The sequence below is a fragment of the Bufo bufo genome, chromosome 1, assembly GCF_905171765.1.
Source record: "Bufo bufo chromosome 1, aBufBuf1.1, whole genome shotgun sequence".
In the NCBI taxonomy this organism is placed as follows: domain Eukaryota; kingdom Metazoa; phylum Chordata; class Amphibia; order Anura; family Bufonidae; genus Bufo; species Bufo bufo.
Window position 1 is genome coordinate 463,035,464 of NC_053389.1, and position 144,179 is coordinate 463,179,642.

The following is a 144,179-nucleotide window of genomic DNA, read 5'->3' on the forward strand; positions in this document are numbered from 1 at the left end:
CAGCATTGCTCGAACAATTGGATAAGGTGACATGTGTCCAGGAAAGACCGTCTCCTGGCCCAAGAGAAGCGCTCTAGCTGGTCTGTTCAATATATCAAGCTCTATCTGAACTACAGCCGAAGGTGGAGAGGGGCTCATCCAAGCTAATAAGCGTGAGATGAGAATGGCCCTCCCATATAGCTCCGGACTTGGTAGGCCTATTCCTCCCGCTTGCCTAGGCTTAATGAGGAGAGAAGTAGAGAGTCTCGCCTTCTTTCCATTCCAAATGAAAGACCTAAATTTTTTCATAATGGAGTCATAATAATACTTGGGGACGGGAATGGGTAGAACTTGCTGCAAGTATGTGAGTTTGGGAAGTATTAAGGATGAAAGAAGGTTCTTTCTACCGAACCAAGACAGTGTTGGGCTAGATCTGGCCAGGTTATCTATTGCTTCCATAATGGATTTTCTTAAGGGAATGTAGTTAAGAGAATAGAGCTCCGTGATATCTGGACTAATTTTGACCCCTAAATATGTAATATTGGGAGAGGACCAATTATATGGGGAATCTAACATTAAATGCTCTTTGGTTGCCCGAGAAATACCTGAACATAAAACCAGCGATTTATTCGCGTTGATTTTAAAATCTGACAATATGCTGTATGTGTTTAGGTGGGACTGGATTCGGGGTAGAGACGCTTTTGGATTTATCGTCATTATGAGAACATCGTCCGCGAAAGCTGCAATTTTCTGTTCCCTGCCTCCCAAACACAGACCCAACACCTCCCGGTCCAATCTTATATTTGCTAAAAGTGGTTCGAGAGCTAGTATAAATAGAAGAGGCGAGAGAGGGCATCCCTGCCGAGTCCCATTTCTAATAGCAAAGGAGGGGGATATAGTACCATTAACTAGTACTGAGGCTGTTGCTTGTTCGTACATCGAAAAAACTGCTTTAATGTAGGGACCAGGTAGGCCGAATCCATGCAGCACTTGTTTTAAATATGACCAGTTGACCCTGTCAAATGCTTTCTCAGCATCTGTACTGAGTAAAAGCAAGGGAGAGGAAATCTTTTTAGCATGACAAAGAACATTAATCACTCTTGTGGTATTGTCCTTGCCTTCTCTGCTGCGGACAAAACCCACCTGATCCCCATGAACAAGCTGAGGTAGAAGAATGGCTAATCTATTAGCCAACATCTTGGCCAGGAGCTTTAGGTCTATGTTTAGGAGGGAAATGGGCCTGTAATTAGAGCAAAGTTTAGCGTCTTTCCCTTCTTTGGGGATGAGAGTTATGTGGGCCGCCGTCATTTCTCTTGAGAGGGGGGTTCCCTTAAGTGTCTGATTACAAACTTCTAACAGATGAGGGAGAAGGATTTCTTGGAACGTTTTGTAGTATGCTAATGGAAGGCCATCAGGGCCAGGACTTTTGCCTGTCGGCATTTGGTTCATAGCTTTCTTTAATTCGTTTAAGGAGAAAGGTGCTGAAAGCATTGACTTCTGTTCCAAGTCAATAGCGGGAAGTTTCGCTGTTTCCAAAAAAGAAGATATTGGTGGGACAAGGGTTTTTGGGTCGAGAGTAGGGGGAAGATTATATAAATCGTTATAAAACGAACGGAATTGAGCAGCAATTTGATTGACCGCAAAAATAGGGGTGTCATCATGTGAGGATAATTGGTGGACATAATTAGTGGATCTCCTTCCCTTGATCCTATTCATTGCGAATTTGGTAGCCTTATCTCCGTGTGCGAAGAATTTGTGCTGGAAGCTCATGTAGTATTTAGCTGACCTGTTAGCTAAGAGTGATCTAAATTTGGCCCTATATTCTGATAGCTTTTTGAGTTGAGAGTCAGAGGGATTGGCTTTGTGGCCAGACTCAAGCGCCTGGATATTTTTTAGGGTGTCATCTATTTCTCTATCTCTCTCTCTTTTTTGGTATGTGCCAATGTTAATAAATTGTCCTCTAATAACTGGTTTATGGGCATCCCAGAGGGTGTTGGCAGCTATGTCTGGACTTTTATTTAGTGAGAAATATTCTTTAAGGTGCCTGGAGATCCGCTCCACTGAATCTTGGTATCCCAGAAGGGTCTCATTTAATCGCCAATTGAAACTCGAGGGTGTCTCATTTGGGGCCAATACTGTAATATATATTGGGGAATGGTCTGATAAGTGGATAGCACCGATAGATGCCTCTCTGCATAGATGTATGTGTTCCTTGGAGATGAGCAAGTCAAATAAACTTTTTTTGCCCAAACGGATGTTTGTTTAATAACTCAATATGGCAGCAGTATATAACCCAGGAATTTCAAACGTGCTTATGCTGCAAGGCCTGAAATATTGTGTATTTTGCCCCAAAAAGGGTGTTTTATTAATGAAAGAATATAAGCCCTGTATATACAGGGTGTATCTCACACGGCCTGACCCACAGTAGGCCTGAATTAAAGATTGGTGCACCAAATGGCGGTATTTCAAATCTTTGAATCTAACCCAAATGTATTAAGGTTGTATCTCACAATGACATCTGCATCAAAGGCTGCCAACTAATGTTGTTTTGCCCAAACGAGTGTTTGTTTAACAACTGAATTTGACAGCAGTATATAAGCCTGAAATTTCACACATACTGATGTTGCAAGGCCTGAAAATAGTGGTTTTTGGCAAAAAATTGTGTTTTTAAAACCCCAGAAAATGATGGGTGTATTTCTAGCTTAAATTGCACACTGACTAATCCAGATGTTGTATATTGCCAAAAAAGTGTTTTTTTTTGGTAACAGAATATGAAAGCTGTATATATTAAACTTGAATTTAACACTTGCAGATCAGGAAAATAGTGTTTTTTGGCAAAAAAAAGTGTGTTTTTAAAACCCCAGAAAATGATGACTGTATTTCTAGCTTAAATTGCACACTGACTAATCCAGATGTTGTATATTGCCCAAAAAGTTTTTTTGATAACAGAATATGAAAGCTGTATATATTAAACTTGAATTTAACACTTGCAGATCAGGAAAATAGTGTTTTTTGGCAAAAAAAAGTGTGTTTTTAAAACCCCAGAAAATGATGGCTGTATTTCTAGCTTAAATTGCACACTGACTAATCCAGATGTTGTATATTGCCCAAAAAATTGGGATTTTCAATGTCCCAAAAACTCAGATGCAGTGCTGGTGCACTTAGCTTGCATAAAATGGCCGCCGCCGCCCACCTAACTGACCTATTAAAGTTATTTTTTTTCGGTCAATGGGCTCTGGGAATGAAAAAAAAATTGTGCCGTGCACCCACAAAACACAATGTATGTAGATCGCTGAGTTAGATTCAGATTTTGAGCAAAGACTCTCTCCTATTCTCTCCCTGAAATCAACAGCAGCATCCTCTCCCTACACTAAGCACAGCAGAGTGACGTGCAGCACTCCTTATATGGAGGCTGGGTCACATGCTACACTGGCCAATCACAGCCATGCATTAGTAGGCATGGCTGTGATGGCTTCTAAGGTCAGACAGTTAACCGCTTGTTAATTGGCTGCTCTGCAGCCTTTCAAAAAGCGCCAAGAAAGCGCCGAACACCGAACCCGAACCCGAACTGTCACAGCCACTATCTCTGGCTGTGACCTTCCGTCCTTGCTCGTTCGGTGCTCCTCGCTGAAATTCCGTTTCTGTGTGTCATTTGTGGTTCTTTATGGGTTAACTCCTGTGTGCCTATTAGGAGTTAATCCTCTGTCTGCTCCATGGGTGTGGTCTCTCTGCTGCACCCATGGAACCTGTATATAAGGCTGAGGTTTCCTCAGTTCTGTGTCAGCTCTCCTGGTGTGTGTTGTCTTGTCCTGCTCCTGGTTTGTAATCTCTCCCATGCTGCTGACCCATGGGATCCGTGTCTGTCTGTGCTCTGTGGGTTTCCCTACTTGTTCATTTACGTCCTCTCTCCCGTCTTCTTTGACGTCCTCTTTCCTGTCTTTCTGTTATCTGTTCTGCCAGTTATGTTTTAGTTACTTTGTGTGTATTCATATGTCTGTGTTCAGCAAGCCTTTGCAGCAGAGTGGCATGCGCTAGGCCATGCAGTTTACTACTGGTGGAGCAAGTCCTTCTCTGCTCATTGTCACTCCTGCTCCCTTGCGTGAACTCCTACTTGTATTATTAGTTGCCCTGTTTTATATTTGCCTGTCTGTTATGTTTGCCTATGTGCCGTCGGTACCTTCTGGTACCTGTTGTCCATTCGTTCCTGCTGTCACTGTCTAGTTCACGCTCCAGAGTGGACCCTGGCAACTTCCTGCGGCAAAGTCTAACCCTACCATCTAGGGCTCTAGTGAATACCAGGAGTTGCTTAGTCATGCCCCTCTGGAGTATTACTAGACAGTGGCGCAGTGGGGGTTTTCTCCCACTGTCCTGATGGTACATAGAGCTCATGTTTTGTCTGTGCTGCCTTCCCTGCTTTTGTTTGTGCAATAAACTCTTGTGTGTCTGCACCTGATTTCCATTTGTTTTGTTGCTTGACGACGCGGTGGTCTCTCCTGGGACCACCAACTCGTGACAGAATGAACAAGTAGGGTGTCACGGATGGTGTACAGGAAACAAGATGATACAAATACAAACGATGACTCACTGGATCCACAACTAAGGAACAAAAAGGGAGACCCCTGCAATCGACCTGCCGCTCTCCCTTATTGCTCAGCCTATGCGACCACTCAAAAGGTGAATGGGCGCATATCCACGTACCTCGGCTATCTTAACCTGAAGGCCCTACAATAGTGAGGGGACACGACCACCGGCTCCCTACACAGACACGGAGGGAGTCAGGGTCACCTGGATCCAGACAACAGAAAATAATAAATACATAAACAGAACTTATCTGCAGACGACTGTGGAAAGGGAACAGGGAACTGGGAGCTGGGAGCTGAGAACAGCATGCACACACATTCCAGGAAGTTGTATTAGCCGCACCCTACTACCTTATGGGGAGGAATTTAAAGGAAGGTAATGAGTCTGACTGCATGACAGCTGAGATAGCCTAACGAGGTGAGGAACAGAAACCAAAACAAAGAAACTCAAGGAGGAGGAGGATCTGGACGGCTCCTGTCAGAGCTTCTCAGCTGTCTGGTTGTGACAGTACCCCTCCCTCTAGGAGTGGACTCCGGACACTCAGGGCCCACCTTCTCAGGATGGGACCTATGGAAAGCCCTGATGAGACGAGAGGCCTTAATGTCCGTCACTGGGACCCACATCCTCTCCTCAGGACCATAACCCTCCCAATGAACGAGGTACTGGAGGGAACCGCGGACAAGACGAGAATCCACAATCCTAGATACCTGAAATTCAAGATTTTCATCAACAACAATCGGAGGAGGAGGCAAAGGCGAGGGTACAATCGGTTGAACATAAGGTTTCAATAAGGACTTATGGAAAACGTTATGGATCTTCCAAGTCTGAGGAAGATCAAGACGGTAGGCAACAGGATTGATGACAGACAGGATCTTGTAAGGCCCAATAAACCTAGGACCCAACTTCCAGGAGGGAACTTTCAATTTGATATTCTTGGTAGACAGCCACACCAAATCATCAACATTCAGGTCCGGACCAGGCACACGTCTCTTATCCGCCACACGCTTATATCTCTCACTCATGTTCTTTAGATTATCCTGAATCTTTTGCCAAATAGATGACAAAGAGGATGAGAATCTGTCCTCATCAGGCAAACCAGAAGAGCCCTCTCCAGAGAAAGTCCCAAACTGCGGATGAAACCCATATGCACCAAAAAATGGTGACTTATCAGAGGACTCCTGACGACGGTTATTTAAAGCAAACTCAGCAAGGGACAAAAAAGAACACCAATCCTCCTGATTCTCCGCCACAAAACAGCGCAGATATGTCTCCAGATTCTGATTGACACGCTCTGTCTGGCCATTCGACTGCGGATGGAAAGCAGAAGAGAATGACAAGCGAACCCCCAAGCGAGAACAGAAAGCCTTCCAGAATCTGGAAACAAACTGCGTGCCCCTATCAGAGACTATGTCTGAAGGAATCCCATGCAATTTGACAATGTGGTCAACAAATGCCTGCGCCAGCGTCTTAGCATTGGGCAAACCAGGAAAAGGGATAAAATGCACCATTTTGCTAAAACGGTCCACCACCACCAGAATCACAGACTTCCCCGAGGAACGAGGCAAGTCCGTTATGAAGTCCATGGACAGATGTGTCCAAGGACGGGAAGGAATGGGCAAAGGAAGGAGAGGACCTGATGGCCGTGAATGAGGGACCTTGGCACGAGCGCAAGTCTCGCAAGCTGCCACAAAACCCTCAACCGACTTACGAAGCGCAGGCCACCAGAATCTCCGAGCAATGAGATCCAGTGTGGCTCTTGTCCCCGGGTGCCCAGCAAGGACCGTATCGTGGTGTTCCTTAAAAATCTTGTGTCTCAAAGCGAGAGGCACAAACAACCTCCCAGGAGGACAAAGATCAGGAGCTTCTGACTGGGCTGCCTGTACCTCTGCCTCCAATTCAGGAAAAAGGGCAGAGACCACCACACCTTCAGCCAAAATGGGACCCGGGTCTTCAAAATTCCCACCTCCCGGGAAACAACGTGATAGGGCATCTGCCTTCACATTCTTAACCCCAGGGCGGAACGTAACAACAAAATTAAACCTTGAAAAGAACAAAGACCATCTGGCCTGTCTCGGGTTCAGACGCTTGGCTGACTCCAAGTAGGCCAGATTTTTATGATCAGTAAACACGGTAATAGGGTGTCTGGCTCCCTCTAGCCAATGGCGCCATTCCTCAAAAGCCAACTTGATGGCCAACAATTCCCTATCTCCCACATCATAATTTCTCTCTGCGGAGGAGAGCTTCTTTGAGAAAAAGGCACACGGTTGCCATTTGGCAGGAGAGGAACCCTGAGACAAGACCGCACCCACCCCTACCTCAGAAGCATCAACCTCAACTATGAAGGGTAACGAAACATCAGGTTGTACTAGGATGGGAGCGGAAGCAAAACTCTCCTTGATATTAGAAAAGGCCTTACGTGCCTCGACCGACCAGGAAGAAAAATCTACCCCCTTTCTGGTCATATCAGTGAGTGGTTTAACAACAGAGGAATAATTCAAAATAAATTTCCTGTAATAATTAGCAAAGCCCAAAAAACGCATCAGCGCCTTCTGATTCTCAGGAAGCTCCCACTCAAGCACAGCGCGAACCTTCTCGGGGTCCATGCGAAAACCAGAAGCGGAAACAAGAAACCCCAGAAATTGGATCTCTGGAACCGCAAACACACATTTTTCCAGTTTCGCGTATAATTTATTCTCCCGCAGGATGAGTAAGACCTGACATAAGTGTTCCTTATGAGTCTTGAAATCAGGAGAAAAAATCAAAATGTCATCCAAATACACTAATACAAATTTTCCCATTAAATGATAAAAAATGCTGTTGACGAAATGCTGAAAAACGGCTGGGGCATTCATCAAACCAAAAGGCATAACTAAATTCTCAAAATGGCCCTCAGGGGTATTGAAAGCCGTCTTCCATTCGTCTCCTTCTCTGACCCTAACCAGGTTGTATGCCCCTCTTAGGTCTAATTTGGAAAAGACTTTCGCCCCAACAACCTGGTTAAACAAATCCGGAATTAGAGGAAGCGGATAAGGATCACGAATAGTGATACTGTTCAGCTCCCTGAAATCCAGACAAGGTCTTAAAGAACCATCTTTTTTCTTAACAAAGAAAAAACCAGCGGCAACAGGTGACTTCGAGGGTCGTATGTGTCCTTTTCTCAGACTCTCAGAGATATAAGCACGCATAGCGACCCTCTCAGGTTGGGAAAGATTGTATAAACGAGATTTAGGCAGCTTGGCACCTGGGATGAGATCAATAGGGCAATCATACTCCCTGTGCGGAGGTAAACCCTGAACTCCACTCTCAGAGAAAACATCCAAAAATTCAGAGAGGAAAGGTGGTACAGTTTTAGTAGAAACCTCAGAAATAGATGTTATGAGGCAATTCTCTCTGCAAAAGTTACTCCAACCATTTATTTGCCTCGCTTGCCAATCAATGGTGGGGTTATGTTTAGTGAGCCAGGGTAGCCCCAACACTAGAGGAGTAGGCAAACCGCTAAGGACGAAACATGACACATCCTCAACATGAGCATCATTCACAATTAAACGGATATTGTGAACTATGCCCTTTAATGATTTCTGAGAAAGTGGAGCTGAATCAATAGAAAAAACAGGAATATGTTTTCCCAAAGTGCATACCTGGAAACCATGAGTTATTGCAAATTGGTTATCAATGAGGTTGACAGCTGCTCCACTATCCACAAAAATCTCACAAAAAATGCTCTTGCTCTCTAGCGCCACCCTAGCAGGCAGGACAAAACGGGAACTACAAGCAAAAGGAAAACCTTCAATTTCCGCCTCAACCCTGCCAATAGTAACAGACGGAACATTCTTAAAAGATTTCTTCCTTTTTGTCTCTTTATTACTCCCAGAAAACTGCCTGAATCTCCTAGAGGGACAAACATTTGCCAGATGATTTATACCTCCACAACAAAAACAAACCCTCCCCTGCGGGCTGAATCCTCTATTGTCAGAGGCAATCAACCCCAGCTGCATGGGCTCCTGCTCAGAAGGGGCTGACAGCGACTGAGACCCCTGTGCACAGAATGACACCGCTGCACTGTCCCGGGACTGAGTATGACAGGAAGGAGAGATCTCTCCTCTCTCTCTAAGACGCCTGTCAATACGAACAGCCTGAGACATAGCAGAATTCAAGGAGGTAGGTCTTTCATGAAAGGCAAATGCATCTCTCAATCCCTCTGAAAGACCATAGCAAAATTGACTTCGGAGTGCAGCATCATTCCAACCCGTATCTGCTGCCCATCTCCGAAATTCTGAGCAGTATATCTCTGTGGATTGTTTACCCTGGCATAACAGACGTAGTCTAGACTCAGCCAGAGCAATACGATCCGGATCATCATATATCTGACCCAGGGCTAAAAAGAATTCATCCACTGAACGGAGGGGCCGTGCCCCCTCCGGCAGCGAAAAGGCCCAGGACTGAGCATTACCCCTGAGCAGCGATATAATGATGCCCACCCTTCGTTCTTCATCACCGGAAGAATGGGGAAGAAGGCGAAAATGGAGTTTGCAAGCCTCTCTAAAACGTACAAAATTCTCACTACCCCCGGAAAACGTATCCGGGAGCGAAATCTTAGGCTCAGCACAAACTCCATGAACGCAAGCTGAACCGGTCACTTGAAACTGAGAAAAAGTCTTACGGAGATCAGCTACCTCCAAAGCAAGACCCTGAAAGCGTTCAGCCAAAAGTGTAACCGGATCCATGCTTGAGACGGTTTTGGCGGCTAATAATGTCACGGATGGTGTACAGGAAACAAGATGATACAAATACAAACGATGACTCACTGGATCCACAACTAAGGAACAAAAAGGGAGACCCCTGCAATCGACCTGCCGCTCTCCCTTATTGCTCAGCCTATGCGACCACTCAAAAGGTGAATGGGCGCATATCCACGTACCTCGGCTATCTTAACCTGAAGGCCCTACAATAGTGAGGGGACACGACCACCGGCTCCCTACACAGACACGGAGGGAGTCAGGGTCACCTGGATCCAGACAACAGAAAATAATAAATACATAAACAGAACTTATCTGCAGACGACTGTGGAAAGGGAACAGGGAACTGGGAGCTGGGAGCTGAGAACAGTATGCACACACATTCCAGGAAGTTGTATTAGCCGCACCCTACTACCTTATGGGGAGGAATTTAAAGGAAGGTAATGAGTCTGACTGCATGACAGCTGAGATAGCCTAACGAGGTGAGGAACAGAAACCAAAACAAAGAAACTCAAGGAGGAGGAGGATCTGGACGGCTCCTGTCAGAGCTTCTCAGCTGTCTGGTTGTGACATAGGGAAACCCACAGAGCACAGACAGACACGGATCTCATGGGTCAGCAGCATGGGAGAGAGTACAAACCAGGAGCAGGACAAGACAACACACACCAGGAGAGCTGACACAGAACTGAGGAAACCTCAGCCTTATATACAGGTTCCATGGGTGCAGCAGAGAGACCACACCCATGGAGCAGACAGAGGATTAACTCCTAATAGGCACACAGGAGTTAACCCATAAAGAACCACAAATGACACACAGAAAAAGAACTTCAGCGAGGAGCGCCGAACGAGCAAGGACGGAAGGTCACAGCCAGAGAAAGTGGCTGTGACACAAACTTTTACTGAAATGTTCGGGTCCGGGGTCCAAAAATCCTAAAGTTCAGTACGAACCCGAACTTTACAGTTCAGGTTCGCTCAACCCTACTCTTCAAGTATTCTGATGTATTCAAACTGATCCATGATCCCTGGTATGCGATAAATAGGCCCAACACTGTAGTATGAGAAACATCCCCATGTCATGATGCTTGCGACACCATGCTTCACTGTCTTCACAGTGTACTGTGGCTTGAATTCAGTGTTTGGGGGTCGTCTGACAAACTATCTCTGGCCACTAGACCCAAAAAGAACAATCTTACTTTTATCAGACCACAAAATGTCTCTTTAGGCCAGTCAATGTGCTCTTTGGCAAATTGTAACCTCTTCAGCACTTGTCTTTTTTTCAACAGTAGGACTTTGCGGGGGCTTCTTGCAGATAGCTTGGCTCCACCTAGGCGTCTTCTAATTGTAACAGTAGTCACAGGTAGCTTTAGACCTACTTTGATCTTGGAGCTGATTGTTGGCTGAGTTCTTGCCATTTTGGCTATTCTTCTATCCATTTGAATGGTAGTTTTTCGCTTTCTTCCACATCTTTCAGGTTTTGGTTGCCATTTTAAAGCATTTGCAATCATTTTAGCTGAGCAGCGTATCATTTCCTGCACTTCATTATATGTTTTCCCCTCTCAAATCAACTTTTTAATCAAGGTACACTGTTCTTCTGAACAATGTCTGGAACGACCCATTTTCCTCAGATTTTCAGAGAGTAATGCACTGTAACCAGCATGTACAACATTTGCTGCCTTCCTTCCTTAAATAAGGGCAATAATTGGCACCTGTTTTTCAAAGAATGATTGACCTCACTCATTGAACTCCACACTACTATTATTTTGAACATGCCCCTTTCAATTAGTGATTCAATTACACAGAATCAGCAGCATGCATGTCATGACTATTGGGTCTGTTGGATTTATTTTACTCTACTATACCTGCTAGTAAATTATTTGCCATGTAGAAATATCATTTCTACCAAAAACAGTGATTGATCAGGTTAGTGATGTCTGACTGCTATTATTTTGAACACAACTGTATGACACTGAGTCTGACGCACAGTAAGTATATGTATTGCAGAACAGATTAAGTATGAATGGCTCGGCAGCTGAACCAGATAAATGCGCCTATATATTAGATCGCCTGTTGAGACTAAGTCTAATACACAGTAAGTCTATGTATAACAGAACAGATTAAGAATGAATGGCGCAGCAGTTGAACAAGATGCACAGGGCGTTTACACTGAGCCTGCACTGTCCATGCAGTCTCCCTGAGCTCTCCCTACAGTGTCTAAAAACTCTCCCTGCACTGTCCCTGCACTCTCCATATCCAATATTCTACAATTAAAAGCTTTCTAAAACACTGACTTTAGCGCTTGCCATATCTCTCCCTATGCTCAGTTCACAGTGAAATGGCAGCGACCGCATGCGATGATAGGTATGTGACAACATAGGGTCTGCTAATTCTCTGGCTGCACAGCGTTCCTAGGCTACTTACTTTCACTTTGTAATACATGTAGCCACCAATTTAGGAAAAAAAACGATTCATTACCACGAAGTGCAAGGAAATTCATATCCTTGGCAAATCATATTTTTCCTGAAATTCGGATGAATGTCACTCTGTTTAACTTCGATTGTTGTGTAAACTGCATCGAAATCTGAGAGATCTGAAAGACAACTGCATTACAGAAACGTTTTCTTTTGGGGCAATCTTCACAGATAAGGAATAGAACTGGTTCTACCCTAACAAAATATCTGTGCGTGTAAATTACCAACTCAGATCAATTTCATCATCTGTAAAGCCTCTTTTACACAGGACAATTTACCAGCCAATTATCGAAAATTAACCAAACATTTCCTATAATTGCCTGATCGTAAGCAGATATGAGAACTGCATTTACAGGCAGCAATCATATCCTCTGTCTGGAGTCGAGAGACCCCCTAGTATGATTGCTCAGCTCCACAGAATATCATTGGGCAGCGTAACCCTATTTACACAACATGGTTTGCTGCTTGGAAATTATGATTTTTGCTGCTGGCTGAAAGACACAAAATGAAATTGTGTTTGCTTGTTTGTCAGTGGATTGCCAGCACCTTTACACAGGGCAATTATTATTTCTATAAATGCTAATGCCTGCTTATTGACACGATGATCAGTCCATGTAAAAGGATCTTAATTAGAGATGAGCGAATTTCTCAAAAATTTGATTTGGCCGGTTACCCAAATTTTTCGAAAAGATTTGCTTCGATCTGAATTTATTTGCGGCGAATCGCGTAAAAAAAACTGCTATTTCCTGGATGCAGAGAGCCTTTATAGGGGTGTAGAACACAGTGCCTTGCAGTAACACACATAGGGAGTCTCCTGGGGTAGTGAAATAATACTGTCAGTCAGTATGACATGCAAATGACAGCCGTCGCTCTTAGAATCACTGCACACTTCACTTATATGGGCAGTCACGGGGCCAAAACCGACAAAATAACTCAAGTATGAACTCAGCCTTACAGGTCGATGTTAGCACCAAGAAGAAGCGCACTCCTTTTACACCGTCGTCAGCTGATTCCACATAGTAGTCTACAGAACCTGTTCTAATAAACGCTTATAGAAGTAAAGTGGAGAGGGTGTCAGCAGTAAGTTTGTGTTGGCGTCACTGATTATTTTGCCCTTCCTCTGATCTGCCAGAACAATAACCCACAAAAAACAGATCCTGTCTGTGGAGCATCCACCTTCACTCAGTCAGCATTTGCTCAGTAATCCATCAGTATTGTCCCAGTCATGAAGTGGGGAGGGTGGGAACAGCATGAGAAGTCCACAGAGTGGCATAATGAAAGAGTCTGAAGGTGGCGGATGCAGCAGCAGCATCAGGAGAAGGCCACCGAGTGGCACAATGACAGAGTCTGGAGGTGGTGGATGCAGCAGCAGCATCATAAGAAGGCCACCGAGTGGCACAATGAAAGAGTCTGGAGATGGCAGCAGTATGAGGAGGCCACCGAGTGGCACAATGACAGAGTCTGAGGTGGCGGCAGTATGAGGAGGCTACCGAGTGGCACAATGACAAAGTCTGGAAGTGGGGGATGCAGCAGCGTCAGGAGCGCCACCGAGTGGCACAATGACAGAGTCTGGAGGTGGCGGATGCAGCAGCAGCATCATGAGAAGGCCACCGAGTGTGGCGTTTTGCGTTAAGGGATTAAAGTCCTTTTACATGGACTAATATGTTAGGCAATTATTGGGAATGAACCAAATGTTCCTTATAATTGCTTGATCATCAGTGGAATTGTAACATAGTAACATAGTATATAAGGCCGAAAAAATACATTTGTCCTTCCAGTTCGGCCTGTTATCCTGCAAGTTGATCCAGAGGAAGGCAAAAAAAAACTGTGAGGTACAAGCCAATTTTCCCCACTTAAGGGGGGAAAAAATACCTTCCCGACTCCAATAAGGCAATCAGAATAACTCCCTGGATCAACAACCCCTCTCTAGTAGCTATAGCCTGTAATATTATTACACTCCAGAAATACATCCAGGCCCCTCTTGAATTCCTTTATTGTACTCACCATCACCACCTCCTCAGGCAGAGAGTTCCATAGTCACTGCTCTTACTATAAAGAATCCTTTTCTATGTTTGTCTACAAACCTTCTTTCCTCCAGACGCAGAGGGTGTCCCCTCGTCACAGTTACAGTCCTGGGAATAAATAGATGGGAGAGATCTCTGTACTGCCCCCTGATATATTTATACATAGTAATTAGATCTCCCCTCAGTCGTCTTTTTTCTAAAGTGAATAACCCTAATTTTGATAATCTTTCAGGGTACTGTAGTTGCCCCATTCCAGTTATTATTTTAGTCGCCCTCCTCTGAACCCTCTCCAGTTCTGCTATGTCTGCCTTGTTCACAGGAGCCCAGAACTGTACACAGTACTCAATGTGTGGTCTGACTAGTGATTTGTAAAGTGGTAGGACTATGTTCTTATCACGGGCATCTATGCCCCTTTTGATGCAACCCATTATCTTATTGGCCTTGGCAGCAGCTGACTGACACTGGTTTTTACTGCTTAGTTTGCTGTTTATTAAAATTCCTAGGTCCTTTTCCATGTCAGTGTTACCCAGTGTTTTACCATTTAGTATGTACGGGTGACTTGCATTATTCCTTCCCATGTACATAACCTTACATTTGTCAGTGTTAAACCTCATCTGCCACTTCTCTGCCCAAGCCTCTAAATGTGACCAAGCAATCGCTAGAGTGATTGCTTTTCCATATGAAAATCATTGTTTCTTGGCATCAGATCGCTGTTTACACAACAGGATTTGCTTCCCAAAAACAATGATTTTAAGGTTCCAGTTGAAAGATATGAGCGGTTGTTCATTGATCTGGTGATCACCTGCACCTTTTACACAGGTCACTTATCAGAAACAAGCGTTTCTGACAAGAAGTGCTCATCCCCGATAATTGGTCTGAGTCCATGTAAAAGGACCTTAACCAAATTAAAAAAATAGTGGTAAAAAATTGTAAATCAGCATTTATCATTAAATGTATGTTTAAGTATAATAATGCTCTGGGCAGTGAAGTTAAAGAAGAGTCATCCAGTTACCACGGGGTTACAAAAGCACTCATCTCTAACTTGCTTAGTACATGGGTAGTACACTTGTTTGCATTTCTCTGAATCAATGATTAATCAAATTTAAACCTTATTTTGTTTGCTATGAGTATGACTATGAATAATCCATTCTGTTTCAATAATTAGCAATTTCATTGCCACAGTCTGCCTGAAATACAGTGCAAGGCTTTGTTAAATGGATTCACATTCAGAGGGAGGGATTTTCAAAGGTCTTCACTTCATGCAATAGGAAGAAAAAAAAGTGTTAATAGCTGAAGGCACCACCAACATGTCTATACAAAGACCCCTATTGTAGGGAGAAGGAAGTGCCGCAAGACTTTCCATAGCTGTGGTCATATTCTTCTTATTGAGATCTACTGTAGGTGCTAAATCACTTTACAAGTGAATATTCATCATCAACAATGTTTTTTTATTGAAAATAATAGATTTTCTATAAATGTTGTGAAAATGACTCCAGGATAGCACTTGACTCCTCTTAACCAAGAAATACAATATATCTCAATTTAATATTTTTCACCCTTACCAATGAATAGAACATTTCATGCCTCACAGCTATGGATGTTAAACTGGCTCCATGTCATATGCTGTTGTTTAGGATGCCATAACTTTGTACAGAGAATAATGAGGCCTTCATCCACTTTACATGCTAGCTCAAGTAAATGTGGATTATAATTTATGACTATGCCAAGAATAAATACAAAAAGAGATGTTCCTGTTTCTAACTGGCTCAGTGCCCATTCCATTTGACATTTATCTGGATATTGTCCTTTTGTTTTGGATTCCTATTGATTCTCACAAATTTTCTTGAAGAGAGGTCCAGAGAGTTTCTGGGTGGTTAATGCTTACTTTGTTATTTTTATTTTTTTGTTGGATCTATCAAAATGTCCAGTTATTCAGCCACATGGGAGTTCAGCCTTTTATATTTTTTACTTTTTTAGGTTCATATGAGAGTCATGGGTCAGCAAAGGCAACACCTGCTAAGTAGAAAAAAACTTTTTTCAGTAATTATCTAATAGTCTTATATTTTTTCATTTTACATGCTCTTTTGAGAGTTGTATGTAGAGATAAAATTGGGAGAGTAGAGCGCCACATGTGCATTAAACGCTTCCTTATTATGTTAAAAAGCTTATGAGTCTGCTTACCAGATGTTGTTGTGAAGAGTCACAACAACTGTAGATCGCTTTGCTGGTTATTTGGTGTCCCGACCAGCGTGCAGTTGTCTTGGGCTGCGGCCGCGGTCCTCTGCATGTGCTCAAGGCAGGTGGCAGATGAAGAGAAATAACCTTTAAAAACTGTCGTTGCGGACCCCTTTGGCACTGCCTAGACCTTGATTGAATGAACTTCAGAATTGAAATGTCTGGTATTAAGAGATCTTTTATTATACAGTATAGTGAACGCGTTTCTGGGGCAGGATTACCCCCTTTGTCAGGACTATTTACAGTATGACAGGCTACACAAGGTTTAAAAGACTGTTTTTGGTGGGCTTGGGAGGTGGCGGGGCTTAATGGTAAGGGGTGAAGCTAAGTGAATAGATAAACATATATAGCATATACAGAACAATAGTTACATATATAGATTTAAATAGATTTAAAATACAACATAATGTAGATCGCAATGTGCAGTCCATCTGTTAGGATGCATGGTTCTTCCTCTGGGGTGCAGGGTGGCGCCGCATAAGTGGGTGTTATTCTGTTTTCTGTGGGGAATGGTTCTGAGGATATGTTCCCGATTGTGTGTTCATACAGCTCAGATCCTGTTTCTCGAGTGGTGTGTTAGGTAGAGAGCAGGCCACTGTTGCTGTGCTGCAGTAGATCTGTGCTGGGGTGCCAGTTCTTGTCCCCCAGGAAGCAAAAATGAAATGAAATACTTTGTTCTTTACATAGTTGAATGTGCTGACAACAAAATCACACAAAAATTTAAAAATGGAAAACAAATTTTTTAACCCATGGAGATCTGGATTTGGAGTCACACTCAAAATTAAAGGGGAAAAACACACTACAGGCTGATCCAACTTTGATGTAATGTCCTTAAAACAAGTCAAAATGAGGCTCAGTAGTGTGTGTGGACTCCACGTGCCTGTATGATCTCCCTACAACGCCTGTGCATGCTCCTGATGAGGTGGCGGACGGTCTCCTGAGGGATCTCCTCCCAGACCTGGACTAAAGCATCTGCCAACTCCTGGACAGTCTATGGTGTAACGTGACGTTGGTGGATAGAGCGAGACATGATGTCCCAGATGTGCTCAATTGGATTCAGGTCTGGGGAATGGGCGGGCCAGTCCATAGCATCAATGCCTTCATCTTGCAGGAACTGCTGACACACTCCAGCCACATGAGGTCTAGCATTGTCTTGCATTAGGAGGAACCCAGGACCAACCGCACCAGCATATGGTCTCACAAGGGGTCTGAGGATCTCATCTCGGTACCTAATGGCAGTCAGGCTACCTCTGGCGAGCACATGGAGGGCTGTGCGGCCCTCCAAAGAAATGCCACCCCACACCATTACTGACCCAATGCCAAACCGGTCATGCTGGAGGATGTTGCAGGCAGCAGAACGTTCTCCACGGCGTCTCCAGACTCTGTCACGTCTGTCACAAGTGCTCAGTGTGAACCTGCTTTCATCTGTGAAGAGCACAGGGCGCCAGTGGCTAATTTGCCAATCTTGGTGTTCTCTGAAAAATGCCAAACGTCCTGCACGGTGTTGGGCTGTAAGCACAACCCCCACCTGTGGACGTCGGGCCCTCATATCATCCTCATGGAGTCTGTTTCTGACCGTTTGAGCAGACACATGCACATTTGTGGCCTGCTGGAGGTCATTTTGCAGGGCTCTAGCAGTGCTCCTCCTGTTCCTTCTTGCACAAAGGCAGAGGTAGCGGTCCAGCTGCTGGGTTGTTGCCCTCCTACGGCCTCCTCCACGTCTCCTGATGTACTGGCCTGTCTCCTGGTAGCGCCTCTATGCTCTGGACATTACGCTGATAGATACAGCAAACCTTCTTGCCACAGCTCGCATTGATGTGCCATCCTGGATAAGCTGCACTACCTGAGCCACTTGTGTGGGTTGTAGACTCCGTCTCATGCTACCACTAGAGTGAAAGTACCACCAGCATTCAAAAGTGACTAAAACATCAGCCAGGAAGCATAGGAACTGAGAAGTGGTCTGTGGTTACCACTCCAGAACCACTCCTTTATTGGGGGTGTCTTGCTAATTGCCTATAATTTCCACCTGTTGTCTATCCCATTTGCACAACAGCATGTGAAATTGATTGTCACTCAGTGTTGCTTCCTAAGTGGACAGTTTGATTTCACAGAAGTGTGATTGACTTGGAGTTACATTGTGTTGTTTAAGTGTTCCCTTTATTTTTTTGAGCAGTGTAAATACACAGGTGTGTATTCTAGGTACCTAAATCATAGGTATACTCGGGTTAGGGTATTTATATTTATTGTTGCATTTATAATATCATTTCATGCATTTCATTCAGGCCATTTGGAGTGAGGGTATTCAATTGATAGATCCAATACACTTCTCTTTTTTGGAGGAGGTTGAATCTATTATAGGGATTAGGTGGTATGAAGTCTATTGGGGTGATATGTGTCTGGTGTTTTTCTATTTCAGGGGTACTCATACAGTGTCTAGATAGACAGTGTTTGGTGTACAGTTTCTGTATATTGTGACGGTGCTGATTTAGACGGCAGTGTAATGGTTGGGTGGTGTGTCCTACATATTGCAGTCCGCACAGGCATTCAATCATATAGATTACATATGATGATTAACAGGTTAGGTGATATTTGATGCTGAAAGAGGTCTTGTTGGCGTTTGAGGAAAAGGATTTTTTTTGTGTGTGATGGTCTTACAACAGAGGCAGCATTGGCTGTTGCATTTATAACTGCCCGATTTGTTTGTATTTTTGGGGTTTTGTTTAATGTCTGTTTTTTTTTTGGGGGGGGGGTGTCTTTTCAGAAGGTGTTGGTTTGCTTGGTGCTAGTAGATTTCGGATTGTGGGGGCTCGTCTGTATGTGATTTTCGGTCTGTTTGGTAGATATTTCTTGAGGTATGGGTTTTGTAGTAGGATATGCCAGTGTTTCTGTAGGATTTGTAGAAGGACAAAATTCAGATCGTGTTAATTCATGGCTTCTTTTGTTTGCGTCGGATCTGATTTTTTTCGGGATATTGTTTCTCTTTGAATCTTTTTTCTAGTAGTTTTAATTGTGCACTGAAATCTGTATCATTGGGCAGTTGCGTCTTATGCGTTTATATTGACTATATGGAATATTCCTGACCCATTTCTTGTGATGGAAACTCGAATATTGGATATAGCTGTTTGGGTCTACGGTCTTAAAGGTTTTTGTGATAATTTTGTTGTCTTGATTGGTTACGATGATGTCTAGAAATTCTATTGATTTTCTACTAAATTTAGGTGTGAAGGTGATATTCCAGTCTGTGAAGTTGAGGCTGCAATGAGTGGGTTTTTGGCTGACAAAGGGGGTAATCCTGCCCCAGAAACGCGTTGACTATACTGTATAATAAAAGATCTCAATACCAGACACTTCAATTCCGAAGTTCATTCAATCAAGGTCTAGGCAGCTCCAAAGGGGTCCGCAACAATGTTTTTTAAAGGTTATTTCTTTTGAGAGTTGTGGCTTAACAAAGGCAGAACCTGAAACAGACTAAAGGAAAACAAATGTGAACATATGGCTGCACGTTTTAATATCCAGATTATAGCCATGATGTTCTTTCCTCCCATGGTTTATCTAAAAAAAGGCTTAGATCAACAAAGAAGTCTATAGTAATCTATGTCAGGTTGAATAAAACTATTGGAGGACCAAACATTGCATTTGTTATATGGGTCTTAAGACTTATTCGTGTAGTGGATTTTGACACAGAAGTTTTGGCTCAGACTCCACACCAAAATTCTGGTGATGGACATATTTGGGCACATTTATTAAGACTAGTGTTTTAGACGCCGGTCTTAATAAACACCCATAGCTGAGGTGCCGGGCTCACCCTTTGAGAGGTGCCGGCCTCTCAATAACTTCGGCGCATCCAGTGCCAGGTCTAAATGTAAGACAGTTTCCTTGTTGCCCCTTCCCTGCCCACGCCCTACCCACTTATTTAGACCTGGTGTGAGCGAGGAGTAAGCGGGGAAAAGTCGCAGATAGCGACACAACTAACCATTGCGCCATCTGAGCCTGAAATACGCCTAATTTAGGCGTATTTCAGATTAATAAATGACCCTCATGGTGTCGACATTACAATGTTTTAAATGAGAAGCCACACAGCAGTTTGCAAAGCCTGTGGTTTGAAGCCATGACTGCACCAAGAGGGGACAAGTCCCTTCTCTGTGCAGAGTCCGGAGAGACACTGCTGATAGCCGCTTCAGGTGTCTGCTCTCACTTTAGATCCATTCAGTGGGGTTAAACCACGAGTGGGTTTTTGGCATTCAAAGTGCAAAACAGCGACGGAAATCCAGCAGTTGCTGCAGTGAAATACGCAGTGGATTTTGCAAAGGCAAAATTGGTCATGTGAATGGGCCCTTAGGGTCATTGATAAAAGTTTTTAAGAAAAGCACTGCTGTTTCTGTGGCAGTTTGATACTGTTTTTCATGCCACAGTTAGATCAACAAGAATGGGGAATATAAATCAAAATGTTCCTTAGACTACAAATGGTTAAAGAAATCAACGATCGTATACACACTTTGCCGATTCCCCATCACTGACATTCTGATGGTGGCTGGGGCCATGCTGTTTTAAGTTTCCTGCTTCTGTTCTCAACACACCAGGAAATAACTATGAATGTCACACAGCGTGTTCCTGGATTGTTGGTTAACATGGATGAAACTGAATCTTTCCACTGCCACTCCAGTCTAAAAGTTCATTTAGATTAACTTTGGGTTTGATGCACACTCACAAAATACATCTACATAATGCACTTTTTAAATAGAGAATCAATATAAATGGAAACTCAATCAAAATAACAATAGTACCCCAAATCCTTTACCAACAGATTTACAATTTACCATCCTAGAATTGGTTTCACCTGGCACAAATACTAAACTTTGTTCATTTATATACACCCATAACTTTTGATCATATATGTCTAGAGTTGCCACTTCAACCATGGACAAGCTCATTGTTATATGCAACTATAGACCCAACCCCACTTGATTTAAGGCTGCAACATGCAAAAGGATCTACATATACACTTATTCCTGTGCTGCATATACTAAAGCTGATTATACACAGTCTAAAGTTAATTAAAATGGACAATTTCAACTAAAATAAACTTTCAAGGTGAAAGATTGTTTTAGTATATTGATGATAGATTATGCACCATGTTAAGTTTGGTGGCAATGACTAAAAGCATGTTGACTCTGAGTAACCATTGGGATGCATCATTTAACACTGGTGTTTTAGACACTGGTCTTAATGACCCCTATAGTTAGTGGTGGATCTGCCGCAGTTATGAAGAGGCGCTGGCCTCGCCATAACTTCGGCGAATCCACTGCAGCTTCTAAATGTAAGACCGCTTCCTAGCGGTCTTACATTTAGACCTTTTTTTCTACGTCTAAACAGGTGTAGAAAATGGTAAATGAGACGAGCTTACCAGCCCACCCCTTTCCTCACCCACGCCACATCCACTTTTTTTAGACCTGTCGCGAGTGGGGAAAAGTCGCAGATTATGGTGCAACTAACTATTGCGCCACAATCTGTGACTGAAATACACCTAATATAGGCGTATTTCAGCTTCATAAATGACCCCCATAGTTTATCTCTATAGAAATGACTAGTCAGACAATACACATATTATCATGTACCTTTTGGGCATCTGAACATAAGAAGAACTAGAGTAGGTGGAGAGGAGGTGACCAAGGTAATTAACGTAATGGCTTGACTGTTCTCTACAAAGAGAGGCTATCAGAAAATTGTTAAACAGGGGACATTAGACTCGAATTCTCTATATTGGGGAGGGTCCCAGAGATTGGATTTAGGTTGGATTGACAGGTTTCAGCAATTATTTTTTGCTCATTTTAGACCATAATAAATTCCTGATGGTTATTAGAATATTATGAAAGTGTATCCATAAGTATGGTAGCACAGTGGCTTTGACGCCTAAGATATTAAACTATGACCTAATTATATTCCAGCACTCTGCCCAATTTTAACTAAAATTCAAAGTCATAAGGTTGTAGATCCCGAGTTTTAGCAGTGATTAAATATGTGAGCATGGATTGTGGCAAGAAAAAAAAAAAATCAAGTCATTGTGTGGAAAAGGCCAAAGTGCAACTGTCTGATTTGACAGGTCAGGAAAAGTTCAGGTCATGAACATTCTCGTTCATAAAATAAAAACCTGCTATAACTAACTTTTCCAATCTGTATTATGTCTGCCAGATTATGCCAAATGTGTTTCACTGTAGACATAGCTTACATTACTAGGATGTCTTACAGACTTGGTTCATAAATAATACAGAACAAACATATGGAGCTTGAAACACGTTATATTATTCATGGTAAGATTATTAGTAAGGTGGCTTTCTATATAATAAAGTTCCAGTGTAATGGAGTTTGAAATAATGCTCTATTAACGCATCTGCATAACAGCAAGTGAGGCTCTAACTTTTCAATGAACTCTAGAGAGCTAGGCTGTTTATTACATCCATATAGAAAGTAAGGGCTTAATGGCTTTTTCCATTCATGTAGTTAAAAAAAAAAAAAAAAAAACATATTATACAAGTGCTTATCCAAGTATAGCTCAATGGTATATCTGCTTCTATCATTAGATGAGGCCGATTCAAACAGCATCTCTGCTCTCATGTCTCCATTAAAATTCTTTCCATGCATTATTTTACCCCTGTCAATAGGACTACTCTATGTAAACATTTAAGAAATATGTTAGCCCTGTAGAAATGTACGTTACTAAGATCATGAGAAGACACCCATTTTATGGCAGTGCATAGAATTCTTTATTTATAACAATAAAGTATATGTATACAAAGCAATACCAAATTCAAACCAGTAAAAAATAAATCAGGACATACATAAATTTTAAAAACAAATATATACATATCACAATATATAAAAGATTGACATTTTTTTTTCTTTTGGCTTGCAGTCAATTATCCAAACCATAACATTCTACCTGCACTGTTGCTGTAAACATCCTCATTAGTTCAAGTGCCACAAAACATGTATTTATGATACCACAAGTAAAAACGGCAATGTTTTCGACATATATTACCATCATACCACAAGTAAAAAGAAAAATGGTGACAGTGTGATTATAAATGATCATTATGCAGCCTATAGACAAATGGCAATGCTTTGGATCTGTTAGAATACATTACTTTTAAAGTATTTCCATAATGGAAACCTCAAAATGTTGCAAAACAAATTAAAAAAAGAAATAAAATAGTGAAGGATCAAAGAAATCACGCATTTCAAAGCATAAAACAATAACAATTTTCCAAATAATCATTTGCAACTTTGAACTTACATTCTCCTGATCAAATTGAATGAATCTTAAGATTCATAAACTTGTCTTTTGTATATATTATGTTTGGAACATATCTTTTCCATTTGTTATAGTTTAAACCTCAGAAATAAATTCTTAAACCCCAAATTTACTTTCATTAAATACTCTTCATATTCAAAAAGCCACGTCTGTTCAGTTATCAAATTTCAAAAGTTTTATTTTTATATTTCAACTAAAGTGTCTTCCAAAGGAACATTACTTTGGTATCCTCTTGGTGAAAACAAATACAATGAATAAGTTGGGTGTTAAAAACAAAAAGATAACTCCAGATGCTTTCTTCTAGATCATGATTTGTTGGATCTATTGACAAAAATTTGGAGTTATATAGATTCTAAATATCTAAAATATATCCAACTGTAAACTTTTAAATTTGGTGCAGTGCATTCAATTGAAATGGGGTTCAGTTGCAATACCAATATTTAGCCAGCTGTCAGGAGTGGTGGAAATCAATGTATGCCAATATTAATTGTCACACTTCTGGTTTGCAAAACCATCCAATTCTTTCTTGACCAAATTAAAGGCTTGTACAAAATCACAAAAATAGCACCCTAGCTGTGTCATGGGTTGTGTGTGCTATTGAAGTGAATGGGGATTAATTGCAATTCCACAAACAAACCATAGACCGGTGTGTGGTGCTGTAGTGGGAAAATGAAACTTCATCCATCTTTACATGGGCATCAAAGCTGGGAAAGGTGGGCATCAAAACTATTGTTGGTTATATCATCTAATGATCATATACTAGGGCAGTTATATTTTCTGTTTTACAATATGTTTGGAGAAGCTGGTTCACCATAGCAAGATACATTCAGGAATCTCCACTATAAAAAATTATAATAATAATAATAAAAAAAAAAACACATTAAAATTCAAGGTTTGTCTTTTCACCTATTCCAATAATAGTGAGCCAGAAGTGCATGAATAAGCTTTAACTGTTTCATGCTCTTCTATGTAAAAAATAGAATTTTTTTGATATAGGATTTTATTCCAGGGTTAAAAAAGTATTGGTCTCACAGGTTACATTAGTATGATGTTCTGCAAGTACAGTATGTGGGCATGCATGGAACATTTCTCCTAAAATTTAAAAGCACACAGTATTGATTGCATATATTAAAATGCATATTGCTTTTCTTTGGCATTAAGATAAAACCAAGTGATTCTACATGTATGTATGTTAAATGTAAAAGACAAAACAGAAGCAAAAAAATATTCTACACTAACACTGGTTTTACAAACCACAAAATGGCCACATTTTAGCATCTGTATAACTTCCTTAAAGGAGTTCTCTGGGAATACTTTTTTGAGCCAGCCTCTCTATACAGAAGTATCATACTTACCAGCTCCCCACCATTCAGGTCCTCCATGCAGGCCCCGCTGTGTCCATGTTCCGGTCCCTGCAGTGTTGACATCCAGTGCTGCATGGGCATGCTGACTTTCTCCTCTGCAGCCAATGACTGGCTTCAGCAGTGACATGGCCACAAGTAGCACATCACTGCTGATGCCAGTCTTTGGCTGCAGGAGTGCATGTGACCAACACTGCAGGGACTGGAACATGGACACCACAGGGGCAGTGCAGGGATTGGAGTGGCAGGGAACAGATTAATATGAATTTTCTGTTAAGAGAAGAAGGCCGTGGGCACTTGTTAAAAACTCAGTATTCCCGGAGGATCCTTTTTATACCCAGACTTCCAGCATTTATACTGGAACTAAACAAACAAGAACAGAATCCCTAAGTGGTCTAAATTTGTTCCATTTGAACTCTCAGAAGGACATAATCCAGATGCTAAAATGTGGTCACGTTATGGATATGAGAAACATTTAGCAAAACTGAAAATTATTAGTGTTAACCACATTCTAGAACATGATTTTTTGTTAGGGCATTAGCATTGTTCTTATATGGACTACTTTTTTTTTTTTTTTTACCTTTTTCCATTTGAGACATTACTTATGCTATCATATGTTGCCAAGCCTCTTCTGATAGCAGCTATTATTTACTAATCTGACTGTATATTGACATGTACAGTAATGAGAATTCAATTCATGAAGTAATTATGGAAATGTAGTGTTTGGTTCTGTATGAAATATTCCAAGGGGACCTGACCTTTGACTTGTATATCATTCTCCATATTGTGAAGCCACCAGGTCTAATGATCTGAAAGGTCAAGGGCCATTTGGCCATTAGACTTGCCAGGAATCCAAGAATCTATATATTTTTTTTCTAACTATAATATATGAACCTTATATAACACAAGTAGCATATACTACTTTACTCCATAAGAGGTATGCACAGAAAAAAAACACCAATAAATATTAGACAGAAAAAAAAGTTTATTCCTCTAATGCAGTGATCAGCCGACATATGAGCATATCCTCCTTTGTCAGCTAATCTGATTTCTTATCCTTTCATAAGAATACTTAATGGTTAGCACACCATTTACTCATATAAACAGGGGATGGGCTGCTGACAATAAGCAAACAGAATGAGGATGAATGATTGTCCACCTTTCAGTTTGCATGTGCACGTGTGAAAGGTCCTTTAACCGAGGGCATGTTCTACCGTCAGTTGGCGCTTATTCTGGTCTGAAAAAGGACACATGTAAAAGGACCCTAAACTGATGACCGATAATTGTTTTGCTACTACAATTTTTCTACTACTAATTGATTGACCATTCAGTATCCTGTCTCCAAGAGTCCTTTATTTCCGTGTTAAGTTACCCATAAAGTTCTGCACAGCTAAAGATGCCCAGATAAACTATTATTATTGAAATATGTATATGGTAGAACCTGACTCTACAATAGAAATGCTTAGCCCTGAAACACTGATACTTTCCTACTAATATAACATTTCAAAAATATGGAATATAACTAGAGATGAGCGAAGTTAGATATGGCTGATTCAATGAATTTCACCCAGAAATTTGCTTTGTGAAGAATAACTTTGTCAAGAAGCGTATTTTTTTCTAAGTAGCGGGTGCAATGACAGGGAGCTGCAATAGCGCCGCCCTAGTCAGTCATTGTACCCCTCAGATGCCACGTTCATACATGATTGCGGAATCTGAGTGTAAAATTAACTATATATATATATATATATATATATATATATATATATATATATATATATATATATATATATATATATATATTAAATCAAACTTACCACCTCCATTTGCTTGCGACGGGCCGGCCACCGCCATCTTGCGTGAAGATCTTGGCCTAAATCCTTTGCGGCGCGAGACCACATCATCATGCCGGCTGGAGTGATGTACTCTCCCGCCGCACGGGATTTCGCCCGAGATCTTTAAGCAAGATGGAGGCTGGCGGCCCGTCAAGAGCAAATTGAGGTGGCAAGTTTGAATTTGTGTTTTTCATACTATTTCAGGTTAAATCGATTCGCTGACACGAAGCACGAGGAAATTCGGCTTCTAGACTAATCAAATTTATCCTGAAATTCAGATCGAATTCCACTTCGTGGGATTCGATACGCTCATCTCTAAATAGAACATGATAAAAAAATATATATAATTCATGAATAGTCATGTCAAGACTATTGGTCTAGGTGAAAATTAAGCAAAATATAACCGATTCCATTGAAGCACTGCAAGCAAATGTTACTACTGGCATATGTTTTTAAATGAATAATTCGTGTTATGATGTCAGATTTGTAATAAAGTATTTAAGATCACAATTTTTACTATAGTAAATGGTTGCAATAAATAATTTAAATTGTATATAAATACAGACCCCTTTGTTATGCCATTCAACGCATTAATTGAATGCATTTTTTTACACGGTCACCAGTCCTAATTTACCATGGTACTTGGCTGGAAAAACATTCTTTGTGGCACAAATACTGTCATCAACTCATTGTATGACTGCAATCAGAGCTATGCCACCATAATTCCCAGTGAAATGGATTTAAATAGATTATGTAATTCCTATTTGGTTATATTATTTATAATTATTTTGTATTAATTTATATCTAAAAGGCCCATTCAGCCAACAGTTACCGACTCAATGTAAGTGGAATATTTTATAATACTTTATGTACATAAATGTGTGTCCAATATAAAAAAATATATTTATTATGTGAAATTTAAAAAGTATATACGTATATCCTGACTCTTGTGCTAGGAGAACTTTGAGTGTGTAAAATAAATATATATATATATATATATATATATATATATATATATCTTACTGTGAAAGTTTCTTCATTTTTGCATATAGTACTGTCAGAAGGGTATATCCACACGCTGTGACAGTATTCCAGGAGTCAGGATCATAAGGAGTGTTACATATTTCATCAAACAACTGCATTGTATGCTCCATCATGTGATGGAAAAAGTAAAAACAACTCAGACGAAAAAAGAAAAACAGACTAAATTATCCAGTAATCCTAAAATCTGTTTTTCATCTTGACAGGATGATGTCTCTACCATGGAACTGATCCCTAAGAGTTTCATAGTTGGCATAGTTCTGGTTCTCCATATGTCTTCTGTTACAGGTTCTCCATAGCTATTGTCTTAAGCAGACAGGGCAAGTGTGCATGGTAAACAATCCAGTGAGGCACAAACTCTTGCAAGTGGTGTCGATACAGGTGGCAATGACTGAATTTATCTCAAATGAGTCCAATAACAGTTTTTTCCATCACAAGAGTAAGGAGTATGTTCAACTTTTCCAGATATAAAGCTAATAGAGTGCTGACACCTGTAGATAAAATGGAGATATACGTGAATGTTATGAACATCCTATGATGTGAACCTCAAATGGAAAGTGCTGAACTAGTCTAGTAGAAACAGATTGCTGTGGATCTGGATTAAAAGTGTTCTCCAGTTTCGAAATGGAACCTTTTTTATCTGCCCAGAATACCCCAAACGCTGCATATTTTTGACCCATATACCTGTTTCTCATGTCAGCACTTTCTTTTCCCTTTTCTCAGCATCACTGCATCCTGGCATGATGTTTACATGCAGAACTTCCTATTTTCATCAACTTTCTGCTCGGTTTAGTAACCAAACACAGCATGCTTCGCTCTGTAATGTTTCTCAGGGTTTGCTCTGCCTAGCTTACATTGAGGGGGTGTGACTACTGGAGAGAGAGAACATGATGCCAAGAACAGGGCAAGGAAAGTGCTCACATGAAAAACAGGTATATGGGGCAACAATATGCAGTGTTGAAAGTACTCTGGGCAAAAAAAAAAAAAAGAATCATGGAAAGGGAGAACCTGTTTAATGGTCTGGCATTTAATGGGGAAAAAAAAACAGTTTTTTTTCCACAAACAGTAGAATGCAATACCAGACATGGACCATGCCCAAAGTGGCATGGTTTCTAAAATCTGTCACAACCCCATTAAGGCATGCAATTTTAAATTTCAGGTGGTGTGCAATATAAGGTTGTGTTAGCAGAATGTTTCATTGAAAATAAAGTTATGTGGTCATGTTTGACAGATGTATGGTCTTATTATGATCCTAAGTGGCTATGATAGCTCTAAGAAAACGAGAAAGTACAAGGCCCATCACATGCACCAATGCAGTGATTTGGGCAGCATAATGAATACTATTTGGGTAGATACTCCAATATTAGGTGTGATATTTCAGAATCGTTGGCCACCATTTGTCACAAAACTATTTCACGGTGTCTGTACCAGTAAATATTGAAAATTGTACTGGATTTCTACATTTACAGACTAATTACTTACCAGATATTGCTGAAAGTGTCTATATTACAGAGATTTCTCTTGCCGTTTGCTGTAGCATACTAAAAAGAGATAACAGGGGATATGTTAGCTACGCTACTAATTAATCACATAACAGAATTAATGGTTTTATTCTACTTCAATGCAATGGGAGACAGTATACTAATTCATATATTCCAAAAAAGTTGCATATCATGTTAGGCTCCACCTACATGTTTAGTGGAAGCTCCATCAAAAACGGTGGGAAACAAACAGCACAACATCTGTTTCATTAAAAAGAGAGACACCATGGCAGAAAGCTGACAGACACCATTAGGGATCCGTCTGGTGACAGTCATCTGATGGATCCAGCACTGCTATTACTTTTATGTTCTTATATGAAAGCAGAAAATGGAAATATGAACGCAGATGTGAACATAGTCCTAGGATCAAATACATCTATGGCCATGGCTTCTATACACGTTATATGTATACAACCACCACATTTTAACCAAGTCATATGTGTTTCTAGTATTATAATTTATTTAAAAAATTATTAATTAAAAAAAAATCTATTTATTAAAAAGGTAGTCCCATGAAAAAATATCCTATCCAAACCAGAACCTGAAAAAATTTGTAATAGCATGTAATTAAAATGTTTGTATAGCCACTGAATGTACTGTATCTGCATAGCACCACGTACTGTTTGTACTTTTCCTTATCTCTATCCACCTCAGCAACATCGCTGAAGTGGACACACATGCTCAGTTCCATATCTACTGATAGAATCTGTGGTAGCTACAGGAAAAGAGTTGCAGAAGATAGGACACACACCCTAAGGCCTCCTGCACACGACCGTATGGCTTTTTCAGTGTGATTTGCGGTCCGTTTTTCACGGATCCGTTGTTCCGTTTTTGGTTTCCGTTGTGTTTCCGTTTCTGTTCCGTTTTTCCATAGGCATATACAGTGTACAGTAATTAAATAGATAAAATTGGGCTGGGCATAACATTTTCAATAGATGGTTCCGCAAAAAAACGGAACGGAAGCGGAAGACATACGGATGCATTTCCGTATGTGTTCCGTTTTTTGCGGACCCATTGACTTGAATGGAGCCACGGAACGTGATTTGCGGGCAATAATAGGACATGTTCTATCTATAAACGGAACGGAAAAACGGAAATGGAATGCATATGGAGTACATTCCGTTTTTTTGGCAGAACCATTGAAATGAATGGTTCCGTATACAGAACACAAAAAACGGCCAGTAAACGGGGGAAAAAAAACGGTCGTGTGCAGGAGGCCCAAGAAAGGACACACACCCTGAGCTGCCAGCCTGAAATAAATCTAGCAAAGCAATTTGAGCAATGAATGGGGCAATCGCTGGATCCATGTGAGCTACAGCCCTGGTTCTAGTTTTGTTATAAAGAGATTGTCGTGTACTATAAGATGTCTGATTTTAAAAAAAATTTTAACAATCATGGGCTAATCCCTTTAAAGACAGAAAAATATATACTGTAAAGCAGGCAGTCTATCAAATTCTGAAAGGAACATAAAACATACTTTTCATTAGCCTCTCTTTGATAATTGGAGGTATCAGGGACTTCGGTTTCTGTGTGACCTCTTCTGTGCTTTACCTTAACAAATGAGAAATATATATTTTAGGTTAGACATACATATAGGTTCAAAAACTTCCTGAAATGCAAAAATTTGTATTCATCACTATGTAATCAAGGGTTGGCCTTCCAATCTCTGTGGCTATGGTGCCCCAGGAGAAAGGAGCACCTTCTCAATGAGCAGCTTGAAATTATGCTGTGATCTATGGGTATCTTTGAAAAAATAGTTTTCTATGAATATTGTGTTTCAAAAAATTCCCCTTTCTTATAGAAGCATCCCTTTAACTAGGATTACCACTTTCTTACTAGATAAACAAGGTACAGCATATTATAACTTACCTTCCAACATAAAACCCCAAAGGCAAATCCAATGACTATAGACATCAATGCTATTGATGCTATGCTTGGCCATTGTAATGGCACCCTGCTGTTCATTTCACTTGGCTCTGTGTACCCTGCGATTAAACATATAAAAAGTTCACATACCCAAATTATAGATCTAAAACACAGATTTTTTTTTAACAAGGAACAAATCAAATGTGAAGCCTGAATTTTACAGTATACTTCAAGAGTTCACATTACCATACTTATTTAGATATGTAGAAGTAGTCCCAAAATGTTGGCCGTATATACACTTACTGTACAAATATTATACTTGGTATTTGCATATTTGAACCTAGTGACATGATGTTCATTCCTCCCAGTAAACATATTTTGACATAGCACACACTAACTCAGCAACCCAGATGATATACCTGGGGTTTCTAGTCATGATGGATCTAGGTTTTATCTAGAAATCTGAATTGAAAATGCTTTTTATGCATCTGTCCTGTTTCCTCTCCGGGTACCAGCCAGAACATGTCATAATAAAACATGAAAAATTTTATAAATTGTAGAACTTGTGCAACTCAACAATCTTCTTGTTTACTGGAAAAATAAACAGATTCTAGCCTTCTAATGCTGGATATATTACAGCAAATAAACAAAACAAAAAAAAATCTCACTCTTCTCAAGCTGTGAGAAGCTCGCTGTGCTCCAGAGAGTGCTACGGCCTCCACATGGAGCTAATTGGCAGAGTTGTTGCTGAAGATAAGTCACCATCTCAGAAAACCAAAACTACATATCAATCTGCTCAGCTCCTCCTGCTCTATAACATGCTGTCTTCAGATTGTGCTAAATTTTGTGATGACTAGTCCTCTTTAAGACCCCCTCTTTTAGTTAGAGAAAAGCTGCTGCAAAAAGCAACTATTGCCCTGGAAGACATGCCTTAACCATGAATGGCATGCCTACTCATCTAAAATGGCACCATGGAATGCTACAGTGGATTGTCAAGGGTCAAACCTTTAGTGATCAGCTGATTGTAAGATGATCTACATATGTATATACTATATGTGTATTACTAATGAACATATCTGAGGATATTGTCCTGTAGGCCACATATTAAACTTCTAAAAAACACTTAAAAATTTAAAATGGAAACTAAATATGGCTATTCATTGGGACATGTGAAGATTAGGTTACAGATATTTTAAGATTAAAGATTCTTAACCAGTAATTTAATCCTCAGTATAAAAACCCTCCCTAAACAGCCATGCTCTTAGTACAATCATTAGGATCCAAAATTGGATTCCCTCCATTAACACCTTTTATAAGCTGCATCACAGTTTTTGTCTGCACTCTAGAGCTATTATCGGTTTTGGAACAGCCCTGCATCAACGCTGAACATGTCAGAATAGCTGGAGGAGAGATCATCATCATATCTAATTACATCCTGAACTAATAAAGCATGGCAAAGAGAGCAGCACAGGGGTTTAAATGAGTTCAAACTAAAGATGAACCTTTTATGAGGATATAGGATTTACACTGAAACATATCACTTTAACTTTATATAGATGTTTCCTAACAGGAATGCAGTGGAAAGAACAATACTTCTCATTTATAAAACCAGTGGAGAAGAAATGTGGAGGCATTGTGCACACAGACCCCGGGACAAACATAGACAACATCTCCAGTCATTGATTACTTGATTGCGTAAATCGGCAATGTAATATAGTTGCGATAAATTTGCGATTAGAATATTCAACACTATTTGCAAATACGAATATATAGCACTATATTCTAAATATTCGCGAATTCTCGAAGTGGCGATATTCGCGCTCAACACTACAGCAGACAAACAATGATTTAGATGTCTGCATGAATGATTATTTCTCCTGATGAGCAGGCATTTCACTCGTTCATCGGGTGATTGGCAGCACCTTTACACAAGCAGATTATCAGAAATAAGTGTTTGTACTAATGTTTATATCCCCCCCTCTCACAATTCGGAAGTTTAAAAGGGCCTTAAATTATTATGTAGACAGTAAAAGTGGATTGAGACTGCCCGATTTTTGGGCAGATCATCGTGAATTCCTGTTCCCGACAATCTGCCCATCTAAATGTGCCGCTGATCACCTGATGAACGAGTGGAATGCTGGTTCATCGGGTGATCCTGTCGTTGGTGCAGGCACATCAATCATCACAACGATTTGCTGCCCAGAAATAATGATTCTATATGGGGATGAGGGATCGCAATAGCCATCATGTAAATGCAGTGGTGTCCTTCACTGAATGAGCAGAAGAAACGCTTCCTTACCGACATTATGAAAACCTATAAGGGCAACAAGCAATTTAGCCCCAAAATATATGCCAGCCCTGTATAAGACAACGGGTCATTTACTAAATACTGTCGTTTTAGTAAAAACCCACTGGAGGAAGATCCGACACTGGAGGAAGATCCGACTATACACCTCTTAATAAATTTTCCATATGTTCTGCTGTCCATGTGCCAGCACAGAAATCTACTCCAATGAGGCAGTTTTCTGGTACACAGGTTGTTAAATGAGTTGGTGCACCTTTTGGAAAAGTTGTGATGATATAGGAAAATGCTTAAAAGTTGCACATTTTGATGCAAAGCAGCTTCTACATTTACAACTTTTCTTCACCAAAAAACTGGTGTAACCATTGGTACATGACCCCCAGTCTCCTTCCTGAGCTGAACTGAAGATCAGAAGTAAACTCTGACAAAGAAATAAATGTATTTATAGAGTATGCATTCCACAACGCAGCAATAGAAGCACCAGGTCCAAATGAAATACCAAACATAGCAGTAAAGCGGTAGCTACACCATGACATTACATTCCATCCTTGCCACCTCAAGTTCAGTGTAAATATTTTATAAATAAGATTAATAGATATAAAAGAATCATGATGTAAAGTAACAAAAAGGAAGCAAAGGAAAAAGTACAAACTTGAAAGTATTTGAAGTAGTGCAAGTGTCCCTGTATTTAGAATGTGGAAGGCAAAGTGTAGAGCAGAGGAATATGCGGCAATGTAAATATTTGGAGAAGGTTCATCTGATATAGAACACTGCTTATTGAATGGTATAACATTAGTACACCTAGTATAAATATCAATAAATTCAAGGCGGTTACAGACGCCCTGAATATGTGTTGAAAATTGGGCTGCCATTAAGAATAATTGAAGTGGATTTTTATCCTTCTAAACTGCACAGTTTATGTAGTTTTTGTTTTTAACAAGAAGGGGTTAACATTTACTCATAATCACCACCACTACTCTACGAGTGACAACAGGATATAGACTGTTGTTTACAGCAGCCTATATTTCGTCTATGCACACAGACGTAAGGCGCATTTACAAGTGCCAACCAAGCAGGCAGTTATTGGGAAGGGACTATTCCTTCCTGAAAATTGCCTGCTCTTCAGTGGAAGCATTTCCATGCAGAGATCACCTCCACTGTATGAGGACATCACTTGTCCTCATACACATTCATTGTTTCTGCAGATCACACAGCAGAAGCGGTGATTTAATGTTCTGCATGAAAGATCATTTCACTCGATGAACAAGCGTTTTGCTCATTCATCGGGTGATCGGCAGCACATGATCGGTCATAGTAACGTTAGTTCCTGATAATCAACCCGACAATTGTGAGGTGTAAATTCGTCTTTCTTTAGACATTTTGAAGCAACCTGTAATTTACTGATATAGGCTGTAAATTACAGCCCATCAGTAAATTACAGGTTGCTTCAAAATGTCTAAAGAAAGACGAATTTACACCTCACAATTGTCGGGTTGATTATCAGGAACGAACGTTACTATGACCGATCATGTGAATGTGCTGCCGATCACCCGATGAATGAGCAAAATGCTTGTTCATCGAGTTACAGCCTGTAATGAATTTAGTTTTCCCCTTATACATCATTCTGATAAAACATATGAACTGTGTTATAACAATTGCTTTAGTTATCAGCCTAGGTTCATCAATTAAACTAATGCCAAACAAAAATGCAATTTCTAAACTAAAATAGAATAAAACCAAACTATAATGCAATTGCTTGCTATGAAAAATTCTGCTCATCTGATTTATTCTGTCTAGACAGCAGCTTGCTAATGTAATTATCCAAAATATTCTGGTCATTGTGCAAGAATCTAATCATACTAGAAAGCATAATAGAGGATATCCCAGGAAATAAAATAAGGGGTTGCCTTAGATGAGAAAAAAAGTCTGTTTTTTATCTAGAAGCAACAGCACCTAAGTACACGGTCTGTGTCTGATACTGCAGCTCAAGCAATGTAGTTTGATTGGGAGCTCAGATGCATGGTGCATGGGGAAGGAATAAATTCCCAGTCTTTTGCAATAACAGAAATCCCGGAACTCACTCTACTCGCTCTTCTATAGTTGAGGAAGGATCAGGACGACGTGTAAAATCCTGTTTTTCCACTCTGCAATCTCAAGGTACAGCCGCACATTCAAGTTTCTTACTGCAGTTTTGGAAGTCAAAATCAGACGTGCGTCATGAAAGCAGAGGAAATACGAAGGGTAGATACTACTTCTCATTTTTTAATTCACTCCTGGTTTTAGCTTCAAAAACTGCATAAGAAAACCCTGAAAAAGTGAAGCTATACTCTTGGGGTGGTCTCACACACAGCTTATTGTGGTAGTTTCTATAGCAGTTTTTGAGCCAAAGCCAGATATGGGTTGGTTTGAAGCCAATGAAAGTACAAAGGAAGGATGTCTATCACTGCATCAAAAACTGCCACAAAAAGCTGTGTGTCAAGACCACCATAATGCTTTCTTTCTATAGTGTATAGAGATCCTGTGCATCATGCCTTTGAAATCATAGGTTGTAGGCTTCAAGGTATGCTTTCAACCTATATAGACATACGCAGGTACCGTAAATGAGTATAGCCATGTGGTGTCTGCAATCCACATGGGGGGGGGGGGGGGTGGGGGGACAGACTAAAATAACCAGAATATGTCAAACTTAGAGTATGTTAAGTGCTCTGGTAGTTAAGCTTTATTTAAGAATACCTGCTTGTAAGGTAGTTGTCAAATAACATACAACAGTTTATATACTCTTTACAGGCTCCAGGGTAGAGTCATTTTTTTAAAAACCTGACAGTCTAAATTTAGTAAACTAATTTATTGCTCAATGCTGACTTTTTTTTAATCCTTTTTATGTTCGAAATTGTTGATGCCTGGAGGTTCAAAGCAAGGCCTTTACCTGGCGCATATGACTATCTCCCCTCATTATGCAAATAGCATTGTACATCAATACAGAAATATACCGTAAATGTTATATCCACTGATGCTTATGGCAATGTCACACATTAACTGTGCTAGCTCAAATTTTCCTTCGATGCTTATTGCTTGAACAAAATAAATTTTATGACAAATTCATAAATGCATCTGAAAGGCAAATTAATTCACCTTAAATAGCATTTTGTGATAACATAAAAATAAAAGACTGCCCATTAGTGCCGGTGAGGTCTTCAGGATCACTGCTAGGCAAAAGCATTGCCCATGGAGAACCTGGTACGTCACTGGATCTGAATTGCGCAGGGCAAGGGGAGCATCGGGGGTCTAAAAAGATCCGATGCGCCACTCCGGACAACCCCTTTAAAAATTAGGGATATTCCTAGTCCAGCATTATAGCAGTGATCTCCAACCTGTGTCTATCCAGCTGTTGCAAATCTACAACTCTCCTCATTCCCCAATAGCCACAGGTTGTCAAAATACAATGAGGGTTGTTTTGCGACAACCAGAGAGCCAAACGGTTGAAGGACAGTGCACTACAAAATATAATTCATAAATTATCATGGGTTTACTATATATAAATATATATTATATAGTTGGTAAATGCTTGAACTTGGGCCCATAGGGTCTCTGAAAGGAGTAATTCATAGAGAAATCTAAAAAATGTGCAACAATGGTTGTCCCAGCTGTGCTGTAGGTTTCATTTGGCAGGGGACCTGTAAGAAGTAGGGCATTTTTTGCACTGCATGCCTATGGAATGAATAGCTTCATAGATACTATACAACAGACAATACAGTGAAATGTCTACACTATCCCTCCTGGTTATATTGCCTTATAGAATTTACCTTTTAAAATGATACAATGCCAACAGTGATAAAAAGGCAATAAATAGTTCCAGAATTTCTTAAGGTTATAATCATAGTAAAGAAAGTACACTACTAATACCATGTGACATATTGTAAAATTGTAGCTAAGATCAAGTCTATACAGGTTTGTCAAAATATGAAAGGACCGAATACAACATGGGTAATGGTCGCAGTGCAAAATATGAGGTAATGCACAGGCTTTTCAGTAGACCCTATACAGTCCAACAGACCATTTTAAACATTATCTGCCTGGATAAGAGGACTATAATATTCTATACGAAATATACAAGTTTAGGATGCACAACAACGTCATTTGTCCTATATGTATTAATCATGAAAGCTTGGCATCTAAATGCTATGGCTTTTCCAGATGGTTCAAAACTGGCACTGGAACCTTATACTGTAACAGAGATGACAAGTCAGGGGCAGAATAAGCACCAAGTTCACCAAGGATTAGGAAAATGTCAGAAATGTAGAAGTAACATTATTTCGGGTACTGAAGGTAATGTATCTCTTCTATATTTTTACTAATTAAAAATTAATTCTAATCTATGTTTATTCTTTGAATATATTTTTTTAATTTTATTTCGTGTATGTGATTATTGGGAAAGTGCTGCACTTGTCTGCGAACAGAAGTTCAGATATTTGCTTTCAATGGGCTGCCCGGTTTAATGATCTTGATGACACGTTCTCAGAATAGGTTATCAATATCAGATTGGTGGGGTCCAACTCTTGGCACCCCAGCTTATCATCCTCTTCAGTGTTTACCTGTGTGCCATCTACAGGGTAATTACCGCTGTTTGTCTCATTCACTTGTATTGGAGAGGTAGCTGTAATTACCCTGCATCACTGCTGCAATGTAGACAGTCTGCAGGAACTAAAGAGGATGTAGAATTTGCATAAGCGCCATGGCCTCTTCAAACAGCTGATTGTGGGGGTGTCAGCAGTCAGACCCCGCTGATCAGACATTGATGACCTACCTAAAGGGTAGATTATTGATATCATGAAACGAGACAACCCCTATATGATAGCCCCATGACTATAAGAAACCTATTGATTTCTAAGGAAGTGTTGTTGTGGGCGTGCTCTGCATTGTGGGCATGCTCTGTGACAAATGCAGAGGTCACTAACTGGAGAACAAGGGGGCAAAGCTGTGTCTGCCACCTCTATTATCTACTGTACCATTGGCTTTATAACAGAGGTGCTTTCTTCCTTGTGAAGCTAATAACTTAAGTGATCAGGAAGTGTCTGCTTATTGTGAGGCAACGCAAAAATCAGCAATAGCATAGCAATTATTTTTTATATAGCTAGTAACAAGGAAAATTAAATATGAGTAATTGGACTTAGTCAGTTGAAGGACAGTTCTGCCATGAACATCAGGATACCAGATCTACTTACCAATTCTGGTGCCATTTCGTAAATGGCTTGATGCATATTGCGTGTTTATATTTGTGACATAATCCCCTAAAAATAGAAAATAGCACATAAGCCCTTGCTTGAATAATCAGAATGCAAACTATAGCACAACCTTTTCAGTACTAGCACTTACCTAACTCGGGATCACTTGTAGGTAGCTCACATGTAGTATTATAATTTGTATTGTTTATATCCTTGAAAACATCAAATGTGCTCGTCACAGAGTTAAAAAAATCTCTGGGTACAAATTCCCCATCTGAGACATTATCTAAATATTCCTCGATAAAGTCCTGTAAAGAGAAAAAGGAAAGTCACTATACAACTCAACCTGTGTGTGACTCCATTGGGTAGACGGATAACCTGAAGGCTTTAAAGACTCACAGTAATCCTCTCCAGCTCCTGGGAGTCTTAAGCATAATTATGTGCAGAATGAATTTTAAATATTTAAGTACAATATTCACAGGATGCATATGAAATCACAAGAGGCTGTGTTTTTGCTACTGGGTTAAGTTCTTTCACCTATCTGCACACGCACGGAAGAATGTGCTGCTTATTCCAGCAATTATGTCTTGGCCTGCAGCTACATTCTCCGCTCTGTGGGGGGGCCTTCAGTTTCTTTCATAGTTTTAAAGAACATCTATTACTGTTGTGTTTTAGATACATTTCTGGCAAATTAATGTTGAACTTGTCCTTACTGTCTTTTCTTGACTTGAAGGCATACAGGAAATGTAGCATTGTACCATGTTAGCCATTATTAGAGACAGGAAGAAGAGGAATTACACCGATATCCTTTATTCATAGAAGCAGAATTCAATTGTGAGCTTGTATTAGACTCTTTTATTAAAAGATGCCATAACTGAATATGCAACATAAAGGAACCTAACGAGTCTTGAGAGACATCACTTTAGCTTTGCTTTGTCAGTTGTAGGGTGCCGTACTATGTTATCCATTAGTAAATGGCTAAACAGCACAATATCACTGCTTCTATGAAGTGACTCTTAGGCCCCTTTCACACGGGCGAGTTTCCGCACGGGTGCAATGTGTGAGGTGAACGCATTGCACCCGCACTGAATCCGGACCAATTCACTTTAATGGGCTGTGCACATGAGCGGTGATTTTCACACATCACTTGTGCGTTGCGTTCACGCAACGCAGGCCCTATAGAAGTGAATGGGGCTGCGTGAAAATCGCAAGCATCCGCAAGCAAGTGCTAGCTTGCTAGGTGATGATCGTGATGGGGACCCGATCATTTTTATTTTCCCTTATAACATGGTATAAGGGAAAATAATAGCATGATTAATACAGAATGCTAAGTAAATTAGGGATGGAGGGGGTTAAAAAAATAAAAAATAAAAATAAACTCACCTCATCCACTTGTTCACGCAGCCCGGCTTGTCTTTTTTCTTCTTTGGTGATGGACCATGTGATGAGCGCAGTGACTTCACCAAAGGTCCTTTTCTCCCAGGTCCTCAAAGAAGAAAAAAGAAGACAAGCCGGGCTGCGCGAACAAGTGGAGGCGAGTTTAATTATATTTTTTTAACCCCTAATTTACTTAGCATTCTGTATTAAGAATGCTATTATTTTACCTTATAACCATGTTATAAGGGAAAATAATAAAATCTACACAACACCGATCACAAACTCAAACTTCTATGAAGAAGTCCGGGTTCGGGTCTGGGTACCAAACATGCCTATTTTTCTCACGCGCGTGCAAAACGCATTAAAACGTTTTGCACTCACGCGGGAAAATTGCGCATTTTCCCGCGACGCACCCGCATCCAATCCGGCCCTCACACACGATGCCTGTGTGAAAGAGGCTTTAGGCCTGTTTCATACAATCATGTCCAGTCCAGGAAACATGGACTGAACACTGATCCTTTGACCTGAACTCCATAGCATCATAATGACTTATTTATAAGTACCATAATACCATAAGTCTACTGTATGGTACTCACAATGTAGTCAGTAAAAGTACAGTATACCCGCAGCCAGGCAGAAATTCACAGCATCCTAAATCATTATGGTGCTGGCGCAAATGAGCTGTGTTCGGTCAAGGAAGTGTGGCCGTCACACAGAGTGTTTACCAAACCATACACACATGTGAAGTAGGCTCAAGTCAGCAGAAACCAAAATATATTTATAACTAGCAGAAGGACCTGGCTTCGCTCGGGTATATTTAATCTATTTCATTTAAGGTTTGTGTGTGTTAAAAGATATCAACACTATCCACTATAACAGTGACATCTACAGCACCCCCAAAACAGTGACCTCCACAGCCCCCCACCCCTTAACACTGAGCCCCCCACAGTGCCCCGTCCCTTAAAATTGGACCTCCACAGCAGCCCACCCCCTTAACTTTGACTTTTACAGCAGCCTTCCCCTTTAACAGTGACTTTCACAGCATACCACCCCCTTGACAGTGACCTCCACAGGGGCCCGCCCCCTTAACAGTGGGCTTTACTGGATCGGGCATGTCCTTTTGAACAGCTCACTCTAAGACAGCAGCACTGTACTGTCTGAGTGTGATCTGCAGGAAGAAAGTCACCCTCCCTCCCACCTAGGCAGCTGACAGAAGTTGATTTTTACCTTCATTTTTAAAATCCCTTTTTCTATCTCAGTTGGCTGAGTGTGAGGGGGCGTGGCCTAACGGGATCGGGGAAGTGTCCTTTTGAACAGCTCCCTCTAAGGGTCCATTCACACGTCCGTAGAATGGGTCTGCATCCATTCCGCAATTATGCGGAACAGGTGCGGACCCATTCATTCTCTATGGGGCCGGAAGAGATGCGGACAGCACACAGTGTGCTGTCCGCATCCGCATATCCAGAGCGCAGCCCAGATCTTCCAGTCTGCAGCTCCGGAAAAAAATAGAACATGTCCTATTCTTGTTTGCAATTGCGGACAAGAATAGGCATTTCTATGGGAGTGCCGGCTGGGTGTATTGCTTACGGATGTCTGAATGGAGCGTAAGTGAGTGTAGTGGAGCCTAAGTGAGTGTGAGCTTCAGGGAGAAAGTCACCATCCCTCCCACCCCTGCAGCTGACAGAAGTAGATTTTTACCTTCATTTTTTTAATCTGCGTCTGCTCAGAAGTGGGAGAAGGCGTGGCCTAACCAGATCTAGGCGTGGCTTAGCGGGACCTAGAAGTTGATTTTTAACTTCATTTTTTCAATCTGTCGGCTGAGGAGTGGGAGGGGGCGTGGCCTTTTGAACAGCTCACTCTAAGGCCTCCTGCACACGGCCGTTTTTTTTTTCCCGTTTACTGGCCGTTTTTTTTGCGTTCCGTATACGGAACCAGTCATTTCAATGGTTCCGCAAATAAAACGGAATGTACTCCGTATGCATTCAGTTTCCGTATTTCCATTTTAACATAGAACATGTCCTATTATTGCCCGCAAATCACGTTCCTTGGCTCCATTCAAGTCAATGGGTCCGCAAAAAAAACGGAACACATACGGAAATGCATCCGTATGTCTTCCGTTTCCGTTCTTTGCTGAACCATCTATTGAAAATGTTATGCCCAGCCCAATTTTATCTATGCAATTACTGTATACTGTATATGCCATACGGAAAAACGGAACGGAAAAACGGAACAGAAACACAACTGAAACAATAAACGTAACAATGGATCCGTGAAAAACGGACCGCAAAACACTGAAAAAGCCATACGGTCGTGTGCAATAGGCCTAAGACAGTAGCACTGTGCTGTCTGAGTGTGAGCTACAGGGAGAAAGTCACCCTCCCTCCCACCCCTGCAGCTGACAGAAGTTGATTTTTACCTTCATTTTTTCAATCCCTGTCGGCTCGGGAGGGGCGTGGCCTAACCGGATCGGGGAGTGGCTTAGCTGGACCTGGGGGCGGGGTTTTAAGTCTTTTGAGGGTGGACACATTGTGGCAGGGGGCGTGTCTGGGCTCCTTCCTGCAAGAGTGACGCCCCTCTGGGCACCTTACTGGCTCATTTGCATATCAAATAAACTGGATTTTCAGAGGATAAAAAAATCTATTGCTGGAACAAAGGCACATCCGGAAATAAGGTACTAAGTGCTATTAGGCCATGGCTTTACTTCAACAGCGATTATCCTCGTGAACCTGAAGTAAAACTGTATGTGGAGGCTGAAGGACTTGAGAGCTTCTATTGGCTGATAAGGGTCATGTGACCAAGCTTCTATTGGCTAATGCATTTTTTGGGAATATCTCAGGAACGGTACGTCCTAGAGAGCAGAGACTTGCTCTAAAACCTTTCCGGACACCTGATGTACCTGTGTGACAAATGTCATGATTGTAAATGCAACAGTGCAGATTCCTTTAGTGGACATACACACACACACATACACTCAGCTTTATATATTAGATATTCAATATAAATAAGAATGCAATACAAAACATACAAAGCTCATTTCACTTACTGCTCAGTTTACTAGATGCTATTAATACATGGTTCAGATACTGAAGACATTAATAAAGAAACAACCATTACCCAATGTTGACATAGAAACATAGAAACATAGAATGTGTCGGCAGATAAGAACCATTTGGCCCATCTAGTCTGCCCAATATACTGAATACTATGGATAGCCCCCGGCCCTATCTTATATGAAGGATGGCCTTATGCCTATCCCATGCATGCTTAAACCCCTTCACTGTATTTGCAGCTACCACTTCTGCAGGAAGGCTATTCCATGCATCCACTACTCTCTCAGTAAAGTAATACTTCCTTATATTACTTTTAAACCTTTGCCCCTCTAATTTAAAATGGTGTCCTCTTGTGGTAGTTTTTCCTCTTTTAAATATGCTCTCCTCCTTTACCGAGTTGATTCCCTTTATGTATTTAAAAGTTTCTATCATATCCCCTCTGTCTCTTCTTTCTTCCAAGCTATACATATTAAGGTCCTTTAACCTTTCCTGGTAAGTTTTATCCTGCAATCCATGTACTAGTTTAGTAGCTCTTCTCTGAACTCTCTCTAGAGTATCTATATCCTTCTGGAGATATGGCCTCCAGTACTGCGCACAATACTCCAAGTGAGGTCTCACCAGTGTTCTGTACAGCGGCATAAGCACTTCACTCTTTCTACTGCTTATACCTCTCCCTATACATCCAAGCATTCTGCTGGCATTTCGTGCTGCTCTATTACATTGTCTTCCCACCTTTAAGTCTTCTGAAATAATTACTCCTAAATCCCTTTCCTCAGATACTGAGGTCAGGACTGTGTCAAATATTCTATATTCTGCCCTCGGGTTTTTACGCCCCAGGTGCATTATCTTGCACTTATCCACATTAAATTTCAGTTTCCAGAGTTCTGACCATTCTTCTAGTTTTCCTAAATCCTTTTCCATTTGGCGTTTCCCTCCAGGAACATCAACCCTGTTACATATCTTTGTGTCATCAGCAAAAAGACAAACCTTACCAGCGAGGCCTTTTGCAATATCACTTATGAAGATATTAAACAAGATATTAAACCTTCAAATTGTTTGTGGAAGCATGAAATAAAATCAATTACCATTTGCTCATTGAGATTGACACAGTTCCTGATCTCTCGGAAAATTAGGGACAGGTCTCCTAAGATTTTATAATTTTGTGATGTATTAGAGAATCTGTTTACAAGTGCTTCGAGGCGACTTGACAATTCATGCACCATCACGTATAACCAGCAGTGTTTTGCCTGCAACAGAAAAGATACAAATAAATACATACAAAAAGAGGCAGAAACCAGGCATATTTCAGGGGCATATACAGCATCCTTGTAAATTAAAGCAAGGGACTAATAGCTCTCCCAGTTTCTCGACCTGGATTGGTGCTCTGTCTATAGTGGCTCACCCGGCCACTAGTGAGTGAAAGAATTGAATAAATAGGAATTAGGCAGGCACTCTATATCTGTTTTTTATAGATTTATTTATAGTTAATAGATATAAAATACCGTAGGTGTTTATTTAATAGTATCTTTAAAACTTAGATTCAACTTAAAAATGGTTAAAAAGGTTGTCAGGATTAGGAGGTTAGGAATGGGTTGTGATAGTTCATCTAGCGTTGGTTGAGGTGTCTTAACTAGTTAATGCTTGAGGTACGATCATAGGTATGAGTCCGTATTGCGATCTGGTTGAATGCAGGTAGATATCCAAGGAGGGGAAATGGAAGTAGTGTGCGCCAGCAGAGTGAGTAATGGTTATGCCAGTATTGGTAATAGGGATCAGTTTGATGGCTCAATGTCTGCTATTGTCAGTGGCGTCCCACGTGATCTGGCACGTGGTCTCCTCTGTGCCGGTCAGCTGATGCTCCTATCTTGCACTTTGTTGATCGTATGAGGATCTTCAGTGAGGATTTTCGGATTGCCACATAACCAGAAGAAAATAATACGATCAACAAAGTGCAAGATAGTAGATCACATGAGACGCCAAGCCAGCCACACAAACCGTGCAACACCGAACGTGAAGCAGCAGGATGCCGGAGACCATTACTGACTACAGCACCGCTATCACACAGCAAAAAAATCTGACCGCAGGGTGAGTACTAGCTAATTGCCGTGTGGGACGCCACCGACAATAGCAGACATTGAGCCATCAAACATACAGTAAGTAATAACTGATCCCTATTACCAATACTGTTTCTTTGGCATAACCATTACTCTCTGCTGGCGCACACTACTTCCATTACCAAGTATCCACTTTTATTACCAAATATCTACAATTGACATTGGAGCAACTCAACTACACATTATTCTCATCAATAATTTTTCTTATCCTTATTTTTATCATTTTTCTCATCACCACCTACTACTATTTTTTCATTACGTTTTCATTATCACTATCATTATTTTTTCCCCTCCTTGGATATCTACCTGCATTCAACCAGATCGCAATATGGACTCATACCCATGATCGTACCTCAAGCAATAACTAGTTAAAAGACACATCAATGCTAGATGAACTATCACAACCCATTCCTAACCTCCTAATCCTGACAACCTTTTTAATCATTTTTAAATTTTATCTAAGTTTTAAAGATACTATCAAATAAACAACCCATTTTATATCTATTAACTATAAATAAATAATCTATAAAAAAACAGATAGAGTGCCTGCCTAATTTCTATTTATTCAATCCTTGTAAATTAAGCTCTTCTGATGTCAAATATTCAAGAAAAAAAGTTGGGCCCCAACTAATTCTTAGATCATTTTGTTATAACATCATTATATCAAAAAAAGCCAAAAGTATTCTTCAACTTAATTACCGATTAACCTTCTTTTATTCAATACAGATGTTCATTGCTTCAGACACTCAATTTTTGCCAGAGAGAATGTTTGTGTCACTAAAAATGCTCAGCATGGTTTTATACATTACAACAAACGTTTCTGTAAGGAATGACTATATGGATGAATATTTGTCTGTACTGTGGCATCTTTGATATAATTTCCGTAGGAGCTTGACATCGCTAAGCTGTACAGTATAAACCCTACTCTTAGGCTGGTCATAAAAATTAGATACTGTCCAGCCAACACTCCCCAATGCACATGGAGCCTTGGCTTGGCCACATGTGCATGCATCCAAAAATGAGAAGAGGGGAGTAAACCCCCTGCCAGGCACCTCTGGCTCTGGAACAAAGGAATTGGGCTTGTTGAAATACAAACTGGAGAGAATTAAGCATCACCCCATACACATTAGTTGGTCAGCAGGTCCAACTGCTGAAATTGAAGGATTTTGCCATCATTAAATTAATGTGTATGGCCAGCTTTTAGATTTTATTCTTCTCTGTTTATGAGAAAATATGTTCATGCATTGAAGCATTGCTAGCATAAAAGACGAGAAAGCCGAATTAATGCAACAGCTTGTGCATTTGAGCCTACTAATCAATCTAGGGTCAAGGCTCCAATGATATAGCAATTGCACCCTGTAGTACCTGCCCATCTGGATCCACTACTGCTCTGACCACCATGTGTTGACAAGCTACCTGGAGGTAAAAAAATGTTTGTGTACCTGAACGCATTTAATTTGTGGATACCTGGTAAGGGTGAACTTTAGTCACTAATTGTTCTCTTAATTCCACAGTAGTTGTAAAAGTTTTGCTAATGTTTGTTCAGAGTTCTGTGGAATTTACTTTTAGCAGAGTAAATTCAATGAATTTTATAGATGCGGTCTCAGAAACAACAGGTTTAAGGACTACGGGGGCCCTGTCACACTGCAGATACAGCATCTGTTTCTTCAATATTAAAAACATTTTATTGTTGTACCTAAACTGGGCATACAAATTCAATAGTGACCGTTTAGCCGACAGCTCTCTTTCCTGATTCCATAACAACTCCCCTATACACATTTGGATCGGCCATACATGTATGTGTATTCTATGTGGGAGTGAAGAAAGTAGTTGTTAGATACCTCTGGTGGCAGCTCATCTCCCAAAAGAACTAAAGGATCAGACAAAAATAGTCATTTTGTTTGGTCCTTCTCTCACTCAACATCATCTATCAGGGGAGAGTCGGGAGCTCCCCACATACTAGAGTAGTAAAGTAAGCCTCTTTATACCTTTTGTATGTGTCTATTCAGTTTTAACCAGACATACTTACCCTATGAGTGCCTCTTTCTCCTGCCACTAATGCTGCTACATTGAGGACAGGCAAAACAGAGGACACATTAGTCAACACGTTGAGGGCAACCCAGGCAGCACACTAACTTAGGCAAGCTGCTCATTTTAGATGACAGCATTGCTCCCGCTTGCTCTTACAGTATGTCTGTGAAGTAAGTTTGTACTTTCTCTGTTATACATTCTGTTTTTGTTAATTAAATGCTGCCTCCATCTAATCATTAAAAGATGTTATGGGGTAAAATACTGTATAATAATGTATTTCACCATTTCTTGACCTCTTTTGTACTGGCGCACACACTGTTGCATCATTTGAAGTATATGGTGTTCGGGAATCCTGAAAATTTGGTGTCAAACCCTGTGGGAATTTCTCAACTTCTCCAACCTTCCTAAACGGTAACATTGTGGTTCATATTAGCAGCGGATTCCTTAATTTTACATACTACTGTTTTATAACTAGGTCCCTAAAGTAGGAAAAGGGAAACATTGGGCTAAACTCTTGTTGGGGTAAACTCATTATCCTTAAAAAATACATACATTTTTGCAAATCAAGAAACTAAACCAGATCATAATGTAAGTTGAGATAATACATACCACAAGAGGTCACCATATGACCGCAACATTTTCCCCCAAAAAAACAAACAATGAACCAGTGAAAGGACTTGGTGAATAAGTCATTTTGCAGGTAAGCCTTGGATAAACCAACAAGGGTATTACCGAGACTGGCAGGGCATGTTGCAAGTTGCAGTTAAACAATAGCTAGAATACCACAGGTTTCTTAAGCCTGACCTTGCTCACGTAAACTTCTCTAAAATCAAATTTAATACATAAAAAACCCACATATGTACATATTTAATGAGCTTTATCACAGACAAAAAAAATGCATAATGTTACCAATGATACACTGACTTAAATTTAATTACAATAGATAAAAGTTAAATTAAGCACTGAACACTGTAAGGGCATAGGATTTTCCCTTATGGAAACTAGTAAATCCAGACTCGTTCTATCAGATATACAGTAGCTGTCTACACTACTTTGTTATTCAACATCACCAAGTACTGGAATTTTTAAAAGTGGAGGTCAAAGAGAATAGGAATCTTTCTGGAAACCATTTTAATTTGCCTATTAAAAAAGTTGATCAACTGGTATTTCGAGTTAAGAAGTTTCGTTCCAATTTACACACACAAAAAAGTCCTCATTAAGACACGTTACAACAATAAATCTGCATTTCCATATAGGTACAGCTATTATTAGCATGAACATCAGCATGTGAATCATAATATTGAATCTTCTTTGCAAAATGGTATTCATATCATTTTTAGAGAATTTCTATACATATAAACTATTACATGGGGATTTGTTTGAAAATAGAGCATAATAGTGTACACAGGGTGTTACATAGGTCCTGTACATGTATATGCCTTTATTATGATAGAATTCTATTCTAATATGCATTCTAAATGTGTTAAAGGGCTATTTCAATCAGAACATGCTATAAATAACAACAGGAGACCAAGCAGTAGGAAAAGAGAGTAGGATGCTTTGGTTGCATATCTAGAGGTATGGCCAGTAGAAGAGGCAGATTGTGGCCCCCGCTGTATAGAGCTCCAGTGGGAACACATCTGGTGTACTCTGTTCCATTATGGAGACCTCAATCACAAAAAGACAATGGTAAAATGGAACTGGTCCAAAGACAGGCTACTATAGATCTTCATTTGTATGGGGAAATGGGGGACATAACTGAAACTTTTAAGTATGTTAAAGGGTTAAATAAGGGTCCAGGAGGGAAGAATTTGCAACAAGTACCTGAACAAAAGAATAAGGGGGTACAATCTGAAATTAGTTGCACTGTCAGAATATATTTATTTACCGAAAGAGTAGTAGATGATACTTGAAGCAAACATCCAGCAAATGTGGTTCTAAATTCTACAGTAACTGAATATAAACCTACCTGGAATAAAACTATATCACTCCAAGAATAAAAAGGAAATAATAATGGCAGATTAGAGCTACATTCTTCTGTTTCTATGCCTCTTCAATGACACATGTCAGAATGACCTTTTAATGGGGGTGTCCAGGCTTAAGGGTGTTAGTTTCCCATAGTATTCCTAATACTGGACATAGAATAACCGTGAAAACTCAGATCTGAAAAAAGCCAATACTATTATTTTCCGTTATAACGGAAAATAATAAAGTGAAGTTCGGGTCCCCATTACTTCAATGGGGTTCGGGTCCAAGTGCGGATCAAGTTCAGGTCCCGAACCAGAACTTTTTTTTAAAGTTCGGCCGAACTCCCCGAACATCTAGGTGTTCGCTCAACTCTACACATAAGGCTAATAATATTATTATTATTATTAATAATAATAAAAGAATCTTGAGGACACCTCAAGGAAATTAATTAGATTTTTTTTTTCCATTTTCATGGGGAAATGACTGGGAAGGTATCACAATTAACAGGTTATCATATCACAGTATTTACCACTAGATAATAGTTTACATATTAGGTGACATTAGTTTATAGCAGGTGTGCACAACCTTTCCTGGTTCAAGGGCTATTTTTTTCAGCCTGTACCACTCCCAAGGGCTGCAATAAAACTTAGAGTTTTACCATCTAAGACATTTTATGACATATAGAAAGTACTATACATGCCAAAAATGTCTGATAGTTGCTGCTATATGCACCACTTCCTTTCTCTCTGTCTTCGAATGTAAAGAGGTATCTTTGAGGGAAAGAGAACCATCTTGCTAGCTCCACCTTTTGGAAGTGTCTCTCCATGAGCAAAAGTCTGACTTTTTAACAAGACATGGGTCACGAGAAGTTAAGGTAACCAAGCCACATATCCATCTGTAGACAACTGTGTTGGGTGCTTGCCCCTTGTCACTATGGAGTAGGATTCTGGATGACTGAGTGTGATGACTTGATGCAGCTTAAGCAGGATATGGCTCTCCCAAAAGAGACCAGCTGTGTATGGAAACTTATTGGCAATGGTCAGTGGGAAAATAATATGCAAAGAGGTATCTCCCAGGGAAAGAGAATCATCTCACTGGTGCCACCTTTTGGAAGTGGCCCCCTACGAGTAAAGATCTGACTTTTTAACAAGCCTTGGACATGACAAGGGAAAACAGCCAAGCCGAATATCCATCTGTAGACAGCTGTTTTGGGGTGCTTGCATCTTATCAGTACAGAGTAGAATTGTGGCTGCCCGAGTCCAATGCCTTAGATGCAGCATAGGCAGTACCCCGCCTAAACTCGGTCTTGAAAAGTACATGTGAGAAGCCACTAGATATAGACCAGCATGTATGTGACCAGATGGCTGGAAGCTGTTTTTACTTTTGTGTTTGTCATGTGCTATTATACGGTAAATGCCACATGGATATAAAAGAAAGATAAAGTATGTATTATAAGAAAAACAGGTCAAATGGTTCACACAAACTACTCAGGTATTACACAGGAAAATGTGACTGAGCATATGCAGAGGTTGACAGATCTACATGTGGTTTTCCAGAAGGAAAAGGCAAAAATTATAAAGGGGCAAAAGTCAAATCATTAGCCTGTTGCCTAAAATACTTCAGCTGCACTGTGGTCATTTTTTACATTCATTTATGACAGTTCACAGTATGCTGGAGGTGCCTTAAAGCACGCAAAACAATCAAACCCTGTTTCTTGCATGGCTAGTTTCATGGGGAGATTTGAGAAAATGCAAAGTTCATAACTATTGCCATCAAAAAGCACATTTCTAAAACATACAATACACCAGCAGCATTGACCTATTGGCCTTATGTAGTGATAAAGATCCTGCACTCCAGCATGAAACTGCTGTTATAGATTACCTGTCATGTCCAGATAACTGATACATGAAAGACAGACTATACAGTATATATGTAGTTGTATATACACATCGCTGTAGTAGGTCTGCTAGTGTACACATTTGTGACTACAGGGTCAAAACTTTAGATGATGTTATCTACTATACTCACATTCCAGTTTTGATAACTTATGACCTCTTGTTCCTTTTCTAACATGTCTGTCTCAGCAGTACATTGATAGAGGTCATAAGTAGCTAAGTATCAAATTCTGGGATGATTAAGATCAAAAGAGGACCCAGTGAAGTAGTGTGTTTTTGTTAATATTAATTAAGAAAAACGATTTAACCTAGTTACATATTTAGTAGGTTTAAAAAATTTTTTTTTTAAAAACTTAACTCTATCAACTTCAACTGTTTGTTTATTATGAGAAAGACGAACACCACTCTTAAAAGGAAATGTATCATCAGAAAATGTTGCTTAAATCAAATTTTTATATTAAACATTTTTAAAGAATTTTTGATGTTCTTTTTAATTTCCCATGTTGATATCTATATTTAAACAAAAAAACAAAAATCCCACAGTGTTTGCACTGGCCACTAAGCCTACTTCTTGGTGCAGTTTACTGCAGTTATCTGCTTATCTGTGTACAGAGGTGATATGTCATTACAGGATTTGAATGACAGATAAGACAGGATCCACCATTCACAATGGAGGATTGTCAGAGCTTATCTTATTTTATACAATGACCTCTGCACAGGTCACAGAGCGTGCCTAGAAAACTTTCCCATAGAAGTCAATGAGGTCCCCTTCTGATCATTGTGTCTATAGTCCATAGGGCGGCCGTAAAGCCATTTTCTTTCTAAATTGTTGTTAAGAACAGCGCAGGCAAGATGGCCACCCTGATAATAGTGTTCAGAAAATAGAATAAAAAAAAAATAAAAAAAATCTGCAATCACAAAATAAAAAGAAATGAAAAAAAAAGTGTTACTATCTGGATTTAACCCCTTCCCGACACATGACGTGTATACTAGTCATGGAGCACTGCTACTTGGCACTCCATGACGAGTATACACGTCATGACATTAAACGGTCACCATGTCTGCTTAGACCACACAGCCAGGGATCTCACCTAACCAGCCCGGGACCAATGAAGGCAGTCACGGGCCAGCGATCGCTCCGATTTGGTTAGTCTGTACAGACTAGCCAATCACACAATCCCAATGCTGGCTGAACGGTTCTGATCCCCACAGTCCGTGACTGTGGGGATCAGAACCTTGTTAAATTTGTAGATATAACATTATATATGTATCTTTTATTATTTCCCTCCTGCCCCCACAGCTCCTGATATGGCACATTTCAGGATGGCCGAGCGGGCACGTGTTCCTCCTCCTCTCCCCCCCCCATTTTCAGGATGGCCTGACACTCTGCTTGAAACGGACGACATTGGTGCTGGAACCGATGTCAGCCGTTTAACCCCTTCCATGCCTATGGACCGCTGTATGGAAAGCATTAATAGGGAGGGAGCTCCCTCCCTCTCCCATCGGGCCGCTGCTGTGCCGTTGCAGTGACCCGATGCTTGATGGGTTCCCTTCCTGCCCCATTGGGCCGCTGCTCTGTTGTGGCAGCGTCCTGATGGTTACGATGGCAACCAGGCTCCTTCACAGGCTTCCGGCTTGCCATGGTATATCTAAGCCTGATCAAGCTCCTGCTAAAAGGCAGGAGGCTGATCAGGCTGTGTAAAGTCACAATACACTGCAGTACACTATATAGTGTACTGCAGTGTATTATAGAGGCATCAGACCCACAGGATCTTCAAGAATCAAGTGGGTCTGGGTAAAAAAAAGAAAAAAAAGTGTAAAAAATAAATAAAATAAAAAATACAAAATCTAATTTCTTCTTATAGCCACATATTTATAATTGATTAAAAATATATATGGCTCTTGGGCTATGGAGACACAAACAGTTTTTTTTTTTTCTAAAATGCTTTTATGTTAAAGTGAAATAAAAAAAATGTAAAAATAAAAAAAAGTATACATATTAGGTATTGCCATGTCCATAATAACCATCTCTATAAAAATATCACATGAACTAACCCCCCAGGTGAACATCATAAAAAATTAATAAAAAAACACTGTAAAAAAAGCCATTTTTTGTCACCTTACATTAAAAAAAGTGTAATGCCAATCGATCAAAAAGTCATATGCACCCCAAAATGATACCATCATCTCATCCCACAAAAAATGAGACCCTACCTAAGACAATAACCCAAAAAATAAAAAACTATGGCTCTCAGAATATGGATAAACAAAAAAAAAAAAATGGGGTAAGCAGCACTCCAGGTCCCAATTTGGGGACAGATGCCAATAGAAAAATTGGTGAGATTGTGTCCGCGGATGGGGATCCTGGCTGGGGGTCCCGTCAAAGTAACAATTATAGAAAAAGCCACAGCACTCTTCAATTCAGGTGAAAAAAACGGTTACTTTATTAGTAACATCAGCATACAGGCTGCTGTTACTAATAAAGTAACCGTTTTTTTCACCTGAAATGAAGAGTGCTGTGGATTTTTCTATAATTCTCAGAATATGGAGACACTAAAACATGATTTTTTATGTTTCAAAAATGCTGTTATTGTGTAAAACTTAAATAAACAAGTATACATATTAAATATAGCCACATCTGTAAGAACCTGCTATATAAAAATATCACATGACCCAACCCCTCAGGTGAACACCATAAAAAAATAATAATAAAAAGGGTGTCAAAAAAGCCATTTTTTGTCACCTTACATCACAAAAAGTGTAATCCCAAGCGATCAAAAAGTCATATGGCCCTAAAATAGTACCAAACAAACTGTCATCTCATACCGAAAAAAAAAAAAAAAAAAAATAAAAAAAAAAAAGAGCCCCTACATAAGACAGTCTCCCAAAAATAAAAATAAACATTTGTCGCATCCGTAAAAACCTGCTTTATAAAAATACCACATGATCTAACCTGTCAGATGAACTTTGTAAATAACAAAAAAAAAAAAAGGTGCCAAAACAGTTATATTTTGTTACCTTGCCTCACAAAAAGTAAAAAGTATATAGAGCAACCAAAAAAATCATATCATACCCTAAAATAGTACCAACAAAACTGCCACCTTATCCCATAGTTTCCAAAATCGAGTCTTTTTTGGAGTTTCTACTCTAGGGGTGCATCGGGGGGGGGGGGTCTTCAAATGTGACATGGCAACTTAAAATTATCCCAGTGAAATCTGCCTTCCAAAAACCATATGGCATTCCTTTCCTTCTGCGCCCTGCCGTGTGCCCGTACAGCAGTTTACGACCACATATGGGGTGTTTCTGTAAACTACGGAATCAAGGTAATAAATATTGAGTTTTGTTTGGCTGTTAACCCTTGCTTTGTTACTGGAAAATTAATTTACATTTTCCTTTAATTCTTGTGGCACACCTAAAGGGTTAAGAATGTTTGTAAAATCAGTTTTGAATACCTTGAGGGGCCATTTATGGGTGGTTTCTATTATGTAAGCCTCACAAAGTGATTTCAGACTTGAACTGGTCCTTAAAAAGTGGGTTTGGGGAAATTTTCAGAAAAATTTCAAGATTTGATTCTAAACTTCTAAGCCTTCTAACGTCCCAAAAAAAGAAAATGTAAATTTACAAAATGATCCAAACATGAAGTAGACATATGGGAAATTTAAAATAACTATTTTAGGAGGTATCACAATCTGTTTTAAAAGCAGAGAAATATACTTTAAAAAATTGCTAATTTTTCAAAATTTTTGGTAAATTAAAATGAAAATAAATGAAAATAAAATATTTTGACTCAAATTTACCACCGTCATGAAGTACAATATGTGACGAGAAAACAGTCTCAGAATGGCTTGGATAAGTAAAAGCGTTTTTAAAGTTATCACCAAATAAAGTGACATGTCATATTAGCAAAAAATAGCCTGGTCCCCAAGTTGAAAAATGGCAGGGTCCTGAAGGGGGTTAATTGGCCGAAAAAAATTTGGCGACACATTTCCTTTAATGGCACAGACCTCATCCTTTCCTGAACCTATTAAGATCCGACGGGATTCTGGACCAAAATTCTACATTAATGCCAGTAAGGAAGAATTCTAACCTATATGTTAAGCTATTTGCACTTTCAGCCACAACCAAATTCTGTTAGCGCATTCACTATGCTGATGCAAATGAATGCAAAAACAGAAAGTTATATTTTAAGTTTGTTTTTAAATAGTGACAACTGATTGATATTTCTACGATCAGTAAAGAATATTTTGTAACATTGCTGCATAATACATCATTGGGATTTTGTAAAAAAAAAAAAAAATTTATATATATATATATATATATATATATATATATATATATATATATATATATATATATATATATATATCACACACACACACAGTACAGACCAAAAGTTTGGACACACCTTCTCATTCAAAGAGTTTTCTTTATTTTCATGACTATGAAGGCATCAAAACTATGAATTAACACATGTGGAATTATACACATAACAAACAAGTGTGAAACAACGGAAAATATGTCATATTCTAGGTTCTTCAAAGTAGCCACCTTTTGCTTTGATTACTGCTTTGCACACTCTTGGCATTCTCTTGATGAGCTTCAAGAGGTAGTCCCCTGAAATGGTTTTCACTTCACAGGTGTGCCCTGTCAGGTTTAATAAGTGGGATTTCTTGCCTTATAAATGGGGTTGGGACCATCAGTTGCGTTGAGGAGAAGTCCGGTGGATACACAGCTGATAGTCCTACTGAATAGACTGTTAGAATTTGTATTATGGCAAGAAAAAAGCAGCTAAGTAAAGAAAAACGAGTGGCCATCATTACTTTAAGAAATGAAGGTCAGTCAGTCAGCCGAAAAATTGGGAAAACTTTGAAAGTAAGGGCTATTTGACCATGAAGGAGAGTGATGGGGTGCTGCGCCAGATGACCTGGCCTCCACAGTCACCGGACCTGAACCCAATCGAGATGGTTTGGGGTGAGCTGGACCGCAGAGTGAAGGCAAAAGGGCCAACAAGTGCCAAGCATCTCTGGGAACTCCTTCAAGACTGTTGGAAGACCATTTCAGGGGACTACCTCTTGAAGCTCATCAAGAGATTGCCAAGAGTGTGCAAAGCAGGAATCAAAGCAAAAAGGTGGCTTCTTTGAAGAACCTAGAATATGACATATTTTCAGTTGTTTCACACTTGTTTGTTATGTATATAATTCCACATGTGTTAATTCATAGTTTTGATGCCTTCATAGTCATGAAAATAAAGAAAACTCTTTGAATGAGAAGATGTGTCCGAACTTTTGGTCTGTACTGAAATATATATATATATATATACACACACATACACACACACACACTAGCAGAAGGACCTGGCTTCGCACAGTTCTATTTCATCTATTTTGTTTGTTTTGTTTAGTTAGGGCTACATGACTACATGCGTTGCGCAACATTTTTATAATGATAGGCTATGGTGTTGCACTGCGACATGACAGTTGCAAAAAATCCATTCAAGATGGATGCATGTAGCAGTGTAGTTGTGTCCTAGGTGTCGTGCGACTTCTTGTCGTTGTGTAGCCCTAGCCCAAAGCTGACCAACAGCAGTGAAGAAAAATGGCTGGTTGTTATGGAAATCTGGAGTAAAACTGTGTGTATGTAGTGACTAAAAGCCTGCGAGATTCTATTGTCTGATAAGGGACATGTGACAGTGTGTATGGCAGTTCGGATATGAGGAGAAAGACTTGCAGGCTTCTATTGGCTAATGCAGGTATTTTTTGGGGAATATCTCAAGAATGGTACGTCCTAGAGAGCTGAGACTTCACAAATTTGGTGAAGATCAGTCCAGTCGTTTGTCTGTTCTTTATACACGACCAGACAGACGTTCAGACAGACAGAAACTCATACATTATATAATATAACATTGAGGGTATTGCCATCGCAGACATTGATGGCATATCTATAGGATATTCCATCAATATCGGAGATAGGGTAAGGTCCCAGAGTTGCATCTACTGAGAGCACACTATGTAAGTGGGGCCACTCTCCATTCCCAGCTATGAGAGTTCTGAAAATAGTGCTGATTTAGCCATTTCCAGCACTCCCATTGTGATGGAGAGGTGGCCGTACATGTGTGGTGCTCACTCTATTCACTGCCATGGGACTTCCAAAAATAGCTGAGTACTGAATGGACGATGGCCAAATCCCTTTAATTATCAGTTTGAAAATTAATAAATAGGATTCATTTAGGATGTGTGTAAATATCAGTAGTAATACTATAAGTCAGAGCCACTGAAATTGTTGTATTTTTATTCTTGAAGACATTGCACTAGTCATCTGAATTTCTTTCTCAATTAGAATGACTTTTATGAGAATATTTCCATATTAAATACTTGTGATTTGTGCTTCAGTCATGGCGGTAATGTTTTGATAGCATTTGCATGACTGAAGCTATTAAGTTTCATTAAAATGCCTTAGCAGATGTGCCAAACAGATGTCTGTAACCAGTGTCAAGCATTGGATTTTATGTGTGATGATAAGTCCTGAGAGTTCTGTATGCAGTGCTCTGTATTTCCAACCAGAGGGGCTAGAATGTTGGCCAATTTAGCTATGTTGTACTGTAGGTCACCAAGTTGATGCTGCTGAGAAGGGGTGCCTTCCTTGTGTATCTTAGCAAGTCCATATACTGTATAATGCTGTATTGGGTACCTTCTTAGTACTTCATATGCACTATTATCACTCAGAAGTGTGGTCATCGTAGCATGGAAGTCAAACGTATTGACTACATGCGTGCATCTTCCTTTATTAGTGGGCAGCATGGGTATTTTTGGATCTTTCTTGAGGGATGTAATGGCCTTTCTTTCTTGTGCTGTCAGGCTGGATGGGGGTGGTTTAGCACTGGCTAAGGCTGCAGACACTAAGACAGTTGTTCTGTCTATCTTGTGCTACTTTGTTGTTAACATAGATGGCTTCTGAGGCCGGAATATCCACCACTGGGATGGTATTGGGGACAATCATGAAATGCAACCTTTTCGCTATCTCCAGCTTGGTAAGAACACTGACAAATTCTCATCTTCATCCTCTTTCCTTGGCATTGCCATGTCCCAGCTACATCCCTTTGATGTTATGCTTTAGGGGATCAACTGTAAAGTTGGCCTGTCATACACATTTATTTAACAATTGTTTCTGAGCCCTTCGTACAATGAGCTTAGCTCATCTTCAAGAAAAAAAACACAAGCTTGTTGCACTCACTTATTACTACTGATATACCATGACCTGGATGAATGAGGACCTTCACAGACTGTGTAAATTATTTGTCTGGGTTTGAAAACCCATCAAAATATGTTATTATGGAATTCTGAGTTAGTGGGAGGTCATAATTCAGGAAACCCATTTAGCAGCCAAAGTGGCAAGAGAGTGGTAAGTGTGCAATTTCCCGTGGTGGCACTGCCACATAAAGTCACTTAGGGCTCTTTCACACGTGCGTTGTTGGGTTCCGGCATAGAGTTCCGGCATAGAGCCCCGACGACGGAAGAATCCTGATCAGGATTATCCCAATGCATTCTGAATGGAGAGAAATCCGTTCAGGATGCATCAGGATGCCTTCAGTTCCGGAACGGAACGTTTTTTGGCCGGAGAAAATACCGCAGCATGCTGCGCTTTTTGCTCCGGCCAAAAATCCTGAACACTTGCCGCAAGGCCGGATCCGGAATTAATGCCCATTGAAAGGCATTACTCCGGATCCGGCCTTAAGCTAAACGTCGTTTCGGCGCATTACCGGATCAGACGTTTAGCTTTTTCTGTGTGGTTACCATGACTTCCAGGACGCTAAAGTCCTGTTTGCCATGGTAAAGTGTAGTGGGGAGCGGGGGAGCAGTATACTTACCGTCCGTGCGGCTCCCGGGGCGCTTCAGAGTGACGTCAGGGCGCCCCACGTGCATGGATGACGTGTCGCATGGATCACGTCATCCATGCGCATGGGGCGCTCTGACGTCATTCTGGAGCGCCCCGGGAGCCGCACGGACTGTAAGTATACTGCTCCCCCGCTCCCCACTACTACTATGGCAACCAGGACTTTAATAGCGTCCTGGGTGCCATAGTAACACTGAACGCATTTTGAAGACGGATCCGTCTTCAAATGCTTTCAGTTCACTTGCGTTGTTACGGATCCGGCGGGCACCTCCGGCAAATGGAGTGCTTGACGGATCCAGACAACGCAAGTGTGAAAGAGCCCTTAGCTTCTATTACCCAGTTTTATAAATGCAGTAGCAGTGTAAGCAATTCATGTTTTTATTCTGGCTATATCCAGGTCATGTGTATATTTTTCTCTTTTGTGTATTCTATATATATCATTGTACCATGTTTTCGAAGTTAGTATACCTGCAGAAATGTTTTACTACAGATATTTATATGTTCCTGGACATAGCCATGGCAACCAGAATGAAGACATCTATTGTTTACACTGCTGGCTTCATTCAGAGAACCGGATGTTTATGATATAAACTGTATTTCCATTGTGCAACAACTTTCTTTTATTTTATGTTTGAACAATATGATTTCTAAAAAGGGTCTGAAACAATTTTATTGCTAGACTATGGGCAGTTTAGGCAAGTCAAAAGAACAGAAGGAGTATTCTCATAATCAAGATGCTACACTATTTTGATTGATAGAAATAAAATATGTTAGCATTTTTAGTTATGACTACCACAAGTCATTAGAAAATGTAGAGCTGGCAGGCTATTCTGACTGGCTGGTATGCATGGTATGTAACATGCAGAGCTGGCAGAATTAATGCTATTTTCCACCCTTGCGATCACAACATCCAAACAGCACACTAAAGACTAAGCTTGCCAGCTTTTAGAATATCATATATTGGTATGTTCTTGTACTTCTATAAATTCTATTAAAACTACTACGATGTAATCAAAAGGTAATCTCTTTGAGAAGGTCATTCTCTTATGTAGACCAGACTTAAATGTAACAGATTTTCAGTCCCTTCCCCCATATTACACTTACAGGACATCCTCTTTAATAAGACTACTGCCCTAGAAGATCACTTTTCAAAGCAATTTTGGGTGGACATCTCGGAGGTTTCACTGTGTATCAAAAAATGTGTCCCCAATAAAATTTAACATTATTGATTATATTTTAAATATCCGCTCCAAGTAAAGAGATGGTTAAGCATTTCATAATTGTTATTGTGCATGTGAACAACAGCACGCACATTGCAAAAGGCCTTGTCCACAATTAATAATTCTGAACTGGAATTTCATACAGTCTTATCTATGTAAACTGCTTTTAGGAGAGGGTTGTCTACTTTAGAAAATCCCTTGTCACAATTGGTGTTGAAAATACCCTAAGTTGGAAGCACAGACACAGCTTTACTCGGGGTTGACTCAACAAAGAAACAGCTGTCCATGAGCTGACAAGACAGAATATCATCATAGACATAGACCTCCAGTCAGAACCCCACATTTCTTTTTGTTAGCAAGAGCAAAGAGCTTCTAAGAAAAGGTCAAGGGTGTTCCAAGGTAAACACCCAACCTGCACCTAAACCATTCAATCCCATTAAACTGAACTTTGCTCAGCATTTACAACACAGCTAGACAGTCTTACCAGATGATCCTTTGCTGGGACACGTTTCAGGCGCATAATGTAATCGTTTGGTAGATTTCCAACCTGACAATGACAAATAGAAACAGTTAGGGCTAGTTGATCCAGTCATATAAACTCTACATTGACAAAAGCTTAAAATGGTTGAATTAGTGGGAACACATTAACTATTTTTCAAATGTGATGTGTGTTGAGGTGATATTTTTGGTTTGCCTTTGCCTACTGTCAGTGGGATCTAATGTGCGCGGGGGTCACCAAACAGCAGATGTCAGTGGAATCACTAGACCCTGGAATCAATAAATCTTCCATGCCAAGTGCCAGACAAGATCAAGCAGATCAATGTCATCATGTCATCTTTTGGTGCTTCTTCTATTCAGTCAATTTGGGAAGGATCCATTTTCTATTGTGCCATATTGTGTCAGTGAAAACAGATCCGTCCCTATTGACTTACATTGGGTGTCAGGACGTATCAGTTTCGTCAGACAGACACCAAAACGCTGCATCAAAAGCGGAATGGAGGCGGAACGGAGCCAAACTGATGCATTCTGAGCGGATCCTTATCCATTCAGAATGCAAGGGCAAAACTGATCCATTTTGGACCGCTTATGAGATCCCTGAACGGATCTCAGAAACGGAAACCAAAACGCCAGTGTGAAAGTAGCCATACAAGATTAGAAGTAGTGGGATGCCTAAGAAATAAAGTTTATACTGCATGTCAGTATCCTCCAAAATGTCTTAACAGAATGGAGAACAGATATAATAAACTCTATCTTCTGCATATTCATACAGGGAGTGCAGAATTATTAGGCAAGTTGTATTTTTGAGGATTAATTTTATTATTGAACAACAACCATGTTCTCAATGAACCCAAAAAACTCATTAATATCAAAGCTGAATATTTTTGGAAGTAGTTTTTAGTTTGTTTTTAGTTTTAGCTATTTTAGGGTGATATCTGTGTGTGCAGGTGACTATTACTGTGCATAATTATTAGGCAACTTAACAAAAAACAAATATATACCCATTTCAATTATTTATTTTTACCAGTGAAACCAATATAACATCTCAACATTCACAAATATACATTTCTGACATTCAAAAACAAAACAAAAACAAATCAGTGACCAATATAGCCACCTTTCTTTGCAAGGACACTCAAAAGCCTGCCATCCATGGATTCTGTCAGTGTTTTGATCTGTTCACCATCAACATTGCGTGCAGCAGCAACCACAGCCTCCCAGACACTGTTCAGAGAGGTGTACTGTTTTCCCTCCTTGTAAATCTCACATTTGATGATGGACCACAGGTTCTCAATGGGGTTCAGATCAGGTGAACAAGGAGGCCATGTCATTAGATTTTCTTCTTTTATACCTTTTCTTGCCAGCCACGCTGTGGAGTACTTGGACGCGTGTGATGGAGCATTGTCCTGCATGAAAATCATGTTTTTCTTGAAGGATGCAGACTTCTTCCTGTACCACTGCTTGAAGAAGGTGTCTTCCAGAAACTGGCAGTAGGACTGGGAGTTGAGCTTGACTCCATCCTCAACCCGAAAAGGCCCCACAAGCTCATCTTTGATGATACCAGCCCAAACCAGTACTCCACCTCCACCTTGCTGGCGTCTGAGTCGGACTGGAGCTCTCTGCCCTTTACCAATCCAGCCACGGGCCCATCCATCTGGCCCATCAAGACTCACTCTCATTTCATCAGTCCATAAAACCTTAGAAAAATCAGTCTTGAGATATTTCTTGGCCCAGTCTTGACGTTTCAGCTTCTGTGTCTTGTTCAGTGGTGGTTGTCTTTCAGCCTTTCTTACCTTGGCCATGTCTCTGAGTATTGCACACCTTGTGCTTTTGGGCACTCCAGTGATGTTGCAGCTCTGAAATATGGCCAAACTGGTGGCAAGTGGCATCTTGGCAGCTGCACGCTTGACTTTTCTCAGTTCATGGGCAGTTATTTTGCGCCTTGGTTTTTCCACACGCTTCTTGCGACCCTGTTGACTATTTTGAATGAAACGCTTGATTGTTCGATGATCACGCTTCAGAAGCTTTGCAATTTTAAGAGTGCTGCATCCCTCTGCAAGATATCTCACTATTTTTGACTTTTCTGAGCCTGTCAAGTCCTTCTTTTGACCCATTTTGCCAAAGGAAAGGAAGTTGCCTAATAATTATGCACACCTAATATAGGGTGTTGATGTCATTAGACCACACCCCTTCTCATTACAGAGAGGCACATCACCTAATATGCTTAATTGGTTGTAGGCTTTCGAGCCTATACAGCTTGGAGTAAGACAACATGCATAAAGAGGATGATGTGGTCAAAATACTCATTTGCCTAATAATTCTGCACGCAGTGTATATAGCAGAAATGCAGTAGGTAGACAACCTAAATCTCTATCTATCCATCTATCAAAAATGAGCAAAGTTTTAAAAAATGTTAAGGATTTTCCCCCAAAAATTTGATTTGATCCAAATTAATTCCCGACAAAGCATGTTAAAAATCAGCTATTTGCCAGCTGCAAGGAGTGTGTATATCGGTGTACATCACTGTGCATTGCAGAAACATTCAGAACTAGTCCACTGTGGTAGTGAAACTTGACAGGCAGGTGACATCACTCTTAGAATATGTTCACACTAACCAAAAAAACTGACCAAATAACTGAAGTGTGAACTCAGCCTTACAGGTCATGTTAGAGTCAGGTATAAAGGACTTAACCGTGTAGTGGCCCAAGATTCTACTACAGAGTGAAAGAGTGCACTCCTTTTACACCATCTGCTGATTCCACATAGATATCTACAGAACCTGTTCAAAAATCAGTAGTATCAGATTGCTATTTCACCCCAATTACAGAATCAAGGATTAATTGAACTACTTATGTATAAAAGAACTTGAACACCCCAAAATCAGTAATATCAGACCACAATTTCACCCCAATTACAGAATCAAGGATTACTGGAATTTCTTAAGTATAAAAGAAAGCAAACAACCTAAAATCAGTAGTATTAGAACGCTTTTTAACCCCAACTAGTGCAGCAAGGTGTAATAGGATGGCTTCTCTTCAAGCCAAGCGTTACACGGTTCAATTGGCCCCTGCACTCTTCCTATAGTGTGGATAAAGTCTCCCTAGTATCTCCCTTCCCTATCTCTAAGCTGTCCCTGAACTGTTGAAAACTAATGTTTTTCAAATAAAGTCTAGCACTTGTCACATCTGTCCCTATGCTCAGTTCACTGGAAAATGGCAAAAAACAGGCAGGATGAGGCTTTTTATAGGGATGTGACTGATATCTGCTGATTGGCTAGCTGCAAGGCATTATAAGGATTCTTACTTTGACTTTGTAACATGTGTAGCAGCCATTTTAGAAGAAATCTGATTAGTTACCACGACTCGCCAGGAAATTCAGATTTGTGATGAATTAAATTTTTCCTGAAATTCGGATCAAATTCCACTTTGTCAACTTTGATTCGCTTAACACTATCTATCTATCTATATCTCCCTAATATCTATCAAATGTTTAACAAATTACAATAATTTTAAACTATTAAAGATCATTAAAGGGGTGGTCTGGGTTCAGAGCTGAACCCGTACATACCCATAATTTCACCAAGGCAGTTCCCCTGACGAGCATCAGAGCAGTTCATGCTCCGATGGTCTCCCTTGCCCTGCGCAGGATCGTGCAGGGCAAGGGCTCTTATTTACAATAATACACTGGCGGGCGGAGGCTTCCGCCCAGCAGTGCGTTCGGTGACATCACCGGCTCTGATGGGCGGGCTTTAGCGCTGCCCTAGCCATTTTACAGCCTCCACCTGGCAGCCCTAAGGAGAGCACCGTACGTCACCAGAACTCCACAAAATACCTTTGCACTGCGCAATTCAGCGCAGGGCAAAAGGAGAGCATCAGAGCATGAATGCTCCGATGCACAAGTCAGATGGGCTGCCTGGGTGAAAATGGGGATTGCCCAGGTTCAGCTCTGAACCCAGACAACCCCTTTAAATATAGCTAGTCTACCTCTATATATGACCAGAATTAATTGGATTACAAGAAAAAAAAAAAAAGTGTCACTCATACATCTGGCCTTACTTGTTTCTAAGAATAACCATCCATACAGCATCTACATAAGGTCATCAGGTTGTCTTTGTTCTTATCACTTGCCTACACAAATCAAGCACCAGCATATTGCAGAGCAATTTGCAATTGGAAATATTTTCATCATGCACAACAGAATTAGCCCTAAAGTCAAAAAACAAATAGGTCAAGCTACAAGGTTAAGTGATTCATATCGAATTCCATTTTTACCTAGTCAAATTTTAGGCTGAACAAAGCACAGAATAGAATGACTTTGCAGGAAAGCATGACCATGGTCTATAACAAATGTAAATTAATCACTGGGCCATATAGTGTTACACTCTCCCAAGCGGGATTGTTCTTGTAAAGTTATAAGAATACATCTTTTCATATTACTGACAGGAATGCCTCTGTTGAGGACATCATGGCCATGTAAAAACTGCAATGATGTTTTCACTTTGGTGAGATAAAGGCGTATGAATCTGCAAATTATGAAAGGTCCAACACAAGATGAATTGAGCATGAAATAGAGCTGTTTTTTCCTCCTTAGGCTAGCCATACACAATAGATGGTGTTATTTAACAGATATTCCTCCTGACCCACCCCCATACAACCCTGGCTCAGCCAAGTGTGCATAGAGAGGAAGAGTTGAAACAATCCCATACATATTAGATAGTCATCAGGTCCACCACTGAAACCGTGCGGTTCAGCCAAGATTCATCTAATGTATATGGCTACCTCGAATTGAACTATTCACAATCATTGGGTTGTGAAGTACACACAGATGTTAAATAGTAGGGAAGTGAAGCTTAGATATATTGATTGACTAGTAAAGAATGAGCAGATTTATTACTGGCAAAAGAGCTCCTGCTTCCCACCAAAAGAAAGCTTTTTGCAGTTGTTGAATAATTGCACTAGTTTACCTCCCTTCACATGAGAATATCTTGCCCAGTGTTTTCCACTGGTATTTGAAAGCCAAAACCATAGAATGTGTTGGCAAATAAGAACCATTTGGCCCATCTAGTCTGCCCAATATACTAAATACTATGGATAGCCCCTGGCTTTATCTTATATGAAGGATGGCCTTATGCCTATCCCATGCATGCTTAAACTCCTTCACTGTATTTGCAGCTACCACTTCTGCAGGAAGGCTATTCCATGCATCCACTACTCTCTCAGTAAAGTAATACTTCCTGATATTACTTTTAAACCTTTGCCCCTCTAATTTAAAACTATGTCCTTAAAGTGAAAGATTCTGCAACACTTGCGGTTTGGAGTTACTTCTCGTTTTGGCTTCTCGTCTCGTTTTTGGCTTTCAAAGCTGATGCAAACATGTAAAATTGGCTACAGTTTGTAATCATCTTCACAACTGTAATATTTATGACAGTTGGGTGAGATTTACACATTTATGGCAATACCCAATTGTGTAATAACATTTTTTGGAGCAAAAAACTACAGTACTCTAACATTGATATCAACTTAAAGAGGTTGCCCAGTGAAAAAACAAAAAAAAAAAAAAAAAAAAAAAAAAAAAAAAAGTTTCCCAACCAGCACCTGAATTTCAATACTTTTAAAATTGCTCACACTTTAAAATGTAGAATAGCTTTCTTTAATAAAATCTATGTTTAGTGCCATCTGCTGTTCTTTTTTAATTTCTCTGTCCAAGTCACTGAGGTGGACGAACATGCTCTATCATTCTTCAACTGTCACCAGCCCTATCTACTGTTAGAAGCTGTGACAGTTGCAGGGAGGAAGCTGCCCCCTGAGCTGTGATAGGGAGAGAACGGCAGCAGAAAGGACAAGTCCCTTGAGATACCATCTAGCAGAGCAGTTGGAACAATTAATAGGGAGAGCTCTGGATCCATGTGAGGTATAGGGTTGGTTCTAGGTTTGTTAGAAAGAGATTGTACTATATGATGTCCGATTTTCATTTTTTACATAAACCCTTTAAATCATATAACCTTACAGTGCTAGACATTTCATAGACAAATATGGGCGACTACTGTATATTGATTTATAAGATTTTGTAGTGGATAAAAAAAAAAAAAAGTTTGTTTTAGTACTCAATGTCAACTGAGCATATTACAAAGCTGTTATTCAACAATGCAATCATGACAGTTACAGAAGAGAGCCAAATTTCGGGATTAGGGTTTTGGCTCAGCTACCTTCATTATGAATTTGTGTTTGCAATGCAATTTTTTTTCAAGAAGCTGGCAAAGCTTGTAGAGTGGATGCAAACAAACCATCCCTAACCATATTTATTCACCAAACAAGGCAAATGATTTTCATGGCCAGGTGACTTCTTAGTAGCTAGGTTTTAAAAAAGTCCTGACGCAATGCTCACAGTTCTACTGTCATCTATACAAAGTGGAGGAAGCCATTTAGAATCCTAAGCAAATACTTCTGAGAATGTAGCACATCAATTTACTAGAAATCTGTGTTACCTTTTGGTAACTATGACTTCATCACTGCTGTGTGATCGTTTATAGAGGATTTAAACTTATAAATGAACAAAAAATATATATTGTTCTTTATAAACAGAGACCTTTCCCTTTCATATTATAATTCCTTCTTGGGATGGTCAGGTAAGCTGAAAAAGTGACCGACAGTTTTCGTTTCTGATGTCCCCCCCCCCCCTTCATACAGATATCCATTTGGCTTGTCTTTCTGAACAGTTGGAAGAGAGAAAGGAGACTCCTTTGGCCATGGCTCACTTTCCTGAGAAAAAAAAAAAGGACCGGTCATGTTGAAGTCAAATAACCTGATCATTATCTCACCCAGATATCTGCCTTCAGGATGAGTTCAAAAACCCCATACACACTGGATGGTCAGACAATCCTGCCCAAATTGGCAGCTTTAAAGAGGTTGTCCGGGCTTTTCCTATTGATGACCTATCCTGAGGATAGGCCATCATTATCAAATCGGTGGGAGACCTACACCCGTCACCCCCGTTGGTCAGTTGTATGTAGAGACGGCATGCGCAGTGCACGCGTACCGTCTCCCTTCTCACTACTGTATGTCTATGGGACGGCAGAGGACAGGAAGAGAGAAGGGAGATGGCATGTGCACTCTGCGCACGTCATCTCCATATACAGCTAAACTGCAGGGGTGCCGGACCCCCGCCAATCTGATATTGATGATCTATACAGAGGATAGGTCATCAATAGAAAAAGCCCAGACAACCCCTTTAACCATGATAAGTTTACTATGTTTGAACAACTTAAATTGGAGTGCCGTTTTATTTAACGTGGTCATGATTATAATCTTCCTTGACTATTTAAAAATCAGGATCATGTATGCAAATATTTTTATAAATTGACTGCTTCTACCAGGTTTGTGAATTTGAAGTAAAACCTGGTATTGCCATTAGAAATATTTTAAAATCTGTAAAGTTTTATTGATTAAAGTTGAAAAAAAAAAAAAAAAACACACATAACTGCCACCTTATTTGTATGTGTACTTTAAAATATATAAAATGTCTCGTTGATTTGCCTAATCTTTACTGAACTGAATGCCCTTTGATGGATGCAATGGAAGAGGACACAGGATGAAAGCATCACAACTATATAAAGCTAGCACCAGGTCTTCAATCACAAACAGCCAAGTTCCAACTGGAAAAACCATGTTTATTAAAACAGTATGATTACTACACTACAAGAGTGAGCTTCTCCAAATGACCAAGTATTTCTATGTATCTTTGCCCATATTGACTTGGATTTTCCTAGGATTTAAAAAAAAAAAATGATCATGAATGAACTTTTAAAAAACAACCCCCACTCTTCACACATGTGTTCCACTAAATGTTGAAAGAACCATGAAGACACCTCACATTTTATTTCCCATATCGTTCCCACAACAAAGTACCTAACAACTGCTAGCACACTACAGACCAATGTCATACCTTTCTGCATTTCAGAGGAACAGACAGTTTTGATGTGTTTAAACACATACTTTCACATTAAGCTTGATATATTGGTACTGATATCTTGATGTTGACACCATGGTATTCATAGTAAGACTAACAACACATTAGTAATACCTGTCATGACAGAATGGATGAACAACTTTTTTCCACAGCATGATGGTTATGGTTAATGTAAACCAAGTCACACTATATATAGTGGATGCATGAATAGGTACATATATTATACATGACATATTAAAATGCTGCTAAATTAGTCATACAAATTTTGGAAGACCAACTGTTTGCAACAAATGTCCAATATATTATTCATTGAATGTAGATAAATTTTAGCAATGAAAAGGAACATGATTTACAACTTGACAAGCTGCAAGTGCACCATGGAGTCATAGCATTATAACGTAAGGAACAAACCAGTGCCAAAAATCCAGGCTACAAAGAAAATATGCACACACAGTGCATCTGAATATCTGTAAAAACAGTACCAATAAGCAGGGACATTAATGTAGCAATAAAATAATGTAAAAACTGCAGCACCTGTGATGAATATAATCAGGACACATCTGTTTCTACCACAAAAAGTAAAAAAGAGAACATTTGTGCTGTAACAATTTTGTTCTAGTCAAAGTAAGTCACAAACAGTCACAAAATAAGTCAAGGGTAGTTTAGTCCATAAATCTCCTTTTCAGAACTATGTAGAGTGCAAGCATATCAAATTACATCATGTACATCATGTACAAACACATGGAAATTATTCTTGGTAAATCCCTAGATATGGAAAATGTGTTTCTAAAGATATCAATTTTAATCAAACAATATGAAAAGGAGCCAGAAAATGAAAGAAACTACATCCAGCATTTAGAAGCCAGCTATATGTTTTCTGCTTTACGCTATACATTTTGTAGGACAGAGATACATATATATCTCCATCTATCTATATACACTCACCTAAAAAATTATTAGGAACACCTGTTCTATTTCTCATTAATGCAATTATCTAGTCAACCAATCGCATGGCAGTTGCTTCAATGCATTTAGGGGTGTGGTCCTGGTCAAGACATTCTCCTGAACTCCAAACTGAATGTCAGAATGAGAAAGAAAGGTGATTTAAGCAATTTTGAGCGTGGCATGGTTGTTGGTGCCAGACGGGCCGGTCTGAGTATTTCACAATCTGCTCAGTTACTGGGATTTTCACACACAACCATTTCTAGGGTTTACAAAGAATGGTGTGAAAAGGGAAAAACATCCAGTATGCGGCAGTCCTGTGGGCAAAAATGCCTTGTGGATGCTAGAGGTCAGAGGAGAATGGGCCGACTGATTCAAGCTGATAGAAGAGCAACGTTGACTGAAATAACCACTTGTTACAACCGAGGTATGCAGCAAAGCATTTGTGAAGCCACAACACGCACAACCTTGAGGCGGATGGGCTACAACAGCAGAAGACCCCACCGGGTACCACTCATCTCCACTACAAATAGGAAAAAGAGGCTACAATTTGCACAAGCTCACCAAAATTGGACTGTTGAAGACTGGAAAAATGTTGCCTGGTCTGGTGAGTCTCGATTTGTGTTGAGACATTCAAATGGTAGAGTCCGAATTTGGCGTAAACAGAATGAGAACATGTATCCATCCTCTGATGGCTACTTCCAGCAGGATAATGCACCATGTCACAAAGCTCAAAGCTCAAATTGGTTTCTTGAACATGACAATGAGTTCACTGTATTAAAATGGCCCCCACAGTCACCAGATCTCAACCCAATAGAGTATCTTTGGGATGTGGTGGAACGGGAGCTTCGTGCCCTGGATGTGCATCCCTCAAATCTCCATCAATTGCAAGATGCTATCCTATCAATATGTGCCAACATTTCTAAAGGATGCTATCAGCACCTTGTTGAATCAATGCCACGTAGAATTAAGGCATTCTGAAGGCAAAAGGGGGTCCAACACCGTATTAGTATGGTGTTCCTAATAAATCTTTAGGTGAGTGTGTATATATATATATATATATATATATATATACACACATACACATACACACACACATACATATATACACACACGTACAGACCAAAAGTTTGGACACACCTTCTCATTCAAAGAGTTTTCTTTATTTTCATGACAATGAAAATTGTAGATTCACACTGAAGGCATCAAAACTATGAATTAACACATGTGGAATTATATACATAACAAACAAGTGTGAAACAACTGAAAATATGTTATATTCTAGGTTCTTCAAAGTAGCCACCTTTTGCTTTGATTACTGCTTTGCACACTCTTGGCATTCTCTTGATGAGCTTCAAGAGGTAGTCCCCTGAAATGGTTTTCACTTCACAGGTGTGCCCTGTCAGGTTTAATAAGTGGGATTTCTTGCCTTATAAATGGGGTTGGGACCATCAGTTGCGTTGAGGAGAAGTCAGGTGGATACACAGCTGATAGTCCTACTGAATAGACTGTTAGAATTTGTATTATGGCAAGAAAAAAGCAGCTAAGTAAAGAAAAACGAGTGGCCATCATTACTTTAAGAAATGAAGGTCAGTCAGTCAGCCGAAAAGTTGGGAAAACTTTGAAAGTAAGGGCTATTTGACCATGAAGGAGAGTGATGGGGTGCTGCGCCAGATGACCTGGCCTCCACAGTCACCAGACCTGAACCCAATCGAGATGGTTTGGGGTGAGCTGGACCGCAGAGTGAAGGCAAAAGGGCCAACAAGTGCTAAGCATCTCTGGGAACTCCTTCAAGACTGTTGGAAGACCATTTCAGGGGACTACCTCTTGAAGCTCATCAAGAGAATGCCAAGAGTGTGCAAAGCAGTAATCAAAGCAAGAGGTGGCTACTTTGAAGGACCTAGAATATGACATATTTTCAGTTGTTTCACACTTGTTTGTTATGTATATAATTCCACATGTGTTAATTCATAGTTTTGATGCCTTCATAGTCATGAAAATAAAGAAAACTCTTTGAATGAGAAGGTGTGTCCAAACTTTTGGTCTGTACTGTATATACACATACATACATACACATATATACATACATACATCTCAAAAAAATAAAGGGAACACAAAAATAACACATCCTAGATCTGAATTAATTAAATATTCTTCTGAAATACTTTGTTCTTTACATAGTTGAATGTGCTGACAACAAAATCACACAAAAATAAAAAAATGGAAATCAAATTTTTTAACCCATGGATGTCTGGATTTGGAGTCACACTCAAAATTAAAGTGGAAAAACACACTACAGGCTGATCCAACTTTGATGTAATGTCCTTAACCACTTGCCGCAACTGTAACGCCGAAAGGCGTCATCGCGGCGGCTCCCCCAGGCTACGCTAACGCCGATTGGCGTCATCTCGCGTGAGCCGAGATTTCCTGTGAACGCGCGCACACAGGCGCGCGCGCTCACAGGAACGGAAGGTGAGAGAGTGGATCTCCAGCCTGCCAGCGGCGATCGTTCGCTGGCATGCTGGAGATGTGATTTTTTTAACCCCTGAAAGGTATATCAGACGCTGTTTTGATAACAGCGTCTAATATACCTGCTACCTGGTCCTCTGGTGGTCCCCTTTGTTTGGATCGACCACCAGAGGACACAGGTAGCTCAGTAATATGTTGCACCAAGCACCACTACACTACACCCCCCCCTGTCACTTATTAACCCCTTATTCACCCTTGACCACCCCATATAGACTCCCTGATCACCCCCCTGTCATTGATTACCCCCCTGTCATTGATTACCCCCCTGTAAAGCTCTATTCAGACGTCCGCATGATTTTTACGGATCCACTGATAGATGGATCGGATCCGCAAAACGCATACGGACGTCTGAATGGAGCCTTACAGGGGCGTGATCAATGACTGTGGTGATCACCCCATATAGAGTCCCTGATCACCCCCCCTGTCATTGATCACCCCCCTGTAAAAGCCCCATTCAGACGTCCGCATGATTTTTTACGGATCCACTGATAGATGGATCGGATCCGCAAAACGCATACGGAAGTCTGAATGGAGCCTTACAGGGGCGTGATCAATGACTGTGGTGATCACCCCATATAGACTCCCTGATCACCCCCCTGTCATTGATTACCCCCTGTCAATGATCACCCCCCTGTAAAGCTCCATTCAGACGTCCGCATGATTTTTACGGATCCACTGATAGATGGATCGGATCCGCAAAACGCATATGGACGTCTGAATGGAGCCTTACAGGGGCGTGATCAATGACTGTGGTGATCACCACATATAGACTCCCTGATAACCCCCCTGTAAAGCTCATTCAGATGTCCGCATGATTTTTACAGATCCACTGATAGATGGATCAGATCCGCAAAACGCATACGGACGTCTGAATGGAGCCTTACAGGGGCGTGATCAATGACTGTGGTGATCACCCCATATAGACTCCCTGATCACCCCCCTGTAAGGCTCCATTCAGACATTTTTTTGGCCCAAGTTAGCGGAAATTATTTTTTTTTTCTTACAAAGTCTCATATTCCACTAACTTGTGTCAAAAAATAAAATCTCACATGAACTCACCATACCCCTCACGGAATCCAAATGCGTAAAATTTTGTAGAGATTTATATTCCAGACTTCTTCTCACGCTTTAGGGCCCCTAGAATGCCAGGGCAGTATAAATACCCCACATGTGACCCCATTTCGGAAAGAAGACACCGCAAGGTATTACGTGAGGGGCATATTGAGTCCATGAACGATTGAAATTTTTGTCCCAAGTTAGCGGAAAGGGAGACTGTGAGAAAAAAATGAATAAAATCAATTTCCGCTAACTTGTGCCAAAAAAAAAAAAAATTCTATGAACTCGCCATGCCCCTCATTGAATACCTTGGGGTGTCTTCTTTCCAAAATGGGGTCACATGTGGGGTATTTATACTGCCCTGGCATTCTAGGGGCCCTAAAGCGTGAGAAGAAGTCTGGGAATTAAATGTCTAAAAATGCCCTCATAAAAGGAATGTGGGCCCCTTTGCGCATCTAGGCTGCAAAAAAGTGTCACACATCTGGTATCGCCGTACTCAGAAGAAGTTGGGCAATGTGTTTTGGGGTGTCATTTTACATATACCCATGCTGGGTGAGATAAATATCTTGGTCAAATGCCAACTTTGTATAAAAAAAAAATGGGAAAAGTTGTCTTTTGCCAAGATATTTCTCTCACCCAGCATGAGTATATGTAAAAAGACACCCCAAAACACATTCCCCAACTTCTCCTGAGTACGGCGATACCACATGTGTGACACTTTTTTGCAGCCTAGGTGGGAAAAGGGGCCCACATTCCAAAGAGCACCTTTAGGATTTCACAGGTCATTTACCTACTTACCACACATTAGGGCCCCTGGAAAATGCCAGGGCAGTATAACTACCCCACAAGTGACCCCATTTTGGAAAGAAGACACCCCAAGGTATTCCGTGAGGGGCATGGCGAGTTCCTAGAATTTTATATTTTTTGTCACAAGTTAGCGGAAAATGATGATTATTTTTTTTTCCTTACAAAGTCTCATATTCCACTAACTTGTGACAAAAAATAAAAACTTCCATGAACTCACTATGCCCATCACGAAATACCTGGGGGTGTCTTCTTTCCAAAATGGGGTCACTTGTGGGGTAGTTATACTGCCCTGGCATTCTAGGGGCCCAAATGTGTGGTAAGAAGTTTGAAATCAAAATGTGTAAAAAATGACCAGTGAAATCCGAAAGGTGCTCTTTGGAATATGGGCCCCTTTGCCCACCTAGGCTGCAAAAAAGTGTCACACATCTGGTATCTCCGTACTCAGGAGAAGTTGGGGAATGTGTTTTGGGGTGTCATTTTACATATACCCATGCTGGGTGAGAGAAATATCTTGGCAAAAGACAACTTTTCCCATTTTTTTTTATACAAAGTTGGCATTTGACCAAGATATTTATCTCACCCAGCATGGGTATATGTAAAATGACACCCCAAAACACATTCCCCAACTTCTCCTGAGTACGGCGATACCACGTGTGGCACTTTTTTGCAGCCTAGGTGGGCAAAGGGGCCCATATTCCAAAGAGCACCTTTCGGATTTCACTGGTCATTTTTTACAGAATTTGATTTCAAACTCCTTACCACACACTAGGGCCCCTAGAATGCCAGGGCAGTATAACTACCCCACAAGTGACCCCATTTTGGAAAGAAGACACCCCAAGGTATTCGCTGATGGGCATAGTGAGTTCATGGAAGTTTTTATTTTTTGTCACAAGTTAGTGGAATATGACACTTTGTATGAAAAAAAAAAAAAAAATTTCCGCTAACTTGTGACAAAAAAAAAAAAAAGTTCTATGAACTCACTATGCCCATCAGCGAATACCTTAGGGTGTGTACTTTCCGAAATGGGGTCATTTGTGGGGTGTTTGTACTGTCTGGGCATTGTAGAACCTCAGGAAACATGACAGGTGCTCAGAAAGTCAGAGCTGCTTCAAAAAGCGGAAATTCACATTTTTGTACCATAGTTTGTAAACGCTATAACTTTTACCCAAACCATTTTTTTTTTTACCCAAACATTTTTTTTTTATCAAAGACATGTAGAACAATAAATTTAGAGAAAAATTTATATATGGATGTCGTTTTTTTTGCAAAATTTTGCAACTGAAAGTGAAAAGTCATTTTTTTGCAAAAAAATCGTTAAATTTCGATTAATAACAAAAAAAGTAAAAAATGTCAGCAGCAATGAAATACCACCAAATGAAAGCTCTATTAGTGAGAAGAAAAGGAGGTAAAATTCATTTGGGTGGTAAGTTGCATGATCGAGCAATAAACCGCTAAAGTTGTGGAGTGCCGATTTGTAAAAAAGGGCCTGGTCTTTAGGGGGGTATAAACCTGTGGTCCTTAAGTGGTTAAAACAAGTCAAAATGAGGCTCAGTAGTGTGTGTGGCCTCCACGTGCCTGTATGACCTCCCTACAACGCCTGTGCATGCTCCTGACGAGGTGGCGGACAGTCTCCTGAGCGATCTCCTCCCAGACCTGGACTAAAGCATCTGCCAACTCCTGGCCAGTGTGTGGTGCAACGTGACGTTGGTGGATAGAGCGAGACATGATGTCCCAGATGTGCTCAATTGGATTCAGGTCTGGGGAACGGGCAGGCCAGTCCATAGCATCAATGCCTTCGTCTTGCAGGAACTGCTGACACACTCCAGCCACATGAGGTCTAGCATTGTCTTGCATTAGGAGGAACCCAGGGCCAACCGCACCAGCATATGGTCTCACAATGGGTCTGAGGATCTTATCTCGGTACCTAATGGCAGTCAGGCTACCTCTGGCGAGTACATGGAGGGCTGTGCGGCCCTCCAAAGAAATACCACCCCACACCATTACTGACCCAATGCCAAACCGGTCATGCTGGAGGATATTGCAGGCAGCAGAACGTTCTCCACGGCGTCTCCAGATTCTGTCACGTCTGTCACATGTGCTCAGTGTGAACCTGCTTTCATCTGGGAAGAGCACAGGGCATCAGTGGCGAATTTGCCAATCTTAGTGTTCTCTGGCAAATGCCAAACGTCCTGCACGGTGTTGGGCTGTAAGCTCAACCCCCACCTGTGGACGTCGGGCCCTCATATCACCCTCATGGAGTCAGTTTCTGACCGTTTGAGCAGACACATGCACATTTGTGGCCTGCTGGAGGTCATTTTGCAGGGCTCTGGCAGTGCTCCTCCTGTTCCTCCTTGCACAAAGGCGGAGGTAGCGGTCCTGCTGCTGGGTAGTTGCCCTCCTACGGCCTCCTCCACGTCTCCTGATGTACTGGCCTGTCTCCTGGTAGCGCCTCCATGCTCTGGACACTACGCTGACAGACACAGCAAACCTTCTTGCCACAGCTCGCATTGATGTGCCATCCTGGATAAGCTGCACTACCTGAGCCACTTGTGTGGGTTGTAGACTCAGTCTCATGCTACCACTAGAGTGAAAGCACCGCCAGCATTCAAAAGTGACCAAAACATCAGCCAGGAAGCATAGGAACTGAGAAGTTGTCTGTGGTTACCACCTGCAGAACCACTCCTTTATTGGGGGTGTCTTGCTAATTGCCTATAATTTCCACCTGTTGTCTATCCCATTTGCACAACAGCATGTGAAATTGATTGTCACTCAGTGTTGCTTCCTAAGTGGACAGTTTGATTTCACAGAAGTGTGATTGACTTGGAGTTACATTGTATTGTTTAAGTGTTCCCTTTATTTTTTTGAGCAGTATATATATATATATATATATATATATATATATATATATATATATATACACACACACCTGGGTGAATAAAGGTTCACTTTCTTTCTTTTACCTCTTGGAGTGCCACCCGTTTTTCTGGACATATATATATATATATACATACATATATTTATATTACATAGGCAGATACATGATTACATAATTTCTTTATAATTAACTTATATACAGGTGAAACTCGAAAAATTTGAATATCGTTCAAAAGTCCATTTATTTTACTAATGCAAATTAAAAGGAATTGGATTAATGCAGCTTAAAATTTGAATTTTGTGAAAAGGTTCAATATGCTAGGCTCAAATTGTCACACTCTAGTCAGCTAATTAATCCATACCCCCTGAGCAAAGGGTAGACTTTGAGGTTTCATAAGCTGTAAGCCATAATCATCCAAATTATAACAAATAAAGGCTTTAAATATCTCGCTTTGCATATAATGAGTCTCTCTCATATATTAGTTTCACCATTTAAGTTGCATTACTGAAATAAATGGACTTTGCACGATATTCTAATTTTTCGAATTTCACCTGTATATTCTTATCTGATGCTATGTGTTCTAACACCTATGGAGCAGGTCTTCATTGGGTTTCAATGAAGGTCTTATAAGACCTTTGGCAAAACTTAAAGCTGTTCCATATTTCAGTTCTCCTCTTAATTTCCTCTCTCCCACAAAAAAAAAAACAAAAAAACACTATGCTTTTCAAACCATCAGCTAAATTTGAATAATTTGGTATTTGCATGTAATTACAAATTTACTATAGCCACCGAGTTATTCAAAAAAATTTATTTGTATAGCACCACCTGCTGTTTGTTCTTTTCCAACATGTCTCTGTCAAACTAGCTATGGTGGACGCACATGTTTAGCTACATCTTTCAATGGTCACCACCAGGCAATTTTTCTTTTGGAAGCTGTGACCGTTACGGGGAGAGCTAAAGCAGAAAGGACATCGCCCTGAGAAAGGACCAAAACCCTGAGGAAGGACACCCACCCTGAGCTGCCTGCTTGAAATAAATCTAGCAGAACAAATGAGTCAATGAGTGTGTGTGTGTGTATCATTTTTTTTTTTTTTACATTAACCATGACAATCTCTTTTAAACACAGTGGTTTGCTGTGAACATTTAGAAGTCAAATCTAGTGGTAGCATTTATGGGATCATTTATTAAACTGGTGTAAAGTAGAACTGGCTTAGTTGCCCATAGCAACCAATCAGATTCCACGTTTTATTTTCCAAAGGAGCTGTCAAAAATGAAAGGTGCAATTTGATTGGTTGCTATGGGTGACAAAGCCAGTTCTACTTTACATCAGTTTGATAAATGACCCCATTAGTGTCTACTATATTTTACATGAAATTTACTTTACTTACAAAAGCTGTTCAGATACAAAAAGTTATTAAAGAAATGTTATGGGAAAAAATTATATGTGAATAATGTTTAATGCAACATTATTTGTATTTTTGTGTGGTTTAACATGAGAAGGTTTGTATAGTCTCTGATGTTCTTGTTTGTTCAAACCAGTGTAGCCTGCTGGCCCTCAGGACATACACTTATGTATTTTTTACAGCTTCTGAAATTCCATTCATATACATTTTGCTTTGACTAGATAGAAAGACCTAGAGAAAAGGTCATGGTGAAGAAATGTCCAAATTTGACAACACCAAGAGAAAGTCTAGGTACTGTAGTTTGACAGTGGTATAAAAAGTAACATGAGCTATTCTTTGTGACTCCAATCTAAAACAGTTAAGGGGGGTTGTCTCATCTGTCCTATTAGGGCATATAGACATCATAAAGGGGTATACCACTCAAGACTCTATGGGCCAGTGCAGAAGATTATTCCTGAGCAGCCATCTATATGTCACAAGAACGGGACCCACAGTTATCAGATGAGTGCTGTGGCAGATATCAGATTAAATAGGTTGTCTGTGGTGAAACAACCTTTTAAAGCTAATGCTTACATGCAATTAAAGGGGTTATCCGTACAGTATTACGGGAGCTCCGTACAGTATTAGAATGTATTGGCTCCAATGACTTTCTGAAGTAATAACTTCGTAAATTAATTTCTACTGTAAAAAAACCTTTGTACCAAACTTGGTTCAGTTCCAAGGTTCCACCTGGAACCGAACTCAAGTTCTGTACCAAGGTTTTTTAAAGTAGAAATTCATTTCTGAAGTTATTACCTGAAATCTCACGATACTTTGCAAAGTAATAACTTCGGCTCATCTGAGCCAATACATTCTAATACTGTATGGAGCGCTAGCTCCGTACAGTATTCTAACAAAGTTTTATGCGAATAGGTCTTCGGATGAAGCATCCGAAGCCGATTTGCTCATCCCTAGTTATCACATGGTTAATGTAAAAATTAAATAAGGTATGTATACTACATAGCCATCAACAAAGATAGAACCTTACGAGTCTTACCAGTTTTTCAATATCATGCACAGCATCAGTCAGAGGATTTGTGCAGGGACTTCCAAAGCATACAAAAAACAGTTGAAGATAAATACATGTGATAATCCAAGTCTAAAAGAAAACAGAAAATCACTGTCAGTTAATATAGTAGAACACAAAGAGAGTTATTGAAAACATTAGCTTATAAAGTAACAGAACACTTGGCTGAGTTGCCATGGAAAACATTGCCGATTTTCTCACACATTTAATTTTTTTTATAAAATATATCAAACTTGAAAAAAATAAAAATGTAAAAAAAAAAAGAAAATTGCTTACTCATAGGAGAGAGGCCTAGAAATTAGCAATTGGCAAACAACTTTTTGAATTGCTTTTTGCGCACAACGATGAAAATTCTTATGTCCGAGTTATTCTAATTTGGCATCTAGATTTTACAGTTGGATCTCTGTCCCTGCTTTACGTACATTTTATATCATATGTACAATAATTGCTCATTATCATTTCTGAATCCTTAAAGGGAATGGATCATCAGAAAATGACCTTTTGTTTAAATCACATTTTTATGTTTAACATTTATAAAGAATTTTTGATGTTATTTTTAATGTCAATATATATATATATATATAGTTAAACAAAAACCATAAAATCCTGCAGTTTTTGCAATGGCCACTAGGCCTAATAATAGGCATCACTTTTTGGTCTATACAGGTCATTTTACTGCAGTTATTTGCTTATCATACTAATCCTGACTGTAATTAATTCACCTCTGTGTATAGATAAGACAGGATCCACCATTCACAATAGGTGATTGTCAAAGCTTATCTATTCTTTCCTTGTACAATGACCTCTGCACTGGTCACAGAGCATGCCTAGAAAACTCTCCCATAGAAGTCAATGAGGTCCCTCCTGTCCATTGATCATGAGGCTGCCGTAAAGCAATTTTCTCAATGCTTCCTAAATGCTGTTACGAACATCTCAGACAAGATGGCTGCCCACAAAATCATGTTAAAAAAAAATAGAATTAAAAAAAATCTGCAATCAGAAAATAAAAAACAGATTAGAAAACAATGTTCTGAGATTGTTACATTGATGACTTCTTGAGGAATTGGTCATCATAGAAGATAGGTGGGGTTTAACTTGAGACATAGCAGGTAGCCACTGAAACTACCCAGCTCTATTTCTGGCATCAGGGCTAGTGTTGAGTGCGAATATTCGAATCACAAATTTTTTACGCGAATATAGGCACTTCGAGAATTTACAAATATCTAGAATATAGTGCTATATCTTCGTAATCGTAAATATTCTAGATTTTTTTCATCAGTACCCATGATCCCTCACTGCTTCGTGCTTGTGGGCCAATGAGAAGGCTGCAATATCTTTGACTTTAGGAGTAGTGTTGATCGCAAATTTTCTTATCGCTAATTTTCCCCCCTGCTTATCACTGATCAGGGCTACAGCAGATCAACTGATTGGTGGGACTGCAAGGAGTAAGACCTCTGAAGATCTCCTGAGGATAGGTCATCAATATAAAAATTCCATAGAACCACTTGAACTGTAGTTATAATGGCCCAAGGCAAACCGTATGTTTTATAACCACATATTAATGATTTGTGTATCTTCGTATAGTTCCAATTGCAAGATAATTCAAAGACTTCTACTGGCTAACAGATCATTAATCCCAAGCAGAGCATCTACTAAATGGACTGTATGACTCTTATACTACACTCTTCTTGTTAAAACCACATGATGTAGCTTAACCACAATTTTCTTGAATTAGCCAGATGAAAGCCGGGTGTCTTCATCTTTAGGAGGAAAGTCTTACTATGTATGAATGAATGTGGCTTCCTGAGGAATGAAGCTAGTAAGGCCCGGAGGAAATACTTTGTCCCTGGTTGGAACGGGAATGTGTCTGTCCAGCTGCTTACTTGCTCATTGCAGACAAGACTGTTATCGCCTTGCTAACAAAAAAGGCACTTGTTTTTCTGATGACATAGTAGATAAAGTACTTTATTAATTCTAAAAAGGTAGGCACAAAGCATTGTCAACATCTAATGGAGCTTCAGATTTTGTTAAAAATGCCAGACAATATACTGCAGCATGCATTAATCTTTTTCAGTAAGGGTACTTTCACACTTGCGTTAAACTTTTTCGGTATTGAGTTCCGTCCTAGGGGCTCAATACCCGAAAAAAAAAAAAAGTTCAGTTTTATCCTAATGCATTCTGAATGGAGAGCAATACGTTCAGTATGCATCAGGATGTCTTCAGTTCAGTCACTGTACGGTTTCTGGATGGAGAAATTTTCTGTATTTTCTGTGTCCAAAATTCCGGAACACTTGCTGGAATACCGGATGCGGCATTATTTTACATTGAATTTCATTAATGCCGGATCCAGCCCCAAGTGTTTTGGCAAAACGGATCCGGTTTTGCGGTCTGCGCAGACCTTTAAAAATGTGAAAAAGCTAAATACCGGATCGGTTTTTCCAGATGACAACCAGAGAGACGGATTTGGTATTGCAATGCATTTTTTAGACGGATCCGCATCCCGATCCTTCTACAAATGCGGTCCGTTTGCATACAGATTGCCGAATAGATCCGGCGACGGAACTGCTTGCCGGAATCCAGCAACCCAAGTGTGAAAGTACACTTAGAGGGATTTTGTGACTTCAGCAAGTGGTATTTATTATGTAGATAAAGTTAAACACAAGGCACTTAGGTGATTGTCCATGTTCCTTTGCTGGCTGGATTCATTTTTCCATCACATTATACACTGCTCGTTTCCATGGTTATGACCACCCTTTAATCCAGCAGTGATGGCTGTGTTTGCAAACTATAGGAAAGGGTGCTGGCCTCTATGGTGGCCACTACCATGGGAATCTCCACAGGCATGCACTTTTTCATAGTGTGCAAGCATGGCCACCATTGCTGGATTGCAGGGTGGTCGTTAACCCTGGATATGAGCAGTGTATAATGTGATGGAAAAATGGATCAAGCCAACAAAGGAGGCAATATGAACAATCACAATACATTAGTAAGTGCCTTGTATTAACTTCCTCTATATGATAAATGCTATTTTCTGAAGTGACACAGCCACTTTAACTTATCAAACTATGATGAAAACCTGATAAACCTCTTTATAGTCATCAATGTCCAACATTTGATGGATCCATCTCTGGCTTGTTTTTATGCTCCATCGACAGAGAAGAAATACAGAGTGCCGAAAACAGATGTGAACGAAGACTACATTTTTAAACATTATTTTACTAGAATATAAAAAAAAATAATTATTTTAATAAAACGGTTACAAAACCACTATGCTATACAACACAAGTTAGAGGAGGCCTACCAAAATAAAGGCCTGTACATAATATAAATATATAAAAAAAGCTTTCTTAAGAATATTATGGCTATGCTGAGAGATGGGTTTAGAGATAGTTTCCTCATTTCTGTCAGACAGTGACATTATGGATTCAAATCTCCAGTGACGTCAATGTTCACCCATAAATACTCATTGATATTTGCCACTTTTCAAGTGAGCTTAGATGCATATATTGCTATTACGGTTATTTGAATCCACATAATCCCTCAATAACCACACTGACCCTGACTGAAATAAGAACTGACTGATTTCATCAGAATCTCTCAGTGGTACAGCCTTGGATTTTGGGCCTGTAAATTTAATTGATCCTCTCTCAGCAGAGAAGGGGTTTTCTAGTAGTTTGATATCAATGACCTGTCTTCAGGAGGTCATCAATATCAAATCAGGAGGGGGGGGGGGTCCGAGGCCACCGACATCACATTTATTGGTCACATGGCCTAGTCACTGTTCAGTCCCATTCAAGTGAATGGTCCTGAGCTACAATACCAGGCACAACCACTATATAATGTACTGCATGGTACTGTGCTCGGTAAGCTGTGAGGAGGCCACAGTGCTCAAAGTGTTGTAGCCTCTTCAAACAGCTGATTGGTGGAGGGGTCCGACTCGCTGCACCCTTGCCAATCTGCAACATGTTCTAATGGATTTGAAAAACCTATGAGCCATATTTGCATAGTGTATGGATTTGAATAAATAAAAAAAAGTGATCCGTATTTTGCATCCATTCTTGATCCATATGTTCTTACACAGGTGTAAAGGAGTCCTTAGGTTACAGTTTTCTAATGTGATTTTCAAGCGGTTATTTGACTTACTAAATGGAATCCATACTGAGTTTTCCATAAGTCTGCATGCAGACTGTAGCTTACATGTTTCTCTCATGGCAATTCTGAAGTAAGGTTATCTAAGGCTACTTTCACACTCGCATTTTGTGAGGATCCGTTTGTATTATCTTTAACATAGCCAAGACGGATCAGTCTTAAACACCATTGAAAGTCAATGGAGGACGGATCAGTTTTCTATTGTGCCAGATTGTGTTCGTGAAAACGCTTGGCTCAGTTTCATCAGACAGACACCAAAATGCAGCAAGCAGCGTTTTGGTGTCGGTCTCCAAAGCGGAATGGAGACTGAACTGATGCATTCTGAGCGGATCCTTTTCCAATCAGAATGCAAACGGATCTCGCAAACAGAAAGCCAAAACGCGAGCGTGAAAGACTAATGCAATTCATCTTTTATCCATAGATTGATGGGTAGGACATTAGATTTTTTTGAAATATAGTTACTTGAATGCGTGTACAGCCAAGTTCTCAAAAATACATGTGTATCTTGAAGTCTGCTGGACTTGTAAGATAAATTGTTCAGCCCAGAAGCTTTTAGCAGTGCTTGGCACAAATTGAAAAACACTTATACGGATGCTTTATATCTATTCTCCATGAACTAGTAAAGTCAAGGACACACAAACAACTACTTCATTGGGCCTTGGGTTTGAATCTACCCAGAGCCACACCAGAAGAGTTTATATGTCCTCCCTAGGATATGGTGAGTAATATCTGTCTCACTGATTTATTCCTCTCCTTATAGCACTGGATTAGAATATCAAATACACTAATTGCATAGAGGGATAAACTACAGTATGATAGTGATGATTAAAGCATTGTCCAAAAATTGAAAAAAATAAAGATGGCTCCAGAGACAGCATCACACCTGTTCATCGGGTGTGTCTGGTTTATCAACTTAACTCTCCTGATGTTAAAGAAGCTGAGTTGCATATGACAGCCTGTGGGTAAGTATGCCACTATCGTTGGAAAATCATGGCTGCTGTTTTTCAATCTTAAAATAGATGCACATGGATAATAATGGGAAAGAGGCCTGTCAACTCGGAGTGATGTTTTTTTTAAAGATTTAATTAAAATCGACCTTCGGACCATAGTCGATTCTTTAAAAAACTTCAGTGTTAATGCTGTTTCCGTACAGCATTAAAGTGTGTTGGTTCAGTGGAGCCAAACTTTGTCTGAATGACTACAGTATTCCTATCTGCATATTTAAAAAAAAAAATTCTATGACGGAATGCATAACAAAATGCCTTTAGAGGCATTCCATTATTCATTCCATCATAATAGAAGTCTCTCTAACGGGACGGATCCGTTATGCAGGCCATAGACTTCTATTATGACGGAATGAATAACGGAATGCCTCTAAAGGCATTTTGTTATGCATTCCGTCATAGAATTGCGTTATGGTCCGTGGTAGCGGAGTCCATAATGCAATTCTGCTTTTACCAGTAAACGAAGCGTGAACTAATTTTTAAATATGAAATTCACTCATCTCTAACAGCATTAACACCAAAGTTTTCGAACTAATCGGCTTCGGATCTATGAGTCAAAGCTCGATTTGCTCAAGCCTAGTTGCTTTATATCAGGTTAATGCCTAATAAAATAGAGACTACATCCTGATTCTAGCATTCCTGGATATAGAAGTATTAGTACAATATTCTCTCCGATTTAGAGCAAATTTCAAAAAGCACCATACCTACATCTGAAAATAAAGCTATATACTATGATTTTCATTATGATGGAGTAGAGGACTTTTGTAAAAAAATAAAATTTATATATACATACACACACACACACACACACACACACACACACACACAGTACAGACCAAAAGTTTGGACACACCTTCTCATTCAAAGAGTTTTCTTTATTTTCATGACTATGAAAATTGTAGATTCACACATGGCAGTTGCTTCAATGCATTTAGGGGGGGTGCTCCTGGTCAAGACAATCTCCTGAACTCCAAACTGAATGTCAGAATGGGAAAGAAAGGCGATTTAAGCAATTTTGAGCGTGGCATGGTTGTTGGTGCCAGACGAGGCGGTCTGAGTATTTCACAATCTGATCAGTTACTGGGATTTTCACGCACAACCATTTCTAGGGCTTACAAAGAATGGTGTGAAAAGGGAAAAACATCCAGTATGCGGCAGTCCTGTGGGCAAAAATGCCTTGTGGATGCTAGAGGTCAGAGGAGAATGGGCCGACTGATTCAAGCTGATAGAAGAGCAACGTTGACTGAAATAACCACTCGTTACAACCGAGGTATGCAGCAAAGCATTTGTGAAGCCACAACACGCACAACCTTGAGGCGGATGGGCTACAACAACAGCAGAAGACCCCACCGGGTACCACTCATCTCCACTACAAATAGGAAAAAGAGGCTACAATTTGCACAAGCTCACCAAAATTGGACTGTTGAAGACTGGAAAAATGTTGCCTGGTCTGATGATTCTCGATTTCTGTTGAGACATTCAAATGGTAGAGTCCGAATTTGTCGTAAACAGAATGAGAACATGTATCCATCCTCTGATGGCTACTTCCAGCAGGATAATGCACCATGTCACAAAGCTCCAATCATTTCAAATTGGTTTCTTGAACATGACAATGAGTTCACTGTACTAAAATGGCCCCCACAGTCACCAGATCTCAACCCAAAACAGCATCTTTGGGATGTGGTGGAACGGGAGCTTCGTGCCCTGGATGTGCATCCCTCAAATCTCCATCAACTGCAAGATGCTATCCTATTAATATGGGCCAACATTTCTAAAGAATGCTATCAGCACCTTGTTGAATCAATGCCACGTAGAATTAAGGCAGTTCTGAAGGCAAAAGGGGGTCCAACACCGTATTAGTATGGTGTTCCTAATAATTATTTAGGTGAGTGTAATTCCACATGTGTTAATTCATAGTTTTGATGCCTTCATAGTCATGAAAATAAAGAAAACTCTTTGAATGAGAAGGTGTGTCCAAACTTTTGGTCTGTACTGTATATATTACACACACACACACACACACAAATATAAAATTAAGAATCAAAATAAAAGTCATCTTTACTCCAGGTCATTAAATGGCTATTGTATAATAAATATATTTTGTTTTCAACTATGATTCTTTTCACCTAATGTCCTCTTTTAATTTTAAATAATATCTGTCTAAAACTTTCCAGCACATAATAAAATATGGAATAAACAATGTTATCACTTGTCCTTTCTGAAGCAAATGCAATGCAAATTGGAGTTTGCATTAGTAGTATTATTTCAACACAGCCCACATATCTGGATGGGTTCAATGAAAACAATGTGAATGGTTTCAGTAACACAGCTATTTGATACACGGAGCTGAAAAAGGCGACTGACAGCTGTTTGGCGGTCTCATTTACATACTTAAAAAGGTTCCCTTGAAATTAGATAATTAAAAACTAATGACAATGAGAACACAATTCCACCCGTTATATTTTAATATTAAATATTCCTTTTTGCCGCAGTCCTGGCAAAATGTTTTACTATTTTACAGTGAATTCATGCATTCCTGCTGATGACTTGACTTTGTTCTAATGAATCAGCAAACCTTCCACCAATTCCTGATTATATAACTCATCTGGGATGTTACAAATTGCACAACACAACGGGTGGGCAAAAACTACTCACAATATTGTATTACTGACAAAGTGAGTAGATAGCTCAACAGAATAACAAATCATGGTCGGACATGAAAATATATAGAAACAAGGGGCACCAACGCCAAGTTCTTCCAATGCATAGCAGTCCAGGATGGCATCCTAACATCAAGTACAAATTCTATCCTTTTGTACTTGAACATCTCAAAATGTGACCTGTTAGGATACGTTCACACATAGGTTTTTGTGGCAGTTATTTTAGCCAAGGCCAGAACGGGATCCAGCAGGAAGAAGTGTCTTTCATTTATATTTTTGACGAGAGAAAGAGAGAAAGAGAGAAAGAGAGAAAGAGAGAAAGAGAGAAAGAGAGAAAGAGAGAAAGAGAGAAAGAGAGAAAGAGAGAAAGAGAGAAAGAGAGAAAGAGAGAAAGAGAGAAAGAGAGAAAGAGAGAAAGAGATGGAGATGGAGATGAAGCCAGAAGTGGTTGTGGGAGATTCTTCCCAGTCCTAGGTGAAACTGGGGGATGAGAAGTTGATTTTGGGGATAAAATAAAAAGGTGAGAATGTGCATATAATTAGGGGTCAGCAATGCTAAGGAAACTGCATATAATAACATTTACTTCATAGATTGTTGGATGAGTGCCACTGATTCATATAATAAAGAGGTATAGCGTGCTATCTCCATAACTCATTGTCTCAAAAGTGAATATTTGCGGCTCATTTTCTATGAAATTAAAAATTCACTGTGTGGTCAGAGACATCTCCACAGCAGAATCTGATCATTTCCATATGCTAGCCAAAAGTGAAAAATATGCACGTCATTTCATATTTTAAAGGCACACACTGTGGGATCTTAAGAACATCTGTCAGCAGGGTCAACCATATTTGCTCAATGCCTTGTTATACGGCTGATTGAAAGAATACGTTTGTTATGCAAATCGATTGCTTCATTCTAGAGATTTATTTTTTTTACTCTTAACCCATCTGCAAATGAGCAGTTAAGTGCACCAAGGGTGGGCCTAAGCTACTCTGTGCACCCTTGCTCCTCCCGCTTCCTCTGGCAGCCCCTTCCTCTCCTTCTTGATGGAAGGAAGGAAGGAAGGAAGGAAGGAAGGAGCAGGTTGAAGCAAAAGGAGAACTATAGGTGCACAAAGTAGCTTGGACCTACCCTTGGTGCACTTAACAGTTCCTTTGCATATGGAATAAATGTCCTTTTTCTCCAGAAATAAGGATCAAATCTGCATAACAAAAAGGTATGCTTTTAATCAGCAGGATCAACTATATAAGGCCTGGTTTAATAGAGTTGCTTTTGCCCTTTAGAGAGGAGTGGTCACCTCTCCTGACCATTGTAATGACAAGAAGTATAAGCAAAATGGTAAATAGTCACAAACTTATCACCTCCAACATCTAGATTGAGTAGAACTACCCTACATAAGATCTGCATACTAATAGACTCTGCAAGAAACACGTCAACTCCTTCAAGTCCCTGTGCACTTCTTTGTCTCGCTGCCCCAACCTGTAATTCCCAGTGGCTGCTCGAGGTGCACATTCCGGGTAATGAGTTTTCTTTGTCGTATGACAACACCGCATTTCCCCTCTTTCTTTCAACTTTCATTGTTCTTAAGTTACACATTTTATTACATTTCTTACAGGTGCAACTTAAGAGAGCGTACAATGGTTTAAGTGGAGTTACTTCAATCATCGCACTTATTCCCAGGATGGCTAATGATGAAGAAAGATATGAGATTTGTAACATGAAATGAGCCAAGGTAAGGCTGCCTATTTAATTGAAGTCAGCTGGAACAAGTCATTACCGCCATTAATGTCAGACGTCTTCTAGTGGGTGTACATTTCCCAGTGTACTTATTAAGGTTACCACAAACCCACACTTATTCACAATTTTTAAGGTTAATTCCTTAGGGAGGCTTAGCACTCAATTTACTACAATAAAAAAATTCTTCAATTGCATTCACAGATCTCGCTTCCCCTTTGTGGCGTGCATTAAGCTCATATATGTAGAAGGCCGTCTTCTGACTAATTGCAACAGACCTAAACCTCCCATCAAATAGGACTGCAAGGCCAAAATGTTGTTTTATGGTGCCATTGAAACCCACCCTCATAAAACAATGAGATAAGCACATATGTGTTTGTCTGACTTCATTTAGCAAGGGTTTAACACTTCAAAAGTTTGATTTAGAGCACAAATGGCACCAGCATTAGACTAAAGTCCTCAGTAAAGGTTAGAAGAATGTTATTCTCACTTAAATTATGTTAGTTTTATTTCACGAGTAAATCAGATGAAAACAATTGAAGTCACTTTAAAGAGAACCGGGAGGGAGGGGGGGGGGGGGGGGGGCCTCTCCTGACATGTCTGTTTTAGTAACTATTTGCACTCTCCTTGTAATAATTCTGTTTCATATAACTCTATGTTGTACCGTTCCTCTATTATTTCTACTAGAAGTTTAGGATTGAATTCCCAACAGTCTGCAATTAAAGTCTAGATGCGTGTTACCAGTTGTGGTGGCGTTCCTGCACAGTCTGATACTATCTTATCAGTGATGCCAGTGTTAAGCCTCATTCACTTCACACGTCTATGTCCAAGTCCGTGAGAAGACGGTCAGTGATGCATCAGTGAAGCTGTCCGTGAAAGATTCACGTTAGGTCCGCGCGTCCATTTTTTTCTAACAGTGTGCACAGACCCTGCACAGCTGAAAAATAATTTTCAAAGCACCTCTTCCTAATGATCCGTGAAACTTGGATGCAACACGGATGGCATCCTGCATTGCATCCGTGGTTTTCACGGACCCATAAACTGTAGTGGGCCTGATGGATCCGTGAACACGGACCAGATAGAGCATGCATCCGTGCTAATAACACAGACCCAAGGACCGTGATAGAACACTAATGTCTGAATAAACACATTAAAATTAATGAGGGCGTGTGCTGTCTGTTGAGCACACGTCTGTGGAACACTGACGTGTGAATGAGGCTTTAGGCTTATAGTACATTAGCAGATCAGTTCCTGGCAATCGCCTTCTCGTTAGCTGAAAAGACCACTGCAGTGACCTCCTCGTCAGTATGGGGAGTAGTGATCACTAATGCCATCGCTCGTCCCCATACTGAATCAGTTTGCCGGCAGCAGATCGCGATTACACAGAACAATCTGCTGCCGACAAGCAATGATTTAAAAAAAAAAAAAAAAAAAAAACCACCTTAAAATCTGGATCTGAGAGTTTGCTTGTATTATGTAGCCAGATCATTACTAACGAGTGTTCATATGAATGCTCATTAGCGCTGATCTGGCCACTGTAATATAAGCATTATGTCTCATTCACATGTCAGTATTCAGTCAGTTTTTTCCATCAGTGATTTTGAGCCAAAACCAGGTGCAGCTCTAAATACTGAACAGGAGAAGATCTTCCCCTTACACCTTATTGGTTGGTGAATCTGTTTATTAATATTACATTGAAAATGGAACCTTATGTCTACCTCCATTGTCGGTTTCAGAAATACAGTACAATAACTACTACAACATAATCTTAACAATACTAAATTACAGCGAAACCATTTTGAAAGGTCCACTTAAAATTGCATCGAAAAGAGGTCCACTAGCGGGAAGATGTCCATTATGCATAATAGATGGTGGAATGGAAAATCCGCCACAGGATGTCTGATCTGGATAAAGCGGTGGTCTTCTCAAATAAGTGGTCTTTTGGAGATTTTTCATTATATATCCCTTTGAATGATAAAATAGTTTGAGTATTAATGTACTTCCAGATCTAACAGGGACATATGTATCCTTCTCACCTCCATGTTCTGGCTCATGCCACCATTACAATTCCTCAAAAGAAGGGTGCTAACTCCTTATTTTCTCTTCTAATGACAAAACAAAAGTTCATGCCACTCAGGTGGAAGGAGTATGGGAAACACCTAAGCCTATTTGAGCATATTAAGACCTCATAGAATGGGGGCTGTGCATTGGGAGCCTCAGTTAGCCAGAATCCAGACCCTCGAAAATATGGCTTCTGCTCTGGACAAGACAGTGTCACCATTCCGTGCACATGAATGCTTAGCGCTTTGGACTAACATTGGCCAAATTGGTTTGTTTTTTTTCAGCATTGGCCACCCAGAGTTTCTTTAAGCAAGAACATCTGAATGCCGGAGGGAATGGATCCAGAAAAGAGAGATAACCCTTTATAATAAGGACATCTATAAGATGCCTTGGAAGGGTTAAAACAGTTGGTGGGAGAGTGGTTGCCAACATTGATTAGAGGAAAGTACCTTAGAAATGAGGCTCATCTACCATTGGTTTATAAGAACTGCATTCCAAAGGTTTAATAATTCTTTACAAGAAGAAAAAGTGCAACTCTAGGGACAACAGTAAGTGATACAGTACTACATTCAGCTATACAAATTTTAATACAAAAAACTAATTATGTTGTACTTTTAAATTGACATTTATATGGCAATACAATTCAGTTGTTATATAATTTATTCAGCTTGCTTTAGATTGCCAGCAATAAGTAGAGTAATAGTGGCTGTCAAATTTGTCTCTACGGATTTCAGATGCTTCCCTTTCAACTACAAAGTAGAGAATGACTCTAGGGAAAGGCATTTGCTGTCTACCAGCTGAAATCTGTGTGTGGGAGTACTAGCAGTGCTGGTGCCAATTTATCTTTCAAAAGAATGCAATTGCTTACCCTTACACTTGGCACTGATGTAAGAATTGATACGGATCTTAACTTTCAAGTTGGGCATGGCAATACATGCATCCCAGCAGTGAGCAGTACAAAGCTGTGAAAGCTCGGCAGTCAATTATAAAATGATTTAATTCTACACGCCACACAACTATCAAAACTGGTATAACATACTGTACCAGGCAAATGTCATGGCTGAGGATGGGGAAAACCCTCAGCCGTGCGATGCCAGAAGATGGATGGTCGATGCAAGGCCAGGACAGGAATCAGGTCATCTCCTATCAATTCCTAATTCTGACCCCGTCTCCTAGCCGTATGAGCCGACCCTGATGGTGGGAGGGCTCATACTCCGGAACCTAATATTCCTACTCGCCCTCAGGGTGGCCCTGGACTAGGAGAAGGGTAAGTCTACCTGTTTCTCCAGGATACGGACGAACAGGAGTCTCACTGGCCAAGCTATAAAGAAAGGGGAAACATAAACAGACATATGGCAATGGCAGGTAAGTGAAACAAGAACCACACCTACCTGCCACAGACACACAGCCTGGAACCCATGTGCAAGTGCTGCTGTCCACAACAACACAAGGGACACCGCACACACCATACATCACACGGAAACCCAGGAAACCATAAGCTGCAATAAATAAAGAGACCAAACACACACCTTCATAGCACCATGTAACATAGGCTATGACCACAAGGGTGGCCCTCACTGGCAGATGGGATATAAACCAGGAGGAAGACTCCAGCTAACCATGGCTGAAGTACCTCTCAGACATCTGCTCTCAACTGAGGCTAAATAGCCCATGTAGCCACACCCACACAGACACACCCAGTGCACACATACTAGGAAGGAAGTCATCCCTTCCAACACAAGGCAAGGGAAGACGGCCACTTAAAGGGGAAGTACACGCATACACAGACTTCACCTGTTGCCGCGGGCAACGGCATGCGTGGCAACCATGTCCTGGGGATCAGCCAGAAGGCCGAGACACTGCCACAACATGCATACAACACCAAACGTAGTCACGGGCAACCAAGTGAAGGAAAAGGTCACTAAGCACACCATAGGCCGTGACAGCAAATCACAGCTCCCTTTCAGTCACATACTATAGAATTCAGAAAACCCACTCTTCATAAAAATTCTCTAGGTTATGGTATACACCCAAGCAGCATTTGGGTCCTATACTTTAAATAAACATACAATTATAGATTAAAATATAGCTAAATGCAAAAAAAAAAAAAAAAAGTACCCTCAGTATGCAAAAGTTAACGGGATGAAAACCCACCTTAAATCACTAATATCTTGCCTGTGGAAGGAAGTTTATAATATTGTCACGGGGTTCCGAAGGTGCACTCGGTCCCCCATTGCCCGCAGACCTGTTGCTTAGCTTTGGGAATGAGGATTTGTGCTTGACCTCATTCCCAGGGCGGCTTTGCTGGCTGGGTGGCTTCCTGCTCCTAGTCTGCCTTGAGCGCCGAGCTGATCACTTGGTGCTCGACTGGTTGGTCTGTCGGTCATGTGACGCTGGCCACGTCACATGACCCTCACTCCCCACTTTAAATACAGGCAGCCTGCTGGTCACAGGTTGCCTGTTAATTTCTAGGTTCCTGGCTATCTGTTGGACTACTGAATACTTACCTGATCCTGTTCCCTGACGATCCTCTGCCTGCTCCTCCTGTACTGCGCATCCATCCTGGTATTGTGACCTCGGCTCCCACCCGACGACTCTCTTAGGACTCCTCTTGTACTTCACTACTCTCCTGGTATTTGACCCCGGCTTCTCCTGACCATTCTTTGCTTAATCCGTTGTACTTCGTAGCTCTCTTGGTTCTGACCCGGTCCGTTCATGTTCCGTATTTTGTCTTGTCTGTCTTCCCTGCACATATCCTAAGTTAGGGATTGCCGTCAGGGGCGGGCTGGGCCGGGGGGCAGGGAGGCAATTGCCCCCCAGGCCGCCCTAAATAAACGGCCGCTGGGCCGCCCGTCTTAAAAAAAAAAAAATTATTATTTATTTTTTATTTATTTTTTTTCTTCAGGGCCGCACCGCCGATCACCACCACAGGCGGCGCGGCCCTGGATGTCATTGCGGCCGTGCTGTGTGTGTGCTGTGGGGCAGGGGAGGGAGAGGCGTGTCCCTCCCCTGTTCTTCTGATAGGCCGCAGGCACTAATGCCTGCAGCCTATCAGAGGCCGGCTCAGGCAGAGCGATGACGTCATTATCATCGCGACGCCTGAGCCCGGCAGCACACAGCAGGGACACAGGCCAGAAGAGGCTTGCATCGCTGCTGATGGAGGTAAGTATTAGTGTTTCTTTTTTCTTCTTTGCGGGGGGCTGGCACTATGGGGGGGGGGATTTGGCACTATGGGGGGGGATTTGGCACTATAGGGGGGCTGGCACTATAGGGGGGCTGGCACTATAGGGGGGCTGGCACTATAGGGGGGGGATCTGGCACTATAGGGGGGGATCTGGCACTATAGGGGGGGGATCTGGCACTATGGGGGGGGGGATCTGGCACTATAGGGGGGCTTGCACTATAGGGGGATCTGGCACTATAGGGGGGCTTGCACTATAGGGGGGCTGGCACTATGGGGGAGCTAGCACTATGGGGGGGGCTGGCACTATGGGGGGGATGGCACTATAAGGGGGATGGCACTATAAGGGGGATGGCACTATGGGGGGGGAGCTGGCACTATTGGAGGAGCTGGCACTATGGGGGCATTTCTTGCTGGCACATTATGGGGGGCCCCATGGGGTAGAGGAGCACTATGGGGGTATCTAGGGGCTCTAAAGGGGCATTTTTTTTATTATTGGCACATTCTGGGGGGCACTATAGGGGAGAGCAGCACTATGGGGCATCTGGTGTTACTATAGGGGCATTATTTGGGGGCACTATGGGGAAGTGGGGGCTCTAAAGGGGCCTTTTGTATTGGAACATTATGGGGGGCACTATGGCATTTGGTAGCACTAAGGGGGCATTTTTTACTGGCACATTATGGCAGGCACTATAGGGGAGAGCGGCACTATGGGGCATTATTTGGGGGCACTATTGGGGCATATGGTGGCACTAAGGGGGGGAATTTTTTTACTGGCACATTGTGGGGGAGAGGAGCACTATAGGGGCATCTGCTGGGGGCACTAAGGGGCATTTTTTTACTGGCATATTATGGGGGACACTATGGGGAAGGGGGAGAGGAGCAGTATGAGTGCATTTACTGGGGCACTATATAGGGGTATTTTATACTGGCATACATTATCGGGACATTAGCTCAACTGCAGGCACTAAGCGGGGGTATTTCATGTACTGTCATATTATAGGGAAAATTAGTACTACTAGGAGGTATTATGGGGAGCTTTACTACTACTGGGGGGCTATGAGGAACATGATTACTAGGGCACTATAGGGGCATTATTACTACTAAGTGTGCTCTGGCAGAGAATTATTTCTATTGGTGGGATTTTGGGGGGCACTGTTACTTTGGGGGCACCCTGGCATAGTATCAGCTTAGCACAATTATTTTTGGGGGACATTATCTTTATACTATGAGTGTCTGAGCGCAGTTATTTTTTAGAGCACTGTATGCCAATAATTGTTTAAGGGGGCACTATCTGTGTGGTAGTAGTATTCCCAGGGGTACTGTTTCTGCAGTATAGTATTGGGGGTGGCAGGAAACTAATGTCTGTTTGTTAATCTCTGCAGAGACGGGAGATGGCAGAAAAATCATCATGGCGGTCTGGTCTGAATGGAGAAGATGAGGAAAGAGAACGTCTACAACAAAGGTGACATCACTGGATGTAAGAGGTAGGGGGCCCTATGTAGGAGAGGAGATGCTCTGGCTCCTCCCCCTGCCATTTGCAGAAGGAGGATTCAGAGCTGGGTGAGGACGACGAAAGGGGGCAGCAGGCCACGGGCGGGTGGCAGATGTTGGGGGAACCACAGGCCTTGAGCAGGATCTGGGAGGGAGGAGAGCGGAGGAGCTTCCTGGCTGTAGCTTGTTGTATAAGCAGGCAGTGCAGCCAGGACAGACCCTCCCCTCTCCGTATGATGTGTAGACAGGCCGCAACTATAGAATGTCAGCTGTACAGTGTGTGTTGGGAGTGGCCTATTATATGTAGGAGGGGCTTCTAATAATGGGCGGGGCTAAAAATGGGCCACTTGACTGGATTTGCCCCCCAGGACTAAGGCTGCCAGCCCTCCCCTGATTGCCGTCCAGTTGTCCCCTGTCATCAGGACTCGTGAGGCCAGTAGGCAGGGCCAGGGGTGAGGGTGGAGCGCAGTGGTCACTACCCTTCCCCCTGTGTGTGTGTGGACGTGACGGTTACAAATATATTTACACACACACACACACACACACACATACAGTTGCAAGGATGCATGTGATGCTCCTCTGAAAATCCTACCTCCACTATCATCTCGGTTATCAGGTATCCAGTCTGATGGATAGGGATGTGAGTTCTGCAGCCAAAGACAGGAGTGGTGCTGTAGACTGGGCCAGAACTATTCCTATCCATGACATCTGCACAGATGAGGTGGATTCAGGAATTTGTACAACATGGAGATGAAAAGCTCTGGCTCTGCCTACTGCATCTCCACTGTCTTGCCTGCAGAAGTAACATATTGGTCCATCGACCAGACTGGAAGCTTGGTAAAGTACATGACATCGGGGAAGGAGTGTTTTTAGAAGTGGATCATCACTTGACTGTCCTGAGTGGCCAGTCCAAACAATCAAAAGGGAGTACTTATATCAGAGACATTCTTTAACAAGCATGATATGAGTTGAGGTGGGTTTGCGGGGCCTGATGGGTACTGGAAATTGCCTTGAAATGTATAGAAAATATGATACACAAGTCAGTAGAACAGCGGTGACCTCCAAGTAGATGACAATCTTCTAGTAGACCATCAGTGGATCTCAATATCAGGCCAGAGGACTGTTTTCCCGCTAGCTTCTAAGGTTCCAATATACCTTTACCCAGAGTTTTTTCTCCTGACTTTTCCATACACAAGCAATTTTGGTTTAGCTGAGTCTTCGTTTTCAATAGCAACAGAGGGATCAGGCAATGAAATTAAACTTACCCGATCATATTTTTTCCTGACATTGTATATTGGAGGAGAGTCATGAGGCTCTCATACAAATTTTCAGTAATACCCTTTGTACACAATGCATGTCTTTCCCAATTCTTTTGTATTTCTCCATGGTCAGGCTTCACAAAAAGTACATACTGTGCTGAAAAAGGTTTAGCATCTCCTACCGTACCATATAACCCTTGAAGAATATCTATTAAAAGAAAGACCAGCAGCTGCTCATTTGTCTGCCTTCTACCTAAACAATTTAGATCGATTTCTTTTCATTTCTATTCAGTGAGAAAAGGATTGAGCTGTAGACCATTCTGATATTAATAGTATATCAAATAAGCAACTGCAACTGTTATGTAGTTAAACTGAGCTTTTAAATCAAATACTCAGTCAAGTACCATAGTTTATTCATTTTTCGATCAACTGCAAGCCTTGTTGAGGATCTCTTTACCACAAGGCTGTATGTACAAGAGGAAGTTGATATGATCATGTGAACAACGTAGGTATCTTCCCATTCATTTTAGGGAAATTAATGGGAGTGTTACAGCTAGCATTTTAAAGTATTAGATTTCTATAGAACCATTAATTCCATATTGTATAGTGCCAGGACTACTATGGAAGCAGGAACACCTACCAACTTGAGTGGTGACATCAAGAAAGTTTTCTAATTAAAATATCAGTGACCTGCATAAAGAGTGATGTTTCTACAAAATGTGGCTAGAGGTCTATTATCAAACTGGCCATTTCTGGCAGAGCTAGCTAACAATTTAATTTGTATACAGAGCTCATGATTCTCCCCCAATAGGAGATGTTGGAGGAGAGAAGGATCGACCACACTGAATTCCAACTCCCCATTGAAAAGCACTCATCTAAGTCAAGGGTGTATGTGTATGGGGGAGTTAGAAGAGATAGTTGACAGCCAAACTAAGGTGCATGAGGGCCTTAATTTGAATCAAGTCAGTGCACTAGTCCTGAAGTACTGTATAATGGACATCATACATAATAGAACCAAATATGTGTTGGACGATAATAAGTGTTGGACGATCTTTCAAAGCTTAATAGATTCTCCAAATTGAGAATTACGTTACAATTTGTTGCGTGTGCATGCCCTCACATAAACAACTGTTCCCAACATCTTCTAACAACTAAGTGAGAATGGCCTAGATGGCGGGCAGTTCATCAAAACTACCATCCTGCTTCTCTCAGCGTTTGTCAACTAGGCAAAATGTCTGAGTGTCTCAGAGGTATGTTTAGCTGTCAACAATCTCACACCAAGAGGTACACTACCTAAAAATATCATCTGAGAGGCTTTTTTGTAGGGAAGAGGGAGAGCACTTTTACGCCCTTTTGTGGCGGGACCCAGTGTCTAACCAGACCACTCCTGTAATCGTTTACATATCTGCCGAGACATACTGTATGCAGAGTTTGGCAGAGATCCGACATGTCTGTCTGGGTGTTACACCTCGACTGTAACTACGTATATCATAACAGATGATTTCCCATTCAGAGCATGATAAAGAAGTTAGTGAAGGAACTATTAAATATCTTAAGGGTTGATATTATCAATAATATGACTATGTAAAGAAATCTCACAACTTATACCTGTATACTGTGTGATGCATGTAGAGCAGTGTATGCAGTGCAGTGCGTGATGCATGCAGCGCAGTGTGTGATGGATTTACAGAAGAATATTATATCCAAGTGGTAAAGTACAAGGAAGATCCACTATATTGGACTGGACTATCACTTAGCTATAATTTCCTGCTGTTATTTAGACTAATAATGATTCCCCTGCATACCCACCTCTTAAGCAACGTTCACACCACCGCTATTTATTTCTGTGATTCTGCTCTGTTAGATGAGCAGTACAACGAAAATAATTAAAAGTGCTGAATCGAGCAAGTAAGGCTGGGTTCACATCACATTTTTTATCATACGTTTAATATACACAAAAATAGTATACATTAATGGATGCCTCATAAAGATGCCATTTACCATAATCTTCTCCAACACAGCTCTGGATATTTCTCCCGGTGTCCCATAAATAGTATATGAAAAAACATTTTTCCATTGAATTCATGTGTGTCGTCCATTGTATTTTTGCTAGCATAGAAAGCGTCAGGTGAGGATATTTGATACCTGTTAGTTGAGTTAAGCAGCATTAAAACCTCCTCTCATCAGGTTCCTTGAACAAGGCCGCCTGAACAATAAATGTGGTTTAAAGGATTTATATTCACGAGTGAGTTTTATATTTCACATTAATGATCTACATTCTTTCCTTGTATACAATATCATTAGAAAAAAAAAATATACAGATAAAAGTGTATATGCCCTCAGGGATCATAAACTCACTTATGAGAAAGTAATAGATTTGGATAACATCAGCAGAGGAAAAATCTAGGGTGGGAGTCTGCAAGGTCTTACAACCCTATCGTTTGCAATACAGGTCAACTGAGCCTTGAAAAACTGGTTTTAGTCATTTCTTTATATGGGGAGCTAGAACCACTCTCAGAAAAAAAATAAAAATCCAACCTTCCTTGAAGTATCTGCTATGGAGTATAAAGAATCTGCTATGGAGTATAAAGATTAGTCTTTATCTGTAAGCATTTTCACTTAAATATCATGTACTTAGTACGTGTGATAAGAATCGTATGCAGATGAGCTAAGAGCTGAAAAGTCTTGATTCCAGGCAATCATGGGTGTATCTACACAATGAAAGCCTTTAATAACTAACCCCTGGGGACACTATTAATGGGCCAGTAAATAAGAGACGAGTTTTACATAATGTTTACAGTACACCAAAAATATTCTGATATAATGAAGCCTACATATAAAAAAAAAAAAAATGGATTCTACATACACTCATTGATATAAAAAAAGTAATGCACCAAGAAGTTGTTGGAATGAAACTTTATATGAAGATGTTTCTTGTTTGCAAAACCACTGCAAACTAAAAGGGCACTTTACATGACTTGTTCATCTGGTAATAGATCATTTGTGCACACACAAAAATAATTGTTTACCAGCAGCAGACTGGCTATACAAACATACGTGAAATAACTGTTCATTCTAAAGAGCTCACTGAAAGTGAGTGAGTTTGGTACTGTAATAGGATGTCACCATTGAAACAAGTTAAGGCCTCATGCACATGAAAGTATGTATTTTGTGGGCCGCAAAAAACGCATCCGCAAACCATACGGATGACATCCGTGTGCATTCCGTATTTTGCGGAACAAAACAACTGGCCCCTAATAGAACAGTCCTATCCTTGTCCGTAATGTGGAAATACGGACACTGAAAGCACACGTAGTACCTTCCGTTTTTTTTTGCGGACCCATTGAAATGAATGGTTCCGTATACGGTCCAAAAAAAAAAAAAAAAAAAAAAAAACACGGAATGAAAATACGTTCGTGTGCATGAGCCCTTGATGAAATTTCTCCTCTCCTAGATATTTCATGAACAACTGTGTATTGTTGCAAAGTGGAAGAGTTTAGTTACAACAACAACTCAACTATAAAGTGGCAGACCATGTAAATAGTGAAAAAAAAGTTGCCAGCTCACTATTGACTTCATAACTGCCAAATTCCAAACAGCACAAAAAATGCATTGGAAGCTTCATAGCATAGGATTCCATAGCTGAGCAGCTGTATGCAAACTTTCCATCATTAACTGTTGGAGAAGTGGTGTAAAGCATACTACCAGTGGTATCTCGGGAGAAAGGCAATCTGATGGATGAGTCTAGGTTTCTTGACTGTCAGGAGAATGTTACCTACCTGACTGCATTGTGCTAAATATAGAGTTTGATGGAGGAAGGATAATACTACGAGGTTGTCTTTTAAGGGCTGGACTAGGCCCCATAGTTCCAGTAAAGGGAAATGTTTAATGCTTCAGCATACCAAAGGGATTTTGGACAATTGTATGCTTCCAACTTGAGAACAGTTTTGAGAAGGCCCTTTTCTGTTCCAGCATAACTGTCCTTAGTGCAAAAAGCATGGCTCTTAAAGGAATGATTGGGTGAGTTTAGTGAGGATGAACCTCGCTGGACTGCACACAGCCCTTAACTCAACCCATCAAAAAACTCTGGGATGAACTCGAATAGAGACTGAGCCAGGCCATCTCATCCAACATCAGTGCCTAACCACACAAATGCTCTTCTGAATGTGAATGAATGAATGAATGAATGAATGAATGAATGGAGGGGAAAATTCCCACAGACACTACAAAACCTTGTAGAAAGCCTTCCCAGAAGAGTGGAAGCTGTTTTAGCTGTAAAAAGGGGAGCAACTGTATATTAATGCTTATTGAGTTAGCATGGGATATCATAAAAGCTCCTGTAGGTATCCAATACTTTTGGGCATATAGTGAAAGTGATTTGTAAATGACATTAGGCCAAGGTTAGGACATCTTTTGTCCTAGTTGCAAGCAATGTAAAACCTTAAGCTTGCCAATGCTTCCTTCACAAAATCCATTGTAAATTGTAGAAGTTTCTCAGTACAAATGACAACCGTTTCTGCCTACCTCAGTCTTGAAACAAAGTAGTTTAGCTAGAACCGTAGTATTGTGTTGATGGCAACACTGCAATAAATAAATTAGCAAATGCACAAGAAGCAAGGATGGAGACAGGGTGAACATTAAGTAGACATAGTCTACTTAGATCTTATCATTTGAGTAATACTCATTATGAGATTACACTAGGGCAGTAAACAGGCTCGTCTGCCATGTACTGCCTGCACATTTGGAGTAGTGTCTGTCAGATTATCACATTCCATCTCAACAGGAGGTATTTCACTGAGTTGTTCTCACTTCAGTTTTATAAGACCAGCATGACCCCAGGAATACTTGGTCCTGCCTAAGATATTTCTTATAGATATGGTCCCCTCTGTTGTCTGACAAGACAGCAGAGGGCTATGCTTTTTAATAGATGACTTCAGTCACAGTAAATCTACTGGGAATAGAATCTCAGTGGAAGAGAGAAACGATAACTGTCAAGCAATAGCCACTAAAAATGCAGTTCTTCTGGATTTGTGTCCACCAGTCACTGACCTTTTTATAATGGGAGGTATTTGGTAGATACAATCAATTCCAATGTTCAATAGTACATACATGTCCCAGATGACGCTTCATATTAGTGAATTCTGTATACCAGTAGAGAATGTCTTAAAATAAAAAATATCAGTTTACCCTCCATCGTTCTGGTGGTCCCTGCCATATTTTGTTTACTCTGCTACATCAGCTCATGTGCGATACATTAATATGACCACTGCAGCCTATCACTGGCCTCAGTGGTCTTGTGCCACACATGAAGGCTAGCGATTTAATCCAGTGATTATGTGAATACAGTATATGCCATATCATCAATGCAGTACAAGTCAACCAAAGCGAGATAAGCAGAGCAGCAGGGGATTAAATGGGTGAGTACCAGCATTTCTTTTTTCATGTTTATATTTTTAAGCATTCCCTGTGGTTAGTTTAAAAAAATCCTGGATAAGTGCTTTAAAGCCTGCAGGCCATAACTGTAAGAAAGACTTATGTCTCTGGTTTGTCTTACAGACGTAAGGATATTGCAGGGTATATACATCACTTGGACATAGTATAGTAGATACCGGTGTTAAAGGATGACAGCGAGACTAAGCATTTTACATACCAAATGTTTGCTCAGCAAGGATCTATGCATAGCAAAGGTTACGTGTGAGTCTAAGCTGGATAGTTAGAAGAAAGCCAAAACCATGCTGATGGAAAAAGTCCTTGATTTTCGTGAAGATGACATTTTCATGGTTTAGGCCTCATGCACACGACCGTTCCATTTTTTGAGGTCTGCAAAAAAACGGAAGACGCTCGTGTGTCTTCCGCAATTTGCGGAACGTAACGGGCGGCCCATTGTAGAAATGCCTATTCTTGTCCGCAAAACGGACAAGAATAGGACATGCTATATTTTTTTTTTGCGGGGCCACAGAACGGAGCAACGGATGCGTACAGCACACGGAGTGCTGTCCGCATCTTTTGCACCCCCATTGAAGTGAATGGGTCCGCACCCGAGCTGCAAAAAATGCGGCTTGGATGCGGACCACAACAACCGTCGTGTGCATGAGGCCTCAATGTGTATAAATGATCTCTATTAGTGACTAAATCTGACAACTGGTGACAACCTGAGCGATGTCAAGTTGACTATGTGCGACACAACGTGTGCTTATTACACAATTATTGAACGGAGCTGATTTACAAGTTCTTTAGCTAGTAAAAACAGGTTTACTGTGCCATGAGCTGACGTGTATTTTGCCAGTGCTGTTGTATAATCCATGCCAACAGCATAAAAGTGGAGTAACCATGGGATGGGCCTGTTTAATGAACACATCCGAGAAGATAGTTAGTTCAGGTAAGAACAGAAACAGTTTTTAAATTATTAACTCCTTAATGAACACTAATTTGACTTTTAACTGACGTTAAACAGCTGGCTTTAATCAATCATTACATGTACCCAAAATGGTGCATTAAAAACTAGAACTTGTCCTGCAAAAACTAAGACCTCATACAAGTACGTTGAGGAAAAAAAAAAAAAAAAAAAAGTTATAGCTCTTGGAATGCGATAAAAAAAATAAATAAAAAAAAGTGTGTGGTCACTAAGGGGTTAATTAGGTAAAGTGCTATTTAGATGCATTTCCCTGCTTAACACCACACCCAAGTGCTTTGTATTACATATCTTCTTCAGAGTGACGAGAGCCTGACCATCTCCAATGCAAAAAGGAGTTATCAGGAAATGTTATGCAAGCTACTTCTCATTCACGGTACAAATCCAAAACTGACAAAGTACCATCAATGGTACTGAATTCAAAAGAGAGAATCACACATCTTAGCTGTTGTACCATTCTAGGATGAGTAGCTCCGTACATAGGCTTAGCTGACACACAAATCTAGGACTAATAGGTTTAGGCTACTTTCACACTAGCATTTTTCACAAAAACTCTTCCGTTACAATAATTCAACCGTATGCATCAGTCACGAACGGATCTGGTTGTATATTAGGTCTTCTACTAACGGATCAATCTTGAACGTCACTGAAAGTTAATGAGGGACAGATCCGTTTTCTATTGTGCCAGAGTGTGTCAGAGAAAACGGATCCGTCCCCATTGACTTACATTGTGTGCCAGGACGTTTGGTTCCGCTTCATCTGGCGGACAGCAAAACGCTGAAGGCAGCGTTTTGGTGTCCTCCTCCAGAGCGGAATGGAGACTGAACGGAGCAAACTGATGCATTCTGAGCGGATCCTTTTCCATTCAGAATGCATTAGGGCAAAACTGATCCGTTTTGGACCGTTTTTTTGGGAGCCCTGAACGGATCTCACAAACAGCCATAGCTGTTGCACTATTTTAGGAATAGTGGGAAGACTAATTAATACACCATTCCATAACTAGTAATACAGCATTCTAGGAAGACAAGTTCCTCAAAAGGGGTTGACCACCTTTTGAGGGTTTTTTGCCAAATCCTCTCCTCTTGGGCAGACCTGGAAGCATACTTACCTGCTCCCCACTGCTCCTTTGCTTACTGTCTCCAGTACCCCACTGTCAACATCCGCTTTGATGCCGCTTCAGCTAACGGAGTCAAAGAGAATGTTAACGGTGGGGGACCCGAGTGAGGCAGCGGAGACTGGGGAGCAGGTAAGTATGCTTCCCTTTTTCAGGTCTGACCAGGAAGAGGGTTTGCCAGAGAACCCCCAGCCCAAAAAAAAAAAAGTGGACAAACCCCTTTAAATAAGATGACCATGGCCATACACATTTGTCTAAAGTTGATTTCAACCAAAACAATTGGGTAAAATTTAACAGACAATGATTTTGGCTGAACAAAGACAGACCTTCATCATATGAAAAGAAGTTAGCCATGTTTGAAAGCTTCATCCGATAGTTGGACAAAAAAATATTTTGTTAAAAAAAAAAAAAAAAAAAAAAACCCGGGAACGAAGATCCTTCTTTGAAAGAACATTCTGAGAAAGAGCTTTCATCCATCGCCCGGTTTCGTTGAACATGTATAACCAGTTTGAACAACTCTAATGGTCAACATGGACTAAAATGAGAAAAAGTGTCTGCAAAACCGTCATTAACCAGATGTTTAGTCAGCCATCAACCTACTTCTACTTGCATAAGCTTAGTTGTTACAAAATTCTAGGACTAGTAGCTCATTACATAAGGTTGGCTGACACGCTAGTAGCTACTTACATATGCTTAGTAGATATGCCAGACCAGTCAATAGTTCCTCCCATACTGATATGCCAGGGCTATGTCTTCTTTCACACAAGCATATTTGCAATCCATATCTGATGTGTATTTTGTGTACCAGAATCTGCTGCTAATGTTAATGAATAGGGCTAGTCATATGAGCATTTCATTTCAGTCAGTATTTGAAATCCGCAGCATGTCCTAGTTTTGTGCGTATTTCCTGCCAAACGTGCCCATTATAGTCTATGGAGTGCATCAAAAATGCAGGAAGGAAGGAATATACATGCAAATCTGGATGAATTACTGAAGCAATACTGATGACAATCTGGATGATTTATCATCCACAATCAGTGTGTATTCCAGAGCTGGAGATTTCAATACACTCTTGTGACAGAGGCCTATTAGTTCCTGATCTGATACACCTTTCAGGGACTAATAGTTCCTTACGTGGACACATACAGCATGGGCTCATTAGTGCCCATCTCTATTCTACTAGGAAGCTTTCTCAAGGACAGCTTCCCTGTGCCTTGCATTCGTCTTTCACAAGGACATTATATGAACCAGTGACTATATGATAACTGATAAACTCATTTTGTTGAGCCAAAAGAAGTTAACTCATTGTGCACACAAGGTCACTCACCAGATGTTGGACTAAAGATATTTTTTTGGTCATTATAGACCGGAGGTGAATTGTCCTTCTCACCTCTACACATTCCTGCTTTGATGGTAGCCCTGGCAAAGTAGCAAAGTTTCATATGTAGATGCAACCGTTAATCCTACCCTACTTCAAAGTCATTCTGTGTTAATGCTTGTTCAAGTATTATAAAATCATATAACTTACTACTAGACAAGGTCTATAAATCCAGGGTGTAGGCAATTCAGTCAAGAATTTGCAACCCACAGAATTCAGATATGATTGCTGAACATGAAATCTTATCAGCTCTGAAATGTAAATCAAGTTCAAACACACTTTAAAACCAGTGAAGAACTGGTATTTCATTGATAGAATAACCTGCACCCTAGACTTTTTTACTGGGATGGCCTTGCCGATAGTTTTATGCGCAGAGACATCAGATAGGGCTGTCAGCTTATTGACAGATATTACAGTAAGCATCAGCCACTACACGAAATCAATGCCACCGCCCCAGCACCATGCAAGTGCAAGCAGACCCCTGCCTGCAAAGTAACTGTCAGATACAATTCTAGCCTACTTGACATTTTGTACTGCTGAAGTTTCATGCACAATGCTTGCTTAAATGCTTCATTACAGTAATCTAATAGTAACTTGCAGTAAGGAAATTCTAGGCAATTAATGCTGCACTCAGTTTATGGCCACTTTACACCAAAAGTGCATCACAGCACAGTATAAAACGCAATGTTACTAGCTTTAAAAGTCAATATTAACAACTACAATACAGTTCCACATATACTATTCTGCTGCTTACGAACGCCCACTCAGCAAGGACTATGTATCCTAGTAAAATATCTATAATCTTAACATTCCTGAAAACGTCTCACATAATAATTAATAAAAATTTACACAGAGCCACGGGGCAAATTTTAATGGCTGACACCTCCAGCCTGTACTTCATAAAAATCAAAGCATCCAGGTGTGGCAGTGATAAATCTGTCGGGAGCTGCGTTTTTCAGAGAGTGACAGTTTAATTTAGGGGTAATACAAACGCACCACCAATTGGTGGCTGCAGAGTACCCTGTACATGTCCAGTTGGTCGAGGCACAAAATATTTGCACGCCATATATTACAGTTGAATTTGCCACAATGAAGGATATTCAAAAGCAACTCTAAAGTGTAAGAAAAAAAAATTATATAATAATATATCAAAATTTCTTTTTTTATAGAATATATAAATATATATTTCAGTAACAGCTAAAAGACAGTCCAAAAAGGTACAAATCCCTGTGGAGATATCCAACCAGGCAGTGCCCTGCGCCAATAGTAGAGAGCTAGCGGTACACTATGGCTGGACACCTAACTCCAGGTGCACAGAGGCACTGCTGTCCTGACATACAGGCACTAAAAGCCTTTCACCCTGGACCTCGAGGTTATAGCAGCACATTGTGCACTAAGTTTTCTCCTATTAAGGACTATATTCACACTAGTGAATGCAAGCTGTATGTGTCCTGAATATGGCAGCAGCATAAGCTCCCCAGTGAGGGATGTCTCCTTCTGCCCCTCTGCTATATGTCAGCTGGCAGCTACTTACTTTTGTCTTCTTCATAAGGAAAGGATGAGGCTCTCCAGTTCAGGTAGCTGGTAGAAAATCCGTTCAGCTGTTGTGGAGCCCCAGCATATTTGTGCTAATCCGTGCATTGGCTTTCCCTGTCCAGTGGTGATGATAAACCCTGAATCACTTTGCAGTAATCCTCTCTCATAGTCACTTTGTGGGATTGTGCACTCTGATCCCAATCACTAGTTATATAGCAGCCTCCCCCCCTCCTGCTCTCCAGCCTGCTGGCCACGCCTGCTGCTGCTGCTGCTGCTGCTGGGACTTGTTAACACATTGCAATCCCAGGCTTACAGATAACCAGCGTGTGCTCCACATGTAGGACAAGTGCAGCCTGGGACCTGCATGGAGATCATTGGCCGCCAGGAAGATTCACTTGCAGAAAATCTGAGTGGAGTCGTTTTGGCGGCAAGCATGCAGATTTCTGCTAGCCCCATGGAACTGATTTTCACACGTGGAAAGTTTATGCAACGAAATCTGCCTCGTCTGAAGGCACCTTTAGCCATTCGCTTTATTGCACAATAGCACGTTTCATTTCTCATGACTCACTTTTATGCACTGACTTATAAAACTAAGTGCAAAAATAGACAGATCAACCAAATTGAGTCTGTGTACAGTGCTGTTGCATACGTTGGTGCCATATAAATGTACACTTCAGGCTACTTTCACACCAGCGTTTTTGCTGGATCCGTCATTGATCAGCAAAAACGCTTCCGTTCTGGTAATACAACCGTCTGCATCCGTTATGAACGGATCCGGTTGTATTATCTTTAAAGGGGTTCTGCAGTTTTTTTAAACTGATGATCTATCCTCTGGATAGATCAGCATCTGATCGGCGGGGGTCCGACACCCGGGACCCCTGCCGATCAGCGGTTTGAGAAGGCAGCGGCGCTGGCAGTAGCGCCGCAGCCTTCTCGCTGTTCACCGCAGGCACAGTGACGTCACGACTAGTACTAATGGCCTGAGCGGGGCTAAGCTCTGTTCACGTCATAATGTGATTAGGGAACACATGTGGCCAACCCCATGTGGTTACCAGATGCATAATGTTTTTTTTTTAGGGTGTGTTTTTTCGATCGTTTATGGACTGTTTGGATTGTTGTGAATTTTCATGGTTATTTAGCATTATGAATAAATAGCGACAGATGTGGTAAATTATGTTAAACATATATCCAATGCATTCATCAGCCACAAGCAGCAGGACGTGTTTTACGTGTGGTCAACCACATGTAAATCAGGTGCAGACATCACAACTTTAAAAGTGCCAGATCAGTCTCAGAAACCTGTTTTCCCATTGATTTCTATTGGGAAATGAGGGGCTGCATTTCCTAACCACATCAAGATTGCGTATGATCCTTATGACCCTTACACACCCAAAATTTTCACTGGAGTTTTTTGTTTACTAACTGCTCACATTTCTTTCCATGCAGTTTTTATAAAAAAAATTGTGTAAACCAGAAAAACACCTAATTAACAAAAAAGGCAAAAAAATATAAAAAATACTTTTGTGCATCCTGTCTTTTAGATTTCCCATGGACCTTCACATAAAATTTGGAACTTGTGTTTTTACTGCAAAAAAGCTGGAAAAAATGCTGGCGCAAAAAACAGCACTAAAAACTTAGACGTAAAACTACCCTAAAGTAACTTCTTTTGTCTATTAGACTGCATGCAAATGCCTGTGCTAAAGAACTGCATGGCTAACAACTACTGATGGATTGTTACAGAAACATAAAGGAGACTATATGATGTGATACAGTGTAACAAGGGGCCCGTATACATTTCCTTCACAGGGACCCTCTTCTATCTACTCTGTTTACTCTGATATGGCATGATTTTTCCAAGCATGGATTTGTAATCTGATTCTCATGAATTTGTAGTCTGCCACATAGTAGGAGGCCACACGTGGATTAGCCCTATTGAATGTGGCTAAATCTGCATGCAGCTTCACACCACGTACAGCTGTAAATCTATGGTAGATATCCAAGGGTCAGGCTTGGATTTCTGCCTAGGATTTCACGCATGGTGATAAAGTTATTCATTTATGAATTTATTACTAATGAAGTAGGGAGGAGGTGGGGATTTTCAGACTCCTGAATGATAAATCTTCCTAGTTGTGCAGTGATTCATGACTTTATCAGTGCATAACAAGGAGTCTTGTCATGGTGGCAGCCATGTAGCAACATCCAGTTCTAAAAGGGATAGATATACACTGATGAGCAAAAGGGCAACAATGTTTTGAACTTTTGACTTTCAGGCTCCATATCTCACCATCCACTGCATATTCGAATGTGAGATTACCATAATTTTAAAGACAATCATTAGAGATGAGCGAATCGAAGCTGATGAAGTCGAATTCGTTCTGAATTTCAGGAAAAATTTGATTCTGAACAAATGCGAATTTCCTCGTGCTTCATGGTAACCAATCACAATTTTTCCTAACATGGTGGCTACACATGAGAGGACATGGGGCAAGGAACTCTGGGAAGGCGGGATGACCCATAATGCCATGCATGCAGCCAATCAGCAGCCAGCCAGCCCGGTGATGTCACAGCCCTATAAATACGGCAGCCATCTTAGAGTCTGCCATCATACTTTGTTCAGGGACAGATGTGCATGCAGGCGCTAGGGAGAGTGAAAGAAAAACTAATTGTTAAAAAAACAAAAAACAAAGAAGCGGTTTATTAGTGCAGGGAAAGGATAGTGAGAGGAATCATTTCACAGGCAGGGAGAGACGTGTGCAGATGCTAGGGAGAGTTATAGGAAAATCCTCATTGTGAAAACAATCAATTTAAAAGTGCAGGGAAACATTACTTGGGGATCCAGATAGTCTCATAATACAGCTCTGTCATTCCAGCAATTAGTTATTGGGATGCAAGTGCTATGTTGAAAAGCCTTTAGTGGCTTTTATATGTGGAAAAAGATAAATATATACGCAGGTCACTTTTGCTAACTGCGTTGATATCATTTAGTGGCCTATTTCAATGCAATACGAGAAATATTTACGCAGGTCACTTTTGTTGTTATTTGCGCTAAAAGCGTTTATTGCCATATTTATAGAGAAAAATAGATCAAGTTCATATTTGGTGTTATTTGCGCTAAAAGCATTTCTTGTTGTATTTCACTACAATACGAGAAAAATAGACAGTTCACATTTGGTGTTATTTGCGCTAAAAGCGTTTATTGCCATATTTCTAGAGAAAAAGAGAAAAATAGACAGTTCATATTTAGTGTTATTTGCACTAAAAGCGTTTGTCATATTTCACTACGAGAAAAATAAACGCAGCTCACATTTGGTGTTATTTGCGCTAAAAGCATTTATTGCCATATTTCTAGAGAAAAAGAGAAAAATAGACTTAGTTCATATTTGGTGTTGTTTGCGCTGCAAGCATTTCTTGTCGTATTTCACTACAATACGAGAAAAATAAACGCAGTTCACATTTGGTGTTATTTGCGCTAAAAGCGTTTATTGCCATATTTCTAGAGAAAAAGAGAAAAATAGACAGTTCATATTTGGTGTTATTTGCGCTAAAAGCGTTTGTCATATTTTACTACGAGAAAAATAGACGCAGCTCACATTTGGTGTTATTTGCGCTAAAAGCATTAATTGCCATATTTCTAGAAAAAAAGAGAAAAATAGACTTAGTTCATATTTGGTGTTATTTCCACTAAAAGCGTTTATTGTCATAGTTCACTACAATACGAGAAAAATAGACGCAGTTCACATTTGGTGTTATTTGCGTTAAAAGCGTTTATTGCCATATTTCTAGAGAAAAATAGACTACGTTCATATTTGCTGTTATTTGCCCTAAAAGTGTTTATTGTCATATTTCACTATAATACGAGAAAAATAGACGCAGTTCACATCTAGTGTTATTTGCGCTGAAAGCGCTTCTTGTCATATTTCACTACAATACGAGAAAAATAGACATAGTTCACATCTGGTGTTATTTGCGCTAAAAGAGTTTGTCATATTTCTAGAAAAAAAAGAGAAAAATATTCGCATTCCCTTTTTCTGTTATTTACTTAGAAATCGTTTAGTGGCCTATTTTAGTTCAATATGAGAAATATATACGCAGTTCACTTTTGCTGTTATTTACGCTGAAATAGTATTGTTGCCAATTTCATATTCTTTAGTTGCCTATCTCAGTAAAAAAAGAAAAATATATTTTGCGTTTTTAGGGGTGTTTTAATTTGCTTTTAATTTATTTAGTTAGGCTGAAAGTATGTGTGTGAGTATAAAGCTTAGCCTGATCACTGGAAGCCATTTGGCACCAGGAGAGGTATAGAGTGGACTTTCATTGCATTCATTGGTGGCCATTTGGCACCAGGAGAGGTGTGGCGTGGGCTCGGCATGCATGTTGGTACCTGCATTCCCATTTTGGCACCAAAGATGATAAAAATTTAATTGGGCCCAGCATGCATGTGGAACCTACACTCCCGGAATTGTATGGTAGCCATCATGGCACATAACAGGTAGAATTTAGTGTTAGGTTCCCGTCTTACAGAGATCGCCTTGACGTGTGGCAGACGGGCTCAAATAAATTTGTACAAATTGTATTTGCCAAGCATCTCTAATTTATAAGCATAGCATTAGCAATTATAATGCATTTTTGTACTTTATTTGGTTTGTAGAGAGCTGTTGCATTGTATGTTTTGTTCCCTGCACAGGGGAGTGTTAGAGGCGTAAATGATTCTGGCGCGGGCACAGGTCGCAGCAGAGTAAGGGGGCGTGGCAGCAGGGGTTTCTTCCCGAGGCTTCAGGTCCACATGTCAGCTAGCGTTCGTGTCTTGACCAGCAACCCAGCGGTTTTTGATTGGTTGACTGGATCTTTGACTTTGTCGCAATTGACAGCAGCACCAGCAGCCTGAGTCTAGAGTCGCTGATGAGCAGCTTTCTTCACCCACATAGTGAAAAAACTACTCACCAGCAGCAGCAGGTAGACCTGGAGCAGGACCTGAACCAGCAGGTGGTGGCATACTTTGACAGCACCCTGCCAGCCATCATAGAAGATCCGCTGGACTACTGGGCAGCCAAACTGGATTTGTGGCTGCAACTGTCTGAGTTTGCCCTGGAAAAGCTGTCCTGCCCAGTCAGTAGTGTGGCATCAGAGTAGGTGTTTAGTGCGGCGGGGGCCATAGTTACCCCAAGAAGAACTCGCCTGTCCACCCAAAATCTCCACACTATGCCATCTCCACACTATGTCACCTTGCCACTCTGTGGCCTCCTGATGCAGCCATGTCACCATGCCCCTCTGTAGTGTCATGCTGCTGCTGTTGCTGCCATCTCCACACTATGTCACCTTGCCACTCTGTGGCCTCCTGATGCTGCCATCTCCACACTATGTCACCGTGCCACTCTGTGGCCTAATCGTACTGCTGCTGTCACCTCCACACTTTGTCATTGAGCCACTCTGTGGCCTCCTGTTGCTGCCGCCACCTCCACACTCTGTCATTGTGCCACTTGGTGGTCTCCTCATGCTGCTTCCACCTCACCACTATGTCATAGGTCCACTCTGTGGACTTCTCATGCTGTTACCACCCTCCCCACTCTATGATAGTGTCGCTATTGTCCTTGTTTGACCTTCTTGAAATCACCATTTATTTGACCTTTCTTCTGATCTGTCAGAAGGAAGGAAAAATGAGACGCACAACGGATCCTGTCTGTGTAGCAGCTGCAGGGGTGGACTGACAATTCATGGGGCCCCGGGCAATAGGAGATTATGGGGCCCCTGTGTCCCCGCCCACCCTCAAGCCACACCCACACACAACCCCACCCACATATCACGCCACGCTGGCTCCAGGCTCATGTGGGCCCTTGGGCGATAAAGTCCAAGTGGGCCCCCTTATGCAGCGATAACTCTCTGAGTACAGATAATATAGTATACAGTACAGACCAAAAGTTTGGACACACCTTCTCATTCAAAGAGTTTTCTTTATTTTCATGACTATGAAAATTGTAGATTCACACTGAAGGCATCAAAACTATGAATTAACACATGTGGAATTATATACATAACAAACAAGTGTGAAACAACTGAAAATATGTCATATTCTAGGTTCTTCAAAGTAGCCACCTTTTGCTTTGATTACTGCTTTGCACACTCTTGGCATTCTCTTGATGAGCTTCAAGAGGTAGTCCCCTGAAATGGTTTTCACTTCACAGGTGTGCCCTGTCAGGTTTAATAAGTGGGATTTCTTGCCTTATAAATGGGGTTGGGACCATCAGTTGCGTTGAGGAGAAGTCAGGTCGATACACAGCTGATAGTCCTACTGAATAGACTGTTAGAATTTGTATTATGGCAAGAAAAAAGCAGCTAAGTAAAGAAAAACGAGTGGCCATCATTACTTTAAGAAATGAAGGTCAGTCAGTCAGTCGAAAAATTGGGAAAACTTTGAAAGTAAGGGCTATTTGACTATGAAGGAGAGTGATGGGGTGCTGCGCCAGATGACCTGGCCTCCACAGTCACCGGACCTGAACCCAATCGAGATGGTTTGGGGTGAGCTGGACCGCAGAGTGAAGGCAAAAGGGCCAACAAGTGCTAAGCATCTCTGGGAACTCCTTCAAGACTGTTGGAAGACCATTTCAGGGGACTACCTCTTGAAGCTCATCAAGAGAATGCCAAGAGTGTGCAAAGCAGTAATCAAAGCAAAAGGTGGCTTCTTTGAAGAACCTAGAATATGACATATTTTCAGTTGTTTCACACTTGTTTGTTATGTATATAATTCCACATGTGTTAATTCATAGTTTTGATGCCTTCATAGTCATGAAAATAAAGAAAACTCTTTGAATGAGAAGGTGTGTCCAAACTTTTGGTCTGTACTGTATGTCCCCTGCAGTCCTATGTGACAACACAGATAACACAGTGATGGCTATCTGAGTACAGAAAATGTAGTAGTGTTACCTACAGTCCTATGTAAAACCACAGCTAATACTAGTGCAGATCTTGTGGTAATGTTACCTGCAGTACTATGTAAAAACACATAACACTAGTCCTGATAATGTGGTAGTGTTACCTGCAGTCTTATGTAAAATCACAGATAACACTAGTGTAGATCATGTGGTAGTGTTACCTACGTCCTTAGTGTGACTTCCTGTGTCTCTCTCATGGACTCCATGCTGGTGGCACTGCCTCCTCTTCCATCTTCTTCTTCTTGCCCCGCACAGAACGTCCTGATGCAGCTGCATCAAGACATAGGAACACTGTGGGCATGGTGATAGTGACACACACAGGGAGAGATACAGACACACAGCTAGGCCTCACCACACTCCAGCCAGGCTCCTCTGTGTACAGGAACACACAGGGTCACTAATGGGAAGGGGGGAGCAGGATTACTAGTGGGGTGACAGGAGGAGGGGGGAGCAGGGTCACTAGTGGGGTGACAGGAGTAGGGTCACTAGTGTGGGGGAGCAGGGCTACTAGTGGGGTCACGGACTGCAGCTGCAGCCCTATTTCAAAGATGGAAAAGCTGGCACTGCTCTACAAAATGTCTAAGGGTAGCGGCAGCCCCAGCCATTAACTATAGAACATGTCACCCTATATAAGGCTTGTGATTTTATAATCTGTGCATTGAAGAAGCAGTTATGTAATGTTAATACTAGGGATAATACATATCCAATCCATTATCCACATGTGCCATCTCCTGGACTCTGGGGGCATGGTCAGTGCTCATGTATTGTCACACACACCGCCTGGTGAAGGAGGTTTTTGACCCGTTTTGGATGATTTAATAATGAATTCGACATTGACATTAAATATACCCTACTCACTCTCAGTACTAGCGGTATGCGTAGCATCAGGCCGGCCGGCTAGCAGCGTAACGTCACTCACTGTGTCACGCGCCTGCTCCTACCACTTTATTAATGAATCAGGCGGAGCAGGCGTGTGTGATGAAGTGAGTGAAGTTACCGCTTACGCTGCCGTCCGGCCAGGCCTGCCTGCTAGTGCTGCGCTACTTTAATAGTATTAGTGAAGTGACTCCTGACTCATGAGTAGTACAGTACAGTTAGTAGACCCTGCAGGAGGAGCCTTTTGAGTCTCACGAGGCCCCCTAGTGGCTGAGGGCCCTCGGTCCATGCCCAAGTGCCCGAATGGTCAGTCCGCCCCTGAGCAGCTGTAAGGGCTGTATGGTCGCATCAGAATTGGCTTATGATTTGGTATACAAAAGCAGGAGTGGGTACAAAACACAGAAGGCATGCAAATATTATTGATATGTAGAGAGAATCTAAATCGCACATCCTCATTCCTATGCTTCTGATATGACAACTGTTTTTAATTTTCAGCATTTCTTTTGATAAAACATGGCTATACAGCACTATTATCAATCATTTGCTGTGCACTATAAAGAGGCATTAGTATACAGTTTGATCAAAGAGCATAGGCCCACTTACCGCGACAAGGTTGCCTCTTGTTTAAGTGGGAACCTACTCTAACCATGGCGCGGCGCCGTGCGGCGACCACCGCGCCTCCACACCGTTCCAGCAGGCAATGGGATCCAGCAGCCGCGCAACGGCCCCACTGTACAGTGAGGGCACCTGGGCCCCAGGTCCCATCACTCCACCAGCACGGCACAGAAGCAGCGACGGCCGCCGTCCAGCGCCGCATGTGAACTGGTGCAAAGAGCTCACCTGTTCACAGCCTCTCAGGAACTCCAACTGAGAGGTGGTAGGAATTTATAGACCCTTTGCAGACTTCTGCTAATTAAAAGCACCTGAGCCAAATGGGGAGGAGTGCTGATTCAGAGGGGGGAAAAATAAGTTATATAGCATAAATTGTATTGATATGTAGAGAGAATCTAAATCACACATCCTCATACCTATGCTTCTGATATGACAACTGTTTTCAATTTTCAGCATTTCTTTTGATAAAACATGGCTATACAGCACTATTATCAATCATTTGCTGTGATTGCCACTATAAAGAGGCATAAGTATTTTTAGCTCTTTGCACCATTTTTTTTTTTTTTGGGCATTACCAATACTCATGGATTACTGCGCAAATGTGAAGGCGTATGCTCCCCAGACAGGATCAGTTTTTTGTGGGTTATTGTTCTGACTAGTGTTGAGCGCGAATATTCGAATAGCGAATATTAATTGCGAATATCGCAACTTCTATAATTCGCGAATATTACGAATATACTGCTATATATTCGTTATATTGAATATTCGTCATTTTTTTCTATCTGAACAAATGATTCCTCCCTGCTTAAAATGCTTGTGGGTCAATGAGTCATTGGCCCACAAGCAAGAAGCAGGGAGGAATCATGACTTTAGATGTTGAAAAAAGACGAATATTCTAAAAAACTAATATATAGCACTATAGCGAATATATTCGTTTTGAATTTTTTTAAAATATTCGTCTTTTTTTTTCTCTCCAAACAGTACAGTTAAACCCCTTTGGCATACTCCTCCCCACAAGCGTCCCCGTCACCATGGGAACGCCTGGTGGTTAGAATATACCATCGGATCTGAGTTAGATCGTGAAAACTCAAATCCGATGGTATATTCTAACACAGAGGCATTCCCATGGTGATGGGGACGCTTTTGGGGAGGAGTATGCCAAAGGGGTTTAACTGTACTGTTTGGAGAAAAAAAAAAAAAAAGGCGAATATTAAAAAAAATGTCAAAACGAATATATTCGCTATAGTGCTACATATTCGTTTTTCCCCTTTTCCCTTGTTTCTACCAGACCCATTTGCACCCATCAGAGCCCAGTCTATTGACTTTCATCTCATCATTCCAAATCACACATTTCCAATCTTCTACTGTCCACTCTTTGTACTTTTTTGCAAACTCGAGCCAACGCTTCTTATGACGATATTGAAACTGAGGCTTCTTTACCTTTTTTCAGGCCATCATTCCAGACTTGTGTAATGTGCGTTGCACCGTACCTGCATTGACGCCTGTAATCTCACTATTACGAAGAGTATGAGCCACACCCATTTACAACAGGACTATTTTTTCTGTCATCTATAACAGAAACAAACGGAACCGTTATTTGGCCCCATAGACATGAATTAGGACAAATCAAAACGGAATGCCTCTTAATGGCTTTTGTTTTGCATTCCATCCTAGAATTCCGTCATAATGGAATTTAATAACGCCAATGTGAACTTGCCCTTACCCTTTTGCTCGTCAGTGTATCTGAAGAGAACATGGGCTACAAAACTAATAACTGGACTAAAATTGCAGAATTTGTTTTCATCTTATGGAATAATAATGTTGATGTACTAAGCATATTATTATTATTTATTATTATTATTATTATTATTGGTATTGAGTGAATCGAAGCATCCGAAGCGTTATTCAGAATCCGAAATTTAGGAAAAATTTGATTCACCACAAAGCTGAATTTCTTCGCACTTCGTGGTAACAAATAAATTTTTACTAAAACAAAAAAAATATATATACTCACATCATCCACTCGATCATGAAGAGGCCATCCACTCCCTTATTGATTGAAGAAAACCTGCCAAAGGATCTGTGGCGAGCGTGAAGACATCATCACATGATCACGTTGGCCACGTGCTTTGATGTCATCACGTTTGCCACAGGTCCTTTGGTGGGTTTTCTTCAATCAAGATAGGAGCAAATGGTCTCTCTGCGATCAAGTGGACGAGATGAGTATAATTTTAAAACATTTTTAAAACCATGGATTAAACCTTTGAGCATCTGAATGTAAGTCTCAGATGCCACGATCAACGTTGAACATGGCATCTGAGGTGTTAAATGATGCGAGGCGGCATGGTCGCCATTCCCCTTCATTGCTACTGCTCCATACAGTGAAAAAATTTCACAATGAAGCAATTCATAACGAATCAAATTTCATGATGATGTCCAGCTAAGCTATCAAATTTTTCAAAGCTTCACTCATCTTTAATTATTATTTAATAATTTAAGAGGTAGCTGCAAAATAATATTGTAGAAAATAATCTTCAAGCATTCATAAAATATTTTTTGTGTCTAACATGGTCAGTTTTTTTTTTATTTTTATTACAGAGATTTCACAAGCCGCTGTCATCGTGGGCAGTTATATGACAAATGAGATTTAATATTGATAAATTCAAGATTATGCACTGAGGTTAAAATAATAGTTTGGCCTAGTAGACTGCACGTTACAGCCTGGGAAAGCAGAGCCCGAGCAGTATACTGGTATAATGACAGCATCAAGTTAGACAGTACTCAGAGCCAAGCTGCATCTGCTAAAACAAACCAAATACTGTCTGAAATCGGATTCAGGAATAATATTGCACCTTTGAACATCATTGTTAGGCCTCATACACACGACCGTTGCTTTATTCCGTGTCCGTTGTTCCGTTTTTAGTGATTTTCTGCGGACCCATTGACTTTCAATGGGTCCGTTGAAAACTTGGCTAATGCACCGTTTGTCATCCGCGTCCGTGATCCGTGGTTCCAGTCGTCAAAAAAAGATAACCTGTCCTATTTTTTTCATGGAAAACGGTTCGCGGACCCATTCAAGTCAATGGGACCGTGAAAAAACGCGGAGGCACACAAAATTGTCATCCGCGTCCACGTCCGTTTTTTTCCTATCATTTGCATGGCAAACTTGACTTAGACTTTTTTTTATTTTCCTTTATGTCTGGCGGTCCTCCAAAAATAAAGGAAGACACACGGAAACAAAAACGGAAACGGATCACGGAACAACGGAACCCCATTTTGCAGAACGGAACACAACAACGGTCGTGTGCATGAGGCCTTAAAGGGGTATTCTGAAATTATAAAGTGAGGGTTTCAGTTCAGATTGAATCAATTTGACCTCTGGGACTCCCATGATTCTGAGAATAAAGCACTGGTTTACCATACAGTAATGTCACATTCACATAATTTAGCATGTGGTATCTACGCCATTTGCTGTGCATGGAACTACAGCGTGACCAAGATCCCAAAATAGCTGGGTGGCCAGGAGTCCTGTTTAAAGGGGATGCAGTGCTAAGCCAGCTGTGCCGCTTCATTCTCAAGATTGGTTGGAGTCCCAGAAGTCAAGCCCCTACTGATCAGGAAGTAATGGCTTATCCTAGTGATATGCTATCATTTTATGATACAGGAATAACCCATTAAGGCCACTTTTTGTGTTTTTTTGTTCAACAAATTTCTGCTGCAGATTTGTAGACTCAATGAAGGTTGAATCCATTCATGGGGATAATCAGTCATGCCTGGGGGATGTGGTCAAGTCATTCTTGCCAATGGTGATCACATGTTCGATGATTTCAAGAGCTGCTCGAACAATGGGGTTCAGAGCGTGGGCTAAAGCTGTGAAGAAGCCTTGAGGGGCCTGAAGATAATTACACCTGCAGCAGGGAAATATTGATGACACTTGAACTGAAATCAGTAAGAGGGAAAGCCACTACTTTCACAGTAACTATTGTGCATGGCACAAGTTCTGTGCTTCTCCATCTGGAAATAACCTATTACTGTTCCTGTTTAAGACTGTGTAAACATCCAGGCCTGTTTATAATGATGAAGTATTGATGTTCTCCTGTGGAGTCTTCTGGCTTGATTTGGGATTTGTCCTAAATCTCTTATGATTCATTTTTGGGTGCAAGAGAAAGGGACACACATGTCATTACCACTGGAAAAAAGACATACAAGCCAGTCCTCCTTCCAAAAGGTTAAGGAAACTGATTTTCAAGAGAAAAATACCCTGGTTAGCTGTGTGTCATTTGTTGGGGTCTTGAGGGGTGCTCTTTCTCATTAGGGAGAACACCTAGTATGCATGAGGAGTATTGTAGTCTAGCCAATGGTGCTTTGCATTTCTGGGAAAAATATATGCAACATTAGCATATCTTACTTCTACTGTCATCAGATAAGCTTAGTGATCTTTTCTTTTTGAAAGAAAAGCTAGTTGGAATATCCTTACCAGAAGCCCAAAAGTATTCAAATTAGCTTTCCTTTATGAAAAAGCACTGACTGAACAGTTTGAGGCTACCACCAGAGTAAAATCTTATTGTGAAAAAATACTGATTGAACAGTTTGAAGCTAGAACCATGGGAAAATCTTATTATGAAAAAGTAATGATTGAACAGTTTGAGCAGTGTATACACGCTGGATCTGTGCACTGAAGTGCTGTGCACATATATCAGTCATATATATGTCTGTATAGCTGGCTGGATACAACTGATATATGTGAAGGGGGCCTAAGACATCCAATCCGCAGTGTGGTAAATGTGTACCTATCTTCTATTGAATCAATGTAGCCGTGGGTGTGTAAACAACTTTGGATACAGGAGTACTGTAGGATCCTCTTAAGGGCCTAGACTCTAACCCTAGTACAACCAAACCTCAAAGGTCTGGACTCTAGAGGAAGGCTATCCAATTTGGAGCCAACCACTTGTCAATGCAGATTTTTTTATGGGATAATTAATCCATTAGACTTTATTGATAAAATGTCTTGTGTGTACAAAAGCAAAGTTTATGATGCAATAAAAGTTTATTGTAATTGTAAATATTTAAATATAAATTAAATAAATAATAATGCTTACGTATCCAGGTTCTCAAGTAGAGAGCTGCGCCGTTTTATGGGGGACACCAGCTATTCCATCTGCCCACTGACAGGCTGTGTATTCAGATACTGAAGAAGCGGATACATTTGAAAGTTTTGCTGCTGGATGGAGGGGGCCCAGTTGCCTTGCAGATTGCCCTATGATTCAATTTTCCCAACTGACTGACTATTGTTTTAACCCATTGTATGCCCCTTTTTTGTTATTAATTCCCTGGAAAACCCTCTTAAACAACACTTCATAAAAGTGTTGAGGTGCAATAGTTCAGTGCACAGGCTGCAATAAATGGATATATGTTGCTCATGGTGTTGCAAAAACTTTTGTACCATAAAGTAGGGGTACATTTTTTGTCAGAATTTTTCTAGAAATCAAATATTTTTGTTGATTCATTACTGCAAGTACTCTAAATATTTGGTTAATTGAATTTCAAGAGCCCCCTATTGTACTTTCATGTACCTCCGGTCTTATAATTTGCTACTAACAGAGAACCACATGACATCACAGAAAGTGGCCTTGTGTGCAAGTTCTCATTGGCACACCGTAGTACCAAGGATCCTCTGGTGAGCAAAGACTCTGACCCTAGTACAACAGGACCTCACAGGATTTTTTTATGGGATAAATAATCCATTCGACCTCATTTATATTGAAATGTCTTGTGTGTACAAAAACAAAGTTTATGATGCAATTCAAAGTGTACATTTAATGTAAATGGGGGGGTGGTCCCTCAAAATCATTTCCTCTTGTGGACCTAAGGAACTGGAGTCTGATGTTGTCTGCTCCTCATTGAAACTAACTTCTAAGCTGTTTATCCATTAATTTTGTTTTTTCACCAAAAACAGGTTCCAGATAGGAGAACACAGAAAACCTGTTTTACTTGACCTTACTTCTGCTGGGTCCTGTTCGCATTTTTGTTCAGCTACTAGTGTGAATATGATTTTGGCCTGTGTCTTCATTTTTTATTGCACAAAACATTTTTTAGGTTGAGAAATGCTAATCTTTAAGACAGTATCTCATGGCACTTAAGTATTCAACAGGAAAACTGTTCAGATAGCTTCCATATGATATTGTGGTTCTTTCACTTTATTTCATTGCAACCACTGTTCAGTCAAATATCCTGAGTAAGCTTTTGTGTTATTTCCTGCTTAGTGAAAATACTATACATGTATACAGGAGGAAAATCAAGGTATTTTGTGAAGCTGACCATACCCATTAGCTAATATTTTTTAAACCTACTAATTTCAGCAGGTCTAGCCAAACATCTCATGTGTATGTGCGCCTCATCACTCTCCTGATAGCAGATACTAGAGGTATTTGTGAGCATCTTTCTCCTCTCTCTCCAATCGGGACACATTCATATTCGGTCAACAGCTATCTAACAGGAATGGCCTACCTAAGACTTTAGTGGCCTACTCAACTCACCAACGAGGCTTGCTATCCTTATAGCAAAAGTATTAAATGGGTTCTCCGGGAATTAAGAAAATAAAAATACTTCAATATTATTTTATTATAAATACATTCCAAAATACCTTTCATTAGTTATAATGGCTCATTTTGTTTTTGTAACAATCATTAGTAACATAGTAGTAACATAGTACATAAGGCTGAAAAAAGACATTTGTCCATCCAGTTCGGCCTGTCACCCTGCAAGTTGATCCAGAGGAAGGCAAAAAAAAAAACCTGTGAGGTAGAAGACAATTTTCCCCACTTTAGGGGAATAAAAAATTCCTTCCCGACTCCAATAAGGCAATCAGAATAACTCCCTGGATCAACGGCCCCTCTCTAGTAGCTATAGCCTGTAATATTATTACACTCCAGAAATACATCCAGGCCCCTCTTGAATTCCTTTATTGTACTCACCATCACCACCTCCTCAGGCAGAGAGTTCCATAGTCTCACTGATCTTACCATAAAGAATCCTCTTCTGTGTTTGTGTACAAACCTTCTTTCCTCCAGACGCAGAGGATGTCCCCTCGTCACAGTCCTGGGGATAAATAGATGATGGGATAGATCTCTGTACTGACCCCTGATATATTTATACATAGTAATTAGATCTCCACTCAGTCGTCTTTTTTCTAAAGTGAATAACCCTAATGTTGATAATATTTCAGGGTACTGTAGTTGCCCCATTTCAGTTATTACTTTAGTTGCCCTCCTCTGGACCCTCTCCAGCTCTGCTATGTCTGCCTTGTTCACAGGAGCCCAGAACTGTACACAGTACTCCATGTGTGGTCTGACTAGCGATTTGTAAAGTGGTAGGTCTATGTTCTTATCACAGGCATCTATGCCCCTTTTGATGCAACCCATTATCTTAATGGACTTGACAGCAGCTGCCTGACACTGATTATTTTAGCTTAGTTTGCTGTTTATTAAAATTCCTAGATCCATTTACATGTCAGTGTTACCGAGTGTTTTGCCATTTAGTATGTACGGGTGACTTGCATTATTCCTTCCCATGTGCATAACCTTACATTTGTCAGTGTTAAACCTCATCTGCCACTTATCTGCCCAAGCCTCCAATATATCCAGATCCCTCTGTAGCAGTATACTGTCCTCTTCAGTGTTAATTACTTTACACAGTTTAGTGTCAGCTGCGAAAAATAATATTTTACTATGCAAGCCTTCTACAAGATCATTAATAAATACACTGCTCAAAAAAATAAAGGGAACACAAAAATAACACATCCTAGATCTGAGTTAATTAAATATTCTTCTGAAATACTTTGTTCTTAACATAGTTGAATGTGCTGACAACAAAATCACACAAAAATAAAAAAATGGAAATCAAATTTTTCAACCAATGGAGGTCTGGATTTGGAGTCACACTCAAAATTAAAGTGGAAAAACACACTACAGGCTGATCCAACTTTAATGTAATGTCCTTAAAACAAGTCAAAATGAGGCTCAGTAGTGTGTGTGGCCTCCACGTGCCTGTATGACCTCCTTACAACGCCTGTGCATGCTCCTGATGAGGTGGCGGATGGTCTCCTGAGGGATCTCCTCCCAGACCTGGACTAAAGCATCTGCAAACTCCTGGACAGTCTGTGGTGCAACGTGACGTTGGTGGATAGAGCGAGACATGATGTCCCAGATGTGCTCAATTGGATTCAGGTCTGGGGAACGGGCGGGCCAGTCCATAGCATCAATGCTTTCGTCTTGCAGGAACTGCTGACACACTCCAGCCACATGAGGTCTAGCATTGTCTTGCATTAGGAGGAACCCAGGGCCAACCGCACCAGCATATGGTCTCACAAGGGGTCTGAGGATCTCATCTCGGTACCTAATGGCAGTCAGGCTACCTCTGGCAAGCACATGGAGGGCTGTGCGGCCCTCCAAAGAAATGCCACCCCACACCATTACTGACCCAATGCCAAACCGGTCATGCTGGAGGATGTTGCAGGCAGCAGAACATTCTCCACGGCGTCTCCAGACTGTCACGTCTGTCACATGTGCTCAGTGTAAACCTGCTTTCATCTGTGAAGAGCACAGGGCGCCAGTGGCGAATTTGCCAATCTTGGTGTTCTCTGGCAAATGGCAAACGTCCTGCACGGTGTTGGGCTGTAAGCACAACCCCCACCTGTGGACGTCGGGCCCTCATATCACCCTCATGGAGTCTGTTTCTGACCGTTTGAGCAGACACATGCACATTTGTGGCCTGCTGGAGGTCATTTTGCAGGGCTCTGGCAGTGCTCCTCCTGTTCCTCCTTGCACAAAGGCGGAGGTAGCGGTCCTGCCGCTGGGTTGTTGCCCTCCTACGGCCTCCTCCACGTCTCCTGATGTACTGGCCTGTCTCCTGGTAGCGCCTCCATGCTCTGGACACTACGCTTACAGACACAGCAAACCTTCTTGCCACAGCTCGCATTGATGTGCCATCCTGGATAAGCTGCACTACCTGAGCCACTTGTGTGGGTTGTAGACTCCGTCTCATGCTACCACTAGAGTGAAAGCACCGCCAGCATTCAAAAGTGACCAAAACATCAGCCAGGAAGCATAGGAACTGAGAAGTGGTCTGTGATCACCACCTGCAGAACCACTCCTTTATTGGGGGTATCTTGCTAATTGCCTATAATTTGCACCTGTTGTCCATCCCATTTGCACAACAGCATGTGAAATTGATTGTCACTCAGTGTTGCTTCCTAAGTGGACAGTTTGATTTCACAGAAGTGTGATTGACTTGGAGTTACATTGTGTTGTTTAAGTTTTCCCTTTATTTTTTTTGAGCAGTGTATATTGAAGAGAATAGGGCCCAATACTGACCCCTGAGTTACCACGCTAGTGACAGTGACCCAATCTGAGTGTGTACCATTAGTAACCACCATCTGTTTTCTACCATGTAGATTGTAAGCCTTCACGGGCAGGGCCCTCTCTCCTTCTGTACCAGTTTGTAACTCGTCTTGTTTATGATTAGTGCAATTGTCTGTATTATGTATGTACAGCGCTATGGAATGAATGGCGCTTTAATAATAAATAATAATAATAATATCACTCAGCCAGTTACATACCCACATACAGACATTTTCTCCCAGTCCGAGCATTCTCATTTTATATTTTAACCTTTTATGTGGTACAGTGTCAAATGCTTTGGAGAAGTCCAGATATACGACATCCATTGACACGCCGCTGTAAAGTCTAGAACTTACCTCCTCATAGAAACTGATTAAATTAATTTGGCATGACCGATCCCTCATGAAGCCATGCTGATTTGGCATTATTTGCTTATTTCCGTTTAGATGCTCTAAGATAACATCTCTTAGAAAACCTTCAAACAGTTTACCCACAACAGATGTTAAACTTACCGGCCTATAGTTTCCAGGCTCTGTTTTTGGACCCTTTTTGAATATTGGCACCACATTTTCTATGCGCCAATCCTGTGGAACATTCCCTGTCAGTATAGAGTCCGCAAATATCAGAAATAAGGGTCTGGCTATGACATTACTTAGGATACAGGGGTGTATGCCGTCTGGTCCTGGCGATTTGTCTATTTTAATCTTTTTTAAGTCGCTGTTTTACTTCTTCCTGGGTCAGACAGGACACTTTTAATGAGGAAATTATTTTTACATTCAGCATTTCATATGACAGTTTATTTTCCTCAGTGGATACATTGGAGAAAAAATATTTAAAGGGGTTCTGCAGTTTGTTTTAACTGATGATTTATTCTCTTGATAGATCATCAGCATCTGATCAATGGGGGTCCGACACCTAGATCCCCGCTGATCAGCTGTTTGAGAAGGCAGCGGCGCCTTCTTCACTTCACGACTAGTATCAACTGGCCTGGGTGCGGCTAAGCTCCATTCAAGTGAAAAGAGTTTAGTCCCGCCCAGGCCAGTTGATACTAGTCGTGACATCACTGGGCCAGCGGTAAACAGTGAGAAGGCCGTGGCACTGCTGGAGTGCCGCTGCCTTCTCAAACAGCTGATCGGCTGGGGTTACGGGTGTCGGACCCCCGCCGATCAGATGCTGATGATCTATCCAGAGGATAGATCATCAGTTAAAACAAACTGTAGAACCCCTTTAACAGCTTTGCTTTCTCCTCGTCACTCTCTGCGACTCCCCCCTCATTATTCTTTAAAGGGCTTTCTTTAGGAGAAATAAAATGGTCACCATCCTATTAGTACACACAAAACCTGTTGTAATCACACAGCAAGACAAGTTACTTTAGAACAGTAAGGTAAAAAGCTGCCTCGTCCTCCTCTCTGCTCTACTTGTCAGGGATTATGATGCTGAATATAGTTTAAAGAGGTTCTCTGGGCTTAACAATTTTTTTCCTTTAAAAATCTAACCTGTGGAGGAAAGGTTAATGATCACATACTTACCTTCCACAGTGCAGCCGTTCCTGAGATCTGCCCCCGGTTATGTGGTCCCTCCAGATGGCTTTTCTTGGCTTCCAGCTGAATTCCGTCTTCTTATCTTCCTGTCTTCGCTTCCTTTCTCCAGCAGGAGACGGATCGTCAGTAGTGACGTCACTGCCTCCTGCTGGAGAAAGCGGCGGCCGGCAGTCTTCACAGTGCACTAGGCTGAATGCTAGTGCGCATGTGAAGGACCACCGGTCGCTCTCTGTATCGTACAGGCTTCTATATGAAGCCTGTACTGACTCCTGCACAGCGCGATGTGTGGATCTCACTGGGGGCACTGACTGGCATATGGGGGGGGTGGCACTGTTATGGACGCACTGTGGATGTCACTGTTATGGGGGCACTGTGGATGTCACTGTTATGGACACACTGTGGATGTCACTGATATGGTGTCACGGATGTAGTAGGGGAGAACACCAAAAGACAACAAGATGGAAGGGAAAAGACACTAGGCCTCACCGCTAGGGAAGGAAAAGGGTCACCACCTATGAAACCCTGCTCCTGGCCCTAACTCCTATCCGTATGGGCACCTCTCGATGGTAGAGATGCCCATACACAGGAACCTAGAAAACCCTGGTGGCCCTCAGATGCCCTAGACTTAATGACAGGGCAGAGACAACCCGCTCCTTCCCTGGTGAAGGAACCAGCGTCTCACTGAGGCCTAGTAAACAACAGAGGGGGGGGGGGAGTACAAACACAACAAGCAGAACACTTAACTTCTAAGGATGATGGATGATGGATGATCAGGACTTCAACTAGAACCACACTCCAGCTCTTCCAACACCAAATGAAGCTATCCAGAGCAAGGAGTGATGGGTGAAGTCAAACTAAATAGGGGGAGGTAAAGGTCACATGATCCACACCTGAACAGGAGTTGTGGACATACAAGCAACACACAGACAAAGTGAAACCAAAAGATGCTGTCAGATCACTAATGAGCAGATAATCTTTCAGACCTTCTCAAGCCTGTCACCGGTGTGACAGTACCCTCCTTCTACGGGTGACCTCCGGGCACCCAGGACCAACCTTATCAGGATGAGCTCTGTGGAATGCTCTCACCAGACGACTAGCATTAACATCGGTCGCTGGAACCCACATCCTCTCCTCTGGTCCGTACCCTCTCCAATGAACAAGATACTGGAGGGATCTCCGGAGAACTCGGGAGTCCACAATCCTGCTGATCTGAAATTCCAAATTGCCGTCCACCATGACAGGAGCGGGAGGCAAGGAGGACGACTCAACAGGTTCAACACATTTCTTTAACAATGATTTATCAAATACGATATGGATTTTTAATGCCTGAGGAAGTTCAAGACGGAAGGCTACAGGGTTAACAATGGCAGTGATCTTATATGGACCAATAAATCTTGGTCACAACTTCCAAGAAGGTACCTTAACTTTAATGTTTCTTGTACAGTCATGGCCAAAAGTTTTGAGAATTACATAAATATTGGAAATTGGAAAAGTTGCTGCTTAAGTTTTTATAATAGCAATTTGCATATACTCCAGAATGTTATGAAGAGTGATTAGAAGAATTGCATAGTCCTTCTTTGCGATGAAAATTAACTTAATCCCCAAAAAACCTTTCCACTGCATTTCATTGCTGTCATTAAAGGACCTGCTGAGATCATTTCAGTAATCGTCTTGTTAACTCAGGTGAGAATGTTGACGAGCACAAGGCTGGGGATCATTATGTCAGGCTGATGGGTTAAAATGGCAGACTTGAACATGTTAAAAGGAGGGTGATGCTTGAATCATTGTTCTTCCATTGGTTAACCATGGTGACCTGCAAAGAAACGCGTGCAGCCATCATTGCGTTGCATAAAAATGGCTTCACAGGCAAGGATATTGTGGCTACTAAGATTGCACCTCAATCAACAATTTATAGGATCATCAAGAACTTCAAGGAAGGAGGTTCAATTCTTGTTCGTCTCCTAAAGAGGATTCAGCTGCGGGATCGGAGTAGCACCAGGGCAGAGCTTGCTCAGGAATGGCAGCAGGCAGGTGTGAGCGCATCTGCACGCACAGTGAGGCGAAGACTTTTGGACGATGGCCTGGTGTCAAGAAGGGCAGCAAAGAAGCCACTTCTCTCCAAAAAAAAACATCAGGGACAGATTGATCTTCTGCAGAAAGTATGGTGAATGGACTGCTGAGGACTGGGGCAAAGTCATATTCTCCAATGAAGCCTCTTTCCGATTGTTTGGGGCATCTGGAAAAAGGCTTGTCCGGAGAAGAAAAGGTGAGCGCTACCATCAGTCCTGTGTCATGCCAACAGTAAAGCATCCTGAGACCATTCATGTGTGGGATTGCTTCTCATCCAAGGGAGTGGGCTCACTCAAAGTTTTGCCCAAAAACACAGCCATGAATAAAGAATGGTATCAAAACACCCTCCAACAGAAACTTCTTCCAACAATCCAACAACAGTTTGGTGAAGAACATTTTCCAGCACGATGGAGCACCGTGCCATAAGGCAAAAGTGATAACTAAGTGGCTCTGGGACCAAAACGTTGACATTTTGGGTCCATGGCCTGGAAACTCCCCAGATCTTAATCCCATTGAGAACTTGTGGTCAATCCTCAAGAGGCGGGTGGACAAACAAAAACCCACTAATTCTGACAAACTCCAAGAAGTGATTATGAAAGAATGGGTTGCTATCAGTCAGGAATTGGCCCAGAAGTTGATTGAGAGCATGCCCAGTCGAATTGCAGAGGTCCTGAAAAAGAAGGGCCAACACTGAAAATACTGACTCTTTGCATAAATGTCATGTAATTGTTGATAAAAGCCTTTGAAACGTATGAAGTGCGTGTAATTATATTTCACTATATCACAGAAACAACTGAAACAAAGATATAAAAGCAGTTTAGCAGCAAACTTTGTGAAAACTAATATTTGTGGCATTCTCAAAACTTTTGGCCACGACTGTAGAAAGCCACACAGAATCACCCACTCTCCTGTCAGCCGCACGCTTATACCTGTTGCCCATCGTTTCCAGGTTATTTTGGATTTTCCGCCAAATAGAAGACAAAGAAGAGGAAAATCGTTCCTCCTCAGGAATGCCGGAATTATGAGCACCAGAAAATGTACCAAACTGTGGATGGAACTCATCAGTGGATTCCTGTCTACGGTTATTTATAGCATACTCAGCTAATGACAAAAATGAAGACCACTCTTCCTGATTCTCTGAAACAAAACATCTCAAGTAAGTCTCCGGATTCTGATTAGTGCGCTCCGTCTGTCCGTTCGACTGAGGATGAAAAGCCGAAGAGAAGGACAATTGTACACCCAGACGAGTACAGAACGCTCTCCAGAATCTGGAAACAAACCGAGTCCCTCTATCGGACACCACATCAGAGGGAATGCCATGTAGTTTCACGATGTTGTTAACAAACACCTGCGCAAGAGTTTTAGCATTGGGTAGACTAGGTAATGCAATAAAGTGTGCCATTTTACTAAAACGATCGACAACCACCAGAATCACGGTCTTTCCTGAAGAATTCAGTAAATCCATGATAAAATCCATGGACAAATGGGTCCAAGGTCTGGACGGGATGGGCAATGGAAGCAGAGATCCGGAAGGCCGAGTATGTGTCACCTTAGCACGTGCACAGGTACCACAGGCTGACACATAGTCCTCGATACACTTACGCAACCTCGGCCACCAGAATTTGCGAGAGATGAGATCGATAGTCGATCTGCTCCCAGGGTGCCCAGCAAGCACCGTACAGTGATGTTCCTCGAACACCTTGTGACGTAATTCGGGGGGAACAAACAATTTCCCCTGAGGACAAGAGTCTGGAGCATCCTCCTGTGCCTCCAACACCCTGGCCTCGAGATCAGGATAAAGAGCGGAAATAACTACCTCTTCAGATAAAATGGGACTAGGGTCATTAGACTTACCCCCCCCCCCCCAGGAAAGCTACGTGACAAAGCATCCGCCTTGAGGTTCTTAACCCCAGGGCAGTAAGTGACGATGAAGTTAAATCTGGTGAAAAACAATGACTATCTGGCCTGACTTGGGTTCAGTCGCGTAGCCGACTCCAAGTAGGCCAGATTCTTGTGATCCGTAATTACCGTAATAGGATGAATTGCTCCTTCCAACCAATGCCGCCATTCCTCGAACGCCAACTTAATGGCCAGCAATTCCCTATTCCCCACATCATAATTCCTTTCAGCAGTCGAAAGTTTTTTTAGAGAAAAATGCACATGCACGCCATTTACTGGGTGAAGGACCCTGCGACAATTTTGCTTCTACCCCAACCTCTGACGTGTCAACCTCAACAATAAATGGCTGAGACACGTCCGGTTGCACCAAAATAGGGGCCGAAGCAAAACATTCTTTCAAAGCAGAAAAGACCTGTAATGCCGCATCAGACCAGATAGAAATATCAGCACCCATCCTAGTCATGTCTGTTAAAGGTTTAACCACTGATGAATAGTTTAAGATAAATTTACGGTAGTAGTTGGTAAACCCCAAAAACCGCATAAGCGCTTTCAGATTTTCGGGTCGATCCCAGTCCAACACGGCATGGACCTTCTCGGGATCCATACGAAAACCTGAGGATGAGAGCAGGTAACCCAGAAATTGCACTTCCTGTACAGCAAATACACACTTTTCCATCTTAGCATACAACTTATTCTCTCTTAGGATCTGTAAAACCTGTTTCACATAATGAGTCTCCATATTAGGTGAATAAATTAGTATGTCATCAAGGTATACAACGACAAACCTCCCCACCAGATGATGAAAAGATGTCATTGACAAAGTGTTGAAAAACCGCAGGAGCATTGGTTAACCCAAAGGGCATGACCAGGTTTCAAAATGACCCTCAGGGGTATAAATGCGGTCTTCCACTCATCCCCCTCCTTGATCCTTACCAGATTATATGCCCCCCTCAGATCCAATTTAGAGAACACCTTGGCACCAACAATCTGACTAAACAAATCCGGAATCAAAGGAAGGGGGTAAGGATCACGGACGGTAATACGATTGAGCTCACGGAAGTCCAGACATGGTCTCAGGGTACCATCCTTTTTCTTTACAAAGAAAAATCCAGCAGCCACTAGGGACTTGGATGGTCTAATATGTCCCTTTGCCAAACTCTCAGTGATATACTCTCGCATAACCTTTCTTTCGGGTTCAGAAAGATTATACAACCGAGATTTGGGCAATTTAGCTCCGGGAATAAGATTGACGGGACAGTCATACTCCCGTTGCGGAGGCAACTCCTGATTACCACTCTCAGAAAACACATCAGAAAATTCAGAAATGAACGAGGGTACAGTTTTAGTGGTAACCATAGAGAACGATGCTTTAAGACAGTTGTCCATGCAAAAATCACTCCACTCGAGAATCTGTCTCGCTTGCCAATCAATGTTAGGGTTATGTTTGCTTAACCATGGTAAGCCCAACACCAACGGAGCAGGCAGACCCTCCAACACATAACAGGAGATAGATTCCTGATGCAAATCACCCACTCCTAAATGAATGTCATTCACTACCTGCGACAGGCATTTTTGGGCGAGAGGTGCTGAGTCAGTTGCAAAGACAGAAATACTATTCTCTAATGCATTAGTAGTCAACCCGTGAATGTGTACAAACTGTCCACCAATGAAGTTAAATCCTGCCCCACTGTCGATAAAAGCTTTGATTTTCACAGTTTTAGACTCTAGCGCCACTTCGGCTGACAGGAGAAAACGGGTACTACCAGTAAAAGACAAAAGTAGGTTTTCTTGCTGCCCACCCACACTACCAATAGGTAATTTGGGGATTAAACTTTTTTTTTTTTCCTTTGGTTTTACACCTTGATGCTGCAAGTACGGACAAATATTCACAAAATGTCCCTTCTTGCCACAACAAAAGCAGACTCCTTTCACATTACCCAAGCTTTTGCCAGTAGTTCCAGGAGTAGCTCCTCCTAAACTGCATAGGGCTCATCACAAGGCACAACCACCCGAGTCTCTCCACCATAAGTGTCAAAGGAAGCAGTACCCTTATTGGACAGTACGTTCTGAAGGTAAGGACCCCTAGATCTCTCCCTCAGGCGTCTATCAAGACGCACAGCAAGGACATAGCTGCTTCCAATGACTCAGGATTCTCATTGAAAAGCCAATGCATCCTGCAGTCTCTCAGAGAGACCCTGGCAGAATTGGCTACGGAGTGCAGAATAGTTCCACTCTGTATCCGTAGCCCATCTCCTAAATTCAGAGCAAAAGGTCTCAGCAGAACGTTCTCCCTGCCGCAAACCCCGTAACTTGGTCTCAGCCTGAGAGATCTGATCCGGTTCATCATAGATAAGACCCAAGGCTCTAAAGAATTCATCTACCGACCGGAGGGACGGTGATCTGGTCGGCAGAGAAAAAGCCCAAGATTGGGCGTCCTCTTTAAGTAATGAAATAATCATACCCACACGTTGACATTCATCACCAGAAGAGTATGGACGAAGCCTAAAGTATAATTTACAGTTGCAAGAAAAAGTATGTGAACCCTTTGGAATGATATGGATTTCTGCACAAATTGGTCATATAATGTGATCTGATCTTCATCTAAGTCACAACAATAGACAATCACAGTTTGCTTAAACTAATAACACACAAAGGATTAAATGTTACCATGTTTTTATTGCACACACCATGTAAACATTCACAATGCAGGTGGAAAAAGTATGTGAACCCCTAGACTAATGACATCTCCAAGAGCTAATTGGAGTGAGGTGTCAGCCAACTGGAGTCCAATCAATGAGATGAGATTGGAGGTGTTGGTTACAGCTGCCCTGCCCTATAAAAAACACACACCAGTCCTGGGTTTGCTTTTCTCAAGAAGCATTGCCTGATGTGAATGATGGACCTACGATTAAGAATTGTTGACCTGCATAAAGCTGGAAAGGGTTATAAAAGTATCTCCAAAAGCCTTGCTGTTCATCAGTCCACAGTAAGAACAATTGTCTATAAATGGAGAAAGTTCAGCACTGCTGCTACTCTCCCTAGGAGTGGTCGTCCTGTAAAGATGACTGCAAGAGCACAGCGCAGACTGCTCAATGAGGTGAAGAAAAATCCTAGAGTGTCAGCTAAAGACTTACAAAAGTCTCTGGCATATGCTAACATCCCTGTTAGCGAATCTACGAAACGTAAAACACTAAACAAGAATGAATTTCATGCGAGGATACCACAGAGAAAGCCACTGCTGTCCAAAAAAAACATTGCTGCATGTTTACAGTTTGCACAAGAGCACCTGGATGTTCCACAGCAGTACTGGCAAAATATTCTGTGGACAGATTAAACCAAAGTTGAGTTGTTTGGAAGAAACACACAACACTATGTGTGGAGAAAAAGAGGCACAGCACACCAACATCAAAACCTCATCCCAACTGTGAAGTATGGTGGTGGGGCATCATGGTTTGGGGCTGCTTTGCTGCGTCAGGGCCTGGATGGATTGTTAGCATCGAAGGGAAAATGAATTCCCAAGTTTATCAAGGCCTTTTTGCAGGAGAACTTAAGGTCATCTGCCCACCAGAAGATGGGTGTTGCAACAGTAAATCAACAACAGAATGGCTTTAAACAGAAGAAAATATGCCTTCTGGAGTGGCCCAGTCAGAGTCCTGACCTCAACCCGATTGAGATGCTGTGGCATGACCTCAAGAAAGCGATTCACACCAGACATCCCAAGAATATTGCTGAACTGAAACAGTTCGGTAAAGAGGACATGGTCAAGAATTACTTCTGACCTTTGTGCACATCTGATCTGCAACTACAGGGAGTGCAGAAATATTAGGCAAGTTGTATTTTTGAGGATTAATTTTATTATTGAACAACAACCATGTTCTCAATGAACCCAAAAAACTCATTAATATCAAAGCTGAATATTTTTGGAAGTAGTTTTTAGTTTGTTTTTAGTTTTAGCTATTTTAGGGGGATATCTGTGTGTGCAGGTGACTATTACTGTGCATAATTATTAGGCAACTTAACAAAAACTAATATATACCCATTTCAATTATTTATTTTTACCAGTGAAACCAATATAACATCTCAACATTCACAAAATATACATTTCTGACATTCAAAAACAAAACAAAAACAAATCAGTGACCAATATTGCCACCTTTCTTTGCAAGGCCACTCAAAAGCCTGCCATCCATGGATTCTGTCAGTGTTTTGATCTGTTCACCATCAACATTGCGTGCAGCAGCAACCACAGCCTCCCAGACACTGTTCAGAGAGGTGTACTGTTATCCCTCCTTGTAAATCTCACATTTGATGATGGACCACAGGTTCTCAATGGGTTCAGATCAGGTGAACAAGGAGCCCATGTCATTAGATTTTCTTCTTTTATACCCTTTCTTGCCAGCCACGCTGTGGAGTACTTGGACGCGTGTGATGGAGCATTGTCCTGCATGAAAATCATGTTTTTCTTGAAGGATGCAGACTTCTTCCTGTACCACTGCTTGAAGAAGGTGTCTTCCAGAAACTGGCAGTAGGACTGGGAGTTGAGCTTGACTCCATCCTCAACCCGAAAAGGCCCCCACAAGCTCATCTTTGATGATACCAGCCCAAACCAGTACTCCACCTCCACCTTGCTGGCGTCTGAGTCGGACTGGAGCTCTCTGCCCTTTACTAATCCAGCCACGGGCCCATCCATCTGGCCCATCAAGACTCACTCTCATTTCATCAGTCCATAAAACCTTAGAAAAATCAGTCTTGAGATATTTCTTGGCCCAGTCTTGACGTTTCAGCTTGTGTGTCTTGTTCAGTGGTGGTCGTCTTTCAGCCTTTCTTACCTTGGCCATGTCTCTGAGTATTGCACACCTTGTGCTTTTGGGCACTCCAGTGATGTTGCAGCTCTGAAATATGGCCAAACTGGTGGCAAGTGGCATCTTTTCAGCTGCACGCTTGACTTTTCTCAGTTCATGGGCAGTTATTTTGCGCCTTGGTTTTTCCACACGCTTCTTGCGACCCTGTTGACTATTTTGAATGAAACGCTTGATTGTTCGATGATCACGCTTCAGAAGCTTTGCAATTTTAAGAGTGCTGCATCCCTCTGCAAGATATCTCACTATTTTTGACTTTTCTGAGCCTGTCAAGTCCTTCTTTTGACCCATTTTGCCAAAGGAAAGGAAGTTGCCTAATAATTATGCACACCTAATATAGGGTGTTGATGTCATTAGACCACACCCCTTCTCATTACAGAGATGCACATCACCTAATATGCTTAATTGGTAGTAGGCTTTCGAGCCTATACAGCTTGGAGTAAGACAACATGCATAAAGAGGATGATGTGGTCAAAATACTCATTTGCCTAATAATTCTGCACTCCCTGTACAGGAAAAGTTTGGTTGAAGCTATTGCTGCCAAAGGATGTTCAACCAGTTATTAAATCCAAGGGTTCACATACTTTTTCCACCTGCACTGTGAATGTTTACATGGTGTGTTCAATAAAAACATGGTAACATTTAATTCTTTGTGTGCTATTAGTTTAAGCAGACTGTGATTGTCTATTGTTATGACTTAGAAGAAGATCAGATCACATTTTATGACCAATTTGTGCAGAAATCCATATCATTCCAAAGGGTTCACATACTTTTTCTTGCAACTGTACATGACTCCCTGAACCGGATGAAATTGTCACTACCCCCGGAAAACCTACCTTCGGTTCAGGGCAGGCCTGGAACCCACCACCGGAACCAGCAGCCTGTGGGCTCTGAATCTGCAAAACAATCGCACGGAGGTCTGCTACCTCCAAAGTCAGATTCTGCATCTGTTCGACCAGTGCAGTCATAGCATCCATAGCTGCACAGATCAGAACAAAAAATGGCGGTATGGGCTCTGGATAATGTCACGGATGTAGTAGGGGAGAACACCAAAAGACAACAAGATGGAAGGGAAAAGACACTAGGCCTCACCGCTAGGGAAGGAAAAGGGTCACCACCTATGAAACCCTGCTCCTGGCCCTAACTCCTATCCGTATGGGCACCTCTTGATGGTAGAGATGCCCATACACAGGAACCTAGAATACCCTGGTGGCCCTCAGATGCCCTAGACTTAATGACAGGGCAGAGACAACCCGCTCCTTCCCTGGTGAAGGAACCAGCGTCTCACTGAGGCCTGGTAAACAACAGAGGGGGGGGGGGGGAAGGAATACAAAACACAACAAGCGGAACACTTAACTTCTAAGGATGATAGATGATGGATGATCAGGACTTCAACTAGAACCACACTCCAGCTCTTCCAACACCAAATGAAGCTATCCAGAGCAAGGAGTGATGGGTGAAGTCAAACTAAATAGGGGGAGGTAAAGGTCACATGATCCACACCTGAACAGGAGGTGTGGACATACAAGCAACACACAGACAAAGTGAAACCAAAAGATGCTGTCAGATCACTAATGAGCAGATAATCTTTCAGACCTTCTCAAACCTGTCACCGGTGTGACATATGGGGGCACTGTGGATGTCACTGTTATGGATGTCACTGTTATAGACGCACTGTGGATGTCACTGTTATGGACGCACTGTGGATGTCACTGTTATGGACGCACTGTGGGTGTCACTGTTATGGACGCACTGTGGATGTCACTATTATGGACGCACTGTGGATGTCACTGTTATGGGGGGCACTGTGGATGTCACTGTTTTGAGGCACTGTGGATGTCACTGTTATGGGGCACAGCGGATGTCACTGTTATGGACATCACTATTATGGATGCACTGTGTATGTCACTGTTATGGGGGAACTGTGGATGTCATTGTTATGGGGGAACTGTGGATGTCACTGTTATGGGGGCACTGTGGATGTCATTGTTATGGCGGCACTGTGGATGTCACTGTTATAGGAGCAATGTGGATGTCACTGTTATAGGAGCAATGTGGATGTCACTGTTATAGGGGCACTGTGGATGTCACTGCTATGGGCGCTGAGCATAAGTGATAGGGCTCGTGCACAGAACCGTATCTGTTTTGTGGTCTGCAAGTCGCGGTCCACTAAATAAGGTTACTGTCTGTGTGTGATTCACATTTTTTTGCAGTCCTATTGAGTTCTATGGGTTTTAGATCTGCATTATAAGGACCAGAATAGAACATGTTCTATCTCTCGCAGAACTGACATACGGATGTGGAAAGCACATGGACATCATCGGTGTGTTTTTTACATCCGTATGTCAGTTCCAGAAAAGACAGAACATGTCCTATTCTGGTCCTCAAAATGAGGACATGAAATCCATGGAACTCAGTGGGACTGCAAAAAATGTGGATCGCAAAATGGATACGGTCGTGTGCACACTCCGGAGATAGTGAGGGAAGAGCCTGTGGACTGTCAGTGATGGGATTAGATACACTGTTCAGCAGGCTGTATAACACAGGATAGGATTAGATACAGATGTGATTGGATACGCTTGCTGATTCAAGCTGTTTTTCACACTTTGGAGATGGTGAAGGAAGAGCCTGCAGATGGTCAGTGATGGGATTAGATACACAGCTCAGCAGGCTGTATCACACAGGATAGGATTAGATACACATGTGAGGGCAGAGCATGTGGACGGTCAGTGATGGGATTTAGATACTGAGTGAGAAGTAGATTCATCTCTGGGTGTAGAAAGATAGATACAGGAGTTATAGATGGAGTAGCTGCTGCAGCAGAGCATAGTGGGGGGCGTGGCCAGCCTGTGACTCATCACTGTGCAGTGCAGCCAGGCTTGTGTATCAATAAAGTTATGTATTCAACAAAACAAGAAGGGAAGAAAGTAAACAGATCTGCTAGGATAATGTGATGTCTTCCATGGGGGAAGGAAAGCTCAGGCATGAAAAACAGGTATTGGGGGCATATGTATGCATGGTGAGGGGTGTTAGGAGCACATAAAAAGAATTTTGATTTTGGGACCGGACAACCTCTATAGGAAAGGAGTTCATGGGGAGACATGAAGTACAGATGAGGGTGGTGATGTGACTAAGGAGCAGCAGCTATTGTATGCAGTCTCCATTACCCCAGTCTGTCCTGTTCATCCTCTCTGTACTTCATGTCTCCTCATGAACTCCATTCCTACAGAGATTCAGCTGAAGATCATAATAAAGTATATTCAGGATCATAATCCCTGACAAGTAGAGCAGAGAGGAGGATGAGGCGGCTCTTTACCTCAGCATTCTGAAGTAACTTGTTCTGCTGTGTTATTAGGATAGTTTTTTTTGTGTACTAATAGGACGGCGGCCATTTTATTTCTCCTAATGATTGCTCCCTAGACAAAACAAACCTTTATAACTAATGAAAGGTATTTGGGAATATATTTATAATAATTTTTATCGCGAATATCGGCAGTTCGAGAATTCACGAAGATGTAGAATATAGTGCTATATGTTCGTAATTGCGAATATTCTAGATTTTTTTTTTCTATCAGTAACCTCCCTTCTTGCTTGTGGGCCAATGAGAAGGCTGTAATATCAGAGCTTAGCAACATCCCTAGCAACCAATAGGAAAGTTGCCTGCCCCTTACTATATAAGAACCTCTCCAGCAGCCATTTTCTGCTGTTTTTTTTTTTTGCAGTTCTGAGAGAGAGAGCAGTGACATTGCTGTGCTCTGTGCCTTCATCTGGATCCTATTCCTTATCCAATTACATTAGATAATTAGTTAGCTCATATATATAATACAGATAGTTAGTGGGAGAAAGTCAGTGTAGGTTAGATCGTGATATAGTGTAGCTGATAGGTTCCAGCGCAGGGTGTTAGGTAGTGTGATAGGAATGACTGTTTCTCTGCTGTCCATATATACAGTTGTGGCCAAAAGTATTGAGAATTACATAAATATTGGAAATTGGAAAAGTTGCTGCTTAAGTTTTTATAATAGCAATTTGCATATACTCCAGAATGTTATGAAGAGTGATCAGATGAATTGCATAGTCCTTCTTTGCCATGAAAATTAACTTAATCCCCAAAAAACCTTTCCACTGCATTTTATTGCTGTCATTAAAGGACCTGCTGAGATCATTTCAGTAATGGTCTTGTTAACTCAGGTGAGAATGTTGATGAGCACAAGGCTGGAGATCATTATGTCAGGTTGATTGGGTTAAAATGGCAGACTTGACATGTTAAAAGGAGGGTGATGCTTGAAATCATTGTTCTTCCATTGTTAACCATGGTACCTGCAAAGAAACGCGTGCAGCCATCATTGCATTGCATAAAAATGGCTTCACAGGCAAGGATATTGTGGCTACTACGATTGCACCTCAATCAACAATTTATAGGATCATCAAGAACTTCAAGGAAAGAGATTCAATTCTTGTTAAGAAGGCTTCAGGGCGTCCAAGAAAGTCCAGCAAGCGCCAGGATCGTCTACTAAAGAGGATTCAGCTGCGGGATCGGAGTGCCACCAGTGCAGAGCTTGCTCAGGAATGGCAGCAGGCAGGTGTGAGCGCATCTGCACGCACAGTGAGGCGAAGACTTTTGGAAGATGGCCTGGTGTCAAGAAGGGCAGCAAAGAAGCCACTTCTCTCCAAAAAAAACATCAGGGACAGATTGATCTTCTGCAGAAAGTTTGGTGAATGGACTGCTGAGGACTAGGGCAAAGTCATATTCTCAGATGAAGCCTCTTTCTGATTGTTTGGGGCATCTGGAAAAAGGCTTGTTCGGAGAAGAAAAGGTGAGCGCTACCATCAGTCCTGTGTCATGCCAACAGTAAAGCATCCTGAGACCATTCATGTGTGGGGTTGCTTCTCATCCAAGGGAGTGGGCTCAATCACAATTTTTCCCCAAAACACAGCCATGAATAAAGAATGGTACCAAAACACCCTCCAACAGCAACTTCTTCCAACAATCCAACAACAGTTTGGTGAAGAAAAATGCATTTTCCAGCACGATGGAGCACCGTGCCATAAGGCAAAAGTTATAACTAAGTGGCTCGGGGACCAAAACGTTGACATTTTGGGTCCATGGCCTGGAAACTCCCCAGATCTTAATCCCATTGAGAACTTGTGGTCAATCCTCAAGAGGCAGGTGGACAAACAAAAACCCACTAATTCTGACAAACTCCAAGAAGTGATTATTGCTATCAGTCAGGGATTGGCCCAGAAGTTGATTGAGAGCATGCCCAGTCGAATTGCAGAGGTCCTGAAAAAGAAGGGCCAACACTGCAAATACTGACTCTTTGCATAAATATCATGTAATTGTCGATAAAAGCCTTTGAAACGTATGAAGTGCATGTAATTATATTTCACTACATCACAGAAACAACTGAAACAAAGATCTAAAAGCAGTTTAGCAGCAAACTTTGTGAAAACTAATATTTGTGTCATTCTCAAAACTTTTGGCCACGACTGTACATGCTACAGACATAGTGCTGTGATGTCACAACAATACTTAGTGCACCAATCAGTAATATCTACTCAGACCTGATAAAATGCGAAGTTGCATGTATTGCGCAAAAAATATGCGCACCATCAGTGGCGATTTGCGCAATCATGAAAATAATGAATAGAGATCACAAATTCTAGAATTCACAAATTTATTGCAAATATTATGTGAAAAAATTGCGAAATATCGCAAAAACTAATATTGCCTATGCCGCTCATCACTAGTTATCACCAGTGATGCATGAATACATACAGATGTACTGCACCTAGAGATAACTTTTGCACTGTGGTTTTATGATATGCTTCTTGGTTGAATCCCACTACTTTCAGTTGCATTTGCAAAAATCGAATGTGCATAATTGCGGCCCACCTGTAACATACTTCATACATCCAGTCTGATGGGCATATATCAGATGATGGAAGGAGTAGCAGCATCCACATAAGTGTTGTAAAATCTAAACTCCTTTATTCATCCAACATACATTAAGTAAATTTTTTTATTTTTTTTATATTTTCAACAAATTTTATTGAGCAAATCAAAATAGCACAAGAAATGAATAGTGGAGGGATGACAAGTCTCCACCACTCTTACATGTAACAAAACATAATACAGGTCAGACAAGTACATCTTATATAACATATTGTTATCCATGAGGCTGATCAGTGTGAAAACAGCTGTTGGAAGAAATGAATAAAGGTCTTCATTCTTGTTTTCAGAGTGTAACCGTAAATCACATCTAAGAATTTGATCCGAAAATCTCATCAGAAGATCACATCTGAGGATTATATACAAGAATCATATTCGAGAGTCGCATTCGAGATGGGTCTTAGAGGGGAGGATGGCTTCTACTGTAGGATTTGTAAACTAGGAGATAGTATGAATATAAGAGGTGCTTAAGTGTAATAACCATGTAAAAGTATGAACCTTGGTAACCAAATCTCTACAGGATAGTTTGTTTAATAGCCTCTAAAGGAGGACCATTGACTCCAGATCTTCAGAAATTTGTGGTGGGACCTCATTTCCCACGAGGATAACTCTAGGCGGTAAATCTGGTCAATTTTCTGATACCATTGATCCATAGTAGGAACATCTTCGGACAACTATAATATTGGGGCTAACAATTTGGCCGCATTCACTAGATGTTTAAAAAGTGTCAAATTAGGTGGGGGGGGGGGGGTCCAGAGGAAAGAGATTTAGGAGAGCGACTTCCGGAGCTGGAGTAATATTCGATCTACAAATCTTATTACACGTTTGAAAGATTTTAACCCACCAGTTTAACAAGATCGGGCACGTCCACCATATGTGGAGGAAAGTACCTTTCTGCTTTGAGCATCTCCAACATACGTCAGACGCCGAAGCTGAGTAAAAACAGGTCTTGTCAGGGGTTTTGTACCATCTTGTGATGATTTTATAGTTATTCTCTTGAATCTTGACACATCTCGAAGCCTTATGTGAAGAATTATAGATATTAAGGGTTTCTTCCGGGGAGAAACATTTATCTAGGTCTTTTTCCCATAATCTAATGAAGGCTGGCGTTAAGGTAGCAGGAGGAGTTCTCTATTTGTTATACCATTGCGATATCAATTTATGAGGAGTAGAATCTTGAGAGATAATGTGCTCAAACCATGTTATAGGGCGTAACAAATTGTGCAGTTGGGCGTTTTGAGTCATGTATGCCTGTAAAAAGTGAAGCCCATTAAAGCTAGAGCAAGGTATTTTCAAAAGATCACTCAATGCTTTTACAGAAATCAATTGGCCATTTTCATAGAGATGTATCAATTTCATCTGAGACTGACGAATCTCTGTAGATAGGCTGCATTGTAAGGCCTGGGGAGCTAAGTAAAGTATATCCTTGACTCTTAGGGTAGGAGAAGGGAGTGGGGAGCATAGGGGCGAGGTTTGCAAAGTGTTCCAAGCATGTAGGGTAGCTCTCATAACTGGAGTAATGCTTGGATGGAGAGGTAATGGGGACATTCGTCCCAATAGTGCTGATCTAAAAGGTAGCCCAAGTAAGGATTCCTCCGTCGAGACCCAAGATTTCTGTTTTGGGGCGGTCAACCAGTCCACCACTCTAGTGAGTAATACAGCTTTGCCATATAATTCGGGATCTGGCAATGAGATACCTCCTCTCTCTCTTGGATATGACAAGGATTTATAGGACGTTCTGGCTTTTTTCTTATTCCATATGAAAGATCGGAACACGGATCTAAGTTTGGAGTAGAACGTAGAAGGGACAGGAATTGGTAAAGTCTGTTGGAGATAAGTAAGTTTAGGAATGATGAGAGACATCAAAATATTTTTCCTCCCGAACCACCAGAGTGTAGGGACATCCAGGGAATTTAAGTCCTCAGCCAGTTTATTTTGGAGAGGAATATAGTTTAAGTTAAAGAGTTGGTTTGGGTCAGTGTTCATTTTAACACCTAGGAAAATTAGAAAAGGGGACGACCAATTAAAGGGAGAACTTGATTCAAGTTGATTCCTTAATGACTTTTTAAGGCCAGTGGAGATTATAAGTGATTTGTTGTGATTCACCTTAAAATTGGAAAGCGACCCGTATGTTTCCAGATGGCCATAGATCTTAGGGAGAGCTGACTCGGGATTACTCACTATTAAAAGTAAGTCATCCGTGAAAGCGGCGATTTTGTGTTGTTGATCACCAAGAGTAATTCCCTGGATGTCCCCATCCAACCTAATGGTTTGTAAAAGAGGTTCTAGGGCAAGGACGAATAAGAGGGGGGATAGGGGGTATCATTGGCGAGTGCCATTGCTTATCTTAAAAGGGTCAGACAAGGTGTCTTTTACCCAGACTGATGCTGAGGCATGATGATACATGGCTTCAATTGCATGTATAAAGGGAGATGGGAAGTTACGGGATCTCAACGCTGAATACATAAAAGACCAGTTAACCCTATCGAAGGCCTTCTCAGCATCAGTGCTGAGAAGGTTGACAAAGTGGATGATATTAAGAATCCGGGCCGTGTTATCTTTTCCTTCTCTTTGTTTCACAAACCTCACTTGATCTCTGTGGATTAGTGAAGGGAGAAGTATCGCTAATCTGTTTGCAAGCATCTTGGCTAAAAGTTTTAAATCAATATTAAGGAGGTAAATGGGTCTATAGTTGGGACATAAAGAATGGTCCTTTCCTTCTTTGGGGATTAGAGTAATGTGGGCTCTGGTCATATCAGATGATAGGGGCATACCATGTAAAGTGCTATTATATACCGTTAGGAGGTGTGGGATCAGTATTTCATCAAAAGACAAATAGTAGGGGATAGGGAGTCCATCAGGACCTGGGCATTTTCCCCTAGG

The 144,179-nt window shown here is 41.1% G+C and overlaps 1 protein-coding gene across 1 annotated transcript; it reads right to left on the reverse strand.

The window, feature by feature from the left end:
* Positions 1-26,671: 26,671 nt before the first annotated feature.
* On the reverse strand, positions 26,672-107,536 carry KITLG (KIT ligand). The gene is made up of 10 exons (XM_040408669.1): positions 107,164-107,536; positions 79,154-79,255; positions 60,527-60,589; positions 44,010-44,171; positions 38,649-38,805; positions 38,498-38,563; positions 30,977-31,092; positions 30,585-30,658; positions 29,049-29,107; positions 26,672-28,057 (listed from the first exon to the last, which is right to left on the reverse strand). Exons 1-9 carry the CDS (start codon positions 107,176-107,178, stop codon positions 29,068-29,070), a joined length of 795 nt encoding a protein of 264 aa, XP_040264603.1. The 5' UTR covers positions 107,179-107,536; the 3' UTR covers positions 26,672-28,057; positions 29,049-29,067.
* Positions 107,537-144,179: the final 36,643 nt, after the last annotated feature.

Bases quoted from the DNA above. Each gene is read 5' to 3' on its own strand.
- KITLG (XM_040408669.1), bottom strand. The intron at 44,172-60,526 runs GTAAGACTGTCT...TTTCTGTTGCAG, and splicing joins TCCCAGCAAAGGATCATCTG to GCAAAACACTGCTGGTTATA. The intron at 29,108-30,584 runs GTATGTTTTATG...ATCTCTTTTTAG, and splicing joins CAAAGAGAGGCTAATGAAAA to TATGCTACAGCAAACGGCAA.